Consider the following 144,179-nt stretch of genomic DNA (forward strand, 5'->3'; position numbering starts at 1 on the left):
GACCATGGTATTTCTGTTCTAAATTGGCCCGCCAACTCCCCTCACCTTAGCCCCATAGAAAATCTGTGGGGTATTGTGAAAAGGAAGATGCAGAATGCACGCCGCATTAACGCAGTAATTGAGGCAAAAGGAGCTCCAACCAAGTATTGAGTATTGTACATGCTCATATTTTTCATTTTCATACTTTTCAGTTGGCCAACATTTCTAAAAATCCCTTTTTTGTATTAGCCTTAAGTAATATTCTAATTTTGTGACACACGGAATTTTGGATTTTCATTTGTTGCCACTTCAAATCATCAAAATTAAATGAAATAAACATTTGAATGCATCAGTCTGTGTGCAATGAATAAATATAATGTACAAGTTACACCTTTTGAATGCAATTACTGAAATAAATCAAGTTTTACAAAATATTCTAATTTACTGGCTTTTACCTGTATATATAAATATATATATATATATACACACACTGTATATATATATATATATATATATACACACACACACACACATATAAATAATGTGTATATGTATATATATATATATATGTGTATGTATGTATATGTGTATATATGTATGTATATATATATATATATATATATATATATATATATATATATATATATATATATATATATCCATCCATCCATCCATCTTCTACCGCTTATATATATACAGTAAATATATATATATATATATATATATATATATATACAGTATATACACACACACACACACACACACACACACACACACACACACACGATACAGGCCGAAATATAAAACATGTTTTCAGTTATTTCACCTTTTTTTGTTAAGTACACGTGTTCATTCATAGTTTGTATGCCTTCAGTGACAATCTACAATGTAAATAGTCATGAAAATGAAGAAAACGTACTGAAATGAGAAGGCGTGTCCAAACTTTTGGCCTGCACATTATAAAAAATGTAAATCCAATTGCAATTAGGGTTTTTCTTACAATTGTGCAGCCCTGACAGGACTTTGGTCAACTGGGGTAAATGTCCTTAATGAATTGGTGTACGACAGATCGCAATCGTCTTACCTTGACGAAAGGGAACGCAGCCCCCGGCTTGAGAGCTTCATCTTCATGTTCCACCTGATAGGCGACGTATTTCTCTACTCCTTCTTTCTCATAGATCTCCCTCTCTGCCACCATGTTGAAGAGGGTGCGGGAAGACACCGCGACGGTGACAGCAAACCTGGGTTTAGGCTGTGTGAGGGGTGGACAAAATACATACATTCAAGTGGACACTTTGTTAGACCATCCAAAAAAATGAGCAAGATGATGCTAACAGGCGTGTTACGTCACGACTCACCGGTCTCGGTTTGTTAGTTTTTAGGCTTTCAAAAAAGATTTTGGTCGCTGCCCAGTCATTTTCCTCCCCGATGTCCTCATTTGTGCCTGGCTGGTTCATCTGTATTTCGCTCATATTTTTAGATAATTAATTTAAAACGTTTAAACGCCAGATAGCTTAAAAATGGTCTTGTCGAAGTAGAAGGAACTGTACGAAGACAGAAGGGGGGGGAAAAACACAGAAAGTTTGCGGAAGTGCAAAAGTGTAGTGGGTGTGTCACCGTGCGTGACGTCATCACGCTGCGTAACGTTTGTTTGTAAATACCGGAAGTAAGTGGAACGTTTTGTATTGAACGCAAACAGTATTGACAATATACAAACTAACCAAAGCACTTCTAATACATATCAGTATTACAGATATTCACTAAGTTGAGCAACACTTTTCTAAATATAAAAAAAAACGAAGAAAGTAAAGTAAGAAACAAAACAAAAAGAAAAATACATGAATAAATAAAAATACAAAAAGTTGAGCTTATCTAAAATTCCTCCAATAAAGACAGTGATTTAAGGGCTTTTCTATTTTTGTATTACTATTTTCAAAGATTTTATTAATAATTTGAAATCATGAATTCAATGGGAAAATTTAGATTTTACTTTCAGAAATTGACTTTTATGTATAATATTTTTTAGCTTGCAACATAATATCAATAATCATTTCTAGGCTGATGTCTTTCATAAATTTACCATAATAATCTATTTTATAGTAAATGGGGACATCTCTACATTTGTCTTTCTGCCAATCTCTAATCTCCTCTCAAAATAAGTATCCCATTCCTAAAATAAATGATTCACATCTCCTATAGCATTACAGATATAACAGTTGTCAACAAAAATGTTTTAAATTTTTGTTTAAAAAAATCACTACAGTAGGTTATATTGTAGTAACCATTTTTAATTGTAGTTATTTAACTTTAGGAATAATGTGCTATTCTGTCCTTATTTCCCTACTTCTACTTTAGTAAAGTCCTTTGATTTGTGCCTAAAAATATTATTTTGCGAACACCACTCTCACATATTTGCTCGAACATTTATCATCACAAAAATGAACATCTTCATAGTAAAGGTTTCTCGGACAAGGAGTCGTGTTTCAATATAACAAGGAGTCGTGTTTCAATATAACAGTCACCAAATATTTTAAAGGTAGTGGTAATGCCTTGGGTATCTTCCGAAACTGACTTCTTGTACAACAACAATAAAATGTTTCACATAATTGTTTATGTGAACAAAATGCCACAACTGTCCGGAAGTAAGTGGTAGTCACTACTTTTATAGGTGCATTATTTAAAATTTAAAAAAGCATTTATAAAAAATAATTTTTAACAACTGATGATCAGAGCTTATAGCCAATAAAAAACAGTAAACAAAATGCCAAAAATTGTCAATATCAGCAAATAAACTTGTTGAGCCTTTAATTGCTCTCTCTCTCTCTTAAATCTACCTGAAAGTGTCATTTATTGAGCTGCACCGGTATTATCTCTATCACTGGATCAAACTCAAGGCCCAGGGGCCAGATGTGGCCCAACACAGCATTTAATGTGGCCCGCAAAAGCCCGTAAAAATGTGTGTCAATAAAATATTATTTTATTTTTTTCACAAAATGCAGGAAAGGGACAAGCGGTAGAAAATGTATGGATGGATGGGCATTTGTTTTTTCAATTTTGACAGAAAAAAAATGCAAACCTTTAAACTTTATCTGATCATGCCAAATATTATAATATACTGTATAACAAAAATATTTTTGTAACAATAAAAATAGTTAAATATCTGCTTGTCACTTTGTTTTCAAAGTGTACACATGTACATAAAACACTAACAATTACATGCATCCACAATAGTGTAATAACACCATGATGTGATTAAACATTTAATCAGTACTGTAAAATTATAAAAACAAATTGTTTAAATCAGATGCATCACACTTTCATTTCGACTAATTATGATTATTCACAGGTTATTACATGCATGCATAATTTAAATTGATTTTTAAAAATGTGGCCCTCAATTTAAAACGAGCCTGACGCCGCTGATCTATCTTTGTTGTACTTGATTTATATCCGAATGTAATGCATTCCAAAACTGCTGAGTATATAGCGATTTCTCCAGGCAAATAAAAGGTCATCTACCGTTGAGATTAGGGATGTCCGATAATATCGGACTGACGATATTATCGGCCGATAAATGCTTTAAAATTTAATATCGGAAATTATTGGAAATTTCGCCCGATTGTAGCTGAGATAGGCTCCAGCGCCCCCCGCGACCCCGAATGGAATAAGCGGTAGAAAATGGATGGATGGAAATTATCGGTATCGGTTTCAAATTTATCGGTATCAGTTTCAAAAAGTAAAATTTATGGCTTTTTAAAACGCTGCTGTGTACACGGACTTAGGGAGAAGTACAGAGTGCCAATAAACCTTGAAGGCACTACCTTTGCGTGCCGGCACAGTCACATAATATTTACGGCTTTTCACACACACACACACAAGTGAATGCAACAGCCATACAGGTCACACTGACGGTGGCCGTATAAACAACTTTAACACTGTTACAAATATGCGCCACACTGTGAACCCACACCAAACAAGAATGACAAACACATTTCGGGAGAACATCCGCACCGTAACACAACAGAACAAATACCCAGAACCCCTTGCAGCACTAACTCTTCAGGGACGCTACAATATTCACCCCGTGCTAGCCCCCAACCCAACCTCCTAATGCTCTCTCAGGGAGAGCATGTCCCAAATTCCAAGCTGCTGTTTTGAGGCATGTTAAAAAAAAAAAAGCACTTTGTGACTTAGATAATAAATATGGCAGTGCCATGTTGGCACTTTTTTCCATAACTTGAGTTGAAGTTGTTCTCTTATTTTGGAAAAACTTGTTACATTGTTTAATGCATCCAGTGGGACATCACAACAAAATTAGGTATAATAATGTGTTAATTCCACAACTGTATATATCGGTATTGGTTGATATCGGTATCGGTAATAAAGAGCTGGACAATATCGGAATATCGTCAGATCTCCAGTTGAGATCATAAGACAATGTTGAATTAATTTGTTTACACATTTTTTATGTAATTGTTATGTTATAGGGACAGCATATATGGTATAAATATGCTATTTGCTGACATAGTCTGCTGCATTGCACCTGTCATTTGTTCTATCACACAAAAACACAGTGTGTAGGTGTCCCACACGTCAATGACCTCTGCACGCGCGCACCCGTACACACGTGCGCGCGCACCCCCTTCCCTCACACTTGGTAGAGTCCTGGACGGAGCATCATGGCGGTGGACGGTAAGTGTTTGCTGTCAGGTGTCCTGTGAGGGACTCTCGTGAAAACTTTCCAGCTGTGACGTAATGCTGCCTAAAAGGACATTCGTGTCATTTAAATTTTCGCCTCGGGGGTGTGTGTTATCGTTGGATATCTCGACGCGGACGAGCTAAAGTGCGGTGCTGATGCAGAGGAATGTTGCGATCCCATCACGGGATGCGTTCATGTTCCAAGTCGTATCGGAGTGGTGGTGCGTTCAAGTCGGGACGTTTGAAAGAAAAACGCCGCACTCGACGGACGATACATTTGGCGAATGATTCAATGTTTTCTCTCCAACACTTTAGCCGAAAATCACGTGTGTTTAGGTGTGCAGTGCGATCACGTGACCACCACTTTGTTTTTGCTGGGACTATATTAGTCAGCGGATGGATCTACATGCCGTCGCCATGTGTGCACCGTGGTTGTCTACTACTATTAGCATAGTCCATATTAGTTAGAATCGTCAATTACATACCCCACTAAATTACATTTAAAAAAATCAAGAAGCTCTGCAGCCCTCAGCTTCCCCAAAACTGCTTCAAAATATATTTTTACCACTTTAACAAAGATCTTTTAAATTGACTTCAGTGTAAAATATTCATATTCTACAAAACCCAAAACCAGTGAAGTTGGCACGTTGTGTAAATCGTAAATAAGAACAGAATACAATGATTTGCAAATCATTTTCAACTTATATTGAATTGAATGGACTGTAAAGACAAGATATTTAATGTTCCAACTGGGAAAAAATAGTTGTTTTTTTTGCGAATAATCATTAACTTAGAATTTAATGGCAGCCACACATTTTAAAAAAGTTGGCACAGGGGCATTTTTACCACTGTGTTACATGGCCTTTCCTTTTAACAATACTAAGTAAACGTTTGGGAACTGAGGAGACCAATTTTTGAAGCTTTTCAGGTGGAATTATTTCCCATTCTTGCTTAATGTACAGCTTAAGTTGTTCAAAAGTCTGGGGTCTCCGTTGTCGCATTTTACGCTTCATAATGCGCCACACATTTTTAATGGAGACAGGTCTGGACTACAGGCAGGCCAATCTAGAACCTGCACCCTTTTACTATGAAGCCACGCTGTTGTAACACGTGTAAAATGTGGCTTGGCATTGTCTTGCTGAAATAAGCAGGGGCGTCCATGAAAAAGATGGCAACATATGTTGCTCCAAAACCTCTATGTACCTTTCAGCATTAATGGTGCCTTCACAGATGTGTAAGTTACCCCATACCATCACAGATGCTGGCTTTTGAACTTTGCGCCTAGAACAATTCGGATGGTTCTTTTCCTCTTTGTTCCGGAGGACACAACGTCCACAGTTTCCAAAAACAATTTGAAATGTGAACTTGTCAGACCACAAAACACTTTTCCACTTTGCATCAGTCCATCTTAGATGAGTTCAGGCCCAGCGAAGCCGGCGGTGTTTCTGGGTGTTGTTGATAAATGGCTTTGGCTTTGCATAGTAGAGTTTTAACTTGCACTTACAGATGTAGCAACAAACTGTAGTTACTGACAGTGGTTTTCTGAAGTGTTAATGAGCCCATGTGATGATATCCTTTACACACTTATGTCGGTTTTTGATGCAGTACCGCCTGAGGGATCAAAGGTCACAGGCATTCAATGTTGGTTGTCAGCTTTGCCGCTTACGTGCAGTGATTTCTCCAGATTCTCTGAACCATTTGATGATATTACGGACCATAGATGGTGAAATCCCTAAATTCCTTGCAATAGTTCGTTGAGAAATGTTGTTCTTAAACTCCATCCATCCATCCATCTTCTTCCGCTTATCCGAGGTCGGGTCGCGGGGGCAGCAGCCTAAGCAGGGAAGCCCAGACTTCCCTCTCCCCAGCCACTTCGTCCAGCTCCTCCCGGTGGATCCCGAGGCGTTCCCAGGCCAGCCGGGAGACATAGTCTTCCCAACGTGTCCTGGGTCTTCCCCGTGGCCTCCTACCGGTCGGACGTGCCCGAAACACCTCCCGAGGGAGGCGTTCGGGTGGCATCCTGACCAGATGCCCGAACCACCTCATCTGGCTCCTCTCGATATGGAGGAGCAGCGGCTTTACTTTGAGCTCCCCCCGGATGGCAGAGCTTCTCACCCTATCTCTAAGGGAGAGCCCCGCCACCCGGCGGAGGAAACTCATTTCGGCCGCTTGTACCCGTGATCTTGTCCTTTCAGTCATGACCCAAAGCTCATGACCATAGGTGAGGATGGGAACGTAGATCGACCGGTAAATCGAGAGCTTTGCCTTCTGGCTCAGCTCCTTCTTCACCACAACGGATCGATACAGCGTCCGCATTACTGAAGATGCCGCACCGATCCGCCTGTCGATCTCACGATCCACTCTTCCCTCACTCGTGAACAAGACTCCGAGGTACTTGAACTCCTCCACTTGGGGCAAGATCTCCTCCCCAACCCGGAGATGGCACTCCACCCTTTTCCGGGTTCTTAAACTGTTCGACAATTTGTGACCCCCGCCCCATTCTTGTTTGTGAATGACTGAACATTTCATGGAAGCTGCTTTTATACCCAATCATGGCATCCACTTGTTCCCAATTAGCCTGTTCACCTGTGGGATGTTCCAAATAAGTGTTTGATGAGCATTCCTCAACTTCCTCAGTCTTTTTTTGTCACTTGTACCAGCTTTTTTGAAACATGTTGCAGGCATCAAATTCCAAATGAGCTAATATTTGCAAAAAATAACGTTTTCCAGTTTGAACGTTAAATATCTTGTCTTTGCAGTCTATTCAATTGAATACAGGTTGAAAAGGATGTGCAAATCATTGTATTCTGTGTTTATTTACGATTTACACAATGTGCAAACTTCACTGGTTTTGGGATTTGTAATAAAGGCACGGTAACCTTTTAAAGTAAATTTTTATTTGGGAAAACAATACAGGATTTTTTAAGAAAACACACTTCAACATGAATATTGAATTAACTTATTGAATTCAATGAACACAAATTTGTAAAACAAACATCCTAACTAAATAATACAATTAATATACTGTATGTATGTGCCCTATAAAATATCAACATATTTATTATTTGAAAATGTGTTTTATTATTTATTTGTATTATTATTAAGCCGTGAGATTGATTTAAGAAATTGACAGCAACATTGATTTTATTGCAGCATTGTATTTTCTTTGCAATGGGAAAACTAAAAAAAAATCAAATGTCAGACATTTTTTCTTAAACTGACATAAAAACTATATTTATTTAGAGAGAGATCTAAAAATATATATACATCTATGTTCATGTAAAACAAGTTCATTTTTTAAAAATGTCTACATATCAAATACAAATTATATTGTACGTATAAAAATATTTATTAATTTAAAATAGATTTTATAATTCACTTTTATTATTAAGCCTTGATAATACTTTATTTAATTGGCAGCAACACTGATTATATTGCTTTTTTTTTGCAGTGTCAGAATTTAAAACTCACACTTGTCAGTCAGCTTCTCTTAAACAGACAAATATATCATAAACTGATGTTTAAAAAAAAATAAATGTGTTGATATTTTTCCACTTAAAACAAGTCATTCTTTTTAAACAATTTCAACAAATCAAACATAAATAATATTTTGTGGATTTTAACCCTTTAAGGACCAGTATGTTTCTGTCACGCTACTGTTTTCTTAAATACAAAGTAAACATTGTGTACATAAACACCATTCCAAACATTATTAGAGACGCACACTTGTCATTTTAGTTACAAGGAATCTTTGCAGAAAACAATGAGGTGAGATTTTTTTCTGCATGATTTGAATGAGAAAAAGTAGTGCCATCTGGTGGACAGATACATACAAACAATTATTTTGTGGTTTTATAGCACTGTCACTCACGAGACAAAAAACATTTAAATGTTGACAACCGTATGAATTACTGCTGTCGAAAAAAGTTTACATTTGTATTTACACAAAAGTGGGTTTATGTGTTGGAGTTGACATGGAATGCCAAACTTACAAAACTACAGGATAACATGTCCTCCCTCTCCTGTTGTAAATCGGTGCTCTGGATTTTGCTGCTGCAACACTTTTTGACGTTGCTAAGCTTTTGGCCCGAGGATGAAAAGCCAGCAGACACTTTCAAGTGAATTGGTCTGGAGAGCTTCTGTCTGCTGTGTGACAGAACACAAATCAGCCTCTCTGTTAGTTTATTCATCTTTTGCCAATCAAAACAAACTTTTTAACACCCGCCACCTTCCTTTTAGGTTCTCAGACTACAACCCTTCCTACCCCCCAGTGGTACAATACAGTTGTAGCTATTGCCACAGACAATGGGGGGTATTGTGTCTGCATGATTTTTCTACATTCATTATAAATGCCAGAAATCACTTTTGAAAAGTCAGAAAAAAAAACATAATTCTCATCAAAACATTTCATATTTTCACTTTAAAATAGAGGTGATGCAATTTTGCATATAGTGTCATAATTTTTACTTATATATTTTTTCAAATACATTAGCCCCTCGTTTATCGCTATTAATTGGTTCTGGACATGACCGCAATAAATGAATTTTCGCAAGGTAGGAATCATTATTAACTATTTTTTATAGCAAAAGCATAAAATACCTGTTTTCAACTTTCTAAATAAATTTTTCAACATTATAAGAGGCCCCTAGACATAAAATAACAATCTATAATCATCTTTGAATTTGTTTAATCCAAAACAGTAATGTTACCTGAGGCTGAGCCAATCAGTGGCCATGATACTGAACAGGGCGCTCTGATTGGTTTGGTCTTCTCTCGTGGCCAATACTACTGTATTATTGATATTTTTAATTTATTTAGCCACATTTATGCTACAAAATGATTATTTAGGAGCAAAAAATAATTAGAATTTAAAAAAAATCAGCGATGCGGTGAAGCTGCAATATTAGATGCGCGATGAGGCGAGGGAAGTCATAATATTGCACCAAAATATTTTTATTAGAATACATATAAGTCATGGACAATTAAAACACTTAATTTATAATAAAGACATTCTTAATTTTGAAGAAAAAAGTCAAATTTATACAACATTTTTTTAAATTAATTTTACAAGAAAACAGGTACCGGTAATACATTAATACAAATACATTTCCTGAATTTATGTTAAAAAAAAAAAAAAATCTACATTTTGGCAAAAAAAGGTAAATTCATACAAAACAACATCTCAACTGTACGAGTTTGGTCTTCTCTATCTGACAATACTACTGTAGTCTTGATATGTGTTGTTATTTTAGCTATTTTTATGCTTGAAAATGCCTATTTAAAGATAAAGAAATTGCAAAATGATGCTTTAAAAAACTTCTTAAATAAAACAAAAAAAAAATTGCAATGTGTGGAAGCCTCAATATTTGAAGTGGAATGTAGCGAGGGACGAATGCATTTCATATTTTCATGCTATATTTTTTCTGTAATTTTTTAAATGTTTGTGTGGAACATTTTACAGTAAAGTTGATTTGCATAGAAGCTAAATACTGTATCTAAATAGTGATGTCATTGACAAAGCACATAAGGAATGTTAGCTAAATAAAATCAATGTGATCAGTATTAATTAAGTCAGACATTAATGAGAATACAATTCCTAAATTTATGATTAAAAAAAATAAATCTAAATATTGGGGAAAAAAGTTAAATTCATACAAGAAAAATTCTTAACAGTCCGAGAAAACAAGTCAGACATTTATGATTGGTTTGGTCTCCTCTAGCTGCCAATACTACTGTGGTATCAATATTTTTCGTTATTTTATCAATTTTTATGCTTGAAAAGATAAAAAAATTGCAGAATTATGCTTTAAAAAAATTCTTAAATAAAACAAAAAAATTTGCAATGTAGTGAAGCCGCAATATTTGAGGCGGGATGTAGCGAGGGACGAATGCACTTTGTATTCATTTCATATTTCCAGGCTATATTTTTTCTGCAATTGTTAAAATGTTAGTGTGGAACATTTTACAGTAAACATTTTTGAATAGAAGCTATCTGTAGCTTGTGTATAAAAAAAACTAAATAGTGATGTCATTGCCAAAGCATAGAGATAAGGTATGCTAGCCAAATGAAATCAATGGGATCAGTATTAGAAAATATTTCCCACAAATAGAGTATCAATTGATTTAATTTTGAATGGGTCTATAAAAAGAACAGCTCCTCAAGAGCCATTAATACCAACTCTAATGAACAAATGTTTGTACTGCATATTAATACACTACATTATGTCTTTATTCTTCTTTAGGGGGAGGGAGGAACTGTGGCGTTCACGAGCTCATCTGCGCACGACGAGGTAACGCCAAAACGCCTTAGGGGTGTGTCTTATATGTTCCTAGACTGTATGCACACTTTGGATTGTAAATTTGTCGGCCTGACAAGTTGCTGAATTATGAATGATGTATCGAGTTTTGCCTCACTTCAACAAAAGGTAGCGGCGAGCGTTCATGATTTATTCAGGTCCAGGTTTTGTTTTGTGTAAGCAATGTTTGTCGATTGTCTATCTCCCTTTTAAACACGCAAGGTGTGAAAGTCTCAAAAATGGGATAAATATTTAAAATTCCCTTTAAGGATAATTATCTTCATCCATCCATCTTCTTTCGCTTATCCGAGGTCAGGTCGCGGGGGCAGCAGCTTAAGCAGGGAAGCCCAGACTTCCCTCTCCCCAGCCACTTCTTCCAGCTCCTCCCGGGGGATCCCGAGGCGTTCCCAGGCCAGCCGGGAGAGATAGTCTTCCCAACGTGTCCTGGGTCTTCCCCGTGGCCTCCTACCGGTCGGACGTGCCCGAAACACCTCCCTAGGGAGGCGTTCGGGTGGCATCCTGACCAGATGCCCGAACCACCTCATCTGGCTCCTCTCGATGTGGAGGAGCAGCGGCTTTACTTTGAGCTCCTCCCGAATGGCAGAGCTTCTCACCCTATCTCTAAGAGAGAGCCCCGCCACCCGGCGGAGGAAGCTAATTTCGGCCGCTTGTACCCGTGATCTTGTCCTTTCGGTCATAACCCAAAGCTCATGACCATAGGTGGGGATGGGAACGCAGATCGACCGGTAAATTGAGAGCTTTGCCTTCCGGTTCAGCTCCTTCTTCACCACAACGGATCGATACAGCGTCCGCATTAATGAAGACGCCGCACCGATCCGCCTGTCGATCTCACGATCCACTCTTCCCTCACTCGTGAACAAGACTCCGAGGTACTTGAACTCTTCTACTTGGGGCAAGATCTCCTCCCCAACCCGGAGATGGCACTCCACCCTTTTCCGGGCGAGAGCCATGGACTTGGTGTTGTAACTTATGGGTTATATAGTTCATGTGTGATGATCATTCCTAATTTGCATGTTTGATTTATTGCTGATAAATTGATCTATTATTATTTACAGCTAAAAAGAGTTAAAAGGGAATTGATTGATTTATACATGTATTTGATATTGATTATTTGAGAAACACTGACACTGAATTTAGTTGTTTTCTACTCAAAAGCCGAACAAAGGGTTAACTAAAAGACTGCATGTTCCACAATGCATTGCGGCAGAACCGGATGTTAGAAAAGACCGGGAGCAGGTGCATTGTGGTTGTTGAGAATGAGGATTACGAGCCTACGGGTGATGAATGAATGACAGATAACAAGATAGAAGGATCGTTTTGTACTGTTTTGTATGCCATTTTTTCCTTATATAAAGTACAACTTTATTACACATTTTCGACGTCCTGTCCAATACTTTGATCGTAGTTAATCTACACTTGGACTTGGACTTAATTATCGTCATACTGGTGTTATTTGTGTACTCATTTCTTCTTACAGTTTTGTCTCACAATAAAAAGACGAGTACGCGAAAATCAAGATTACTGAACAGAAACTATGCTATACGTAAAATTAAGTCCAAATAAAATGGCAATGAAGTCGTAATTTTGCACACACACAATAATATTTTCTTACAAACAAGTTAGAGGTTTATGACAATGAGAATCGAAATTTATGCTGATTAAATCATAATTGTGTAGAAAAAAGTCAAATTTATATGAGAAAAATTCTTAATTTTGGGAGAGAGAAAAAGTAGGACATTTATGGGAATACAAATCAAAATTTTACAATAAAACCATAGTTTTGGAGAAAATAATGACATTTATATGAGATTTTTTGTAATTTATTTAAAAATAAGTCAGACATTATTGAAAATAAAAATCCTAAATTTACACTAATGATATTATAATTTGAGGAAAAAAAGTTAAATTTATACAGGACAAAATTCTTAATTTTACAAGAAAACATGGCAGACATTCATGAGAGTAAAAACCATATTTTCTTTTTTAAAAGGCAAATTTATATTAGGAAAAAAAAAACAAATATTTGGAGAATAAAGTCTCCATTTAAAATGATATTTTACACCTAAGTCTTGATTTTATTGACTGTTGTCATATTGCGTGAATAAAATCATAGTTTGAGAGAAAAAACTAAATCTAAATTTAATTAGGAAAAAATACAAAATTGTAATTGTATCATATGAATTTCAGGATCCAGTCTTTGTTAATTAAAAAAAAAACAAAAAAAACCCAACAACCTTTTTAGTAAAAAAGCCCCAGTTGTATTATTGATAGTCTCAGACTGTTGTCCATTCTTAATTATAGTCCAAATAACATGGCAATGAATTTGGAATTATTATGTGTTTTAATGAATAAGCAAGTCAAATATTTTTGAGAATAAAACCCTACATTTATGAAAATAAAATACATTTTGGAGAAAAAGTCAAATTTATCCAAGAAAAAAATAATCTTTATTTTACGAGAAAACCAGTCAAGACATTTTTGAGAAAATAAATCCGAAGCCTATGATAAAATAATAATTTGAGAAAAAAGTTGAAGTCCCCCAATATTTAAATAGTCATCATTTAAAATGGTAATATTTTTACACTAAAAAGCCTTAATTTTATGAGAATTTTTTTTTTTGTAAATTAAATCGTAATATTAGAAAAAAAAACCATCTAAATTTATTGAAGAAAAAACTTTTAATTTTATCATAATACCAAATTCAACTCTTTTGCACAAGAAAGAAAGTGTTAATTTGTAAAAATATTCCAAAAATTAAATTAAATCTAAAACCTTGAGGAAAAAAAGTCCCAGTTGTATGATTGCTGGTCTCAGACTGTTATGTTACGTGAATTAAAGTGCAAATAAAATGGCAATTATGTCATAATTTTACACACAAAACAAGTCAGACACTTAAAAATTAAAATCATAAATTTATGATAGTAAAATCAAAATTAGAGAAAAAAGTCACATTTATATAAGAAAAAAAGGCCAAATATGTTTAGAATAAAGTCGTCATTTGCGAGATGTCGAATCATAATTGTACAAGATTTAAAAAATATATTTATATACATTTTAAATCAAATGATTGGATTTTGAGAAAAAACATTTTATATATTGAGCATGAAGTGGAGGAGTTCAAGTACCTCTGAGTGTTGTTCACGAGTGAGGGAAGAGTGGATCGTGAGATCGACAGGCGTATCGGTGCGGCATCTTCAGTAATGCGGACGCTGTATCGATCCGTTGTGGTGAAGAAGGAGCTGAGCCGGAAGGCAAAGCTCTCAATTTACCGGTCGATCTCCGTTCCCATCCTCACCTATGGTCATGAGCTTTGGGTTATGACCGAAAGGACAAGATCACGGGTACAAGCGGCCGAAATTAGCTTCTTCCGCCGGGTGGTGGGGCTCTCCCTTAGAGATAGGGTGAGAAGCTCTGCCATCCGGGGGAAGCTCAAAGTAAAGCCGCTGCTCCTCCACATCGAGAGGAGCCAGATGAGGTGGTTCGGGCATCTGGTCAGGATGCCACCCGAACGCCTACCTAGGGAGGTGTTTAAGGCACGTCCGACTGGTAGGAAGCCACGGGGAAGACCCAGGACACCTTGGGAAGACTATGTCTCCCGGCTGGCCTGGGAACGCCTCGGGATCCCCCGGGAAGAGCTGGACTAAGTGGCTGGGGAGAGGTAGGTCTGGGTTTCCCTGCTTAGGCTGCTGCCCCCGCGACCCGACCTCGGATAAGCGGAAGAAGATGGATGGATGGATGGATATTGAGCATAAAATCATAATCTATGAGAAAATAAATCTCAATTTAAAAACAAAAAAACTTGTAATTTTATCATAATGCAATTCCTTTGTTACAAGAAAGTGTTAATTTAAAAAAAATCCTCAAAAGTCCCAGTATTATGCTTGCTGGCCTCAGACTGTTATGTTTGCACCTAAATGACAATTTTGACATTCGCTCAGCAAGTATAGGATTCATTTGTTCTAAAAACTTTATGATTTTGTCTCATAAAATATGCTCATTATCTCTGTAATATGACATTATCTTTTTATTCTCCTTTACTATTTTCTTCATTTGATCATGTATATTGTTGCAATTGTATATAATAATATTAATAACAATAGCGGGTGTTGTATTAATATAAAATAGATACCAAGGTTGGGTGGCTGCATCTCTATTTTCCAGCTTACATGGATGGAGTGAGGGGTCGGGTTCCCTCCGGGCTTTAAATTATTCAGCTATCGTTCACATTTACAGAGTATTGCCGTATACCATATGGCGTTTCGCTCGCCACACAACGGGATGCAGGAAGGTAACTGCAATAATTCAAAATAAGATAACTTTGTGTGACATCCAGAAGGGGCTTTTTTTCCCCTGGAAAAGCAGACGGTAAGGCTGGACTGGAGCAGCAAAGGCTTCTTTATCTCTTCTTGGGACTTTAGCTTTGGCTACATTTCATTCTGCAGTTCCCATTTTTTATAGCTTCCAAACGAGTGGTTAGGGACCGTGCGCCAGCTTTAAAACATGGTATTTTCATGGTAAACATGACGATCTTTGTATCGCATCCGACTAAACTGGTGTGAGAGCCAGGCTGGTGAAGTTAACTAGGTCTCCATTTCATTCAGATGGCTCACATAAAAATAGCACGGCCATGACTCCATGCAGCACGGCTGGCCTACATACAGAGCTGCTGCCCCTGTGGAGTACAGACGACTCTCATCGTTGTTATTATTATTGCTAACTATTACAAACTCTCTGCCTCTCTACGTCCTCAGTGTCTCCTGAGCTCCTGGGAGTCCTGTCCTCCATCGCCGCCTTCATGGCATTGATGGCCCTGTTTTTTCTTTACCTCAGCAACAAGCTGTCTGTGGACAGTCCCGACACGCTGCCACACCTCAGCGGTTATCACAACAGCCACACAGGTACACGCACATACACACACCTACTTAAGGCATCTTTGGGGCGGTGTGACTAAAACACCCCTTGATATTTAATAGAGTTGGGAATTTTTGGGCACGTCACGATTCAATTCAAAGTAAAGCAAAGTAAATACAATTGGATAAGTACCATTTGGAATATTCCGCTCCGAATATCTCCAGCAATTTCCGCAGATTCTACGTCACTGCGGTAAAGGTTCTGCACTCTGACAATGTTATCAGACCAGTCACACTCGAAATACGCAAACATTGGAAAGAGATGTGCTGTTTATCATTCACAATCCTTATGTAAGTCAAGAACACATATGGTTGGCTTTTCTTTTTTTTTCTTTCATATATTCGAAATCGGAAATAAATAGCTAACAATTGAGTCAATTGCAGTGGTTCTCAAATGGGGGTACGCGTACCCCTGGGGGTACTTGAAGGTATGCCAAGGGGTACGTGAGATTTTTTTTAAATATTCTAAAAATAGCAACAATTCAAAAAACCTTTGTAAATATATTTATTGAATAATACTTCAACAAAATATGAATGTAAGTTCATAAACTGAACATCAGATCAAGTAGGCTATTCCATTCATTACCATAAACCCAGAGTTTCCCCCATGCCATGATGGTTTGACCCTCACTAAAATGTCTGTCAAAAAGAACTGTGAAAAGAAATGCAACAATGCAATATTCAGTGTTGACAGCTAGAATTTTTGTGGACATGTTCCATAAATATTGATTTTAAAGATTTTTTTTGTGAAGAAATGTTTAGAATTAAGTTCATGAATCCAGGTGGATCTCTATTACAATCCCCAAAGAGGGCACTTTAAGTTGATGATTACTTCTATGTGTAGAAATCTTTATTTATAATTGAATCACTTGTTTATTTTTCAACAAGTTTTTAGTTATTTTTATATCTTTTTTTCCAAATAGTTCAAGAAAGACCACTACAAATGAGCAATATTTTGCACTGTTCTACATCCATCCATCCATTTTCTACCGCTTTTTCCCTTCGGGGTCGTGGGGGGCGCTGGAGCCTATCTCGGCTACAATCGGGCGGAAGGCGGGGTACACCCTGGACAAGTCGCCACCTCATCGCAGGGCCAACACAAATAGACAATTTAATAAATCAGAAACGGATGACATAGTGCTGTATTTTACTTTTTTATCTCTTTTTTTCAACCAAAAATGCTTTGCTCTGATTAGGGGGTACTTGAATTAAAAAAATGTTCAGAGGGGGTACATCACTGAGAAAAGGTTGAGAACCACTGCTCTATTGTACCCGTTATACACTCTAAAAACATCCCGAAACCGCCAACAATACATGTCATGACCTGAAAATTAACCAAATATGAGTGATATTATTATAAGCGCCAACGCAGACGGCCTATTTTAGCGGTGCATTGATAGCAGTGAGCTAATGCTAGCTTACCCTGCTGTTGCTCACACGCTAACCCGGTGGCGGTTTCTGCTTCGTCTTAAACTTAATAAAAGTAAATTCTAGATTATAATTAATGCATCTGTCACCTGGGAGTAGACAAATGTGGTCAAGGACCGACAGACTGGACAGTAGTTGCGGCAACTTTTTTTTTTTAACCCTTTGTGAGGATTGCGATTGAATCTTCATCCAAACGGAATTATGAGAGCGTCCCGTCGGTCAGCTTCCCAACGAGAGTGGAACTTGTACAGTAAGTTTTTTTTTTTATTATGGTTAGTTTGTATGTTTAGCACCCAGCAATGCTGCGGATGCTAGTTTAGCGCTTGGCTTCTAAAACGTATTGTTCATCCTCTTTATGTTCGGGCTCAAAAATATAAGGTCATAAGTTTCTTCAAAGTAATCATTGTTACCTCTCACAAAGTCGGTTTGATTAGCATTGTTGTGTATGGGGAATGGATCTGTGGTTTCTAACGCTATGTCACGGATCACGTGACTGGCTTCCTGATTAACTCTCAAAATGGCATCCGAAATGTCAGTGAGTCATATCTATTTATTCGCAAACTATGGAAGTCTTTTGGTGTCATAAATCAGATCCAAGCCCAACTTTGAAGCAATGGATGGAAATCACAATGGACATTTATAAAATGGAGAAGATAACTGCTTTTATTCATTATAAATTGGATTAATTTACTTCATACTGGGAAAACTGGGTCAATTATGTCACGCCCTATAAGCCTGATTTTATTTTCTTGAATTAGTGATTGTACTGTTTAAAAAAAGATTACTTATGTCTATAGTTTTCTTTGCTAATTATTTACGATACATTATTTTATTTTATTTTTTATTATTATTATTATTTTTTTTTTTATTGATTTATTTGTTAATATTAGTATTACTTTGGTTTGGTTTCTTGCTGTTTTTATCTTTTTTTGGGAGGTAGAGTGGTGGCATCGTTGGGATATAAACAAGAAAAATATTTTTGACATTTAGGGCAAACAATAGATGTATGCAGATATGATGCAATGGATAGGAATGTCTGATGCTGGATGTCAATAAAAAATGTATAACTTTTTTTTTTATAAATCAGATACATATGGGTGACGTTCATACGTTGTCAATATTTAGTGTTTTATTGTTCATAGTTAATATTGTAAATCTCGCATTCTTTATTTTCATGTACATTCTGTGTGTCTTATTCAGTAAAAAAAATTAAAATTCCATTCCGTTTAAGGCGGTCTGTCATGTTTTCTTCTTTCAATCAGACATTTTTGTCAGGTTTTGTATTAGTGTTCCTAAAAATAGATATACCGGCACCCAGATACATTTTTTTTCTCTAAATTTGGCCCCTCGAGTCAAAATATTTGCCCAGGCCTGATTTAGCATGTCTGTCTTCATGAATATGCACAATATATGCTGATTATCAAAACGGCCACAATACTGGGAGGAAAAAATGCAAATATGTCTATTTAGCACACGTAGTATGATTTATCAAGATTAAAACTGTTCTGCGGCAGCTGTTTTGCATCTCTATTTAGTATGTATCGAAAAGAGATGCAATCTGGCAGAAGTGCAGAAAGGGCTATTAGAAAAGAGGGGATTGCACGTATAGTATGAATGTCAAAAATAAAAAAAATATTAGACATATCGTCTAAATTGGCCCTAGTGTGTGAATGTGAGTGTGAATGTTGTCTATCGGTGTTGGCCCTGCGATGAGGTGGCGACATGTCCAGGGTGCACCCCGCCTTCCGCCCGATTGTAGCTGAGATAGGCTCCAGCGCCCCCCGCGACCCCGAAGGGAATAAGCGGTAGAAAATAGATGGATGGATGATAATGGCTCTCAATTAGAGATGTCCGATATTATCGGCCGTTTTTTTAAATTTTTTTATTAAATCAACATAAAAAACACAAGATACACTTACAATTAGTGCACCAACCCAAAAAACCTTCCTCCCCCATTTACACTCATTCACACAAAAGGGTTGTTTCTTTCTGTTATTAATATTCTGGTTCCTACATTATACATCAATATATATCAATACAGTCTGCAAGGGATACAGTCCGTAAGCACACATTTTATGATTGTGCGTGCTGCTGGTCCACTAATAGTACTAACCTTTAACAGTTAATTTTACTCATTTTCATTAATTAGTAGTTTCAGTGTAACTGTTTTTATAGTGTTTTACTTTCTTTTTTATTCAAGAAAATGTTTTTAATTTATTCATCTTATTTTATAATTATTTTTTTTAAGTACCTTATATTCACCATACCTGGTTGTCCAAATTAGGCATAATAATGTGTTAATTCCACGACTGTATATATCGGTTGATATCGGTATCGGTAATTAAAAAGTTGGACAATATCGGAATATCGGATATCGGCAAAAAGCCATTATCGGACATCCCTACTCTCAATATAGAGACAACTTGTTTTTCTACTTTACTGGTACTTTAAGGTTGTAAGTTGAGGCATTATCATATATATAGTGTGAAATATATTGCATTATATGTGAGAGATGGCGTCAGCGGCACTGTTGCTTGATGCTAACGACCACATGTCCGTGCCAGTGCCTGCGATGAGCTAACCTGTGGGAAGATGGCGTTCTTCAAGAGCTTTCAGCAGAACCTCCCGTCCGTCAACATCTCCTCCATCTTGGACTCGGTGAGCAGCCGAGTGGACGACCTGGCCAACGCCGTCAGCGACGTCACGTACGCCGTCAGCGACCAGCTGACCGAGCAGGTCAACACCATCATCAACAAGGTGCAGGAGGAGGAAGACGGCGAGCAGGAGGCGGCGCCGACGTCCGGAGCGCCGGAGGGGAAAAGCGTGTGGCCTTTGAGCAGGGAGTCAGAAACAAGTTCCAGCGCCAAAAACAACCAAAGCGCCGATGCGGCGGAGGCGGAGAACACGGCCAGTCAACTGGAGTGGGAATGGAGGGATGGGTGCTGGCGGGTGAAGAAGACGGAAGCCGAGTTAGTGGAGGAGGAGAAGAAGAAGAAAGAGGAGAAGGAGCTGCAAGAGAAGCGAGAGCAGAGGAGGAAAGAGAGGAGAGAGAAGCGTTTGCAGGCGGCCGCCATGATTCAGAAGAACAATTTCCAGGATGAAGAGGGGGCAGAAGACGGCGGGTTGGAAGGAGAGGAAAAAGAGGAGAGTCGCGGCGAAGAAACGACTCGTGACGACTGTGAGGAACCTGAAAATGAAACATCGCAGCTTGGGAACGACAGAATGTCCCAACAGAAGGAGGAGAAGGACGAACAGGAGGAGAAGGAGGAGGAGAAGTGTAGCCTGGAGGGTGACGGTGATGACGAGGAGGTGGACGAAGCCTCTGGAGCTCAAGTGAAGAAAAAGAAGAAGAAGGAAAAGAAGAAGAAGGAGAAAAGCAAGAAGAGCAAGAAGAAGGAGAAAAGCAAACAAGGTTAGAAGAAGGTGTGCTGCTTGGATGCTTTCAACCTTCTTTCCTGCACTGGAAGTTCTGCCTCTTTTATAATGAAGTGTGCTGTCACTCTTTGGGTCTCGCATGAATGAAACAAGGCGAATGTTTTTTGTCCTACCAGAGGTGCTGCTAACAGACAGTGAGGAGGACCGAGACGCTGCAGTCCAGTCCAACGCGAGCCCCGTAGTGCTGCAGGAAGGACACAGCAGCGAGGCCTCAAGCCAACACGGTGAGTTCAGAAAGTGTCGCTCACCTCGCCATGTCGTCATCTTCTGTCTCGACTTTGGGCAGCCGGCAGCATACAGAGGGTAAAGAAAGCCCCACCGCTCATGGAGGGACAACCGCCGCCGTACCGGGACCGGGACCGGGACCGAGGAAGGGTGGCACGCGTTTCGTCCTCTCGTTCGGCACGAGAGGCTAGGAGGGGGTCGTCGCCTCAGCGCTGCTCCAGCGAGGCCATGAGTGTGGACCAGGACACGGAGAGCTACCTCAACAAAGGCTGCGAGGAGGACATACCCAGTGACAGCACTGCTGTGGTGGGCACAGAGGTGAGTGGGGGGGGGGCTCCTGGAGGCACAGTTTTAAAGCAGTACTCCATCCATCTTCTACCGCTCATCCCTTTCGGGGTCGCGGGGGGTGCTGGAGCCTATTAAAGCAGTACTGCATCATCAATATTAGGGTACGTGTTTGTGGACTTGCTGTCATTAAATATTGGTATAAAACAAAAACAATGCTCTCTTTTGAAGGAGATGATCAGAAAAGTGTATTTTTTGGTACCAAAATGAAATTAATTGATTACTAATATAAGACATTTAAATGTGAAATATTGGTTACGTATTCCAATAATTGAGAAATATATTGAAACATTATATTATTTAATTTATTTCCATGACTTTTTTACATTGCATTTCGTTGAGGACATCCAAATCTCTGACAGATTTAATAAATTCAAGTCACATTCCATCAGGTTTCTATAGCAAGCATCATAACAATAAATGTTGATTAAATAAATAAGTCGTTAAATATTTAAAATATTCCGCTAAATAAAGGAAAATGTTATTAAATAAATAAAAATGGGATTAAATATCAAAAAATGTCCTGAAATGCCCATCCATACATCAATTTCCTACCGCTTATTACCTTCGGGGTCACGGGGGGCGCTGGAGCCTATCTCAGTTACAATCGGGCGGAAGGCGGGTTACACCCTGGACAAGTCGCCACCTCATCGCAGGGCCAACACAGATAGACAGACAACATTCACACTCACATTCACACACTAGGGCCAATTTAGTGTTGCCAATCAACCTATCCCCAGGTGCATGTCTTTGGAGGTGGAAGGAAGCCGGAGTACCCGGAGGGAACCCACGCAGTCACGGGGAGAACATGCAAACTCCACACAGAAAAATCCCGAGCCCGGGATTGAACTCAGGACTACTCAGGACCTTCGTATTGTGAGGCAGACGCACTAACCCCTCTTCCACCGTGCTGTGTCCTGAAATGTACAAATATAAATGAATTGTGAAATAATTAGTAAATAGTTTTATTACGATTAAATATTGAAATATTAAATTAAATAAAGTGATTACAATTATTAAATACGGTAAATATTGAACATACTGCATATTATTATGAACGTGTCCGTTACTACTTTATATATAAACTTGCAGTGTGTATACAAAATATTGATGCAGGGTTTTGAAGTTGTTTTAGAGGGCTTTGAAGGCGACAACGGTGACTCATTTTCAAGCGGGTTTTATCTGTAAAATCCTAAAAAAAAAAAAAAAAGTTCAGTTCCCCTTTTAAATAAAAGGTTCCGAGATATAAAAAAGAAACGGATGAAATAAATCTTTAGTAAAAAGTTCAAATGTATTTAAATTGTGATGTAAATATTAAAGTCACTATTTTAAATATTACTAATATATGATCAGTTGTTGTATTGTATAGAGCAGGCCTGGGCAATTATTTTGACTCGGGGGGGCTAAATTTAGAGAAAAATGTGTCTGGGGGCCGGTATATCTATTTTTAGGAACACTAATACAAAACCTATACTCAGGTCGGGCTTATACCGCCACGGGTAAGATGTACTCCCGTGCTACCTGCCGCATTCGGGCAGATGGGGCTCGTAAACCTGGTAAGGCAGCCCATCTCGGAGAAGGAAATCTCCAATCTCAAAACCACCGCTGCCTTGCGGTCAACGCACTCGAGGGTAAGGCTAAGGGAGTAAACCCCGACAGAAAATCAGGAGCCGGAGTCCTAAAGGCGGTTTGACGTTGTAGCGTCATTCCGGCAACTCCTGCGGCGTTGCTGGTGCCAAGTTGTATCGACACTCGTCGCTCCCTTGGATCCATTAGCCATGCGGAGAGGGGGGGGCTTGCTGCCTGGACAACAGTTTGCCCTCCATAGTTCCATGCCCAGGCCGTGTAGATCCACTGGAGAGGTCCACTGGAGAGGTCACTCCAGCAGATACCGGTTCTAAGCCCATCCGGTTGGCGAAAGAAACGGGTGCCAGGGGCCATCTCGCAGTGAGACCCACCCCCCTTTTTGGATCTACCCCATCGTCTCCCGAGACGGAAGGATGCCGATGAATAAAAACCTCACAATAATGTCTGATTGAATGCTAAAAACGTTACGACAGACCGCCTAAAAAGCCGGAATGGAATTTCAAATTTTTTTTACTGAATGAGACACCCAGACTGTTCATGAAAATAAAGAATGTGATTTACGATATCAACTATGAACAATAAAACACTGAATATTAACATATGAACGTCACACACGCCCTCTCAATCAACATATTTTACAATCAAGCGAAACGCAACAAAAATGCAACAAACACAGCGAAATATGAACGCAAAGGGTAAAAAATAAACCCACCTACAATCTAATACATCACTAAGCTTTAGAACTTTGTTGTAAAAATCTCCTTCCGCGTCTGTCCCTGATACCCGCATTTCAGGCTGCCCGCTCTGGAAACACTCTGTGGAAACGCTCCCCACCCACACTGCTTGGTGCCTCGTCTGAGCTGCTGTGACGTAGATTACCATAGTAACTAGTGTATCATGCAAAAGCGCAGATAAATCAATCAATCAATGAAATACTTTGTATAGTTCAAGACTTACGGTAATTTGAAAACATCACTGCACTTCATAATGGCAGCTACAGTTTCGATCTTAAAGATCTAAAAAAAATTATTTGGGAATGTCTGGCGGGCCAGATTGAAAAGCCCAGGTCTGGTATAGAATATAAGCGTTATAATGACTATTATCAAGTCAAATCTAACACTGTAGTGGAGAAAAAGTATGCATGAGTAATGAACTTTCCTGTCTGAATGTGAACATTTAGGACAGTTGCGGCCCTCAGCTCCTCTCAGCCTACGAGCCGGAGCCTCTGGCCAAGTACGGCACGCTGGACGTCGCCTTCGAGTACGACTCCTCCGAGCAGTGGTTGGCCGTGACGGTCACCGCGGCAACGGACATCCCCGCTCTCAAGCAGACGGGCAACACCTCGTGGCAGGTCCACCTGGTCCTGCTGCCCACCAAGAAGCAGCGGGCCAAGACGGGCGTCCAAAAGGGACCGTGTCCCGTCTTCACGGAGACCTTCAAGTTCTCCAGAGTGGAACAAGAGGCCTTGGGCGACTGTGCCGTACGATTCCGCCTGTACAGCATCAGGCGCATGAAGAAGGAGAAGATCCTGGGCGAGAAGGTCTTCCACCTGACTAAACTCAACCTGCAGGGGAAGATGGCTCTTCCAGTCACCCTGGAGCCTGGCTCTGAACTTACAGTGAGAGAGGATTCATATCTACTAATAACCTGAACAAATCACAGAGTTACTGTATGTTTGTCTTTCAGGGCTGTGGCTCGGTGGTGAGTGTGTCCCGCAGTGCAGGAGCCGTGTCCTACAGGTCTACAGAGGACTCGTCCTCGCCGGAGATCCTCCTGGGCCTCGTTTACAACTCTGCCACAGGAAGTTTATCTGCCGAGGTCATCCAGGGCAGCCACTTTAAAACCACCTCGTCCGATAAACCTGTCAGTAAGTACATTTTATTTTTACTCGCGCGTTCTGGGATTCTGTCTTTTTGTTGATTCTCTGAAACTGCTTTTCTGCTGCATCGATATCTCTCTCAATTCTACTTTTTACACTATTCATTTCCTTTTTCTTTCCAACTTTGTGTGGTATGTGTGTGTGTGTCACAGATGGTCTTTTTTGTTGTGTAAAACATTTCGTTGGGGGACAACTGTATATCATGAGAGGTAAGAAACTATACATAAGTCAATGATTTAACATTTTTGAGCAGAAATGTTGCTCAGACTAAACATTTATTTTTTTATAGCATTCAATTAAAATTTGGTTTGTCTTTATACAATTAGTATATATATTTTTCTTAGATTTGAGGAATATGTAAAGTGCTAACCTTTAAATATGTAGATTATAATAGTGATCCATAACAACATAATAAATGTGTACAATATAATTATAATCAATAAATGCGTTTATAATTAAATAATCCATAATAATAAACATCCATCCAGCCATCCATTTTCTACCGCTTGTCCCTTTTGGGGTCGCTGGAGCAGCTGCTTAATAAACATACTATAATAAAATAAATCTTAACAAGTTAACGAAAGTTTGTTCATAGCAAATAAATGTATTAAATAAGCCATAACAAATTCATTTATTATGAATTACCCATAATATATGTGCATTTAAAAAAAACATTTGTATAATGATAAAGTGAACTATGTATAATACTGTATATTAATATGCATATTTTAATTAAATGACCCACAATATATTATATATAAATATGTATATTAAAATGATCCATAATAAAATATGTAGATCATAATTCATTAATCAATTAAATATTAAATACGCCATTCTAATAATTATGACATTAACAAATTCGTATAATTAAATAAAGCATAATAAATGTGTTTATTGTACTAGTGTAATCCATAATATAATAGTAATACATATATTGATAATATTCCATATGTTATTAATACATTTGTATAATTAGAAAAAATCATACCTTCCATATTTCTAGATTATAGACTTAGACTTAGACTTCCTTTTTATTGTCATTCAAATTTGAACTTTACAGCACAGATAAGAACGAAATTTCGTTACATAAGCTCATGGTAGTGCAGGATAAAAAAGCAATAAGGTGCATGTATAAATAAATAAATATATATAAATAATATATATAAAATAAATAAATATATATAAATAAATAGATTACTGTACAGATATATATATTGCACTTTTTCACATGCGTCCACGTTTATGGATGCAAGTTATATTGTCTAAATCAACATATTAAATATGTACATTTAATTAGTCCATAATATAATTTTAGTAAATATGTATATAGTACTTAAATAATTCATTATATTTTAGGAAATATGTATTTTATACCTAAACACAAACCAACATTTCAGTTATGTATATCATCAAAACAAATGTGTATTTTGTAATTACATAATCCATATGTATATATGGATTATGTATGATCAGTGTCAGAGCTTGGTTCGCATTGCCGGCAGTAAGTCGGACACGTTTCCGGTGAGGGTTGGACTCCGCCAAGGCTGCCCTTTGTCACCGATTCTGTTCATAATTTTTATGGACAGAATTTCTAGGCGCAGTCAAGGCGTTGAGGGGATTCGGTTTGGTGGCTGCAGGATTAGGTCTCTGCTTTTTGCAGATGATGTGGTCCTGATGGCTTCATCTAGCCAGGATCTTCAGCTCTCACTGGATCGGTTCGCAGCTGAGTGTGAAGCGACTGGGATGAGAATCAGCACCTCCAAGTCCGAGTCCATGGTTCTCGCCCGGAAAAGGGTGGAGTGCCATCTCCGGGTTGGGGAGGAGATCTTGCCCCAAGTGGAGGAGTTCAAGTACCTCGGAGTCTTGTTCACGAGTGAGGGAAGAGTGGATCGTGAGATCGACAGGCGGATCGGTGCGGCGTCTTCAGTAATGCGGACGCTGTATCGATCCGTTGTGGTGAAGAAGGAGCTGAGCCGGAAGGCAAAGCTCTCAATTTACCGGTCGATCTATGTTCCCATCCTCACCTATGGTCATGAGCTTTGGGTTATGACCGAAAGGACAAGATCACGGGTACAAGCGGCCGAAATGAGTTTCCTCCGCCGGGTGGCGGGGCTCTCCCTTAGAGATAGGGTGAGAAGCTCTGTCATCCGGGGAGAGCTCAAAGTAAAGCCGCTGCTCCTCCACATCGAAAGGAGCCAGATGAGGTGGTTCGGGCATCTAGTCAGGATGCCACCCGAGCGCCTCCCTAGGGAGGTGTTTAGGGCACGTCCGACCGGTAGGAGGCCACGAGGAAGACCCAGGACACGTTGGGAAGACTATGTCTCCCGGCTGGCCTGGGAACGCCTCGGGATCCCCCGGGAGGAGCTGGACGAAGTGGCTGGGGAGAGGGAAGTCTGGGCTTCCCTGCTTAGGCTGCTGCCCCCGCGACCCGACCTCGGATAAGCGGAAGAAGATGGATGGATGGCATATGTATATAATTACATAATCGATAATATAAATTATATACTTAATCCATGTAATTTAAATAAGATATTAACACATGTATATTATAAATAATCCATATGTATCGCATAATATAATATGAATAAATATATTTAATGATATATTTACTATAATTACCTAATGTATAATAATGATGATGTACATTATAATTAAATATAGTGATATCAGCCCCAATATTTAGAAGTATATTCAGAATACTTGAATAGAATAAGACATTGCACTCTGCCACAGGACGTGATGTTTACTGCATTACTGACATTCCACCACTTGGTGTCACTCTCCCCACACCACCCCTGGCAGACACTTACGTCACGCTGAGCATGCTGGACTCCAAGGGGAAGGAGATGTCCAAGTGCAAGACGGCGGTGTGCAGAGGCCAGCCCTGCCCCACCTACAAGGAGACCTTCGTCTTCCAGGTGGCGCTCTTCCAGCTCTCCGAGGTGTCGCTGGTGTTGTCGGTGTTCTGCCGCCGCAGCAGCATGAGGCCCAGGGAGCGCGTGGGCTGGGTCTCCTTGGGACTCAACAGCACCGGCGAGGAGCAGCTGGCCCACTGGACGGAGATGAAGGAGTCCGAGGGGCAACAGGTGTGTCACTGGCACACGCTTACTGACACATAGCGGGGACCAAAAGCATCCCAGACTTGGATGTGATGTGCACTCACTGACCTTGGAGGCGGAAGCATCCTTCTCCCGAAGGCAACAATTTTTTTTACGAACCAGAAAGTGAACATCCAGGTTAAAATAGCAGGGTGAAAAAAACCAACAACACCACATGGTGATGGCAGCATCATGCCAGATGGGACAGGAATGATTCAGTCGAGGTAGAACAGTTCTAAACAGTCAGTGCCGGTCCAAAACCCTCAGAGATCTCCTGAAATTGAACATGACAGAACATACAATTCTGGAATGAACCAGCCAGAGCCCAGACCAAAATCCTATAGAAAATACATGGGAGAGAGAGAGAGACCTTATGTCAAATGTGCCATGCTGTTGAAAAGTACTTCAACCAAGCATCATATTGGCTTTAAATGACATTTTTTAACCAAAAATATAAAAACACCCCAAAAGGCTATCAAATGTAACCAACAGAACACATTTCCCTACTTATATATCTCATATACATTTGAAATTACACGTCCTAAAGGTACCTCATTGTACAATACTAAGGTATTGAAATATTCGCTAGCTGACACTTTGCGTGCTAATTGCTAGCTGACAGTTAGCGCGCCAAAGGCTAGCGGACAACTTGTGTGCTAATCCCTAGCAGAAAAATAGCATGCTAATCGCTGACAACTAGAGTGCAATTTGCTAACTGACCGCTTTCACTGCTAAACGCTAGCTGGCAACTTGCACCGCTAGCCACTATCTAACAATTAGTGCACCAATCGCCAGCTGACAAGTGGTGCGGCAATTGCTAGCTGATAACTGGTGTGCTAATCGCAAGGTGACAACTTGTGCGCTAAATGCAAGCTGACCACTGGTGCTCTAATTGCTAGTTGGCAGCTACGCTGCTAATCTTCAGATGACAACTGACGCAATAATCGCTAATTCGCAACTGATGCGCCAATTGCTATCTGACAACTGGTGCGCTAATCGCTAACAGGCAAATAGAGCGCCGATAACTAAAAACTAGAGCGCAAATTGCTCGCTGGCAGCTTTCACCACTATTCACTAGCTGGCAATTAGCGCACCAATCGCTAACTGACAACTGGTGTGCCAGTCGCTAGCTGACAACTAGAGCGCAAATTGCTAGCAAGCACCTTTCATTGCTAAACACTAGCTGGCACTGCTAGCTGGCAAGTAGCGCACTAATCGCTAAAAACTAGAGCGCAAATTGCTCGCTGGCATCTTTCACCGCTACACACTAGCTGGCAATTAGCGCACCAATCGCTAACTGACAACTGGTGTGCCAATCGCTAGCTGACAACTGGAGTGCAAAGTGCTAGCTGGCAACTTGCACCACTAACCGCTAGCTAACAATAAACACACCAGTCACAAACTGACAACTGGTGCGCCAATCGCTAGCTGAAAACTGTTGCGCTAATTGCAAGTTGTCAGCTATGCCGCTAATCTCAAGAAGATAAATGGTGCGCTAATCGCTAGCTTGCAACTGATGCCCCAATTGCTAGGTGACAACCAGTGTGCTAATATACTCAGTGGCCTAGTGGTTAGAGTGTCCGCCCTGAGATCGGTAGGTTGTGAGTTCAAACCCGGCCGAGTCATACCAAAGACTATAAAAATGGGACCCATTACCTCCCTGCTTGGCACTCAGCATCAAGGGTTGGAATTGGGGGTTAAATCACCAAAATGATTCCCGGGCGTGGCCACCGCTGCTGCTCACTGCTCCCCTCACCTCCCAGGGGGTGAACAAGGGGATGGGTCAAATGCAGAGGACACATTTCACCACACCTAGTGTGTGTGGGTGTGTGTGACTATCATTGGTCAATAGCTTACAACTAGAGCACAATAGTGCTAGCTGGCAGCGTTCATCGCTAAACGCTAGCTGGAAATTAGCGCACCAATCACTAACTGACAACTGATGCACCAATCTCTAGCTAAAAACCAGAGCGCAAATTGCTAGCTGAGAACCGGTGTGCTAACCGTTAGCAGGCAACTAAAGCACCAATTGCTAATTATTTTAAATGCTAACATGAGTAGAATAATATAATTCTATAATCATTTTTTTATTTTTAAACTGCAAGGTACATTTGATTGATTTATTGATTGAGACTTTTATTAGTAGATTGCACAGCGAAGTACATATTCCGTACAATTGACCACTAAATGGTAACACCCGAATAAGTTTTTCAACTTGTTTAAGTCGGGGTCCACTTCATGATACAGATATATACTATCAATACAGATATATACTATCAAGTGGGGTGTCCATGTCACTGCCATTTGTAAACGACACTACAGTGTGTTGGATCCATATTAAGTCATTTAAGGACGTTTACATTGTGGAAAAATTGCAAGAATATAAAAAAATATATTTTTTGTCTAATCGACCAACAATTTCCATAGACCCCCAATTGAAGATCTGTGTTGTAATATAACTGCATAATATTCAATAGTATATAATGAAATCCATACATTATATATATTGTTTAGTTTTGTTTATATTTTACTTACCAGTATAGGAGTATGATAACATTAAGAAACTAGATTTTCCAATTGTTTTACCGCTTTATTAGGAATTTAAAAAGACTCATACCAAATCTAAAATAAACAGATGTTATGCAAAATGCCGTATTGTATTGACCATATATAAAACTGCCTTTTTTGACCCATTTTGTTTAAAGAAATAAAATAAAGATTTTTTTTTTTTAGTGTTTTCAGTTGTAATCTTTAAAATTAACATAGCTACCTACCAAGTTTTTTTCAGAGTATTTTCGAAACGAGGAAAAAATATCATTTTATATGCAGCGTCTACACCAGTGGCCCCCAAACTACGGCCGGCGGGCCAGATACAGCCTGCCAGCGTCCGAAATCCGACCCGCAGGTAGTCCCGAGTAAAAAAAAAATTTTTGTAAATTTTTAATTTTTTTTTAATTTGTCCTTTCTAGCCAATCCATCAATCATTTTTCTGCCGCTCAGGCAAATCATATTGCCTACTCAGTGGCCTAGTGGTTAGAGTGTCCGTCCTGAGATCGGTAGGTTGGGAGTTCAAATCCCGGCCGAGTCATACCAAAGACTATAAAAATGGGACCCATTACCTCCCTGCTTGGCACTCAGCATCAAGGGTTGGAATTGGGGGTTAAATCACCAAAATGATTCCCGGGCGCAGCCACCGCTGCTGCCCACTGCTCCCCTCACCTCCCAGGGGGTGATCAAGGGTGATGGGTCAAATGCAGAGAATAATTTCGCCACACCTAATGTGTGTGTGACAATCATTGGTACTTTAACTTTAACTTTATATTGTCTAAGAATGCATTTTCCCATCGCGGGGCAAGTGTGCACTTTTTCAGTCAATTAGTGCATGAGGCAAAAAAAAAAAAAAAGACAAAATCATTGGGGAAACGTAAAATAGACTCAGTGGCCTTGTGGTTAGAGTGTCCGCCCTGAGATCGGTAGGTTGGGAGTTCAAACCCCGGCCGAGTCATACCAAAGACTATAAAAATGGGACCCATTACCTCCCTGCTTGGCACTCAGCATCAATGGTTGGAATTGGGGGTTAAATGACCAAAAAATGATTCCCGGGCGCGGCACCGCTGCTGCCCACTGCTCCCCTCACCTCCCAGGGGGTCATCAAGGGGATGGGTCAAATGCAGAGGACAAATTTCACCACACCGAGTGTGTGTGTGACAATCATTGGTACTTTAACTTTAACTTAAATAGACACCAAGTGTAAAGTTTTTAAACATCAGTGGACATATGACTTTTTTTTGTTCAGTGTAGGGGAAAGGCAGCAATGAGACACATATATATATATATATATATATATATATATATATATATATACAGTGCCCTCCAAAAGTATTGGAACGGTGAGGCCAGTTCCTTTATTTTTGTTGTAGACTGAAAACATTTGGGTTTGACATCAAAAGATGAATATGAGACAAGAGATCAACATTTCAGCTTTCATTTCCAGGTATTTACATCTGGATCTGATACACAACTTAGAAGATAGCATTATTTGTAATAGAACACACAATTTTTAGGTGAGCAAAAGTATTGGTACATATACACTTAAAATAGATTAAAGTGAATAAGACTTAATATTTAGTTGCAAATCCTTTGCTTTCAATAAGTGCATCAAGCCTGTGAGCCATTGACATCACCAAACCTTTGAATTCTTCTTTTGTGATGCTTTTCCAGGCTTTCACTGCAGCCTCTTTCAGTTGTTGTTTGTTTTGGGGGGTTATTCCCTTCAGTCTCCTCTTCAGCAGGTAAAATGCATGCTCTATTGGGTTTGGGCAAGTCAGTCTGGAGACTGACTTGGTCAGTCTAAAACCTTCCACTTCTTGCCCCTGATCAACTCCTTTGTTGTTTTGGTCGTTATCTTGCTGCATAATGAAGGATCTCCCAATCAGTTTGGTTGCATCTTTCTTTAAATTAGCAGACAAAATGTTTCTGTAGACTTCTGAGTTTATTTTGCTGCTGCCGCCATCATGTGTACATCATCAATGAAGATGACGTCCCAGAAGAAGCCATGCAAGCCCAAGCCATGACATTATGTTTCACAGATGAGCTTGTATGTTTGGGATTATGAGCAGATCCTTTCTTTCTCCAAACGTTCGCCTTTCCATCACTTTGAAAGAAGTTCATCTTTGTCTCATGAGTCCCATAAAAGAGGCTCATCTCTGTACCTTTTGGCAAATTCCAGCCTGGCCTTCCTGTTCTTCTTGCTAATGAGTGGTTTGCATCTTCTGGTGTAGCCTCTGTACTTCTGTTCATGAAGTCTTCTGCCAACATTAGATTGTGATACCTTCACTCCTGCCCTCTGGCTCTGGAGGTCGTTGCTGATGTCACCAACAGTTGTTCTTTATAGCTATCACAATGTTTCTGTCATCAAGTGCTGATGTTTTCCTTGGTCTACCTGTTCCACGTCTGTTGCTTAGTACACCAGTGGTTTCTTTCTTCTTCAGGACATTCCAAATGGTGGTACTGGCCATGGCCAATGTTTGTGCAATGGCTCTGATTGATTGTCCATCTTCTCTCAGATTCACAATTGCTTCTTTTTCACCCATAGACAGCTCTCTGGTTTTCATGTTGGTTCCACCTCTAAATGCAGTCTGTACAGGCAAAACTTATCCTACCCAATCTGAAACTGAGCTCAGACATTCAGTGATATTTATTGTTTGAATAATCAATGTAATTTGGAGACACCTGGGCAACAAAACACACCTGTCAGTCACACGTTCCAATACTTTTGCTCTCATGAATAATGGGTAGGTTGAAAAAAGGTGCTATCTTCTAAGTTGTGTATCAGATCCAGATGTAAATACCTGGAAATGAAAGCTGAAATGTTGATCTCTTGTCCCATATTCATCTTTTGAAGTCAAACCCAAATGTTTTCAGTCTACAACAAAAATAAACAAATTGGACTCACTGTTCCAATACTTTTGGAGGGCACTGTATATACATATAAACACACATACATATATACACACACACATATATATATATATATATATATATATACATATACATACATACACACACATATACATATATATATATATATACATATATATATATATATATACACACATACATATATACACGCATACATATATATATATATATATACATGCATATATATACATACATGCATATATATACATACATGTACACACATACATATGTACACATATATGTACACACATACATATGTACATACATACATACATACTGTACATGTACACTTTCATACATACTGTACATGTACACATACATACATACATATATACACACACACGCCAAATTTGTTCAACCCAATGCGGCCCTCGGGTCAAAGAGTGCGGGGATCCCTGGTCTACACAATAATTTGTCATGTTCCCATTTTTTTACCATGGGAAAAAAAAAACCCTGCTATTTTAACAGGGGTGTGTTCACTGTGTCATCGTATTCCTGCAGCAACAGCATGAAACCTGCGGGCTACCTGTTTACAATGTAAATAACCTTCTATGTAGCATATAGTCTCTCTTTATATATATATCTACATATATATGTATATATAATATGGACACATTTCTGTCTTGGTACCTCGGACCAAAGAGCTGGGACTTCTCCTCCACTGGTATTTTCTTCTACGTGGTCAGCTGCCACCAGCATAGCAGACATTTCTTAAAGTCACAAGCAAAAATGCACTGACTGTTTTAAAAAAAAAAAAAAAAAAAAAAAGGGACGTGGGGCCTAGAACATGCTGCAACTTTACTCACAAGCTGTGCTTCTCGTACAGTTTGTTTACATGCACCACATTATGCAAGGGTCATTGTTTATTATCAGTCAGGAGGTTTACCAGATAAGTCAAGCTTAACTCACATGATGCAAGCTGACTGTGTCTGTTTCACCATTCCGCCTTGGGCCGTGTGCACTCATGCACGAGCACGGTACTCTCTGAAAGATATGCAAAGTTAAAAAAAAAAAGAAAAAAAATATATATAAGTATTGCGCAAGAAATTTGTCAATCCGACCTGTTGGTCGTCTTCATGTTGAGATCTTCTACATCCAAGAATCTACCTGCAGAATGACTCACACACTCATTACAACGGAATTGTTCAATAGCATTGAAAAAAAAAAAAGGAACAAAAATTTGGATTGAGACAAGGTCAGTTTTTTTTATTTCCATTCACCCGCTTCTCATCTTCTGCTGGTTGGGAACGAGCCTCCTCCACACACACACACAAACACACTCGAGGATGGGAGCGCGTACGTTTGACTATTATTTTGCAGAACCGCTGCTGCATTCCGTGGAAATTTCCCCGCTCTGAGCCATGGAAAACCAGCTGTGCCACAGACCCCCTCCAGGGTTAAAAAAAAAATAAAAAATTGGAGGACAAAATCTTCCAAAAAAAACAAAAAACATCTGAACCATTCAGTGCCTCAGAAGGGGCTGTGGGGCAAAGTCGTTAAATGAAATGTTTTACAGACTTGTAGCAAAACGCTGCCGTGGGCTTCCATCAGATGGCACAAGCTCGTTTTCCTTGGCATTCTGTGTCAGAGTGGGAACTCTTTGCCGTCAGAGATAGTCAACTACATTGTCCTGCCACTGTATTGCATGTGTCAGTCAGTCAATAATTATAACAATTAAAAAAGTCAATAAATATACAGGAACAATTGACTTGAGCGTGTCTTGTTTCATAAAAAGCATCCTGATCTACTGTATTTTTGCAACTACGGGATGTGCTCAGATAAAAGGGTTTCCTTTCAAAAAAAATAAAAAAAATAAAAGACTTTGAAATAGTAAACAAGTGAAATGGATCACCTAGCTTGCGGGCGTACCAAACTGCATTTCCTCTGTAAAGCAGCAAACGTCGTACCTTTTGGCAAAAAAACAACAACAACAAAAAACTAAACATTCAGAGCAATTGTTGAAAAAAACTAATAAAGTGGAACCAATATGGCGACACTGTAAAGTGACTTTCACGTCTGTGGTGGGAGAGTTCTGTACAAGTAGGTGAACACATCTAATAATAGTAGTGTGCTAAAACCACAATACTCCCATTTTCTAACCTTTATCTTAACAGTTTGACTGGAGACGAGCAGAAAAGTCTTCTTGCGGTGTTTGGCAGCTGTGATTGCGTAAGAGACTGCTGGTAACAATGACACTTTTTCTACTAATTACAAAGGAGTGTTAAGGCCACATTGACAAAAAAAAAAAATAGTAACATTTAGTTGAAGCTTTTCTCCCGGTCACACAACGGTGACCTGTAAAAATGGTGAAAGAAATAAAGTATTTGATTTTATCGTTTAAAAAAATAAAATAAAAAAGAACAAGAGGGTCTCTCTTATTCTTAGGTCAGCCCTGTACTTTTTCGAGTAACATTCTCTTTTTTTGTAGTGATACCTTTACAAGAATACTGGTAATATTTACAATCAAACCTATTGCTTTTGTACGCCCCACTTTTTGTAATGATTCAGTTTTTTTGTCCATTTGTGTGCCCAAACCAAGATTTTTTAATTGACTGTAACCGCAACAAAATGGGGCCAAATAAAATTGTGAGTGCCAGCACTTTGATAAAGAAGGTGAGGACCACTATTGAAGACTATTGATTTGACAAGAATGTCGTAGCAAAGTACAGTCGTCCTTCGCCCATTTTGCTTTTTTTAAATATATATTCTATAAAGTCACATCACAAAAGATGTGACTGACGGTACTTTAATAAAGAAAGTGAGAAACCCAATTGAATTTAAGAAAGAAGTGGAACCGCAACAAAACCTACGATGGGGCCCAAAGAAAGTTGCGAGTGCAAGTACCACAAAAGGTAAGAAACACTATTGAATCTGGTAAGTATGTCATAGCAAAGTACAGTCGTCCCTCTCCCATTTTTGCACTTCGATTTTTTTTTTTTGCGGTTTTGTTCCATACATTTTTCTTTTAAATATATTTTTATTTTAAAAACTCATATTGGGAAAGATTTGAATGCCGGTACTTTGACAAAGAAGGTGAGAAACAATTGAATTCAAGAAGAAAGTGGACCCGCAAGAAACCCCACGATGGGGCCAAAGAACGTAAGAAAAACAATCGAATTCAAGAAGGAATTGCTAGTAACATCACTTTGATGAAGAAGGCGAGCAACACTATTGAATTCAAGAAAGTGGTAGCAAGGTACAGTCGTTCTTCGCCCTTTTTGCGGCTTTGAGCTATTTAATATATATATATATATATATATATATATATATATATATATTAGGGCTGCGAATCTTTGGGTGTCCCACGATTCGATTCAATATCGATTCTTGGGGTCACGATTTGATTTAAAATCGATTTTTTTTCGATTCAACGCGATTCTCGATTCAAAAACGATATTTTCCCAATTCAAAACGATTCTCTATTCATTCAATATATAGGATTTCAGCAGGATCTACCCCAGTCTGCTAACATGCAAGCAGAGTAGTACATTTTTGTAAAAAACTTTTATAATTGTAAAGGACAATGTTTTATCAACTGATTGCAATAATGTAAATTTGTTTTAACTATTAAATGAACCAAAAATATGACTTATTTTATCTTTGTGAAAATATTGGACACAGTGTGTTGTCAAGCTTAAGAGATGCGATGCAAGTGTAAGCCACTGTGACGCTATTGTTCATTTTTTATATAAATGTCTAATGATAATATCAATGAGGGATTTTTAATCACTGCTATGTTGAAATTGTAACTAATAATGATACTGTTGATAATATTCATTTTTGTTTCACTACTTTTGGTTTGTTCTGTGTCGTGTTTGTCTCCTCTCAATTGCTCTGTTTATTGCAGTTCAGAGTGTTGCTGGGTCGGGTTTGGTTTTGGAATTGGATTGCATTGTTAGAGTATTGCTGTGTATTGTTTTGTCGGATTGATTAATTAAAAAAATAAAATAAAATAAAAATTAAAATATAAAATAAATTAAATGAAAAAAAATACATTTTTTAAAAATGAGAATCGATTCTAAATCGCACAACGTGAGAATCGCGATTCGAATTCGAATTGCTTTTTTCCCCACACCCCTAATATACATACATACATACATATATATATATAAACACAATTTAATTCAAGAATGAAGTCGTAGAAAAGCATAGTCGTCCCTTGCCGTTTTTGCGATCCGATTCATGCTTCTTCACTCTATCAATGTTTTTAAAAATATATAAAAATTTTTTTGTTGTTGTTTGTGCGTACTCTTACGGTAGTCAAAATTATGTCTATTTAAACAAATTTAGTTCGTATTTATGACCTAAATTAAGCATTTTCAAGCATAAGAATGACTAGCACATCTAAGGTACTGCACAACACATCATCATAACAACTTTCTGTATTTTTCCAGGTTAGTGGTTGTGTAGCAGTCTATACTACTGTACAGTACGGTGTTTTCCCACTGATGTTTGTGGCTGAGACAGTATAAAAATGTCATAAAATTTGCATCATTGACTATGGTGCATGTCTTTTTTTTTTTGAAAAGGCTAAAAATAAACTTAGCATATACGGTACTCAAAAACAAATCTGTGTTATCTTATGCTGGAGCCCATTGACAGGCCAATAAAGATGAATATTGTGATCATTTTAAACTTGCACTAATGTTTTAACAAATGACAGTTTTTCAAACAAAATTTAAATAAAATAGCAAATGCATTTTTGGTGACAGGCATATCGTCGCCAAACTCTGTGGAAACGAATATTGATGCTGACTTTGTACTGTTAGGCCACTCTGATGCTCAGCTACGGAAGCCTGTTGCTCAAATTTCAAAGTCTAATTTTAAAACGTAATCAATGTTGTGTGGCGCTCGATTCAACATACCGTATACAACCTGGAAGGCGAAGTGTTACCTTCCTGTCTCGCACCATCCATCCATCCACATACGTACGTACGTACGTACATATATATATATATATATATATATATATATATATATATATATATATATATATATATATATATATATATATATATATATATATATATATATATATATATATATATATATATATATATATATATATATATATATATATATATATATGTATATATATATATATGTATACATATATATATATATACATATATATATATATATATATATATATGTATACATATATATATATATATATACACATAAATATATACACATAAATACACATATATACACACATAAATACACATATATACATGTATGTGTATATATATATATATATATACATATACATACATATATATATATATATACATATACATACATATATACATATATATATATATACATATATATATATATATATATATACACACACACACACACATATATACACATATATATATACATACATACACACACACATATATATATATATATATATATACATACACACATATATACACATACACACACATATATATATATATATATATATATATATATATATATATTAATATATCCATCCATATATATTTATATATGTAAAAAAAAAAGTAAAAAAAAAATACATCTGATTCTTTTTTTCCCAATTCTTCACTTGTGGCATACCGTAAACAATGCAATATATCTAATGTCATTTTCTTGTTATCATGGCAAATATATTGTGTATATTGGTGTTATTTCATGCCTGGAATGCTTTCATTAATGTTAAAAAACATAAAAAAATTATTTGCAAAAATAACAAAAGATATTTTGAATTCTGTGGAAATTTACTTGTGGAACTAATTATCCGCAACGCTGCTGTTCGCCAAGAAGTCTTCAATAAAAGGTAAAAGGAATGTTTTCAACTGTGTATTTGGCATTGCTCTCTGCATGTACAACTACAAATATTGATAGTGTATTTTTGTTAATATTTTTGGGGTGGTATGGAACGTATTCATTGGATTTACATTATTTCTTGCTTGGGTTTTCTTATGATTAGTTTTTTGTCTGACCTTTTTGGGAAGGATTACAAAAAACAAACAGAGATTTGACTTGTTTTTTGTCATTTGGGTACAATTGTAGTAGTATTATTTTGTATTCTTCTCAGTGTGGCTCTAATACTCCTTCATAAAAAGCAGCACACCAGTAATTGTACACACTAAATAATTGGTGGCTGGTTTCCATGACAAAATTGAGGCATTATGGTGACTTACTGGCTAAATGTTTTTCGGTCGGTGGTCCAAGACTAAGAACGGGAAAAAACAAGAGGGTTTTGCCCACGATGAAACGTCAAAACTAAAAGAAACCTGCTCAATAAAATACTTCTGACAATCAGTGCTTCTCTCACATATACAGTATATGTACAAGTCGTGCAGTTAGTTGCTGTGAAATGAAAAAGACAAAAAAGCAGAGAGGCAATGAAAGTGTGCAGGCCGACACCAGGCTAGCCGTGAGTCCCGTGGCGATTTTCTCATATTCTCTGTACATCCTTTCCTCAGTAGGAGGAATACAAAAAAAAAAAAGAATATCTGTAGTGGTGTGTGGTTCACCACCAAGCATGATGACAAGAACATGAAAAACGGACCTTAATCCACTTGAAGGACTTCTTTTTTTTTGGCTGGCAGTGAGGCCCTGAGGGGAGGTGTGGAGCTGCCCGCCAGCTTCAGTGGGCCACACCCCCCGCTTCCGGGGTCGTATTCAAAGCGTGTTTTGCGGCTCCTCCGCCATACCTGCGATCGCTCCTCCGCCCGCTAGATGAACTTGAAGCATTTGGTCTTGTCGTGCGGCAAGCGGGTCTTGAACAGCACCGAGTCCACTCGAAACTGCGTGTAGAGCAGCGGCATGTAGCCGTACACTTTGACGAAGAAGTTGATGCACTTGTGGCGCTCGTGGAAATGCGAGTCGTCGTGCGACAGGGCCTGAGGGCAGCCGGGGCAGCGGAAAGTCCAACGAGACGTCACCTGAGGTGAAGGGAGAGATGTCCATTGGAAAGAAAATGTTTGCCGGCCAGCATTTCTCACAAATGTCAGCACAGGACATCTTTTCAAGAGATCATTTGATACAAAGGAAATTTGAATACAGTACAGGCCAAAAGTTTGGACACACCTTCTCCTCATTCAATGTGTTTTCTTTATTTTCATGACTATTTACATTGTAGATTGTCACTGAAGGCATCAAAACTACGAATGAACACATGTGGAGGTATGTACTTAACAAAAAAAGGTGAAATAACTTAAAACATGTTTTGTATTGTAGTTTTTTCAAAATAGCCACCCTTTGCTCTGATTACTGCATTGCACACTCTTGGCATTCTCTTGATGAGCTTCAAGAGGTAGTCACCTGAAATAGTTTTCACTTCACAGGTGTGCTTGAAGCTCATTGAGAGAATGCAGAGAGTGTGCAAAAAAGTAATCAGAGCAAAGGGTGGCTATTTTGAAGAAACTATAATATAAAACATGTTTTCAGTTATTTCACCTTTTTTTGTTAAGTACATAACTCCACGTGTTCATTCATTGTTTTGATGCCTTCAGTGACAATCTACAATGTAAATAGTCATGAAAATAAAGAAAACACAATGAATGAGAAGGCGTGTTTAGAGTAGGCTTGTCCCAATACCAATATTTTGTAAACAATAACAAAAACAACAAAGAATGTTGACAAAAAGTACTGATCTAACCACTGTACTATTGACCTGATACTACACCTGGTATTGTTACTGTCAATATTTGTATCGATCCGTCCACCTGTAGCTCAGCGGTTAGTATATCCTCCTAAGGTTTGTAGTGAAGCATGATTAGCTACTCCTTGTCCTCCAGTGATAATGAATCGGTCTATTTGCCGCCATGGAGACGAGGACTGCTGACTTAGAAGTAGCTTTGCACTGAGGAGGGGCGTTAGCCGCGAGCAAGAACGCTACAGTGGCCGTTCGGTTGTCGCTGTCAAATTTTGCGGGACTCAGCCTGAATGTGTCATCAGCATGCATTATCACGACTAGGGATATCCGATAATGGCTTTTTGACGATATCCGATAATCCGAAATTGTCCAACTCTTTAATTACCGATACCGATATCAACCGATACCGATATCAACCGATATATACAGTTGTGGAAATAACACATTATTATGCCTAATTTGGACAACCAGGTATGGTGAAGATAAGGTACTTTTAAAAAAAAATAAAAAAAAATAAAATAAGATAAATAAATTAAAAACATTTTCTTGAATAAAAAAGAAAGTAAAACAATATAAAAACAGTTACATAGAAACTAGTAATCAATGAAAAATAGTAAAATTAACTGTTAAAGGTTAGTACTATTAGTGGACCAGCAGCACGCACAATCATGTGTGCTTACGGACTGTATCCCTTGCAGACTGTATTGATATATATTGATATATAATGTAGGAACCAGAATATTAATAACAGAAAGAAACAACCCTTTTGTGTGAATGAGTGTAAATGGGGGAGGGAGGTTTTTGGGGTTGGTGCACAAATTGTAAGTGTATCTTGTGTTTTTTATGTTGATTTAATAAAAAAAAAACAAAACAAAAAAAACAAATAAAAAAACGATACTGATATCAAAACCGATACCGATAATTTCCGATATTACATTTTAATGCATTTATCGGCCGATAATATCGGCAGGCCGATATTATCGGACATCTCTAATCACGACATAACAATATTATTAAAAGCGCTTCCATTGGCCAAATGTATATAATTTATATCGTCTTTATCACGCAATCCTAGTTTGACAGAGATAATATTTGTTGCGGTTACAGTCTACTTGCATGAGGGCCTAGTGTGGCAGTGACAAATAGAAGTGGGGGAAATCGATTTTTAGATGCATTGCAATTTGGACATGGACGATCATAAAATCGATTAGTAAACGTCAATAATCGGTTTATTTATCGTAAATAAAGTATTGCAGACAGTTTTAAAATTTGTCTGACCGCAGCGAGCCAACTTATTGAGAGATCCGACTAGCTCCTTTATTTTAGGGCACTTCTGTTCCAGTTTTGCACACCATCCATCCATCCATCCATTTTCTACCGCTTATTCCCTTCGGGGGCGCTGGAGCCTATTTGCACACATTTCTATTAATTTAACATATGTGGGAATGAATGAAGGAGGGACAGGGGTTAGTGCAGTGGTTCTTAACCTTGTTGGAGGTACCGAACCCCACCAGTTTCATATGCGCATTCAACGAACCAGTCTTTAGTGAAAAAATATATATATATACCTGTATATTTTTCAAATTCAAGACAAAGTTATATGTTTTTTTACTGGTGCACAAAATGAAGTGTCCATGAACATCACCTTGTTCAAAGAACAAACCCAACACAGTGCATGAACTCACAACAAAATACACACCTGCAAATCAGTGTGACTTCTACTGTTGCTTTTGAGAGACCAGTTTAGATATGTGTGGCTTCACCTTGGCAAGTGTCACTCTCATGTCATTTTCACAGCAGAGTCTGTTCCTTTTCTTCGTTTTTATGTCCAGCATCCTTGAAAAGGATTGCTCGCAAATAGGGATGTCCGATAATGGCTTTTGGCCGATATCCGTTATTGTCCAACTCTTTAATTACCGATACCAACCGACACCGATATATGCAGTTGTGGAATTAACACATTATTATGCCTAATTTGGACAACCAGGTATGGTGAAGATAAGGTACTTTAAAAAAAAAATAAAAAATAAAAAAAATAAGATAAATAAATTTAAAACATTTTCTTGAATAAAAAAGAAAGTAAAACAATGTAAAAACAGTTACATGGAAACTAGTAATTAATGAAAATTAGTAAAATTAACGGTTAAAGGTTAGTACTATTAGTGGATCAGCAGCACGCACAATCATGTGTGCTTACGGACTGTATCCCTTGCAGACTGTATTGATATATATTGATATATAATGTAGGAACCAGAATATTAATAACAGAAAGAAACAACCCTTTTGTGTGAATGAGTGTTAATTGTAAGTGTATCTTGTGTTTTTATGTTGATTTTATAAAAAACAACAACAAAACCCCCCCCCCCAAAAAACGATACAGATAAAAAAAAAAACGATACCGATAATTTCCGATATTACATTTTAACGCATTTATCGGCCGATAATATCGGCAGGCCGATATTATCGGACATCTCTACTCGCAAAGATATGTTGTAACAAAAGGTATAAAAAATTCCAGGGCTAAACTAATAACTGGATACTGTACTTTTCCATTTGTTGACACCAAAATGTTGAGAGCGTTGTTCTGAAGAGTTTCTGTTGAACCTGGCTCTGCTGAATTTCAATGATTTCGTCGAGGTATTCATCATTGACATTTGCTGTCTCAACAGCAAACGTGAACGGCTGTCTCACCCATGCCGGATATGACTCTCTTGTAGGGAAATATCCGTCGAGAGACTTTGCAAGCTCATCTAAGTGCGGACGACACATCTCGTCGCTCACATGTGCTCCACTGAATGCTCAAGGAGTTTTTGTGTTTGCTCACGCATATGGAAAAATAGAGGGAACATTGTTTGGGGGTATTCATAATACGCCGATAGGGAGAAGCTTTATTTACACGATGAGTCAGGTGTGTCTTGACTTCCGCGGTGGAGAGCTCCGCCGAACCCCTGAGGCTGACTCACCGAACCCCTAGGGTTCGATCGAACCCAGGTTAAGAACCACTGGGTTAGTGCATGTGCCTCACAATACGAAAGTCCTGAGTTCAATCCCGGGCTCGGGATCTTTCTGTGTGGAGTTTGCGTGTTCTCCCCGTGACTGCGTGGGTTCCCTCCGGGTACTCCGGCTTCCTCCCACCTCCAAAGATATGCACCTGGGGATAGGTTGATTGGCAACACTAAATTGGCCCTAGCAATGTTCCCTCTAATTGTTCATGTGTGTGAGCAAACGCACAAACACTCTGAGCATTCAGTGGAATACAGACGTGCACACTGTGGTCATACCAGCAGCACATTTGTCTCAAACCTGACATAACAATTTAAATGTCTTATTATTATAATCAAGTGACTAGTCAATTTCAAGAGATTATTTTCTAATAGATGTGATTTGGCCCACTTAGATATTGTTTTTTTTTAATCAGCTAGTATTTTATGCCTGGGTGGGGGTCCTGCTTTGGAAAGATTGTGTACCCCTTTCAGAGATCACATTTAGTTCCCCTTAAAACATTCATATGTTGCATGAGATGAAGTGTTTATTAACTTTCTGTTCGTAAAATACATATTTTTATTAGCAATTATGTAGTCCTGTAACATCATTTCATGATTAATATCCAAAAAATAACATTCTTAACAAATGACAGTAGAATAAGCACACTGATTAGGGAGTCATAGTAAAACGACCTGAAATTTACACTTTACGTGTAGTGTTGGAGTTGTCCAACTTTTTGTGTGGCCATAAACACACCAGTGGCTAATTGCCATAGTGTATGTGTTAGTGCAGGTGAGAGAGAGAGCAAGCGGCTGCTGTTGATATAACAGATGACAAAGAATTGCTTTTGGCTTGGTTTGTACGGTAGACAACGACCAGTTTTGCTGGATTAAAGTATTTTACACATTGTTTTGGTGTGGTTATGGCCGACAAACAATTTCGCTAAATAAAGGGACCGTTGGAATTCCTGTCCTCCTTTAAGTGTCTCCACAGACGTTACAATAATTTAAGTGTTGACAAACATTGTTTTATCTGTTGTGGCCGCCTTTCGTCGCCTGTTACTCACAGTTGCATTGCAAAATCATACAAAACAAACGATTTGTTTATTTTGTTTAGAGTGGGATTTGATTTTTTGCGTGGCATAGATTTGCTGTGCGCAGAGGACACGTGAGCAGTGCGCAATTGCGCAGGTGCGCACCTTAGAGGGAACGTTGGGCCCTAGTGTGTGAATGTGAGTGTGAATGTTGTCTGTCTATCTGTATTGGCCCTGTGATGAGGTGGCGACTTGTCCAGGGTGTACCCCGCCTTGCGCCCGAAAGCAGCTGAGATAGGCTCCAGCAACCCCCGTGACTCCAAAAGGGACAAGCGGTAGAAAATGGATGGAAGGATGGGAATGAATTTAACTGTTTTTTTTATTACAAATGCACTGTTTTTTTTAAGTTGCAAGTGATAAACGCTTTTTTTAGTGAAACGAAAAGAAATGTAAAACTGCATCAATATACATAAATGAAAGATGCATCAATAATTGATTTTTAATCGTAATCGAATCGTGAGGTGCCCAAAGATTCCCACCTCTAGCGACAAAGCAGATGAAGCTGCTCCTACACGTTCAACATGTGCTCCTCTGTGTGTAATTCTAGTTCATCCTTGTGAATAGTCATTTCTGCTCCAGTTGTAATAAGCAATAATTCCACCCACAGGACGTGAGAGGAACATTATCGACCACATCCTACAACTGGGATCAACCGTTTTTAAAACCGTTGACAGCGTAAATTGGCCATCGTCCATGTACTGGTCTGACTTACAAGAGCCACAAAGTTATAAAGGGATCTCTCCTTTGAAACGCCCTAAATCAAAACAACTTTTTGGCCCCAATGGCTTCCCTCCCACATTTCATTTAAAAAAAAAAAAAAAAAAGGACATTGTGAGTTTTCGATACTGTGAGGAATATTAGATGTGTCAGTCTGAGTAATGGTGAAATGATGAGGACGGTGATATAACACAGAGCCTTTGGGAGGGGGATAAACGCCTTACTGATGCTGAGTACAACTGCACTGACCTTGATAGGCGGTTTGCGGGTGATGTGCGAGACAAGGAAGTTCATGGCGATGTCCTCACAGTTGATGTACTCGTCCACCATGTCCCTGATGGCCTGGGGCATCACGTATGAGTACAGGTAGGCGTAGTACTACGGGGAACATGCAATTGATTAATCATCGAGGGACGTCTCAGGCGTGGGTGCCGAAGGGGTGCAGACCTTGTGGAAGAACGCTGCTCCTGTCAGCACCATGGAGAGCTCGCAGGAGTAGTTGGAGTTGTAGAGCCAGGACTGATGGTTGACGTCCCAGGCGTGATACCTCCCAGGGAACCCCACGATACGATCCCTGGCCTCTCGCCACACTCTGAGATGAGGAAGACAACAGGAGTGTTAGTGGAGAGGGGAAAACGACTGGCCCTGGGAGTTTGTTTTTCTTCAGTGCGTTTGTTCATGCCTTGTTCCTCGTCAGACAAATTGAATCAGACATTCTGTTGTACTCGTGAGACATAATTACAACAGACAGATGCTAATCGTCACACCATAGTCCCCACAATGTGTTGAAACCACGCACGCACACAAATATTTAATGCTTGCAGTGCGTTCCTGTGAGATCACTTGGCAGTCAGAGGCTACAAATTGTTCCTCTCTTGGGCTAGAGAGGAGCTGAGGGAACATTCCAAAGTAATTCTGGAGCACTTTAGAGTAATTCCTGTCCCAGCGCACGCACGCGCACACGCGCACGCGCACGCGCACGCGCACGCGCACACGCACACACGCACACACGCACACACGCACACACGCACACACGCACACACGCACACACGCACACACGCACACACGCACACACACACACACACACACACACACACACACACACACACACGCGCATGCAAACAAACGGTACATGCCCGAACAAGCTGTAATGTGTGCGGTTTGCACAGACATATCTTAGAAGGGGGACAAGTGATTGTTTAACCTCTCACTTCTAGTGAACAAGAAATGTAAGAAGCAGAAATATTTGTCTTTTTTTTTTTTCTACTTCTGTACGAGTTTATCACTTCTATCGGACTGCTCGTTTTCTGGAATGTGATCCTTCCGCCTTCTGAAGTTTCCTGCGTTTATCTGTAACATTCTTACTTTGGCACATACCACAGGCATTTAATTGTAGGGATTAGAGTTTCAAATCAGTATTTGCTGAGAAGACAAGGCCTGATCAACTAAAGACTTACATGTAAATATTGCCCTTGACTGCCAAGATACCTGTGGTGGTGCGGGTGTGGTTATGGGATTGGTCACCATGACATCATCAACTAATTTGCTGTGATATGATTTTCTTTAAAACGGCTCAAAAAATGTATACAACATAAAAAAAACAAATATTTTATTATTAATTAATATTAACATATACGTTTTGTCATATTTTCCATGGTTGCTGTTTTTTGTACAATGTATTTTGTTGAGATTTTTTCAAGTGTTTATAGACTTTTGATGACTTTTTAAAATAAAAAACAACTAGCAACAAATCCAGCATCTTCTTCTGGTGTTATTATGGACTGTACTCATGTTAAGAGACTCCTAACTTCTGTCCCTTGATGTCACCGATGCTTCGCGCTGTTGCTCCAGTTGGACTTTCACTGCTTAAAAGCCACCACTGTCCTCTTAACATTTGCACATTTTGTAGACGGCTGTCCGCGGGTATATCTGCGATATATTAAAATTACATCCACATTGCAGGCTTGCTGACAACACTCCAGACGGACACAATGTTGTGAGTTTTGTTTACATCCGGTTTTCGGCAGCGTGGTTTTAGTCTTTTTCAGTGGTCAAGTTTTTTGGTACATCACTTGTCATTAGTGCACAAATAATTGGAATCAGAATCAGATTGCCCATGATAGTAGGAGGAGGAGATGTGATTAAAATCATTTAGTACTTGTTTATCAAGCTCGCTTATCAAGCATGAAATTGTTTTGCGACCGCTGTTTTGCTTTAATAAGTTGCACGTTTGAAATGTTTTTGCAAACTTGCGTCGCGGTCAGAAGAAGACAATCAGTGGAATAAGACAGACAAAGGAGAGATGCTCTTTTGTGCTTGTGTCAACAATATATATATATATATATATATATATATATATATATATATATATATAACTGAATTTGTTTTAATCCGTCCCTAAATCATCCAGCAGCTATGCCATCAAAGGAAGTTGCTGAATAGACCATGTTTAATATTTTTATTTCTGACTGTCCAAACATATTGACACACACACGCACCCACACCCACACGTACGACAGAGGATTTTCTGTCCATCGTGTGTCTGTGCAGCGCGAGCACTCCTCTCTCACAGGTGTGTGTGGAACTGTGTCAGTTTGTAAATACAATTCAAAACAGTGCTCGTAAAACGGTGATGAGTGTTGATAAATCACATACCGTGTGCTGTATATTTGCATTTTCTTCGACCAGTATTGTGGCCGTTTTGATGATCAGCATATATTTTGCAAATTAATGAAGACATATACCCAAAATGGATTGCACTCATTCTGCTCACCTAACAAACACAATCTATTTTGCACATGCTTAGTAGATCAGCTTTGTGTGTGCTATCAAGTTTGCACCTGTTTTAGGACACGCAAAACCTTTAGTAAATCAGGCCCGGAATGTCATGCAAAATATCACCATCACAGACCTGAACCCAAACATGATCTCATCATGACGCAGATGGGCGTCGTCATCTATCGAGAGGATGGCCTCAGTCTCTACGACGTCCCAGGGAAGGAAGCGATTATTGAGACTGTTCTTCTCTGTGCGGACAACCTGACAGGGGAGAAAAATGGCTTTTAATTATTTGACTTTCCCCACATCTACTGCCCTGTTTATTGCACCGCATTCTTATTGCGTTTGAAGTTTTTATTAAGTATTTATTGATGCACTGTGTCACGTAACTTGAATTTTCACTTTTATCTTAGAAGATAGATTGTTCCAGTCAAGAACATCTGGCTTCATTTTTTGAACAGTTATTTAGAAGCAGCCTTCTGATCCCTTTAAGTAAAGCTGTGGTGAATTTGAGCTCCAGCGAGGCAGTAATCCAGACAGCTATACATGCAGTGTATTCCAGTAAACTTTGTATCAACTCTGACAAATCAGATACATTAGGTATTCTGTGTTAAACAACAATACACTAGTGAATGCTTAGCAAACTGGAGCACAGGACTGAATGTGTGTTGTCTAAGTCCTGCACAGTTCAGTTTTAGGTTCATTAGTAGGACACTAGGAGCCTTTACTCTTAACTCTTTTATCTCAAACTCTTTGTCTCATCATATGTCCATTTGATCCTTTATGTATGAAACCCTTAGCAATACAGAGGAGCCGAGAAAGTCCAATGTCCCAAAAGTTCGAATATAATTTTCAATGCGCGATTTCATGAGAGACATTGGTAATTCTTGAGAGACTTAGGTTTGTGATCTTTTGTATTTTGTGACAGTGCCACAAAACGATACCAGAGATGACAAAGAGGAAACTGTGGCGATAACCACTAAAACAGCAATGGAGCTTACTGCAACATATGAAAAGCAGTGGCTGATTAAAAACCTTCCATTTTGTGCCATTCAGAGAGAGGTGAGTACCGTATTTTTTGGACTATAAGTCGCAGTTTTTTTCATAGTTTGGCCGGGGGTGCCACTTATACTTAGGAGCGACTTATGTGTGAAATTATTAACACATTACCATAAAATATCAAATAATATTATTTAGCTCATTCACGTAAGAGACTAGACGTTTAAGATTTCATGGGATTTAGCGATTAGGAGTGACATTGTTTGGTAAATGTATAGCATGTTCTGTATGTTATAGTTATTTGAATGACTCTTACCATAATATGTTACGTTAACATACCAGGCACGTTCTCAGTTGGTTATTTATGAGTCATATATCCATCCATCCATCCATTTTCTACCGCTTATTCCCTTTTGGGGTCGCGGGGGGCGCTGGAGCCTATCTCAGCTACAATCGGGCGGAAGGCGGGGTACACCCTGGACAAGTCGCCACCTCATCGCAGGGCCAACACAGATAGACAGACAACATTCACACTCACACACTAGGGCCAATTTAGTGTACACTTATTCAGCCTGTTGTTCACTATTCTTTATTGATTTTAAATTGCCTTTCAAATGTCTATTCTTGGTGTTGAGTTTTATCAAATAAATTTCCCCCAAAAATGCGACTTATATATGTTTTTTCCTTCTTTATTATGCATTTTCGGCAGGTGCGACTTATACTCCGGTGCGACTTATACTCCGAAAAATACGGTAGTTTTATTTATTTATGGTGGTTAACATCTCTTTATACTAGGGATGTACTGATCGATCGGCCACCGATCAGTATTGGACGATTTTCATTGAAAGTATGTGCGTATTGCCGATTAAAAACACTGATCCCTTCTGGCTTACAGTATATTTATTTTTAGCCCCCCGGCTGACAAACAAGCAGCTAATTGTGTGTCTCTAAACACAGTGTGATTGCGATTCCCGAAATTAATAATAATCACTTCTATTACAGCATAAAAACTTAAGTATCTATTGAGAATGAGGCTAAACATGTTACACACAGAGCAAACCTGTAAAAGGAATGCTAATATCTAAGTTAGCTTGAATCAACACCAAAACATAAGTACATTTGGAACCACGTTACAGCAGAAAGTAAGCAGCTATTAACAGAAAAATTAACCATCCATAAAATGGTGGCGTCGATACCGAGGGTAGCATCAGTACATGATCATTGCTAGAGTGATTACAAAAACATTATTTTTTTTCTCAAAATCCATCCATCCATCCATTTTCTACCGCTTATTCCCTTTGGGGTCGCGGGGGGCGCTGGAGCCTATCTCAGCTACAATCGGGCGGAAGGCGGGGTACACCCTGGACAAGTCGCCACCTCATCGCAGGGCCAACACAGATAGACAGACAACATTCACACTCACATCCACACACTAGGGCCAATTTAGTGTTGCCAATCAACTTATCCCCAGGTGCATGTCTTTGGAGGTGGGAGGAAGCCGGAGTACCCGGAGGGAACCCACGCAGTCACGGGGAGAACATGCAAACTCCACACAGAAAGATCCCGAGCCCGGGATTGAACCCAAGACTACTCAGGACCTTCGTATTGTGAGGCAGATGCACTAACCCCTCTGCCACCGTGAATTTAGTATTTAGTATTTTTTTTCTCAAAATCACTTTTTGTTAATGTTTACAAATTCAGGGAATAATTTCCTGGACAAAAGAGGACTTTGAAGGCAAAGCCACAAGGATTAAATTAAGCAGTTTTTGCTTCTATTTAGTTATTGTGTACTAGTGACTTTGTTTTGATCAAATAATTGTGTATAATAAAAGAGAATAAGGAACTATTGGCTAGATAGGTGTTTAGTTTGAATCAACAGTACAGGTAATCGATTTTAAGACCGATTCATTCGAAGCTATGTTTATTTGTAGACTGAAACTTACCACAATGGGTAGCCCAATGTCAGGCCACAGCAGGTCATCTGAAGGAGGTTTGGGGGAATTCCACACCACCACCACCTTGTTGAGGTATGGCAGTCCGTTCAACCTCTCCAAAGAGTTCATCAGCACTTCTTCACGCTCATATGTCAACATGACCACAGTGAATTGTTCTCTGGGAACATTCCCTCCTAAAGCTGCCTGGAACTCCTTCCCGGATCCTCCAGTACCGCCACCGATGGGCCTGAAACCAGTACCCGAACCAAGGAATTTAGCTTCAGAGGGCAGAACGGGGTCCAGAGGAGTGTGGGGAAACAAATGAAAAGGGCCGGGAGCACTGTTCCATGTTCGGTAGATGTCCACGGCGGTGTAGGTGAAGTTGCGGAGAAAGCGAGGAGAAGCGTAGGGTGGCTCCGTTTCTACAGGTCCTAAATCAAGATCGCCATTGTCTGCAAGGTTGGCATCAGTCCCAGCAAGTTTACCCGCTTTGTGGGGGATCTCTTGTGCTGGCTCCTCATTTATGGGTGCAGCAGGAACCTGGATCCTTGTACGAATGCTAGCCAGGATAGTATTAAGTATGTTCTCTGAGGTGGAGAAGTAGGTCTCCCACAGAAAGCGTCCCTGTCGTCTCATAGCTAACATATCATTGTCTGATAGGCTCCGCAGCAGGAAGTGTAACTCTGTCACACGAGGCTTGGGCACCATAATGGCTGCTTCGCTCCATCGAATAAACTGGTGATAGGGTAGTTTAGAGTGGTCCCCTAGCACTACGGGGATGGCCCCTACCTCTAAAGCTTCAAAAAGCCTCATTCCACAGCCTGCTGAGGCTACCAGCTGACCATCGCCCGGTGCAATCACCAAAGCAAAAGTAGATGTCTTCAGTACCTCTAGTCTGTCTTCTCGCTCCCCACAAAGAGACCATTCAGTTGGCAAACTGGGCTTAGGGATTTTACAGGTGAACTCTATAAGCACCTGGTCTAAATGGCTATCCTGTACTGCTTTTAAGGTGCCGATGATACGATCGTCGTAGTCAGCTGGTGGATCTCCTTCCATCTCTTCCTCAAACGACTGAGGATGAGTTTCCTGCAAGCGGCTCCTCAGTGACTCTACCCTCTCTCCTTGGAATGTGAAGAGATATTTTCTTTTCACTGGTACCTGATGAGGCACTTCCAAAAAGTTGGGTTCCGAGAGGGCATGCACCAGTGGGGACACAACCAAGTCGAAGCCTTCACGGTACTGCTGCTCCAGGTAAGTGGACTGAGCAACTGATGCCCGCCCTGTGCTTACATTATACAAGAAATTCTGTATTGTGGACTTTCTTGAAAGATGCACAAGTACATGATTGTGCCCATCTGATCTCCAGTAAGGAAGAGCTTTTAGTTGTTTCTCTAAATCTAGAGGATTAGGAGGTGGGGATGTGGGAGACTCCTGTAGCTCTCCAACCAGCACCAAATACAGACAGGCAATGGTGGGGTTATCTGTTACATAAATATTGCTCTTGACAGACACTGCAAAAGCCTGCTTAACCAGTGGGTCAATATGCTCCCCCCATGGATAGGACCCCACATCATACACATACACAGGAAATCCAGATGTGAGGGGGCAGCGGGCATAGTCGAAACAGGTGTGTAGGCGGCAAGAGCGGGCGGATTTCGGTGGTGGGAGTCCTGGGTCTTCTTTGTCAGGAAGCAACCTGACAGGCAGAGAAAGCTTCGGCTGATTCTGGGCCATTAGTTCTTTATAGGAATGCTCTGTCTGGCTGATGACATTCTTCAGTTGCAGGAGATCCTGCTTGGCACTGTCAATGCTGCGCTTGCAAGCCTCAATGCGCAGGTTGAGCCTGGCGATCTCGCCGTTGAGCTCCTGCCGCTTGGCCTCCAGCTGTAGCAGCTCTTCACTGACAGACTCACGTATGCGGCACAGGTCTTGCACGTGTTTGGCCTCGCACAATTCGCCACCGGGCCGGGGCCCGAAGATACGCTTATCTGGACTCCCAGCTTCATCGATGGTCGTGAGGTAGTAGTGAGCAATGAGCGGGAAGAAAACCAGGATAAAGAAGAGCATGAAACTGAGCCAGGTAAGACGCACACGCCTTAACACCCAAGGCTGCCCACCGGCTCCAAGTCCGCCACCGTTCCGCTGCATTTTTTCTTTTACTTTCTTACTCCTAGTTTTACCAAAGAATCAATTATATCTTCTGCAGCAGCCATGATTCGACCTTGTCGGGCAGGTGGATGGATACTATATCATGAAAGCTGGGTTCAAGCCTCCTCTTTTGGGCCTGTTGGCATGGACTAAGAACCCAGCTTCACCTGTAAATTAATATGTACCCAACCGTTTGATACCTGAAACAAGCTAAGGCCATTTCTATCATGTGGTGTTCCAAATCAAGTGAGGAAACCGTTCTTTTTTTGATGAGGGGTTCCCCTCAATGGGTGATATGGGGTAGGCATGGCACCTCAAAGATGTGCTAAACAAGGTGGTCCACTTGCTTTTATCCAGCGTGTAACCATTTTCTGAAGCCTATTTTGAGAGTCCCCTGGAAGATGGTCCAGGAAAACCTGAAAGAGAACAGAAAATGACAGATGAGTGGTGGCTTAAGTTGTTTCTTGAGTACAAGAGCTTAATTTCATGTATCAGTCTGGATGTTTATCAAACCACATGCCAAAATAGCAAAAATATATCGGAATCTACCCATGTAGATTCAATCTCATACAATTTTCACTGGATTAAAATAGGAAAAGGAAGCCAGCTGTTCCTTCCACAGCTGACCTCAACCCATCAGTCTCATGTCATGTTCACTCTGTCAGGAGCTGTTTGGCGGGGAAATGTTAGTTAAACAAGACCCCAAGGGCTGTATATTTTTTTTCTAACACGCAAATGGTTCAACAGCAAAATCAGACATTAAAAGTTCAATGTGACTCCAGCTATGATGTCAAAAAAGCTATTAACAACAACTCAAATACAAGCGTTGTATTTTAGTGTCTAGAGCAGGGGTGTCCAGAGTGTCGCCCGGAGTGCATTTGTAACCCCCAGCGATTTTTTTTAACGGCCAGCAGAACATTCTAGAAACACTATAATAAAACAAAGAACAAAGTGGAATAAAAGAGCAAACAGGTGAAATGTAACAAAGAAAACTTGCAATATTGATTAATTAAACAAAGCTGACAGGCAGACCGTTTTTTTCTCTAAAGCGGACGTTGCTTTAAAATCAAATCAAATCTTCCACTTCTGATTATTTTTGGGGAAAATATTTCATATTTTCTGTGTTTGCCATATAAAAACTTTTTTTTTTTTTTACAAAAAGGCCATAAAACAAACAAACAACATAACATAATAAAAACATATAATTGACGGATAGATCTGAAGTTGATCTAGAGACTTAAGCATTGAAAAAAAAGCCCCAAAAATTAGTGGAATTATTCTTTTTTTAAACAGTCAAACAATAAATCAACTATGTTATGAATTATTGACCTATTTAAAGGGGAACATTATCACCAGACCTATGTAAGCATCAATATATACCTTGATGTTGCAGAAAAAAGACCATATATTTTTTTTAACCGATTTGCAAACTCTAAATGGGTGAATTTTGGCGAATTAAACGCCTTTCTAGTATTCGCTCTCGGAGCGATGACGTCACAACGTGACATCACATCGGGAAGCAATCCGCCATTTTCTCAAACACCGAGTCAAATCAGCTCTGTTATTTTCCGTTTTTTCGACTGTTTTCCGTACCTTGGAGACATCATACCTCGTCGGTGTGTTGTCGGAGGGTGTAACAACACGAACAGGGACGGATTCAAGTTGCACCAGTGGCCCAAAGATGTGAAAGTGGCAAGAAATTGGACGTTTGTTCCACACACTTTACCGACGAAAGCTATGCTATGACAGAGATGGCAAGAATGTGTGGATATCCTGCAACACTCAAAGCAGATGCATTTCCAACGATAAAGTCAAAGAAATCTGCCGCCAGACGCCCATTGAATCTGCCGGAGTGTGTGAGCAATTCAGGGACAAAGGGCCTCGGTAGCACGGCAAGCAATGGCGGCAGTTTGTTCACGCAGACGAGCGATCTAAACCCCCTATCGACCCTAGCTTCCCTGGCCTGCTGACATCAACTCCAAATCTGGACAGATCAGCTTTCAGGAAAAGAGCGCGGATGAGGGTGTGTCTACAGAATATATTAATTGATGAAAATTGGGCTGTCTGCACTCTCAAAGTGCATGTTGTTGCCAAATGTATTTCATATGCTGTAAACCTAGTTCATAGTTGTTAGTTTCCTTTAATGCCAAACAAACACATACCAATCGTTGGTTAGAAGGCGATCGCCAAATTCGTCCTCGCTTTCTCCCGTGTCGCTGGCTGTCGTGTCGTTTTCGTCGTTTTCGCTTGCATACGGTTCAAACCGATATGGCTCAATAGCTTCAGTTTCTTCTTCAATTTTGTTTTCGCTACCTGCCTCCACACTACAACCATCCGTTTCAATACATGCGTAATCTGTTGAATCGCTTAAACCGCTGAAATCCGAGTCTGAATCCGAGCTAATGTCGCTATTGCTTGCTGTTCTATGAGCCGTGTTTGTTTGTGTTGGCATCACTATGTGACGTCACAGGAAAATGGACGGGTGTATATAACGATGGTTAAAATCAGGCACTTTGAAGCTTTTTTTAGGGATATTGCGTGATGGGTAAAATTTTGAAAAAAACTTCGAAAAATAAAATAAGCCACTGGGAAATGATTTTTAATGGTTTTAACCCTTCTGAAATTGTGATAATGTTCCCCTTTAAGCATTGAAAAAAAAAGCCCAAAAAATTAGTGGAATTATTCATTTTTTAAACAGTCAAACAATAAATCAACTATGTTATGAATTATTGACCTATTTAAGGCACCAATTACTTCACATCAAATATTCCAATGGAAATTTCCTCCGGAGTAAATATTGCAACTTTTCTGTTTTTGCCATAAAAAACAGGGTTTTGACCAAAAAGGCATTAAACCATCCATAATCTACCGCTTGTCCCTTTCGGGGTCATATGAAAAATATTTTTATATAGACAAACTCAGATCTATTGGCAAAGTATGTTTAACACACAAGGAATTTGACTTGGTAGTCTGGGCTCTCCTTATATAGAACTTATTTTTTTAAATTTTTATGATTGAGACCCTTCCAGGACCAAACTTGGGGGGAGCCCTAACGGTTAAAAAAAAATCTAGATGTTGGTTTTGAAAATGAAAACTATCAAAATGGCCCCCGCGTTCTTGGATTTTTCTGTGTGCGGCCCTCAATGGGAAAGGTTTGGACACCCCTGGCGTAGAGATTTATACATTTAAACCAACAGGTGGCACCAAACGACTCACTCACACAAGGAAATGTGGCTCTCTTGTTGAACAAGTTAGCAAACAACAGAGGGAGAGTTCTGATGTTTATTTAAGGCTGATGGTGGACAATGAAGTAGTCAAACAATTGCAGAAAATCTAAAAAATACGATTCATATAATATTTGGCGAAAACATGGTCCCCATGGTATCAAATAATTGGTTTGCTTCTGTTAAATGTACATGGCTAAAGCCAGAACAGTGACATCAGTTTGACAATGACATTTGGGAGGTGTTTGGACTGTGTTTTGAACTGCTCTTCAGGTCATCAGAGGAACTGGTTCTCCGTGTTTAACCTGTGGACAAACAAATACACTTCCTCATTCTCCGCCGACACGATGTGTTCACAAACAATGAGAAAACATTGTAACACACTAACGTAAAATCCTTTTGCGCTGTGAAGGGATATTAGCGAGGACGCTACATTGCGTTAAGGACACGGTCATTCGCTTGTCGCTGTCAAATTTGCGGGACGCAGCTAGAATGTGTCATCAACATGCATTATAATGATATAACGATAGTATTAAAAGCTATATTGTCGACTAAATGTACAAAACCCAAAACCAGTGAAATTGGCACGTTGTGTAAATTGTAAATAAAAACAGAATACAATGATTTGCAAACCCTTTTCAACTTATTTTCAATTGAATACACTGCAAAGACAAAAGCTTTAATGTTCGAACTGAGAAACTTTAAAAAAACAAAGTTTGTCAGTTTGAACGTTAATTAGGTATCCTGTCTTTGCAGTGTATTCAATTGAATATATGTTGAAAAGGGTTCGCAAATCATTGTATTCTGTTTTTATTTACGATTTACACAACGTGTCAACTTCACTGGTTTTGGGTTTTGTTATATCAGAGGAGTTGAATAAAAAAAAACACAAACAGAAAGTCTGATTCAAAAATATCTCCATATAAAATGTCTTTTGTTCCTAATTGAATTAGTAGGCGTGCTTGTTCTCCCAGTCGGGACTAATAGACATCCTGTGCCTGCCTGCGAGACCGCATTCAGGGAAGGATTTCTGCACACACAAAGCTGAAGTAGTCAGTGAGACTAAAGTCTGTCACTGAAGTTGTTGCTCCTTCTTAATGGCAGACATGTATCCATAAAATTATGGAACCGCTGCTGATGGTGGATTTGACAGAAGCAGTGTATCATTTATATCGTCTACATCGCTCAACCGTACTCCATGCGATAAAAAGATGTGCCACTATCAGATGAAATGTAACTGCATACACAATTGACATAAAATGTGTCAGTCAACAGTCTAATCATTTGTTATGAGACCAGTAGTTATGTAACAATCACATTTCTTCTATTCACCTAAACAAGAGATTGCACACATTTTGCCTTCAGACTAACTTCTTTGGGGTTGGTACCAAAACAAATCTCAAGACATGTGACCCTTTGAATGCAGCCTGGCAATCCTGCTCCTCAGTCATGAGTCTGTGTGGCAAACCTTCAACGGTCTGTTTATTTGTAGCATGACTTAGGGCTGGACGATTATGGCAAAAACAATCACAATTATTTTTGATTCTTGTTGAACTCACGAACGACACAAGTATTTTAATAATTTAAAAACATGAGTACCAACAAAACTCAATTTTAAATATTAAAAAAACAAAACAGATATAAGCAATAAAATACATAAACAATTGCAATACAAAAAAACTAACATTTGCGTACAATAAAGTTTTTTGAATTCCAATGTTTACCTTTGAAAATAATTTTCCACTTTTTTTGGGATTTTTAAAATTTAACAAAATGTTTTTTAATTAAATGCAAAAATCCTCACATTTATTGGTGCAATACATCTTTACACAATTTTGACCAGTATTTTAGGCCAAAGCATAATACTTTTGGAAATGTTTCAACAATACATTATGCTCGTGCAGGGGTCGGCAACCTTTACCACTCAAAGAGCCATTTCGACCCGTTTCACAAATTCAAGAAAACAATGGGAGCCACAAAACTCTTTTGAAATTTAAAATGAAATAACACTGCATACAGTTTTTTTTTGCTTTGTGCTATGTATAAACCAAACACGCGGCCCGCGAGACGTTATTTCGCCAGTTCTTTGACAGCGTCATACTTGCCAACCCTCCCAATTTTTCCGGGAGACTCCCAAAATTCAGGGCAGTTATTCTCTCGAATGTCTGCTGATTTTCACCCAAACGACATTAATAAGGGCGTGCCGTGATGGCACTGTCTTTAACGCCCTCTACAGGCTGTATAAACAGCGTGCCAGCTCAGTTACATGCTGTATGCGGCTTCTGCAGACACACATAAGTGACTGCAATGCATACTTAGTCAACAGCCATACAGGTTACACGGAGGGTGGCCGTATAAAACAACTTTAACACTGTTACTAATATGCGCCACACTGTGAACCCACACCAAACAAGAATGACAAACACATTTCTGGAGAACATCCGCACCGTAACACAACATAAACACAACAGAACAAATACCCAGAATCCCATGCAGCACTAACTCTTCCGGGCTACATTATACATTAAAAAAGAGAGCATCTCAAGTTGTGACTACTGTATTCTGTTTGTACCTTGATCTTACATCCATTTCGTCTTTTACCACACGAGCAAATGATATGTGTTGTAGGTGTATGGATTGTTTGTGCCAGCTTTAGCTTCATTGTTTAGTCGTTGTTTCAAGTGGTCGTCTCGACATTGTTTAGTTCAGGACGGGATTCATTTCGTCTTTTACCACACGAGCAAATGATATGTGTTGTAGGTGTATGGATTGTTTGTGCCAGCTTTAGCTTCGTTGTTTAGTCGTTGTTTCAAGTGGTCGTCTCGACATTGTTTAGTTCAGGACGGGGTGACTGATCTTTCGGGGACGAATGATCTGTACTTGACACATTCTTTTCCGAAACAAATAATCCTTCTACTCACAATGACAGCATTTCATTCACAATAATGTCAATTTCTGTGATATTCGGCATTTAACAGCAGATTCCGTTTCATTGTCCAAATCTGTGATTCCATCTGCGGTTAAGTAAACGTGGAAACCGTACGCCTTACTTATTTTGTTGAGTTTAGTGATTATTGATAAGGCATACTAGCGCTGTGTCAAATAAATGGTAGCAACCATGATGAGATCCTAAACTTCTAGGAGACGTGGTCTTTTTTCATTCATTCGATCCTGATCAAGTTAAACATTCCGGAATTTGCAAGCACGTTGCTCAGCCCAATAATAACTAATATTTTTCATGATCATGAGAGGCCGTAATCGAAATAAACATCAAAAATTGATTCATTGTCCGACCCTTGCATGACTGCAGTGTTACAGGGGCAATAATGACAGACAGATGTTAGCAAATACTGCTGCGCAGCATAATCTTTGACTCGGAACAAGCCAGATCAAAATCCCTTTGTTGTGCCATCTGCGGCATATCTTCTCGTTTGAAGCTGAAAAGAGGAAATGCATCGATTGCTGTGTACTTACTTTGTGTGGATCAATAATAATGCCACATTACCTACTGCATCCTTGAACTTTGAGGCTGTTAAGGACTATAACACACTGCAGTTGGTAGCCATTAGCACTGTCATTCACATTAAACACTACAATAGAATTACTATGATGGAAGCCGGTAAGTTACATGCAATGAAAACAGATCTGCAGCTCTTACTCTGTTTGCCATTTTGGCTAAGGATGAGTGTTGCAAGAATACAATTTTCCAGTAAGGAATGAGTCATTATCAGGAGTCGGATGCTGCTTCCCAGTTGCCAGACATTTGAGGACAAGCGCTTGTATAAATGAACAGTGTCTCCCACATACTAGCACAGCTTTCCGACTCAGTCCTGAAATTCCTCTCGTGAAAGAACAGCGAGAGCAGGAATGTCCATTTTCAAGAAGCCCTATCACAATGCATGGCGGGGCAGAAAGAGTAGCAGGTGGCATGAGCGAGGGGCCGCACGGGAGACCAGCCTTAGAGTAAAGAAGAATTTTTTACCCCTCTCTTGAGTGTTAGACAGAAATTGAGGAAAGGGGGAATATTTAAGCTCTGATAAGAAGATCGCTGAGCCTGCATTTTTAATAAGGCCCTGAGAAGCAAGACGAGAAGCAAGCGGTAGCAACAGGGAGTCTAAGATATAAGTACGACAGATCTTTATTTATTACTTTAATGATCAAGAAATACTTGCCGAGAACCAGGAGGAATTTTCTTCATTTGTAACACAACTGCAAAGGCTCAACCCGATACCTACGCAGCAAAATGTGAAAGGGATCCTTCAGTGTTTTTATGCAATTATTTTATAAGGACCCATAGGGTTGCGCAATATAGACAATATACAACATAAATAATATAAACTTGGCAGACAATATAACTTTTAAATCTGTTGTCCTACTTGTAATAATAAATGCTGGGCGATATATCGATATACGCGATATATCGCGGGTTTGTCTCTGTGCGATATAGAAAATGACTATATTGTGATATCGAGTATACGTTCTCACGCAGTTGCTTTTAGCTGCGGGCATTACACTACAGGCTCTCCTCGCTCTTTCCTGTCTCTCCTTCTCACAGACAGCAAGCGCACCTTCTTACGCACGTCACATACTGTCACGACATACGTCACATACGTATATACGCCCTCCCCGAGCAGAGAGGTAGCAGCATGGCTAACGTTAGCTGTGATGCTAGCGGTAATACGAGCGAAAGAAGGTGCGAATCTGGTAACAAATGGAGGAATAATTAATTCCCAAGAAAAACAGCAGAGGGTCCATCGTCTGACAGTGGTTTGGCTTCAAGTGGGAATATGTCGAACAGACAACCGTAATTTGTCAAGTGTGGGGCAAAAGCATTGCTATAAAAAGTAGCATTACTGCTGTAACAAACAGTTCAGGGTGTCCCAAGTTACCGGAGTGTGTTAGGTAAGGAGGAGGAGTTTTGTCCCTCCAGAGTTGCCGTAAGGCTGTGACGTAGGGTGTGTGTGGTTGTGGAAGGAGGTGTGTGATGTTGACATTAAAGAAGCGGTGGCTACCGAACCTGCTCTAATGGCTCCCGTTTATTATTTAATTAGATAAGTACACTGTCAAGACTGGCGACAAACATCAATTTACAAACTATAGACCTGTTTCCTTACTTCCACAATTTTCTAAAATCATTGAAAAACTGTTCAATAACAGATTAGAGAGTTTCATAAATAAAAATAGAATACTCGAAGAAAATCAATATGGATACAGAGCTAATGTTTCAACTTCGATGGCTTTAATTGAAATTACAGAAGAAATTACCAATGCTATAGATAATAAAAAATGTGCGGCAGCAGTTTTTATGGATCTAACTAAAGCATTTGACACAATTAATCACAATATTTTAATCAAAAAACTAGAACGATATGGCATCAGAGGGTTAGTCTTAAACTGGATAAGAAGTTATCTAATGAACAGGAAACAATACGTGAAGGTAGGCGAACACACCTCTACAACGCTAAATATATCCTGTGGTGTACCTCAGGGATCAATACTAGGACCTAAATTATTCAATCTATATATAAATGACATTTGTAAAGTTACAAAAGATTTAAAGTTAGTATTATTTGCGGATGATACAACAGCGTTTTGTTCAGGAGAGAACACACAGAAGATACTACAAATAATAACAGAAGAAATTAACAAATTAAAAAGTTGTTTTGACAAAAACAGACTATCGTTGAATCTCAGTAAAACTAAAATAATGCTATTTGGTAACAGTAGAAGAGAAAGTCAAACACAAATACAAATAGACGGAATAGAAATTGAAAGAGTAAATGAAACCAAATTTCTAGGTATAATGATTGATGATAAATTGAACTGGAAATCTCACGTAAAAAATATACAACATAAAGTAGCAAGAAACACGTCAATAATGAATAAAGCAAAACATGTTCTAGACAAAAAAGCACTTCATAATCTCTACTGCTCACTAGTGTTACCATATCTGAGTTATTGTGCAGAAATATGGGGAAATAATTACAAAAGTACATTTCATTCATTAACGGTGTTACAAAAAAGATCAGTTAGAATAATACATAATGTTGGATATAGAGAACACACAAATCCTTTATTTATTGAATCAAAGATTCTGAAATTCTACGACATAGTGAATTTGCAAACAGCTAAAATTATACACAAAGCAAACTATAACCTGCTACCCAAGAATATACAACAATTCTTCTCAAAAAAAGAGGAGAAATATAATCTTAGGGAGAAATGTAATTTAAAACATTTGTATGCACGTACAACACTTAAGACCTTCAGTATATCAGTATGTGGAATTAAATTATGGAATGGATTAAGCAAAGCAATCAAACAATGTACTAATATGATCCACTTCAAGAAACTCTTCAAACTTAAAGTGTTTACAAAGTACAAAGAAGAAGAACCATGATAAACATTCTGAATTTATTTAACTCATCCATTCTTTCATTCTTTCACTCACAAAATAATCTTACTTATCTCAACATATGAAATGTAACTTACTTCACCAATTATTATTTATTTACTTATTTTATTGTGATTACTTATGGAGTATATTGTGAATAAATTGAGAACAGGAAGTGAACAAAAGTTTTAGCAACTGTTATGTAAAAGAAAAGCGGTAGGATTAAATAAGCTCTGCTTCTTCCTACTCCTTTTCGAACATGTTGAAAAGAGAAACTGGAGATTGTGATGTATCATGTTGTATACTTGCATGTTCGAAATAAACTCAAACTCAAAAACTCAAAAAAAAAAACTGTATAGGCGAACCCAGGACACTGCTAATATGTAGCATCATTTGAAAAGTCACCCGCTAGACAATGAAGAGGGCTTACTCCGCACGTCAATATCTCCGTTCGGTGGCACACGCCCACACCATCAAAATGCCGAGGCAAACAATTCCAGATAAACCCCGTATGAAAAAAACTGTGATTTTTAAAAGTAGCATATATTAATGCAGTATGAAGAAGAATGTTTTAATGTAGACACATAGAATCATCATACTGCTGTGATTATATGCATCAAGTGTTCATTCAAGGCTAAGGCAAAATATCGAGATATATATCGTGTATCGCGATATGGCCTTAAAATATCGCGATATTAAAAAAAGGCAATATCGCCCAGCCCTACTGATTACACATTCTAGATGTGTCCTGCAAATTTGACGGCTAATGTCCCTCCACAGTGCAGCTTCTTAATCGCTAATCTTAGCCCCCGTGGCAGCAAATAAACTGCGTTTTTTACAGGTGTCATTTTCGATGGAGGACTAGAGGACAAGGTAAAGCTAAACACACTACATACCACATTGTAGGGGGGGATTAAAAAAAAAAAAGCATAGCTCACCGCCAAGCTAGATCAAGTAGTACAACTGGAAATGACACAATGTTACCTCACAAATTCGTAACCGTTGTAACCTGTTTTGAAATAGTTTTTATTACCATTTATATGACAAATAATATATTGTGATGTATATTGTTATTGTAAGAGGCTGTGTATAGCACAATAAAGATTTTACGCCATAATGCTGATATCTAAGAACCACACTTACACTGATTACTAAGGATGTGCTGATCCATTGGTTGCCGATCAGCATCTGACAATTTTCGTGATAAAGTATGTGATCGGCTATTGCCGATTTATGTCTTTTAATACCGATCACAAACACAGATCCCGTCTGACTGACACTATTTATCCATCCATCCATCCATTTTCTACCGCAGATTCCCTTTGGGTGTAAATGGGTTATACTTCCATCCATCCATCTTCAACCGCTTATCTGTAATCGGGTCGCGGGGACAACAGCTCCAGCAGAGACCCCCAGACTTCCCTCTCCAGAGCAACATTAGCGACTTCCTCCTGGGGAATCTCGAAGCGTTCCCAGGCCAGAGAGGAGATGTAATCCCCCCATCTGGTCCTTGGCCTGCCGCAGGGTCTCCTCCCAGTGGGACGTGCAACAAGGACCTCCCTAAGGAGACGCTCGTGAGGCATCCGCACGAGATGCCCGAACCACCTAAGCTGGCTCCTTTCCAAGCGAAGGAGCAGCGGCTCTACTCCGAGTCTCTCTCGGGTGACTGAACTTCTCACCCTATCTCTAAGGGAGATGCCAGCCATCCTTCTGAGGAAACTCATTTCGGCCGCTTGTATCTTATTCTTTCGGTCATGACCCACACTTCATGACCATAGGTGAGAGTAGGATTGTAGATAGCTCGGTAGACCGAGAGCTTTGCCTTCTGGCTCAGCTCTCGTTTTGTCACAACAGTGCGGCAGAGAGACTGCAATACTGCCCCAGCTGCTCCGATTCTCCGGCTGATTTCCTTCTCCATCTTTCCCTCACTCGTGAACAAGACCCAAGATACTTAAACTCCTCCACCTGGGACAGAGTCTCGTCCCCTACCTGGACTGTACAAACCATCGGTTTCCTGCTGAGAACCATGGCCTCAGATTTGGAGATGCTGATCCTCATTCCAGCCGCTGAACAGTCGGCTGCGAACCGATCCAGTGAGAGCTGAAGGTCACGAACCGAAGGTGCCATCAGGGCCACATCATCTACAAACAGCAGTGACGCAACCTTTAGCCCCCCGAGACGTATACCCTCTCCGCCATGGCCACGACTCTGCCTAGAAATCCTGCCCATGAAAATCACAAACAGGATGGGTGACAGAGCGCAGCCCTGGCGGAGACCAACCCCCACTGGAAACGGATCCGACTTACATCCAAGCACCCGGACACAACTCTCGCTTTGGTTGTACAGAGATTGGATGGCCCTCAGCAGGATTCCCCTCACTCCGTACTCCCTCAGCACCTCCCACAAAATCTCCCGGGGGACCCGGTCATACGCCTTCTCCAAATCCACAAAGCACATGTAGACTGAATAGGCATACTCCCAGGCCTTCTCCAGGATTCCCGCAAGAGTGAAGAGCTGGTCAGTTGTTCCACGACCAGGACGGAATCCACATTGCTCCTCTTGAATCCGAGGTTCGACTATCGGCCGGACCCTCCTTTCCAGTACCTTGGCGTAAACTTTCCCAGGGATGCGGAGTAGTGTAATACCCCTGTAATTAGCACACACCCTCTGGTCCCCCTGGGTAATACTTGTATAGCGCTTTTCTACTTTCAAAGTACTCAAAGCGCTTTGACACTATTTCCACATTCACCCATTCACAAACACATTCACACACTGATGGCGGGAGCTGCCATGCAAGGCCCTAACCACGACCCATCAGGAGCAAGGGTGAAGTGTCTTGCTCAAGGACACAACGGACGTGATGTAGGTTGGTAGAAGGTGGGGATCGTGCCAGGAAACCTCAGGTCACTCTCCCAACTGCGGCACGGCCACTCTCCCAACTGCGCCACGCCGTCCCCCGGCTGACAAGCGGCTAGTAGCTACTTGTGTGTCTCCTTACACAGTGTGGAGCTGCTCCCCTAAATTAATAACAATCACCTCCATGACGGCAAATAAACTGCATTATCTAATTTCTTAAGTATTTTTTATTATTAAGTATCGTTCTCTAGTATCATTATCACTGTATAACAAAGGTAAACATGTTACAAACTAAGCAAGCCAGAAGCAGGCATGCTAATAGCTAAGCTAACCACTAAGCTAGCTTGAAACAACAAACAAATGTGTAAAAATGTGATACAAAAAATATTGATCGCATTTTGAAATAACCTTTGCAATATGTGACAAGTTACTACAAAATGGGTCAAAATGTATTACAAAATGCATTCAAGAATTTTAGTACTAAATGCGTTCAAGCATTTTAGTACAACGTGCGTTCAAGCATTTTAGTACAAAATAAATACAATTCTTGATCGCATTGTGTAATACACTTGTACACATTTTGCAAAAAAATTTGTAATATGTGAGAAGTTATTACAAAATGTATTGCAAAAATGTTCAATAATTTTATAACAAAATGAAATAATAAAATTGATTGCATTTTGTCATAAAAATGTTTGTAATATGTGACAAGGTAAAACAAAATACTTAAAAATTTACTACACAAGGCGATCAAGTATTTTATCATTTTGTAATCAGATTCTTGATTGATTTTGTAATAAACTTTGACACATTTTGTGTAAACATTTGCAACCTGTGACAAGTTATCACAAAATGCTTCAAAATGTATTATAAAAAGCGTTCTAGAAATTGATAACAAAATTCTTGATCACATTTTGTAATAAACTTTGATGCATTTTGTTTATTTGTTACAAAATGCTTTCAAGCACTTAATTACAAAATGTGTTTAAACATTTTACAAACCCCGTTTCCATATGAGTTGGGAAATTGTGTTATATGTAAATATAAACGGAATACAATGATTTGCAAATAATTTTCAACCCATATTCAGTTGAATATGCTACAAAGACAATGATGTTCAAACTGATAAACATTTTTTTTGCAAACAATCATTAACTTTAGAATTTGATGCCAGCAACACGTGACAAAGAAGTTGGGAAAGGTGGCAATAAATACTGATAAAGTTGAGGAATGCTCATCAAACACTTATTTGGAACATCCCACAGGTGAACAGGCAAATTGGGAACAGGTGGGTGCCATGATTGGGTATAAAAGTAGATTCCATGAAATGCTCAGTCATTCATAAACAAGGATGGGGCGAGGGTCACCACCTTGTCAACAAATGCGTGAGCAAATTGTTGAACAGTTTAAGAAAAACCTTTCTCAACCAGCTATTGCAAGGAATTTAGGGATTTCACCATCTACGGTCCGTGATATCATCAAAGGGTTCAGATAATCTGGAGAAATCAGTGCACGTAATCAGCTAAGCCCGTGACCTTCGATCCCTCAGGCTGTACTGCATCAACAAGAGACATCAGTGTGTAAAGGATATCACCACATGGGCTCAGGAACACTTCAGAAATCCACTGTCAGTAACTACAGTTGGTCGCTACATCTGTAAGTGCAAGTTAAAACTCTCCTATGCAAGGCGAAAACCATTTTTTAACAACACCCAAAAACACAGTCGGCTTCGCAGGGCCTGAGCTCATCTAAGATGGACTGATACAAAGTGGAAAAGTGTTCTGTGGTCTGACGAGTCCACATTTCAAATTGTTTTTGGAAACTGTGGACGTCGTGTCCTCCGGACCAAAGAGGAAAAGAACCATCCGGATTGTTATAGGTGCAAAGTTGAAAAGCCAGCATCTGTGATGGTATGGGGGTGTATTAGTGCCCAAGACATGGGTAACTTACACATCTGTGAAGGCGCCATTAATGCTGAAAGGTACATAGAGGTTTTGGAGCAACATATGTTGCTATCCAAGCAACGTTACCATGGACGCCCCTGCTTATTTCAGCAAGACAATGCCAAGCCATGTGTTACATCAACATGGCTTCATAGTAAAAGAGTGCGGGTACTGGACTGGCCTGCCTGTAGTCCAGACATGTCTCCATTGAAAATGTGTGGCACATTATGAAGCCTAAAATGCCACAACGGAGACCCCGGACTGTTGAACAACTTAAGCTGTACATCAAGCAAGAATGGGAAAGAATTCCACCTGAGAAGCTTAAAAAATGTGTCTCCTCAGTTCCCAAACGTTTACTGAGTGCTGTTAAAAGGAAAGTTGATGTAACACAGTGGTGAACAAGCCCTTTCCCAACTACTGTGGCACGTGTTGCAGCCATGAAATTCTAAGTTAATTATTATTTGCAAAAAAAAATAAAGTTTATGAGTTTGAACATCAAATATGTTGTCTTTGTAGTGCATCAATTGAATATGGGTTGAAAATGATTTGCAAATCATTGTATTCCGTTAATATTTACATCTAACACAATTTCCCAACTCATATGGAAACGGGGTTTGTAGAACAAAATAAGACGGGACTCCTCGTACACGTGTCCTTACAGGGGTTTTTGGAGCTCATTGTTCTTGCGGCTACCCCTGTCATCATTAACTGTGATAGAGGACATGGAGTCAAGGCGCTCGCCCAGGAGAAAATATGACACAGCTGCTATTGGGGGGAGGAGGCGGGGCTAAAACACTGGCCAAGGAGAACAGCTGTTGAAGTCATGACTTGACAATTTACTTTTTGTATCATGTCAGCTGGAAATTACAACTGAATCTTCATTAACTATTCACCTTCATTTTTTAAGACAGATGGGATAGGAGAATCTCACTGAATGTTCTGTACACCTGCTTTAATGCCATTGTTGTATTGGGCTGAATAATCCTGCTCGGAGGATTGGATGTATTTTAATATCATTAATATACAGTACAGGCCAAAAGTTTGGACACACCGTCTCCTCATTCAATGTGCTTTCTTTATTTTCATGACTATTTACATTGTAGATTGTCACTGAAGGCATCACAACTATAAATTAACACATGTGGAGTTATGTGCTTAACAAAAAAAGATGAAATAACTGAAAACATGTTTTGTATTGTAGTTTCTTCAAAATAGCCACCCTTTGCTCTGAGTACTGCTTTGCACACTCTTGGCATTCTCTCGATGAGCTTCAAACACACCTGTGAACTGAAAACCATTTCGGGTGACTACCTCTTGAATCTCATCGAGAGAATGGCCAAGAGTGTGCAAAATAGTAATCAGAGAAAAGGGTGGCTATTTTGAAGAAACTATAATACAAAACATGTTTTCAGTTATTTCACCTTTTTTTTTTGTTAAGTACATACCTCCACATGTGTTCATTTGTAGTTTTGATGCCTTCAGTGACAATCTACAATGTAAATAGTCATGAAAACAAAGAAAACGCATTGAATGCTAAGGCGTGTCCAAACTTTTGGCCTGTATTGTATATTTAATATTTAATTGGGTCTTGTAGATGGGTGGGACAAGCTTGGAAACTATCCAATCACAGCTCTTTAACAATGTACGAGAGAGTTACAAAGGATATCCAATGAGGTTAAATTTGGACGGTATACAATATAAATGATATACATTTGGCCGACGATAGAGCTTTTGACACTCTCGTTATCTCGTGATGATGCATGTTGATGACACATTCTAGTCTTGTTCCACAAATTTGGCAGCGACAAGCACGTCCTCCACGCAATGCAGCATCCACGCTAATGAGCTAGTAGCTAACGTGGAAGACGAGAAATGGCTAAACATGTGACACTACACACGATAGGAGGATACAAAAAGCCATTCTAACCGCAAACAGCAAGCTAGCGCTTTTGAATGTTAAAAAAAAATCGGTGAACCAAAACAAATATCGACTGTAGCGATACCAGGCATAAGTTATGATTAAATCGATACTTTTATGATGACAAAATCTTTTCTAGTTTTTGCGACTGTTTACAAACTTGAGAAATAAGTACCTGGACACAGGAGGACTTTAAGGGCAGATATCAAGACATTTTGCCTGATTATAATTGTGATTTAAAATTTAATCATTCAAGGATTTAGACAATTTTAAGTATCAGTATTGTACTTGGGACCATTATTGACAATACTTTGAATTTTAAGGATAACTGTGATGCTGTTTGCAAAAGAGATCACCATTTCTTCATGTTGACAAAACCATGATGATTTTATCGTGCTTTTATTGAATCGGTTTTATCTTTTTGTCTGGTGTCATGGTTTGGATGGCTGCCTCTGAAGGAGAGAAACCAATTAGCCAAATAACCAAGTGGTCAAGCAGACTTATTGGTGAGCCTCAGCTGAGTTTGGAGTCCCTGTACACTCGGCAGGTACAACGGGTTGCCAACTCAATTACAGCAGAAATCGCCCACTCTCTTTATCACCACCATCATGGTATAGGAACAGCTTTGTTCCAGCCACAGTTATTCTTTTAAATAAGTTATAGCTATATTGCACATATTTATTTCTTTGTATCTACTTATTAATTCATGGTAGTTTTATCTTACTGTCTTTTACTCTGACCCTTTTTTTGTTCATGTCACTTTCTTTTTCTTCTTTTCCTGGTCCTGTTCCCAGGCAGCCTGTTGAGTACTTTGTCATGTTGTGATCTGTTTTGTGTTAATACCTTTGTTTATTTTAATATATATGTATATGCCATTCTCCTGTATTTTACACTGCAAAACAAATCTACCTTTGGGTACAAATATAGTCACTTGAGTATCAGCAATGGTATAGACTTATACTTCCTTTTATTGTCATTCAAATTTGAACTCTACAGTACAGACTAGGGCTGCAACAACTAATCGATTCAATCGATTAAAATCGATTATAAAAATAGTTGGCAATTAATTTAGTCATCGATTCGTTGGAACTAGGCTATGCGCAGAGGCTTTTTCTTTTCTTTTTTTTAAATATGTATATATATTTTTTTAATAAACCTTTATTTATAAACTGCAACATTAACAAACAGCTGAGAAACAATAATCAAAATAAGTACAAAAACAGTACAAAACAGCGCCAGGGCGGCGCTGAGGCTACGTCTCATGAGGTGCCAGTAAGCTAGCCAATCATGTGTCATGTGCAGCTCACGTGACGACGCCGTCTCCTTTGCTGGAAATATTCGAAAAATGGCGCAGGAAAACAGTACGGATAGCTTAGCGGAGAAACATCTTGAGGTTATTGCTTCAATGGAGAAAAGTGTACGACCTAAGTCGTCAAAAGTGTGGGAACACTTTACTTTAAAGACTTCAAAGAAGACCGTTTCCTGCAAAATGGCACGGAAGTACAACATTGTTTCAGAAGCACCTGAAAAGGAAACATGTTGGAGCCATGGATGAAGGGAACTCACGGTACGTAACTTTTTAAGTCCATAGTGGCAACAGGCATTCATGAGTTCAGCTTTTTTGTGAGTAACGTTAACGTTATGCCTTTGTTGCAACACGGGGCTGATAACGTGTCTCCGGCACATTTGACTTTGTTTTGAGAGAGAAAACGCACGGTTACCAATTTCGAAATAAACGTAACGGACAGAAATATCTCAGGTTGGTTTCATAATTGATCAATGTAGCCGGGCCCGATAAAGCTATATAAATCTATTTAGATTTGAGTGACGCTTTAGTATAACTAAACGTTATGAAGGTGCTGGAATATTTCATGCTATTGTTCAGAGGCAGCCTAAAATTAATCCTTTATTATTCACAACAGAAACGTGTACAATATCTGATTCATTTCTGATGAGTTACATTTCTGTGTTATTATTGGTGTATGCTGCACCCCCAATGTCCAGAACATGGTACCAGTATGCTGTTTTTTTTCAATAAAATACTGGAAAGTATAGAAATGTAGTTTGTCTCTTTTATCCGATTATTAATCAATCAATCGAAGTGATAATCGACAGATTAATCGATTATCAAATTAATTGTTAGTTGCAGCCCTAGTACAGATATGAAGGAAATGTTGTTGCATTAGCTCGTTGTAGTGCAAGATAAACGAGCAATAAGGTGCAGATATAAATAGATTACTGTACAGATAAATATATAATATATACACTTTTGCATATGCATCCACGTTTATTGATGTATGTTCTATTGTCGTTATAGTCCAGCGAGTTAATCGGTTTTTGGGGGGAATTGAGTGTAGTGTGTATGCTTGTGCAGGGACAATAAAGATTTTTACATATTTCTTTGTGAAATAGGTAAGTTGGATTTCTCAGCTCCTTACTTTACCTAAATAAAGACTTTAAAGAGGACGTATCTATGATCATCTATATTTTAGTTAACTAAATTGACTGTACCTTCAGCTGAGTACAATGTTGTGTAAGTTGGTTGACTAAAACTGGACTGAAACTAAATCAATTTAGATGGCAAAAATTTGACAAAAACTAAAATGAATTAGCACTGAGACATGTGGTGAGAAAAAGGGGAATGAATAATGAGTTCGTACTGACTACCTTCAACCTCCAAAGCACCTCTAATATGACACACACTGACACAATGGTCAAAGTGGGCACAGTGGTCACAAGGGAATTATAAAATGTGCCCTTTCAATAGAAAGTAAAGCAAGGTAAAAAAAAAAAGTAATGATTAACGGTGGTAAAACTCTACGTTTTGAATTAAAATGATCAAAAAATGGTGACTGATAACTGCAGTTAGATATTGCTGTCTGAGCAACTGAACTCTTCAATTTTGCACATTGAACCTATAAGCTGTGCTCTCTTAAAACAAAGTGATCCTTCTCTACTCAGAGAAACACAACCAGAGATGTTTTTACGGGGCGTTCAAGGACCGTTGGACAGAGTAGGACACCACCATGCCCACCAGACATAATAATAAGATATTTAATTTGTTGCATACTTTTCATTTAAACAAATCTTAAAGTCCTACAGTACAAACCAATATTTAAAACAATAAAAGCTTAGCCATTAAAACAGATACAATACTAAGACTAAAACACAATAAGTGAAGCATGACAAACACAAAACATGCAAAATAGTGGCTTTTCGTACAGTGTGTCTATTTGTTATTTTTGAAAAATCCAAAAATTTCAGTTTGTGTATACGTACTTTTTGAGCATATTCAACAATACCTCGATAATTATAACACCAAATATTTGTAGTTACTATAACCGTTGTAGACTGACGTTTTAACCTTGTTATATCCCAAGTGTATATGCCTTCAGACAAAACACTTTGGCCTGTAACAGCTGCAAGAGTGCTAAGCTGTCACTGAAACATCTGATGCAAAACTGCGCTCCAGCAGTTCCACCAAAACGAGGAGGGCAGCAACTTCCCAATGTGACCGCCAATTAGAAAAGGAAAGTTAAAGAATCAGTATTCAACAGCAGTGCATGCAGTTTTATAATGAGCTTCAACTTCCGAAAACCTCCAAAAAGACCCACAAGCTGAGTGTACCGATCAGGTTTCCAAAAACGGTGGCTTACTTTAATTGAGCGCCTGCAACTGGAATGTGACCCCCTTCATTAGCTAAAATCTAATTAAAAAGGCCTGCCACATGCTTTGCCTGCGCAATTAAGTTAGACAAAGATGAAAGAGTGAGAGACGATGCTAACTAAGGCTTGGAGAAAGCAAACACTGTAACCCCTGCTTTTTAATGTGCTGACATTTACATATGAAACGACACCAGTAAGATATTTGTGTGTCCAAAAAACCCACAACGGAACGGTTTGAAAGCACTATTAATAAATACATTTGGTGATGGGCGTTATAGCCAAAGCCTCCTGCGATAAAGATATATATATCCCAAAATAGTATTTGGCATAATAATGATAACAGATTAGTGTTGTTCCTATACCGATATTTTGGTACTGGTACCAAAATGTATTTCAATACTTTTCGGTACTTTGATACTTTTCTCAATAAAGGGGCCCACAAAAATTGCATTATTGGCTTTATTTTAACAAAAAAATGTACTGTACATTAAACATATGTTTCTTATTGCAAGTTTGTCCTTAAATGAAATAGTGAACATACAAGACAACTTGTCTTTTAGTAGTAAGTAAGCAAATAAAGTCTCCTAATTTAGTCTGCTGACATATGCAGTAACATATTGTGTCATTTTCCATTCTATTATTTTGTCAACATTATTAAGGATAAGTGGTAGAAAAGTAATTATTAATATACTTGTTAATTTACTGTTATTATCTGCTTACTTTCTCCTTAACATGTTCTATCTACACTTCTGTTAAAATGTAATAAACACTCATTTTTCTGTTTACATTAGTTTTGGATGATACCACAAATGTGGGTACCAATCCGATACCAAGTCGTTACAGGATCATACATTGGTCAGAGTCAAAGTCCTCATGTGTCCAGGACATATTTCCTGAGTTTATAAACGTAATATACATTTAAAAAAAAAAGAAATAAGATGTTGTGATGCCAAAAAATATCGATGTAATTATAGTAGTATCGACTAGATACGCTCCTGTACTTGGTATCATTACAGTGGATGTTAGGTGTAGATCCACCAATGGAGTTTGTTTACATTTTGACGCCGGTGAGCTATGGTGTGTAGTGAAGCATGTTCAGCTATTCATCGTCCTGCAGGGGATTAGTAATTTAGAAGTAGCTACAACACTGCAGACTGCGGATGGACTTTAGCCTCTAGCTAGCTAGCCATGTCTTAAAGCACCTCTTCTTGAGGGCGTTTCAGTGTTAAAACTCCACCTTTATCTTTAGTTTTTAAGCCAAAATGCGTCCGTTCTCCCTTTTCTGTCTACACACATTGTCTGTTTGTAAGTACTCTGTGTGTGCGCCCTGCCGAACATGCTCCTCTGCTCGTAAACCAGCAATGACACGACGTGACAATGACGACGGGGGTGGGGGACCGGTACTTTTTAGAGGCGGTATAGTATCGAATATTATTCATTAGTATCGCAGTACTATACTAATACCGGTATACCGTACAACCCTATAACAGATCCATTTCCAAAAAAGGTTAAAAGGCTCATAGTTTAGCTGCAAACATATGCAGACTTAGACAAACTGTATTGATCTACAAGGGAAGTTGTTCCACACAGTAGCTCAGTTACAAAAGATGGAAAGGGTAAGGATGGAAAGGATAATGCAGGTTTAAGTAGACAAAAAATGTACCATAGTATCCATATAAAATATAACATATGTAATATTTGCAGGGACATATTCCCTCATTTTTAGTTGTATTTTTTTGTCAAAACTATTAATACTTGTTAATTTAATGTTAATATCTGGTTACTTTCTGTTGTAACATGTTTCTATCTACACTTCTGTTAAAATGTATAAAAGCGATTTTTTTCTTCTGTTGTGTGGATTACATGTGGGTGATACTACAAATTTGGGTATCGATCCAATACTAAGTACACTTTTGTAGTTTTAGTGGCAAAAATGACCAAACTACTAAGATACAGTATTCACATTGAACTTAGACGCTGTGCTGTCTTTGCATGAAGGGTTCGATATATACCGTATTTTTCTAAATATAAGCCGCTACTTTTTTCCTACGGTTTAAACCCTGCATTCATCAAATAGTTTTCATAAAACACTGACAGAGATTCTGAAAGGTGCGCTATTGTTTGTCCTAAGGCACCATCTTTTGGACGAGTTCGCTTACTGCAAGTGCTGCAGGTTGAAAATGTACTTCCTGTTTCGTGCCTTGAACCGGAAGTAAATCCTGTTTTTTCTACTATTTGTCCTTGGTGTTTCTGCTTTCAAGGTTTCTTCATTGATCACTCCAATGTTTGTAACTTTTACAATATAACTAAAATAATTCATACTTACTAAACCGTCACGTGTCATGACTGTAGCAGCGTTTTCATACATCATTTTAAGTGCTATTGTAATGTTATTAAGCTAGCATCATTAGCATTAACAAATATGCCAACACATTTACAAGAGTCTGTGTTATTATTATTAAGTAAAAATGGCATTCTTTTTGTTGATTCAGTTCCAAAAATAAACCAAAACGTCACCATGGAGGTTATTGAGTCTGTTTGGCTGATTGGAGAGCTCGCTTTCGCAGCTAGTGGGTCCATGACGATGACTTCTGTTTTGTTTAATCAGCCGTTTTACAGGCAAAGTTTGTAAACAATTTAGATATGTAAAACATTTACAAATTATTTTGTACCGGTATATATCTGTGGCTTATGGTCCAGGGTGGCTTATATATGCAAAAAATATTTATTTTTCCAAAATTAGGTGGGTGCGGCTTCAATACCGGTGCGCTCTCCAGCCCGGAAAGTACGGTAATCATAAGAATAAGGTATTGCTGTGGGCCCCTTATCTAAAAGAGGGCGGCTCCGTTTTGTTAGTGGGAAAAAACTAAAGTCCATTTGGACTTCTAAACATGTTTTATAGTCACTTTTTGTTCCTCACACAACTTTAATTCATCCGTTACAATTACACGATCAAGCATCATTTAAATTGTGCAAATTAGACGACTCTGTAAATCTACCCCCGTCGCCCAACTCACCAACCCAAATAGATTGCAGTCCTTCTGGAAATGTAAACAACTTGAAGGTCAGCAACTTTTTTATATGTATTTGTTGATAAGAGCTGTTGATGTCAGTTATGCAAACACTAACAGCTTCTTGGAAATACGATTATTGAAACCGCTATCCGAAAACAAACATGGCTGCAGGCTTTTCTTGGTAGCAGACATTCTGGCTTGTCAAACACAGGTGTCCAAAGTAACATGAACGTGTCAGGGAGCTGGTTTATTGTCATCCATCATGTTTCAACCACCTTACAAAATATTATACTTCTGCCTGCCCACAGAAAACACATTCATTCAGGCATTGACGTATGGAAATATTTCCCTGGACTCTCAATGGTCAGCCAATTTCATCTTCTTGCCACTATGTCTGTCTATGGCAGCTCATGCAATAGGGAATGTGAGATAAATCCATAAATAGGACTCGTATGGAACGCGCGGTAAGAATGTAGAAAAAGGAAAGGCTCGTCCGGCTTTATAAGTGATTTAAATTCACTAGAACACTGTCCTCCTACAGGAAAGACCTCTTTAAAGAAGGACCATGCTGGGTGAAGATATGTACACTGTAGACTTAGGTGTCATGTTGATATTTCATCCAGCAACATCAGATGGCTATTGCTCGATATTATTTTAGCTTGTTTGAATTGTAACTAGTTGACAATTTACAGACAACATAAGGAGCTTTTCATGGTGATTATTAAAACAGCTGACTAATCATCGCATGAGGAAGGCGGTAATCCTGGTGTTGTTACAGCACTCAAACTCCTAACATTAGTTCAGTGGTTCTTAACCTGGGTTCGATTGAACCCTAGGGGTTCGGTGAGTCGGGCTCAGGGGTTCGGCGGAGGTCAAGACACACCCGACTCATCGTGTAAATAAAAACTTCTCCCTATCGGCGTATTACGGATACGGCAACAGCAGAAGTCACACTGATTTGCAGGTGTGTAATTTGTTGTGAGTTTATGCACTGTGTTGGTTTTGTTCTTTGAACAAGGTGATGTTCATGCACGGTTCATTTTCTGCACCAGTAAAAAAACATGGTAACACTTTAGTATGGTGAACATATTCAACATTAATTAGTTGCTTATTAACATGCAAATTAGTAACATATTGGCTCTTAACTAGTCATTATTAAGTACTTATTATTGCCTTATTCGGCATGGCCTTATTATAACCCTAACCCTGGCCCTAACCCCCTAACCCTAACCAAAAAACTCTAAATTAAGTCTTTGTTACTTAGAATATGTTACCCATACTAAAGTGTTACCAAAAACATAACTTTGTCTTGAATTTGAAAAAAAAAATAATAATAATAATTTTTCACTAAAGAAGGGTTCGGTGAATGCGCATATGAAACTGGTGGGGTTCGGTACCTCCAACAAGGTTAAGAACCACTGCATTAGTTGTTAATATTTCCGTGAAAAAACGAGCCCAGAAGCATCTAAAAATATATAAATCTTGGCTGCATCTTCTCGAGACGCCACACGCCACATGGACTGGACTGTAACAGATTGACTCGAGCCGACAACAGCTGCCAGAACCCCGCCGGAAGCCTCGTCTTCCAGGACACCGATGGACTGCGGGAGAAGAGCCAGGGTGATTAGTCCTTGACATGGTAGAGTTACGCCAGTGTCACGATGTGGATGAACGCCAGTGTCGATGCAACAGATGATAGATTATCATATATTTCCAATTGGAGATTGTCATATTTACCATATATATATATATATATATATATATATATATATATATATACACACACACACACGCGTCGGATACACAATGCAATCAAGCACTAGTCCAATGAGAACATTTGCGGCACCACCTATAGTTTGTGCTCAAAATGCTTTGGAAGACATGCTAGCATACATGTGACACATGTTCTCAAAGTTTAATAATCATATGGTCAATGACTTATGCACAGTAGTAAAGGGAACAACATAAATTTGTCTAAGTCTAAATGATAGCAATTTGGCAGACCACAGAGCTTTAATACTATCATCATATTGTGGCAATGCATGTTGATTACACAATCGAGCTGTATAACACTAGTTTGACAGCAGCAAGCCAATGACCGCGTCCTCAACACAATGTAGCATTCTCGTTAGCAAGCTAGCGGCTAACATCCCTCCACAGTGCAAAGCAGCTTCCAAGTCAGCAATCCTCACCTCATGGCAGCAAATAAACTATGTTTCCCACAAATGCATCCCTGGAGGACGAGGAATAGCTAAACATGCTACACTAAACACTCGCGGAAGGTATGCTAACTGCAAGCTCCAGTAGAGCTCTTTCATGTAAACAAAGTTGGTACTATACGCTCGATACTACAGTGAAAAGATCAATGTTTTTTTATTATCAATATTTTTATTATTTATTTCAGGAAATAAGTCTCTGGACACAGGAGAGCATTAGGGTAAAAACTAAAAGAAGCAATACAATATTTAATCAATATTGTTACACCGCCATCCTGTGTTGTTGTCTTGATTTGAATTGTATCATAAATTTAATAAATACAATGATTTTGAACATTTTAAGTATCAGCATTGGTATGTTGGTCTGCCCCTGAAAGATGCCTACAATTGATACCTACATTTGTAGTATTTCCCCCCTTCCCTAAAAAGTGCTTATTACGTGTTAATGAACAAGTATATTAAGATTTTGTGAAAATAATACAACCGGAAATGGCCTCATGTTACCACATATGTGAGCAACCAAATTAGGAGGCTTTGTAACTCATTTTGAAATTCTTCTATTTACATTTATATACCGAAAACCTTATCGGGCTGCAATATGTATTGTCCATCCATCCATCCATCCATCTTCTTCCGCTTATCCGAGGTCGGGTCGCGGGGGCAGCAGCCTAAGCAGGGAAGCCCAGACTTCCCTCTCCCCAGCCACTTCGTCCAGCTCTTCCTTTGGGACCGCGAGGCGTTCCCAGGCCAGCCGGGAGACATAGTCTTCCCAACGTGTCCTGGGTCTTCCCCGCGGCCTCCTACCGGTCGGACGTGCCCTAAACACCTCCCTAGGGAGGCGTTCGGGCGGCATCCTGACCAGATGCCCGAACCACCTCATCTGGCTCTTCTCGATGTGGAGGAGCAGCGGCTTTACTTTGAGCTCCTCCCGGATGGCAGAGCTTCTCACCCTATCTCTAAGGGAGAGCCCCGCCACCCGGCGGAGGAAACTCATTTCGGCCGCTTGTACCCGTGATCTTGTCCTTTCGGTCATAACCCAAAGCTCATGACCATAGGTGAGGATGGGAACGTAGATCGACCGGTAAATTGAGAGCTTTGCCTTCCGGCTCAGCTCCTTCTTAACCACAACGGATCGATACAGCGTCCGCATTACTGAAGACGCCGCACCGATCCGCCTGTCGATCTCACGATCCACTCTTCCCCCACTCGTGAACAAGACTCCGAGGTACTTGAACTCCTCCACTTGGGGCAAGATCTCTTCCCCAACCCGGAGATGGCACTCCACCCTTTTCCGGGTGAGAACCATGGACTCGGACTTGGAGGAGCTGATTCTCATCCCAGTCGCTTCACACTCAGCTGCGAACCGATCCAGTGATAGCTGAAGATCCTGGCCAGATGAAGCCATCAGGACCACATCATCTGCAAAAAGCAGAGACCTAATCCTGCAGCCACCAAACCAGATCCCCTCAACGCCTTGACTGCGTCTAGAAATTCTGTCCATAAAAGTTATGAACAGAATCGGTGACAAAGGGCAGCCTTGGCAGAGTCCAACCCTCACTGGAAACGTGTCCGACTTACTACCGGCAATGCGGACCAAGCTCTGGCACTGATCATACAGGGAGCGGACTGCCACAATCAGACAGTCCGATACCCTGTACTCTCTGAGCACTCCCCACAGGACTTCCCGAGGGACACGGTCGAATGCCTTCTCCAAGTCCACAAAACACATGTAGACTGGTTGGGCAAACTCCCATGCACCCTCAAGGACCCTGCCGAGAGTATAGAGCTGGTCCACAGTTCCACGACCAGGACGAAAACCACACTGTTCCTCCTGAATCCGAGGTTCGACTATCCGGCGTAGCCTCCTCTCCAGTACACCTGAATAGACCTTACCGGGAAGGCTGAGGAGTGTGATCCCACGATAGTTGGAACACCCTCCGGTTCCCCTTCTTAAAGAGAGGAACCACCACCCCGGTCTGCCAATCCAGTGGTACCGCCCCCGATGTCCACGCGATGCTGCAGAGTCTTGTCAACCAAGACAGCCCCACAGCATCCAGAGCCTTAAGGAACTCCGGGCGGATCTCATCTACCCCCGGGGCCTTGCCACCGAGGAGCTTTTTAACTACCTCAGCAACCTCAGCCCCAGAAATAGAAGAGCCCACCACAGACTCCCCAGGCACTGCTTCCTCATAGGAAGACGTGTTGGTGGGATTGAGGAGGTCTTCGAAGTATTCCCTCCACCGATCCACAACATCCGCAGTCGAGGTCAGCAGAACACCATCCTCGCCATACACGGTGTTGATAGTGCACTGCTTCCCCTTCCTGAGGCGGCGGATGGTGGTCCAGAATTGCTTCGAAGCCGTCCGGAAGTCGTTTTCCATGGCCTCACCGAACTCCTCCCATGTCCGAGTTTTTGCCTCTGCGACCGCTGAAGCCGCACACCGCTTGGCCTGTCGGTACTTGTCCGCTGCCTCAGGAGTCCTATGAGCCAAAAGAACCCGATAGGACTCCTTCTTCAGCTTGACGGCATCCCTCACCGCCGGTGTCCACCAACGGGTTCTAGGATTACCGCCACGACAAGCACCAACTACCTTGCGGCCGCAGCTCCAATCAGCCGCCTCGACAATAGAGGCGCGGAACATGGTCCATTCGGACTCAATGTCCAGCACCTCCCTCGTGACATGTTCAAAGTTCTTCCGGAGGTGGGAATTGAAACTCTCTCTGACAGGAGACTCTGCCAGACGTTCCCAGCATGGTCTGTCCGGCATCCTCCCCCACCATCGCAGCCAACTCACCACCGGGTGGTGATCGGTAGAAAGCGCTGCCCCTCTCTTCACCCGAGTGTCCAAAACATGAGGCCGCAAATCCGATGAAACAACTACAAAGTCGATCATGGAACTGCGGCCTAGGGTGTCCTGGTGCCAAGTGCACATATGGACACCCTTATGTTTGAACATGGTGTTCGTTATGGACAATCTGTGACGGGCACAAAAGTCCAATAACAAAACACCGCTCGGGTTCAGATCCGGGCAGCCATTCTTCCCAATCACGCCTCTCCAGGTTTCACTGTCGCTGCCAACATGAGCATTGAAGTCCCCCAGTAGAACGAGGGAATCACCCGGGGGAGCACTCTCAAGTACTCCCTCGAGTGAATCCAAAAAGGGTGGGTACTCTGAGCTGCGGTTTGGCGCGTAGGCGCAAGCAACAGTCAGGACCCGTTCCCCCACCCGAAGGCGGAGGGAAGCTACCCTCTCGTCCACCGGGTTGAACTCCAACGTACAGGCTCTGAGCCGGGGGGGAAACAAGAATTGCCACCCCAGCCCGTCGCCTCTCACTGCCGGCAACGCCAGAGTGGAAGAGAGTCCAGCCCCTCTCGAGAGAACTGGTTCCAGAGCCCTTGCTGTGCGTCGAAGTGAGTCCGACTATATCTAGCCGGAACTTCTCTACCTCGCGCACTAGCTCAGGCTCCTTCCCCCCCAGCGAGGTGACGTTCCACGTCCAAAGAGCTAGCTTCTGTAGCCGAGGATCGGACCGCCAAGTGCCCTGCCCTCGGCTGCCGCCCAGCTCACATCGCACCCGACCTCTATGACCCTTGCTATGGGTGGTGAGCCCATTGGAGGGGGGACCCACGTTGCCTCTTCGGGCTGTGCCCGGCCGGGCCCCATGGGGCTCGCCATCGTGCCCCACCTCCGGGCCTGGCTCCAGAGGGGGGCCCCGGTGACCCGCGTCCGGGCAATGGAAATCTGGGTTCCTTGTTTGTTTTCTTCATAAAGGTCTTCGAGCTGCTCTTTGGTCTGATCCCTCACCTAGGACCAGTTTGTCTTGGGAGACCCTACCAGGGGGCATAAAGCCCCCGGACAACATAGCTCCTAGGATCATTGGGACACGCAAACTCCTCTACCACGTTAAGGTGGCAGCTCAGAGAGGAGAATATGTATTGTAATATTGATTTTAGGCCATATCGCCTATCCCTAATGCAAAGTTACTTGCTTAGTCCTGCCCTTGCATGGACATTCTGCGTAATGGTGGCCATGTTTTTCAACCAATCTTGCGCAAATTTTACACCTGCTCGTCAATCCCTGAAAGGTGCGTATTAGAGATGTCCGATAATATTGGCCTGCCGATATTATCAGCCGATAAATGCTTTAAAATGTATTATCAGAAAATATCGGTATAGTTTTTTTTTTTTATCGGTATCAATTTATTTTTATTTTTTTATTAAATCAACATAAAAAACACAAGATACACTTACAATTAGTGCACCAACCCCAAAAACCTCCCTCCCCTATTTACACTCATTCACACAAAAGGGTTGTTTCTTTCTGTTATTAATATTCTGGTTCCTACATTATACAGTATATCAATATATATCAATACAGTCTGCAAGGGATACAGTCCGTAAGCACACATGATTGTGCGTGCTGCTGGTCCACTAATAGTACTAACCTTCAACAGTTAATTTGACTCATTTTCATTAATTACTAGTTTCTATGTAACTGTGTTTATATTGTTTTACTTTCTTTTTTATTCAGGAAAATGTTTTTAATGTATTTATCTTATTTTATTTGATTAATTTAAAAAAAAAGAACCTTATCTTCACCATACCTGGTTGTCCAAATTAGGCATAATAATGTGTTAATTCCACGACTGTATATATCGGTATCGGTTGATAGCGGTATCGGTAATTAAAGAGTTGGACAATATCGGAATATCGGATATCGACAAAAAGCCATTATCGGACATCCCTAGTGCGTATCAATTTTTGTGGAGATCGGGCAAAACACTGAAGTTGCAGTGGGTATTTGTTGAGCTGTGGGAGAACTGCCTATTCTATTTGACTTAAGGGGTCAAACTTTGTGTTTTATTGACAAATAAAGACATAAGACATTGGCTGACACACAAATCCTTCACAATCAGGCGCTGCCAATAGCAGACAAGTCATGCCATCTCCAGCTTTGCCTTGCTCGTTTCCGCTCACGCAGTCGAGTTAGCAGCAAACGTTGGTCTCGGAAAATTAAAAAGTAAAAATAACCACTCATGTCCGAGAACGGATGTTAATCAAAAACAGTTTTGCTAAAACCCTGAGATTTGTCAGGGAAAAGGCCAGCAGGGAGGCGGTAAGTCTGTCTGATGAGTCACCACAGCCTCACATCATTTCAAAAACCATATCTTTTCTAACTTGATGCAGCTCAGTTCTCTACATTCAGGGTCTATCGCAGTGGTTCTTAACCTTGTTTGAGGTACCGAACCCCACCAGTTTCATATGCACATTCACCGAACTCTTCTTTAGTGAAAAATAAAATGTTTTTTTTTTTCAAATTCAAGACAAAGTTATATGTTTTTGGTAACACTTTAGTATGGAGAACATATTCTAAGTAACAAAGACTTAATTTAGAGTTATTTGGTTAGGGTTAGAGGGTTAGGGTTATAATAAGGCCATGCCAAATAAGGCATTAATAAGTACTTAATAATGACTAGTTAAGAGCCAATATGTTACTAATTTGCATGTTAATAAGCAACTAATTAATGGTGAATATGTTCCCCATACTAAAGTGTTACCATGTTTCTTTACTGGTGCACAAAATGAACCGTGCATGAACATCACCTTGTTCAAAGAACAAAACCAACACAGTGCATAAACTCACAACAAATTACACACAGTGTGACTTCTGCTGTTGCCGTATCTGTAATACGCCGATAGGGAGAAGTTTTTATTTACACGATGAGTCGGGTGTGTTTTGACCTCCGCTGAACCCCTGAGGCCGACTCACCGAACCCCTAGTGTTCGATCGAACCCAGGTTAAGAACCACTGGTCTATCGTGTTGACAACTTATGCAACTGACTTATCCATTGTTTTGTTAAAAGTGTAAACCGATCATAGCATAATCATTTCACATTTTAATTCACTCGGCAGGCTGACAATAAAATTATCGTACCTTGTGGCCGAAAACATTTTTTCGCTCTGGGGCTGGTAGAAATGTATTTTTCGGAACAGATTTTGACCAACATGTGAGGATAAATCGTGGTATGACATCATCAAACTATGGAAATCGATACAAATCAGACTGGGTAGGTACTGGTGCTCTGCTTGCTGGTATGCCTCATAAAACTGAAAAATAAGTAGTTGGACCAAAAAGGTATGTGAAGAATAAGCAATGAATATGTGTAGTTTCAAGAAAATATTGGTACTATCATGTGATCTGGCATGTATTTGTAGCGGCACACCATGAACACAGTTGGACTGCAACAAATAGATTTTGCGCTAGCTGTTCGCCCTTGCTTGTATATGAAGGTTCAAATGGGACAAAACTAAAATCTAAATAATTACTTAAAAGAGCCATATATAATAATGTGGCCAGAAATGGTACTGCAATCATGGTCAAAATGATGTAGTCCCCTCCTTCTCTCCCTGACAGAGGTTGCCAGATACGCAGCCGAAACCAGCTCGATCGACTGGGCTATACTCCAAGGAACTTCAAACTTCCATTGCCTCTTACTAGGGTTTGAGGTGCTGGGACCATAATAGCTGAATAGACAAGCGTTTTGTCAATAACAAATCTCTAACTAACACATTATACACAGAAATTAGGCTATTTTCAGGAAGACGTATGTCATGCCTGCGTACAATCTCACAACAAATGGCAATCATATGGTTTTTGTCAGTACTATCAGGAAACAAAGACTAAAACAAACTACAACCAACGCTAGCAATGGTTATACTGGTGAATATAAGTAGAACATGCTTAGCAGCCTAATGTACGCCCAAAACTAAAGGAGACATTTTACCAAGGTACGTCTTTAGGCTACACAAATGATGAATTATTTTATCAAGTGATTTGGCTGTCTCCGTACGTTTCACATTGCCATGATGACAGCCGTGCTAATGTTGGAACTCATTTTCCTCAGCATATTGAGAACAAAATAGGTAACGACACTACCCATATCCACATAGGTTTTATTTGTCTAAAATGTATTTTGCCCTGTCAGTTCTAATACACATCGACATACAGGCTAATGGACATATATTTCCCCGGTCAGCCTATATGTCATTGACCGGGCTAGCATGCTAAGCATTACACTAGGAGCTAAGCACCATCACACTAAGCATTCACTGCACGAACATACTAGCTTTATTAGACAAGATCGTAGACCGTATTGGACAACATAGTTTACATACGAAATGTCCATTTCCATTTATTACAACTAATAAGAAAACGTAAATGCCTGACTTACCTATAAAGAAGGAAATTAGCAAGTTTGGGGTCGGATGAAAAAATCTTCTCCGCCTTCAATTGTCTCCATTTTTCCAAGGCATCCCTGATACAAATCATTGTTTGTTCCTGGCTTTGTCATAAATAAGTTGAGAATCGTAACAATTTTTTTTTTAGATTTACTAAGGTCTGACATGTTTAGTAACTTTACCAGTGGCAGTAGCCAGACGAAGATGGCGGTGCGTAACGGGCAACCTGGATGTGACACACTCAGAGATTTTCTAATTGGTCAAACGGTAGAGGGCAGGACACCGAAATGAAAACAATAACAAGATTTCGGGGCTGTAAATCTAATTTTGAAATGAGCATATCCCGGCTGAACTACTGTTATCAGTTATAGAGGTATTCGAAAAGAACAATAAGTATATTAATGCCTTTTGACATATCAGGGCCATTTTAATCACTTGGCATTAAATTATTACATATGGCTCCTTTAAATGTAGCATCAAATCATAATGTGGATTCAATACAAAAAAATGTAATGTGTCATTAATTTATTTAAGGGAAAAGTACATGTATTTATTAAAAAACACTTTAATATTTGATTATTTATAAATTATTTGGGATAGGTTGATTGGCAACACTAAATTGGCCCTAATGTGTGAATGTGAGTGTGAATGTTGTCTGTCTATCTGTGTTGGCCCTGCGATGAGGGGGCGACTTGTCCAGGGTGTACCCCGCCTTCCGCCCGATTGTAGCTGAGATAGGCTCCAGCGCCCCCCGCGACCCCGAAGGGAATAAGCGGTAGAAAATGGATGGATGGATGGATGGATGGATATAAACATTTTTCTTTTGCTTTTCCTGCGTTTAGTCTATTCATTCTTCCATCCATCCATTTTCTACTGCTTGTCCCTTTTGGGGTCGCGGGGGGTGCTGGAGCCTATCTCAGCTGCATTCGGGCGGTAGGCGGGGTACACCCTGAACAAGTCGCCACCTCAAAAATGACAAAAAAAAATTATAATGAATAATTAAATTTTTTGTGCACCCCTAATGTATACAGTAATTTAATAAAATAAAATAATTTACTCTTTGCTGTGTGTTTTACATAATGTGACTCCAATTACGGTAATTTAATAAAATAAAATAATTTACTCTTTGCTGTGTGTTTTACATAATGTGACTCCAATTACGGTAGATACTTTATTCAAGGACAGCGCATGACAGGCTGCTTGACGCTACACCTCAATAGGAAGGAAAATGTATCACTGCAGCCCAACTGTCCGCAAATCCATAGAGAAATGTAGGCACAATGCTGTGGTTTGCTTGTTTTGTAAAAGATTTACCTGGATTTTCTGTTAGAAAGTCCAATCTCTTGCTCAAACTCATCTATCATTGTACTGCATAAGCCGGGGGTCTGCAACTCGCGGCTCTCAAGCAGCATGTGGCTCTTGAGCGCCGCCCTAGTGGCTCCCTGGAGCTTTTTCAAAAACATATGAAACTGGTAAAAAGATGGGAGAAAAATAAATGTTTTGTTTTAATATGTTTTTGTAGGAGGACGAACAGGACACAAACCTTTCTACTTGTTAGAAATCCCGCTGTTTATATTAAACATGCTTCACTGATTAGAGTATTTGGCGAGCGCCGATTTGTCCTACTAATTCCGCTGGTCCTTGAACTTACCGTAGTTTGTTTACATGTAAAACTTTCTCCGACGCAGCCACAGTAAGACTTGTTTTTCTGCCACTCCTGCTTTGTCTCATTTTGTTTTATGCAGTGCGTGAATGCACAAACATGAACTTTGTTGAGAATATTGACTTTTTGAAGTGCTAATCAGGCATATTTAGTCACTGTGTGACTGCAAGCTAATCGATGCTAACATGCCATTTAGGCTAGCTGTATGTACGAATCATTATACCTCGTTTGTAGGTATATTTGAGCTCATTTACTTTCCGTCACTATGTCAATCAATCAATCAATCAATCAATGTTTATTTATATAGCCCTAAATCACAAGTGTCTCAAAGGGCTGCACAAGCCACAACGACATCCTCGGTACAGAGCCCACATAAGAGCAAGGAAAACTCACCCCAGTGGGACGTCGATGTGAATGACTATGTCCTCTGTGTATTTAATTTATATTCTCATGACATTATCTGTATGTAATATTGGCTGCATTTATGATAGTTGTTTGTGTGCCGTTATAGACCACTGCAAACATTACCCAGCTTGCAAAGTCTGGAATAAATCCATTAAAAGAAGACCGCCTGCCGTTTTTCCTTTAACTTTGACACAGACATCTATACCTTTGACCACTTTAAGCCAGTAATTTCCAGGAGTTATCTCACTCTCCGAGAACCCTCTGTTCTACTAACGTTTTCCAGTGTTGTAAAAATGTGTAGAATAAATATTATATTTTAGGATTTTTGTCAACAAAGATTTGCATCAGCCTGCGACACAAAGCCATTGTGATAGTAGGCTAATATAGTTAATATAGACATATCATGTGTTGCCTTCATTACAACACGTATATAAGGCTTTTAATTTTTTGCCGCTCCAGACAGATTTCTATTTTGTATTTTTGGTCGAATATGGCTCTTTCAACATTTTGAGTTGCCGACCCCTGGCGTAAGCCAGTGCTCAGGATAATATAAGATAATAACTGCAGGGCTGATGTTGCCAATATGCCATTGTTCAACACTGTGACGAGAGGAGATCAATTTGAGAGCACACATAATGTCAAAGACAAATCGGCGATTGTGACTTTGAGAAAAATCGATATCGTTTTTCACAGTACGAGCTGCCATGTTCAGTCAATAAATGTATGCTCAAACACTTTAAAAGGGAACTGCACTTTAATGGAATTTTGCCTATTGTTCACAATCCACAAGAACACATGTTTTTCTCTTTTTTATGCAGTCTAATTTTCAAACAATGACTCGTACTGGTGAACCAACAGTTGTAGCTAATGGGAGTAATCCTATTCCACCCATAAAAAAAAATCCAAAAACTGCCACAAAACTCCATTTACATGACCTGCATATTAACAATTGTTTTTATAAGAGCTAATGCTGAGGAACTACTTTTAGTGGTGCCGTGATCACAGAGATGTAACTAGCTTATGCAGCTATGACATACTGAGTCGGTGAGCGGCTGCATCGCCTCTGAGTTTGTGAAAGTTTATTCTAGATTTTAAATCATGCCTCTCACTTGTATAGTCAAAGGCTGTGGTCATGAACCGAGAAGTTCAAATTGGACCACAAAAAGAAGCGCGTTTGCACCCACTTTTTATTTTTACTTTATTTGTTTATTTTACCTGAGTGAGGATTATGATGAATTCCTCTAAACGGGGAAAACAAGTTTTGTGCTAAAAGATATAAACATCCCATTCGTCGGCATCTTATTGAGAGAAGACATTGTACAGTAAGTGATTGTTTTATTATGTTCCTAGTTTGTATTTATTGTTCAGCACTTAGCAATACTGCTACATGGTGCTTAGTGTTTCACTGGATCTGCTGATCACTCAGCGTCTACAACTTGTAGATCATCCTCTGTATAATCAGGCTAAAAAAAATAAGGTTCTGGATTACCATTTGTCCCAAAGTAGTCGTTGGATCTCATTAAGTCTGCCATGATTAGTGTTGTTGTTGTTGTTGAAGGAAATAGCAAACATTGTGATGCACCGCCATATGATTAGAATGAGCAAAATATGTCATTACATGTTATTGTGAATATTCCTGTTACTACATTACATATATACATACAGCATATATATATATATATATATATATATATATATATATATATATATATGTATGCAACACTAAATTGGCCCTAGTGTGTGGATGTGAGTGTGAATGTTGTCTGTCTATCTGTGTTGGCCCTGCGATGAGGTGGCGACTTGTCCAGGGTGTACCCCGCCTCCCGCCAGATTGTAGCTGAGATAGGCTCCAGTGCCCCCCGCAACCCCCAAAGGGAATAAGCGGTAGAAAATGGATATATATATATATATATATATATATATATATATATATATATATATAAAAAACGTTGGAGGTTTTCAGAGCACTTTATAGGCGGAATATATCGAATCCCCATTATCTGCATTGTTAGCGACCTCTTGCTTGCGTTTATTTATGAGTTAGAATGCATAAAAAAGAGAAAAACATAAGCATTCTTGTCTCGCATAAGTATTGTGAATTATAGGTAAAATACCAAAAAAGTGCTGTTACACTTTCAGTAATTTTGCATAGCTAGAAAACGGTGGCACACATCGATAATAACCAGCTAAGAAGTTGCAAGCTCTGTGGAAAATAAAGTCATCCACTATTCCACATAACAGCATTTGTGCTATGAGAGAAACGGAGTAAAGCAGATTAATAATAGTGCTCCCTACTAGATTTGTGACTTGTCTAATACATTAAAGTGCAGTTTGAATTTGAGGTACTGCAAAATAATGTGCATAAAACATGTTTAATGGTTATTTTAGGAACAAAATGTTTTTCATCCACAAACTCAAAAATTATTTGAACAAAACGTGTCTGCAGTTTTTCTTGAGTACTGTATTTTTCGGAGTATAAGTCGCACCGCAGTATAAGTCGCACCGGCCGAAAATGCATAATAAAGAAGGGAAAAAACATATATAAGTCGCACCGGAGTATAAGTCGCATTTTTGGGGGAAATGTATTTGATAAAACCCAACACCAAGAATAGACATTTGAAAGGCAATTTAAAATAAATAAAGAATAGTGAACAACAGGCTGAATAAGTGTACGTTATATGACGCATAAATAACCAACTGAGAAGGTGCCTGGTATGTTAATGTAACATATTATGGTAAGAGTCATTCAAATAACTATAACATATAGAACATGCTATACGTTTACCAAACAATCTGTCACTCCTCATCGCTAAATCCCATGAAATCTTATATGTCTAGTCTCTTACGTGAATGAGCTAAATAATATTATTTGATATTTTACGGTAATGTGTTAATAATTTCACACATAAGTCGCTCCTGAGTATAAGTCGCACCCCCGGCCAAACTATGAAAAAAACTGTGACTTATAGTCCGAAAAATACGGTATGTTTCACTTCATGTTATATCGGAGGAGTTGAATCAAAGAAAACACAAACAAAAAGTCTGATTCAAAAATATCTACATATAAAATGTCTTTTGTTCCTGATTGAATTAGTAGGCGTTTGTTCTCCCAGTCGGGAGGGAAGGATTTCTGCACACACGACGTCAGTGAGACTAAAATCGGGGCGGCATGGCGTAGTGGGTAGAGCAACCGTGCCAGAAACCTGAGGGTTGCAGGTTCGCTCCCCGCCTCTTACCATCCAAAAATCGCTGCCGTTGTGTCTTTGGGCGGGACACTTCACCCTTTGCCCCCGGTGCCACTCACACTGGTGAATTGAATGATGAACATAGGTGGTGGTCGGAAGGGCCGTTGGCGCAAATTGCAGCCACGCTTCCGTCAGTCTACCCCAGGGCAGCTGTGGCTATGAAAGTAGCTTACCACCACCAGGTGTGAATGTTTGATGGGTTCTACATGTAAAGCGACTTTGGGTACTTAGAAAAGCGCTATATAAATCCCAGTTATTATTATTATTATTAAAATCGGTCACGGAAGTCGCTGCTCCTTCTTAATGTTTTGTTTCAACTTCTATGCTAGTGTTGTCCATATTTCTATATTTTGTTCTTCTGGGCTGCACTCCCAGCTGTGTAAGGGGGAAGAGACAATGTTAATTGGACATTAATTACGTCGTGACGAGCCTGACTTTCGCGACGGAGAACAGGGACGGTTTTTGCACATACACGGACACAAACACATTCACAGACATGCACAGGACAGCCGTCAATGAAGACTGAATGTTCTGTGCAGGATTATACCATTGCTTCCCTACTGTTTACGACTGCAGTATCTTCTAACACAGCGGCCCCCAACCTTTTTGTAGCCGGGGACCGGTCAACGCTTGAAAATTTGTCCCATGGACTCGGGGGGGGGATCTTGTGTACATACGGACTGTATCCCTGCAGACTGTATTGATATACAATGTATATATTGTGTTTTTTATGTTGATTTAATAAAAAAAATAAAAAAAACATTTTTTAATTTTTTTTTTTTTTATTTCTTGTGCGGCCCGGTACCAATTGGCCCGGTGGTTGGGAACCACTGTTCTAACAGACATTTCCGCCATGTTTGATCGAGGTAATTATGGTAACAGCTGATCACTGTGATCGAACTATAATCAATTACGATCATATCATCGCCCAGCCCTACTTGTCATGCCTCACTTTTCGCCAACATTCTGCCCCAATTTACGAATGTTTTGAGATACGTTCTATTTTGGCTCGTCATTACGCTTTAGGTTGAGGGAAAAAAATTGGAATTACGAGCATCCCTGCCGTTAGTTGGCGTAGCGAATGTCTCAATTAACCCTGTAAGATCTGCCAAAAACATCTGGTCTTATTTGCTAGCATTAGCTTACTGAGAAGAGAGGCGGAAGATATTCATTGAATTAGGGAAATAAATGATCAAAAACATGACAAGAGCGTGTAGCCGATTTGGGGAAGCAGTTTGAGCTAGTCTGCACCATACTGAAACAGAAGGAATAAATAACCGCTAGCCAAGGACTATAACAATAATGTCTAAATGGCAGACATTTATCCATAAAATTATGGAAAAGCTGCTGATGGTGGATTTGACAGAAGCAGCTGGAAGGAGATACCGTGGAACAGTGGTTCTCAAACTTGTTTTCATCAAGTACCACCTCAGAAAACACTTGGCTCTCCAAGTACTACCATATGACCAACATTAATAACCGGTAGTAGTAGGCCTAAGCATTCATTAAAAACAAGGCAGAGGCTTTGTTTAACTATTATTTTTTGCCACTGTAACATTACACACAGTTTGAACAGTAATGATGTGTTTGAATATAGGAAAATAAAACCAAAAATATAATTAAGTGATTCTTTAGCGTACCACTCGATGGAGCCCACGTACAGTACTACTAGTGGTACACAAATCCCAGTTTCACTGTGATACAGTATCACTGCTGGAGAAGTCCACTCTCCAAGGTAAATACTGTACATTATTATTACATTACTTCATAAAACTACTGTAGTTGTGTGTACCACATTACACTGTTTTGCTTTTATATAATATTTCCGATGTAAAAGTTTGTTTTTCTTTTTAAAAGGCATGTTCTGTGATAAAATTGTGCTGTGTTGACATTCACAAGGCTCTTCCCTTCCTATCTCCCCAACAAGAGTTTTTAATTTTTTTTGGCGGTACAAGTTTTTTTTTTAATCTTGTGTTAGTACCTCAACAATTTTAGCTAAAATGTGTTATTTCATTGCTCTATATTATATGATTGTATTGCTGTTATTGCATTGTCTTATGTGCCATGTGCATTATGTGCCATGTGCAGCACTGTGGTCAATCAAAGTTGTTTTAATGTGCTAAATAAATCAAGTTTGAGTTCAATATTTTCGCAATTAAAACTATAATTTTATGTAAAAAGTGTTTTGTGTTTCAATTTTTCAGTGTGTGAAGCAGATTAATTGGATTTTTTTAATTATTTCTCATGAGAAAATTGTTTTCATCTTGACTTTTTGGAACGGAACGAAACTTGAAGTTAGACCACAGGTGTCAAACTCAAGGCCCGGGGGCCAAATCTGGCCCGCCACATTATTTTATGTGGCCCACGAAAGCCTGGAAATAATATGCGCTAATAAAATGCTTAATCCTTTCTTACTAAATATATTTATTTCCCTTTTGACATTAAAAATAATGTACTGCATGCAATTGCATATCTTTTAAAATGCAATATTATCAAAATATTATATTGTCATGCATTCCAAAAATATTTTTTGTTAAAATAAAGATAAATACTGTACTTAAATATCTGATTGACTTATGATTTCAAAACAAATTATCAATCAAATGGTAGACTGTAAAATTGAATATAGATTTTACTGTTAAATTCCGCCAACTCAGTAAAATCAACTTTTGTACCGTTTTTTTCCATATGCAAGAAGACACTAAAGCATTAAAAAACAAACAAACAAAAATATTAAAACAACACGATTCAATGGTAAAAAAAAACCCAACTTGCAGCTCTGTTGTCTGAATGTTATCGCTAAAAACAGTGGTATTGTTTTTCCATTCCATTTATTAAATTTTTTGATATGCTGTAAAAAACCCACTGCTTTTACTGTAAAATTCTGGTGACTGAGCTGCCAGTTTTTAATTTAAAATGTTTATATTTTTTTTGCAGCTTATATAAAAAAATATATTATTAATGTACTATGTATATTAGGGCTGGGCGATATGGCCTTTTTTTAATATCTCGATATTTTCTCGAAGACCTCTATGAAGAACACGAACAAGGAACCCAGATTTCCCTCGCCCGGACGCGGGTCACCGGGGCCCTCCTCTGGAGCCAGGCCCGGAGGTGTGGCACGATGGCGAGCGCCTGGTGGCCGGGCCTGTCCCCATGGGGCCCGGCCGGGCACAGCCCGAAGAGGCAACGTGGGTCCCCCCTCCAATGGGCTCACCACCCATAGCAGGGGTCATAGAGGTCGGGTGCGATGTGAGCTGGGCGGAAGCCGAAGGCAGGGCACTTGGCGGTCCGATCCTCGGCTACAGAAGCTAGCTCTTGGGACGTGGAACGTCACCTCGCTGGGGGGGAAGGAGCCTGAGCTAGTGCGTGAGGTGGAGAAGTTCCGGCTAGATATAGTCGGACTCACTTCGACGCACAGCAAGGGCTCTGGAACCAGTTCTCTTGACAGGGGCTGGACTCTCTTCCACTCTGGCGTTGCCAGCAATGAGAGGCGACGGGCTGGGGTGGCAATTCTTGTTTCCCCTCGGCTCAAAGCCTGCACGTTGGAGTTCAACCCGGTGGACGAGAGGGTAGCCTCCCTCCGCCTTCGGGTGGGGGGACGGGTCCTGACTGTTGTTTGCGCTTATGCGCCCAACGGCAGTTCAGATTACCCACCCTTTTTGGATTCACTCGAGGGAGTACTGGAGAGTGCTCCCCCGGGTGATTCCCTCGTTCTACTGGGGGACTTCAACGCTCATGTTGGCAACGACAGTGAAACCTGGAGAGGCGTGATTGGGAAGAATGGCCGCCCGGATCTGAACCCGAGTGGTGTTTTGTTATTGGACTTTTGTGCTCGTCACGGATTGTCAATAACAAACACCATGTTCAAACATAAGGGTGTCCATATGTGCACTTGGCACCAGGACACCCTAGGCCGCAGTTCCATGATCGACTTTGTAGTTGTGTCATCGGATTTGCGGCCTCATGTTTTGGACACTCGGGTGAAGAGAGGGGCGGAGCTTTCTACCGATCACCACCTGGTGGTGAGTTGGCTGCGATGGTGGGGGAGGATGCCGGACAGACCTGGCAGGCCCAAACGCATTGTGAGGGTTTGCTGGGAACGTCTAGCAGAGTCTCCTGTCAGAGAGAGTTTCAATTCCCACCTCCGGAAGAACTTTGAACATGTCACGAGGGAGGCGCTGGACATTGAGTCCGAGTGGACGATGTTCCGTACCTCTGTTGTCGGGGCGGCCGATTGGAGCTGTGGCCGCAGGGTAGTTGGTGCCTGTCGTGGCGGTAATCCTAGAACCCGTTGGTGGACACCGGCGGTGAGGGATGCCGTCAAGCTGAAGAAGGAGTCCTATCGGGTTCTTTTGGCTCATGGGACTCCTGACGCAGCAGACAGGTACCGACAGGCCAAGCGGTGTGCGGCTTCAGCGGTCGCGGAGGCAAAAACTCGGACATGGGAGGAGTTCGGTGAGGCCATGGAAAAAGACTTCCGGACGGCTTCGAAGCAATTCTGGACCACCATCCGCCGCCTCAGGAAGGGGAAGCAGTGCAGTGTCAACACCGTGTATGGTGGGGATGGTGCTCTGTTGACCTCGACTGCGGATGTTGTGGATCGGTGGAGAGAATACTTCGAAGACCTCCTCAATCCTACCAGCACGTCTTCCCATGAGGAAGCAGGGCCTGGGGAATCTGTGGTGGGCTCTCCTATTTCTGGGGCTGAGGTTGCCGAGGTAGTTAAAAAGCTCCTCGGTGGCAAGGCCCCGGGGGTGGATGAGATCCGCCCGGAGTTCCTTAAGGCTCTGGATGTTGTGGGGCTGTCTTGGTTGACAAGACTCTGCAACATCGCGTGGACATCGGGGGCGGTACCTCTGGATTGGCAGACCGGGGTGGTGGTTCCTCTCTTTAAGAAGGGGAACCGGAGGGTGTGTTCCAACTATCGTGGGATCACACTCCTCAGCCTTCCCGGTAAGGTCTATTCAGGTGTACTGGAGAGGAGGCTACGCCGGATAGTCGAACCTCGGATTCAGGAGGAACAGTGTGGTTTTCGTCCTGGTCGTGGAACTGTGGACCAGCTCTATACTCTCGGCAGGGTCCTTGAGGGTGCATGGGAGTTTGCCCAACCAGTCTACATGTGCTTTGTGGACTTGGAGAAGGCATTCGACCGTGTACCCCGGGAAGTCCTGTGGGGAGTGCTCAGAGAGTATGGGGTAACGGACTGTCTTATTGTGGCGGTTCGCTCCCTGTATAATCGGTGTCAGAGCTTGGTCCGCATTGCCGGCAGTAAGTCGGACACGTTTCCAGTGAGGGTTGGACTCCGCCAAGGCTGCCCTTTGTCACCGATTCTGTTCATAACCTTTATGGACAGAATTTCTAGGCGCAGTCAGGGCGTTGAGGGTATCTGGTTTGGTGGCTGCAGGATTAGGTCTCTGCTTTTTGCAGATGATGTGGTCCTGATGGCTTCATCTGGCCAAGATCTTCAGCTCTCACTGGATCGGTTCGCAGCCGAGTGTGAAGCGACTGGGATGAGAATCAGCACCTCCAAATCCGAGTCCATGGTTCTCGCCCGGAAAAGGGTGGAGTGCCATCTCCGGGTTGGGGAGGAGATCTTGCCCCAAGTGGAGGAGTTCAAGTACCTCGGAGTCTTGTTCACGAGTGAGGGAAGAGTGGATCGTGAGATCGACAGGCGGATCGGTGCGGCATCTTCAGTAATGCGGACGCTGTATCGATCCGTTGTGGTGAAGAAGGAGCTGAGCCAGAAGGCAAAGCTCTCGATTTACCGGTCGATCTACGTTCCCATCCTCACCTATGGTCATGAGCTTTGGGTCATGACCGAAAGGACAAGATCACGGGTACAAGCGGCCGAAATGAGTTTCCTCCGCCGGGTGGCGGGGCTCTCCCTTAGAGATAGGGTGAGAAGCTCTGCCATCCGGGGGGAGCTCAAAGTAAAGCCGCTGCTCCTCCATATCGAGAGGAGCCAGATGAGGTGGTTCGGGCATCTGGCCAGGATGCCACCCGAACGCCTCCCCCGGGAGGTGTTTCGGGCACGTCCGACCGGTAGGAGGCCACGGGGAAGACCCAGGACACGTTGGGAAGACTATGTCTCCCGGCTGGCCTGGGAACGCCTCGGGATCCACCGGGAGGAGCTGGACGAAGTGGCTGGGGAGAGGGAAGTCTGGGCTTCCCTGCTTAGGCTGCTGCCCCCGCGACCCGACCTCGGATAAGCGGAAGAAGATGGATGGATGGATGGATATTTTTAGGCCATATCGCGATACACAATACATATCTCGATATTTTGCCTTAGCCTTGAATTAACACTTGATGCATATAATCACAGCAGTATGATGATTCTATGTGTCTACATTAAAACATTCTTCTTCATACTTCATTAATATATGCTCATTTTAAACTTTCATGCAGAGAGGGAAATCACAATTAAGTCAATTTACCAAAACTGTATTTATTAAACAGTTATTTAGCAGTGGCACAAACATTCATGTAATTTCCAAAACAGAACGTGCAAGATTGTCAGAGACATTTTAAAACAAGCTATTAGTGCACTTTTGTGCATGATGTCACTAAGATGACAAATCAAAACAACACTAAATTAAAGTGCACTTTTTGTACAGAACGCCACTACAATAGTTTAAAACAAATACAAGTGCACGATGTTACACAAGATATTTCAATAACTGTCAAATAAAAATGAGCTGCATAATAGGAAATCAAATTGTGTACATCCTTCGCTATGTGGTAGGTTCTGGCGGACGTTATCTCCTTATGTCGTGGGCTATTTTTTTCATACGGTGTTGATGTGGAAATGGTTGCTCGGCATTTTGTTGGTGTGGCAACAAAATGCATGTTGACATGCGGAGTTTCAAACTCTCTTCATTCTCTAGCGGGTGACTGTTCAAATGATGCTACATATTAGCAGTAATGCTACTTTTTGTAGCAATGCTTTCGCCCCACACTTGACAAATTACAGTTGTCTGTTCGACATATTCCCACTTGAAGCCAAACCACCGCCAGACGATGCGGTTTTTCTTAGGAATTAATTCTTCCTTCATTTGTTACCAGATTCCCACCTACTTTCTCTCGTATTACCACTCGCACCACAGCTAACTTTAGCCATGTTGCTACCTCTCTGCTCAGCGAGGGCGTATACGTATGTGACGTATGTAAGAAGGTGCGCTTGTTTAAGACTCTGTGAGAAAAAGAGACAAGAAAGAGTGAGAAACGCCTGTAGCATAATGCCTGTAGCTAAAAGCAACTGTGTGAGAACGTACACCGTATTTTTCGGAGTATAAGTCGCACCTGCCGAAAATGCATAATAAAAAAGGAAAAAAACATAAGTCGCACTGGAGCCCGGCCAAACTATGAAAAAAAACTGCGACTTATAGTCCGAAAAATACGGCACTGGAATATCATGATAGTCATTTTCTATATCGCACAGAGACAAACCCGCGATATATCGAGTATATCAATATATCGCCCAGCCCTAATATATATACACATTTATATTCGTATATTACTTATTGTAAAAGCGGCCCTCTGAAGGCAACCATAACTGCGATGTGGCCCTCAATAAAACGAGTTTGACACCCCTGGGTTAGACCTTACACTTTTTATTTTATTATTTATTTTCGGTTCCTAGTAGTCTTGAACGCACATCACATCGTGCTATCCTGATGAGCCAGGGGCCTTAGTGGTCCCCAAATGATCACTCTTTTTAATTAAGAGTGCAAAATATTTTGTAAACAATTTGCTGTCAAATAAATGAACAACGGTAAATATCAAATTAGGTGTATTTTCCTGCTTCGTGTGCAAGGCACAGAGTGTTCTAGTGAGGATGTAGCCAGCCAAGGTCTGAGAAGGGTAGCAGATGGCTGAGGTCGCTGATGTAAACCTTTTTTTTTTTTTTTTACATAACTGTGAAGATCCTGCAGAGAATCATGCACAACGCGAGTTAATTTGCTGCAACCTTTTCAAATTCTTTTTTTTTTCTTTCTCTTTCTCTCGGCTGGATTGCATTCTGCTTTCAAGGTCACATGGCGATCGATAGAGCCTCAGTCATAATGGGGCCCGTCAACACGTCGGTCTAATCTCCGGAGACACGGCGAGTTACACAACGTCTCGTATTACAGTTTTACAACCACACTCTATTATAGAAATTGTGGCCTTTAATTGTTGCGGTGCTGCCAGGAGATGAGCGAGGATGTCTAAATTCATGACATTGTTTTTTTCAGCGAGCATCAAATCATTTTCACACTAGGAATTCCATTTCTTCAAAACAAATGCATAATATTACCGTATATTAAGGCTGCAGCTAACGATTATTTTTCTATCGATTAATCTATAGATTATTTTTTTTCGATTAATCGGTTAATCTATAGATTATTTTTTCGATCTATAGATTATTTTTCCTTTTACCGATTATTTTTTTTATTTAAAATGAAGATGAAAAAATAAATGTTGGCCAGTTTTTTCAAAAGGCATGACTTTTATATACAAAAAAAAAGTATGGCCACTCGGTCAACATTGACAACAACATGACAAAATATTCTGTAACAATGTAAACATTTAAAACTTTTAACATTTAACAAAATTAAAAGTAGCTTATTTGCTTTTTAATGTGCAAATATAAAAGTAAACATCCAGTGCAAATCTTAATATTCTGCAATAGTATAAGCATTTCTAAAGTAAAAGTATTGCTTATTTTGCTTTAAAATGTGCAAAAATAAAGATAAACATCCAATACAAAAAAGTGCAAAACGAAATATTCTGTAACAGTGTAAACATTTCAACAAAAGTAAAAGTATTGCTTATTTTGCTTAATAACACAACAATGATAGTATGATTAAAGTGAAAGTTAATTGTTGGTTTGTACATAGTATATGTAACTGTTAATGTTGTAAAAGGTATTTGCACAACTAATTAACGTTAGCGTTAAAGAGGAGCGCGTCTTTGTAAACACTGAACAGGCACGCCAAACGCGCCTCTCAGAGCGAAACAGTGTTTTAGTTTATGAATTTACAACGCAGATACAAATGACACATTCATGATTTTGTGTAATGATGACAACGTATACTCACGCGGACGATTGACTAGTTGATGGTGATGGCAAGAATGCTGTCGGGTGTTTTCTTTTCAAATGTTCCTTCATAGCCGTTGTGCTGCTATGATAGGCCATTTCCGCTCGACACAGTGTGCATACAACAACTGTCAAGTGTTTTGCTTTTTTCGCTGTGCTTATCCCACACTTGAATGGATGTACCAATGCTGAATGTGGCTTCTGGATTTCACTCAAAAGACCAGACCGTAGTTACTTTTTCCTTTTATTTTCCTTTAGTTTGCAACAGTTTTTCCAACCAAGAAACAGCTTCTTTTTTCTTCTTTAGTCTTTTTAGCAGTCTTTAGCAGTGTTAATAGACTTTAGTTTCTTTAGCTGTCATTAGCTGTCTTTAGTAGCCTTTAGCTTCTTTAGTAGGTGAAAAACCTTTAAGGACAAAACACAAGTTTAACATGCTGTAAAAAATCAATCAATTATCAATCCCATAATTTACAACTATTAATTAGAGTATCAAACTCTTAACCATTAAACAAGTGCAAGAAAATGGACACATCTTTTCCCTTTAAGTTAAAACAGATTTTAAATAAATTGTCTCAACATAAATGCACCAAGATACATATACAATACATTTAACACCAGAAACACAATAGATAAATGCAACAGAAAACCCAATATGCAAATACATAAATACCTAACCAATTAACCACCTATTTAGATACATATTTAAAATCCATATTCAATATAAATATATTATTAATTTAGCAGTGAAACACTCAATCTTAAACGCTGTCTACTGGTAGAAAAATGCCCCTTTTTCTACGCCCTCACCAACACAGTTAAATCCAACACTTTAAATTGAGCGACTTCACCCTCCTGATGAAGCAAACTGCTCCAACATTTATCAAACTAAGCAAAGAATATCAACACTAAACAACAGTTACATAACACACTGTGTGTATTTAGCCTCCAGACTAAGCACGCTACATGCACACAACCCCCCCCCATCTCACCAGCGCAACAGGTGCGCCACACCCACGAAGAGAAATATTAAATCTTACATACTTTTGGCACAACTCTGGGTTATCTGTAATGAACTAAACCTTTTTCCACTCTGCGCTGGCGTCTTTTGTACTCCTTGATTTGACACAGCGGTCTAATTACCGGGCTCGCGCACCAGCAGATGAGACAGGAGCGCGCCGCGTTATACCTGCGCGCGGACGTAAACTGATCGGCTCTGATTTTATAAGCCGACTGGCCGAAATAATGCCGAATTATATACATTTCCTGGGGTTGCCTAGGTGAATAGGGATGCGGATGTGCTCTAAGATAAAATATAATTTTATTAAGTGGGGTTTGGCTGGTTGCTAAACAGCCACGGTTGCGAGCTCGCGCTTCAGCTGACGAGACAGCTGTTCACCGCTACAACATTATTAGGCCGTTTATTGAAATACTCCCACACTTTTGACGACTTTTGGCGTGCTTTTTTTCCCTCGCTCGCACCGCTCGCATCATCTGCTTTGCGCTCCGCCATGACGGCAGTGTGACGTAAATATGCGACGCGTCGAAGCATAAAAACGACGTCGACGTATTTACGTAACCGATGACGTCGACTATGTCGACGCGTCGTTTCAGCCTTACCGTATATATACTGTATAAGAGCTGATCGTAGGGATGATACTCGAAACCGATTTTCCCGGTTGTTCGATAAGAAAAGAACCGAGTCATCGGACTCGAATCCCTTTTTGAGAACCGGTACCCGTTATCGAGACCCCTATAGTAAAGAAAAAGAGTTGGTTCTTTATTCGAATCCCTGGGAACGAATCCCGTCTCGACCAGAAATGCTCCGTGAGACATCACAAGAAATGACGTCACGTAGCTCAGTCATTAGGCGCAGATAGGGAAAGCAGGAAAAAATATGGACCGGAAAAAGCGCTCCAATGTGTAATAAAGTTCAAAACAAAAGGTATAATCCAATGAATAACTTTACTGAGAGATTTGAGCAGGGTACAAACACATGACGAACACTTTTACGACCAACCGGAAACATAGCAACCAGGCTAGCAACGCACCTCCTTTACGGCAGCTGTCGCAACGTTCTTAAAGCAACCGCAGCACACACATATATATACACACACACAACATATATGACATGAGCTCCCTTTTTTAACTTTTGTTTTTCTTTCCTTGTAAACAAAACAAAATCACACTGTATATGTGTTGTCTGTCTAATTATAAATAATGCAGACGAGGCGTGTTGGCTGAGTTCTTGACGTTTACTTTCACAGCGTGCTCATAACCCCATTCTTAGCTTCCGGGTGGCGACATGCAACAACACTTTTCGGAGCTACCGCGCATGCTCGTCACTCCCGTTGCATGCTGGGTATTGTAGTTGTTAGATTCCCTAGCTCATAACATCACATCTTTCCCCCTATAAAGAAATAATGTTAACTCAATAAAGTGTATTTCTTTTTTTAGCTTTAACTTTTCATTTTTTAGTATTGTAACCACATTTGCAAACAACTTTTCTCTTCATATAATTTTCCTTCAATAAAGAAATAAAGTGCAAAAATGTCAAAGCATCATAACAAACAGTTACGTCAAATAGCAGCAGAAGTGCACTTTTTGGAGAGCTGTATTATTTTCAGTTTTGTGCCCAAGGGACTGATTTTATTTAACACTATATTATTATTTATACACCTATAGTGATCATAGAGACATGGTTGTTTTTGTGTTACTGTATATATTTGTTTTTCTGAAAAATCCCACTTAATATACTTTGGGTAACAACAGTCAATATTTATTTTTTTTATTTTTTTTAGGGGGGTAACAGTCAATATTTATTTATTTATTAGATTACATTTTTTTCTTGTATAATAAAAGGGAGCTTTTGTTAAACCAAATATTGTGTGTTTTTTTCCATATACAACAACCTATCTGGACTCGATAAGAGAATCGATAAGGAATCGGTTCGATAAAAGGATTCGATAATAGGCTCGAACTCGATAATTTCTTATCAAACATCATCCCTAGCTGACCGCTATGTTGCTCTTCATACTACAGCACATTTGTTAGCAGTCAAGTACTCACATAAATAATTTTTACCATTAATACTTATTTTACCTTTTTAATGTTTATTTGGAAGTCACAGTGGATATTAATGGTCATACAATAAATTGCAATAAATACAGTATACCGGACTTCGTACAGTGCCATTTTCCATCAATAGCAACGATTAATCGATAAATATGATCGGGGAAAAAAAAGCTTCAATTTATATTCTGTTGCTTTGATTAATCGGTTAATGAGTGTAAGTAATAAACATTCATAAATTCCGTACTACAAGTGCACAGAACTTTTTAAACGCAGATATAGTTTACGCCCGGTCAGTGCACATAAGAGCGGTGGTGTGTGGGCAAACTTTTTTTTTTATTAGTGCACACATACTAAAAGAGCAATTTCCCAGTTGATAATGATATTAAATTAGAAAAAAATAATTAAGGTTAGGGGTGGGCAGAAAAAAATGCTATATCGCGATGTATCAATAAAAAATGTGTTCGATAAAACGTTAAAAACAAAAATGTTCTTTGACGAAAAAACAGAAGTTGCGAAGCAAGGTTGGTTGCATGAACAAAAGCACGCACTGTCTGGTAACAGAGCAACACAGGAAGTGATCCCTAAACAGTGGGTGGGACATGCTAACAGCTAATAAGGTAACAGTATCAACTATCAAGGTTGGTTGCGCCATATTGTTGTCTCACGGTTGATCGTGTTCATGGAGTGAGAAGAGAAAGTAAAAACGAGTTATGCAGAGAGCAAACAAATTGTTGATAAAACAGGAAAAGTCACCCCCGCATTATGGCAGGTTTTTTGGGGGTTTTTTTTAGACGGACCGTAGTCAGACCACCTTCGCCGTGCTCACCTGAGCACAGCTGTAACTTCCCGGCACTCAATGTGCAACAATTAGTTCTTCTCAGGTTTCTCTCTGTCTACATTTTCACACTTTGCACCGTTTTGTTACACTTCAAGCATTTCTTACATAGTCCTTATTTGTACACCTTCATTTTAAAAGGTTATTGTGTTAAATGTGTTTACATCATTTGAGTGTTTCCATGGTTGTGTTGATATTTCCTTTCCTTTCTGCCTTGATAGCTGAGAGGATTAAAACCACAGGAAGGTTACATTTTAAATCAAATGTTTACATTTAATAATTTTTTCTCCTGGTCTTTATTTTTGATAGGCCATAAAAAAATATCAATAATATTGAACGATATATTAAAAAACACTTGTATTGTGATACAGTTTTCAGTAGAGATGTCTGATATCACCCTGCCGATATTATCGGCCGATAAATGCGTTAAAATGTAATATTGTTTTTTTTATTATCGGTATCGTTTTTTTAAATTTATTAAATCAACATAAAAAACACAATATACACTTACAATTAGTGCACCAACCCAAAAAACCTCCCTCCCCCATTTACACTCATTCACACAAAAGGGTTGTTTCTTTCTGTTTTTAATATTCTGGTTCCTAGATTATATATCAATATATATCAATACAGTCTGCAAGGGATACAGTCCGTAAGCACACATGATTGTGCGTGCTGCTGGTCCACTAACTCATTAATTACTAGTTTCTACGTAACTGTTTTTATATTGTTTTACTTTTTTTTTTATTCAAGAAAATGTTTTTAATTTATTTATCTTATTTTATTATTTTTTTTAAAAAGTACCTTATCTTCACCATACCTGGTTGTCCTATTTAGGCATAATAATGTGTTAATTCCACGACTGTATATATCGGTATCGGTTGATTTCGGTATCGGTAATTAAAGAGTTGGACAATATCGGAATATCGGCAAAAAGCCATTATCGGACATCCCTAGTTTTCAGCCATATCACCCAGCCCTACTTAAGGTTATAGAAAGCAGAAAAATGTTGATTATTAAAACTATTTGCCCTAAAACGTCATTGAGGCTATAAAGTGCTTTGAATCTGATTACCCGATTGCGAAGTTGGTAGAGTGGCCGTGCCAGCAATCGGAGGGTTGCTGGTTACTGGGGTTCAATCCCCACCTTCTACCATCCGAGTCACGTCCGTTGTGTCCTTGGGCAAGACACTTCACCCCTTGCTCCTGATGGCTGCTGGTTAGCGCCTTGCATGGCAGCTCCCGCCATCAGTGTGTGAATGTGTGTGTGAATGGGTAAATGTGGAAATAGTGTCAAAGCGCTTTGAGTACCTTGAAGGTAGAAAAGCGCTATACAAGTATAACCCATTTATCATTTATTTAAACTAATTGATAGATTACTCGATTACTAAAATCAATTGATATATTACTTGATAACTAACATAATCAAAACGTGTAGCCCGACTCCCATGTCCCAATATATGTATTGACCCGAATTTAGAACAATCTTTTTCCAGAAAAAAAAGTCTAAAAAAAAGTTGGGTCGTCTTACATTCGAGGTCTACAAATGTATACATGCAAAGGTGGTGCAACATTACTTTTCCCAGATCAAGTCAGCGCTTTTCTTCCGGTCACTCACATCCCCAGTGACCTGAGTCGATATTCAAAATAATTAACGAGTAATGATAACCCTGATCCTTTTGGTCACAATAACTTTATTTAGCCGTATTAATTATTGACTTGGTTGTGTATTTTTAAGAGAGACAGAACCTATTACATGGCCTTTGGTTGTGATTTTCAATCTAGTCAACATGTTTGCTCATATATACCGTATACAGTATATTTTATTTTTATCATGTGTTTGTCTTATTTAACGAGCATATTTAAAAGTTTATATTCTAATTACAATGTTAAAATATATGAGAAATACAAGTTTGTTGCATTTGAAAGGGTATGATTGCATTATTATTTCATCAGTGGTTCATTTAGTCCCAAAATAATGTTGACAATATTATGTTTTATAATCAATTTGTAGGTCAGTATTTTGTCGAGGCCGAGATGCAGTCAAATTAAGATAATTTATCATAAAAAAGGAGGAAAAAACAGGTTTACATGGACACACAGATGTGACAGTTTGAAACTGGAACAGATTATTTCTATTTCCACTTATTCCTATGGGGTGCATTTTCAAATAAGATGTCTTTGAGCGGTCCTCAACAAATTGTGTTTAATTAATTAAAGGGGAACATTATCACCAGACCTATGTAAGCGTCAATATATACCTTGATGTTGCAGAAAAAAGACCATATATTTTTTAACTGATTTCCGAACTCTAAATGGGTGAATTTTGGCGAATTAAACGCCTTTCTATTATTCGCTCTTGGAGCGATGACGTCACAACGTGACGTCACATCGGGAAGCAATCCGCCATTTTCTCAAACACATTACAAACACCGAGTCAAATCAGCTCTGTTATTTTCCGTTTTTTCGACTGTTTTCCGTACCTTGGAGACATCATGCCTCGTCGGTGTGTTGTCGGAGGGTGTAACAACACGAACAGGGACGGATTCTGAAATTGTGATAATGTTCCCCTTTAATTCCTAAATATTGCTTTGCTTCTTCTACAACTGTCCTATTGTGTCACTTTTCCTTTCGTGTCTTGTCGTCAAATTAATAATCTTACATGTAAATGCAGCAAAACTTTTTCTTTTTTACCATCATGTCTTCTTCTATGTTACATTTATGATTGCATGTTGGCTGTGAAGGATCAAACCATTTTTGCGGAGATCTTTTAAGGTTTGCTCTCTGGGCAAGGCCTACAGTCTCTTTTATGAAATCCCCCCCTGGTTTACTTGCATCTCTGTTGGCCTGCTTTCTGTATATCCAATGTTCTCGACAGCCTCTGCAAACTATACTTTATTTACCATCTTGTTACTTTTTTTCTGCATGTTTTTGAACTGTGCATCCCGCATATGCTGCACTATGCTCCCCACCACAGCTATAGCACTTTAGCTTAGCATCTTGAGTACAATTTCCTTCTTCATCTTACCCTCTTTCACACTTTGCACAACTTAGCTTTCACTGGCATTGTTGTATTGTGTGTCCCATTCTTTGGCATTTGGCAATTGTGATAATGTTCCCCTTTAAGAAGTGTAAACTTCTCACTCCTTTGTATGTAAAAAAAAAGAAGAAAAAAAAAAAAAAAGAAAAAAAAAGTCCATTGCTCATTTTGTTTATTTTTTATCATTTTTTATTTTCCATTGTTTTCATTTTGTTATAATGGCTGTTAAGGCTATAGCACTGTATTGGATCAGGCTTGCTCTTGTTTTTTGTTTTTTTTAGCATTTTTGAAATAAAAATATATCAAATCAAATAAAAAAAAAAATCAAATTTGGCAAACAATATTACAACAAACATGACATTACAGTACCAGATTATATCAAAAGTAAGAGTTGCAAATTTGCATACAGAAAATAAGACATTTACACAACTTTACATCTACAGTATACAGTATTTTTAACTATGTTTTATTGGAAACTGGGATTTGTCAGTACGGAATCCAAGCTTTTTAATGTAATTTGTTAAGACTGTGGACTAAAAAAAAATATTTATTGAAGAAAATCGAAAGGTTCATACCACACTAACTTGGTTGACGTGTGTGTAGGGTCCGAACAGCTGCAGAAAACGAGCAACACAACACAGTAAAATATCCAATGAGGTTAATTAAATGTAAATAGTTAAAAGTATTGGGAATGAAGATGAGAAGTGTAATAAATGTATGTAGAAGGGGGCCACAGAACGTCTGTTAGCTCGCATGTTAGCCACCAGTGGTCCCGACACTACTCACCCTCTCAAGACCCTCCGAGGTGTCCGACTGGATCAGCCACAGCCGCACCGAAGGTTTATCAACTCGTAAATCCTCCCTTGCGATGATTTTGCACGAATCGATATTCCGGGCGAGGCTGTGGAGGAGCTCAGCACGTCATTAACACGGGCATTGTTGCTGCTGAGACGGCCCGCACAAACAGCACTCAGAACGGCGCCACAAGGCATTGTGGGTAAACATGTGCTGTTTAACATGGCCTTAAAAAGGTGGTAAAAATACGACATCTGCTGGTTACAAACAGTACTTCAACTCCTTGATGGTATGTTTTTATTCCACATTTTGAATTTGTACAATAAGCAAATATCTCATAATTGATAAGCTTTGTGAAATATTGGTTAATATGGAGGTTAATGCGTGTCCTTTTATGAAACACTGAATTGTTTGCATTTAAACTTTGTGAACGGAATTAAATTATGGTGACAATTTAATTGACTAAAAATGTGTGAGCAAAGTGTATGTTTAAAAAAAAAAAAACAGTAACATACAGTGTTTTAAAATTAATTAAGTGAAATTGTTGTGTAAAAAAAAAATCAGTGTATAGAAACAATTCAGTGTAAAACAATTTTAATTTTAAAAATACAGCGCAGAAATATTGTTTTGCTTCAAAATTAAAGACTCACTTTCGGTAAATTAAGACTGAAGCGATCGATTGTGTCTTAAATTACCGATAAGCAGCCTCGGGGTCGGCAGACACATACTGTTGAAATGACCGGAAGTGGATCTTGAATTTTGAAGCAATGAATATTTTTGCACTGAATCTTTCAGCACTGATTTTTTACACCGAATTCTTACACACTGAACATTTTTTGCACTGATTTTTTATGCTAATTTTAAGCTCTCATAGGTAACAACATTAGAATGGTAAGATGTAGGGAAGTACTGCTGTGTATCTTGTAAAAGCAAAACATAATCGACAATAAACATAAATATATACATATTTTTAAAATAATTACTCTCCGAGGCCCCAGCGAGGATCGAACTCGCGACCCCTGGTTTACAAGACCAGTGCTCTAACCACTGAGCTATGGAGCCGGCACCATTTACTTCAGACGAAAAATTAAGTATTAGCTATGAGTCACCCGTTCTTGCGTAATTTGTTTTGTACATAACCCAGTAACGTTTGCTTCACGTTAAAGGCCATGAGCAAAAAAGATTGTCATTCTGACAAAAATGACTGGAGGATGCGGGCATCGATCCCGCTACTTCTCGCATGCTAAGCGAGCGCTCTACCATTTGAGCTAATCCCCCTTTAGAGGATACTTGGAACGTTTTTTTTATAAATGCATACACTAATATGTCAGGATGCTGCAGTGTAATTTGGATATAATGTCTTAATTAGGATTATCATCTGACCACTAGACAGCATTCACCCTCGTACATACCGAAAAACAGCCTTTCACTGCTGCTGTATTTGGACAATTTCTTTCTTCCAGCACGACCACACATCGGGGGATTAGCTCAAATGGTAGAGCGCTCGCTTAGCATGCGAGAAGTAGCGGGATCGATGCCCGCATCCTCCAAATCTTTTCGTGATTCCTAAAGACGCATCTTGAAACTTGGACTATTACGCGCTTTAAGTGACCGTTTGTGATGTCATTTTCTCTCGACTGTGTTATAAAATCTCTCTATCTAACTCTAACAGCAGGGAGTTTAGCTATGGGCCAACTCATCTCCCCTTCAACAAATTTATTTTTGCAATAACTGCAAACAGGAAAAGATAGGCTAGCAGGAGCAGATTTAGTGTGTGGCTTGTACTCTTCCTTATCACAATACATACAAAACACAATACACTTGTACTGTAAAGCAATATTACAACACTACTGAAACAAATACTACTGCAACCACAAAATTACCGTTGCTATATTTGGAAAGTTTTACCGACATCCATCATCTTTATAAATTTACAAAATCACAATATGCATTTTTACAAACAGAGACCTTAATTTCTTCCCGAGAGGAAATTAAAATTTTCAGCACAATCCCATTCAAGATCAGACAAACATTACAGGGAGACAGAACAGGATCAAACATAACAGGGAGACAGAACAGGATCGCTGACGGGTCTGCCAACTTCCGCCGCCCCTTACAAAAAAAGTGAGATACAGGTAAACAATGGGGGTGGGGAAGTGTGTGTGTGTGTGTGTGGGGGGGGGGGGGGGGGGGGGGGGGGGGGGGGTCGAAACCTGGGCCCCTGGAGAGGGGGTCCAGACTGAGGCCAAGGGAAAAAACAACTCATAGCCATAACACACATCCCTCTTACATGTGTGTAGGAAGGAAACATCAAAGAGGGGAAAATGACGTCGGTGGCTGCTTACCATATATAAGGCGCACCGGACTACAAGGCGCACTGTCAGCTTTTGAGAAAATTGGAGGTTTTTGGGTGCGCCCTATAGTGCGGAAAATACGGTACTCTATAAGAGTATCAATTATACACCAAATGGGTTCTGTATTACCATACTTGCCAACCCTCCCGAATTTTCCGGGAGACTCCCGAAATTCAGCGCCTCTCCCGAAAACCTCCCGGAACAAATATTCTCCCGAAAATCTCCCGATTTACAGCCGCAGCTGGAGGCCACGCCCCCTCTAGCTCCATGCGACCTGAGTGACGTGTCGACAGCCTGTTCTCACATCCGCTTTCCCGCGATATAAACAGCGTGCCTGCCCAATCACGTGATAACATCCACGGCTTTTAGAGAGTGCAGTGCACAACTGCGCACACAACAAGGAGACGAAGCAGAAGAACGAGGAAGATACAGCCATGGCGACTCCGACGACGAGTAAGATGAAGAAATACGCTTATAAGTTCCAAAACGAATGGAAACAAGAATTTCAGTTTATCCAAGACAGTTTGAAGGGGAAGGGGTATGCTGCCTGTAAAATTGGTAGATCAGACTTCTCCATTGAACACGGTGGCCGAACGGATATGCTCAGTCATGAACGGTCAGCGAAGCACAAAGCGGCGGCAACGCAGCACCTGTCACAGCCCAGTATTATGGGTCACCTCGCTAAATGGAATCCCGAGGGTGTAATTTATGCCAAGACAAAGATGGCTATGCTGATAGCTGGAAGCAACATCCCGTTCTCATTTGCGGATGTCTACAACAAATCCGTGAAGGATATGTTCCGGGATTCAGACATCGCTCGCCAGTACGCAAATGGCAGAACAAAGGCTACTCAAATAGTGAAAGGTAAATGTTGTTTTTTTAGTAAGCAGCAAGCACAGTACAGTTAGTAGAACAACTGTGTTTTCATTACTGTGTATTGGATCAAGTCTTTCAAGTACAACAATGAGTAGATGAGTGTTATGTGTGTGTATATGTGTAAACAAATGAACACTGAAATTCAAGTGTTTCTTTTATTTATATATATGTATGTATATATATATATATATATATATATATATATATATATATATATATATATATATATATATATATATATATATATACACGTATATATATATATATATATATATATATATATACACACACGTGTATATATATATATATATATATATATATATATATATATATATATATATATATATATATATATAATAAAATAAATATATATATTTATATATATAGCTAGAATTCACTGAAAGTCAAGTATTTCTTATATATATATATATATATATATATATATATATATATCCATCCAAACATCCATCTTCTTCCGCGTATCCGAGGTTGGGTCGCGGGGGCAGCAGCCAAAGCAGGGAAGCCCAGACTTTCCTCTCCCCAGCCACTTCGTCCAGCTCTTCCCGGGGGATCTCGAGGCGTTCCCAGGCCAGCCGGGAGACATAGTCTTCCCAACGTGTCCTGGGTCTTCCCCGTGGCCTCCTACCGGTTGGACGTGCCCTAAACACCTCCCTAGGGAGGCGTTCGGGTGGCATCCTGACCAGATGCCCGAACCACCTCATCTGGCTCCTCTCGATGTGGAGGAGCAGCGGTTTTACTTTGAGCTCCCCTCGGATGGCAGAGCTTCTCACCTTATCTCTAAGGGAGAGCCCCGCCACCTGGCGGAGGAAACTCATTTCGGCCGCTTGTACCCGTGATCTTGTCCTTTCGTTCATAACCCAAAGCTCATGACCATAGGTGAGGATGGGAACGTAAATCGACCGGTAAATAGAGAGCTTTGCCTTCCGGCTCAGCTCCTTCTTCACCACAACGGATCGATACAGCGTCCGCATTACTGATGGGACGGCGTGGCGCAGTGGAAGAATGGCTGTGCGCGACCCGAGGGTCCCTGGTTCAATCCCCACCTAGTACCAACCTCGTCATGTCCGTTGTGTCCTGAGCAAGACACTTCACCCTTGCTCCTGATGGGTGCTGGTTAGCGCCTTGCATGGCAGCTCCCTCCATCAGTGTGTGAATGTGTGTGTGAATGGGTAAATGTGGAAGTAGTGTCAAAGCGCTTTGAGTACCTTGAAGGTAGAAAAGCTCTATACAAGTACAACCTATTTATCATTTATAATTTAAGACGCCACACCGATCCGCCTGTCGATCTCACGATCCACTCTTCCCTCACTCGTGAACAAGACTCTGAGGTACTTGAACTCCTCCACTTGGGGCAAGATCTCCTCCCCAACCCGGAGATGGCACTCCACCCTTTTCCGGGCGAGAACCATGGACTCGTACTTGGAGGTGCTGATTCTCATCCCAGTCGCTTCACACTCGGCTGCGAACCGATCCAGTGAGAGCTGAAGATCCTGGCCAGATGAAGCCATCAGGACCACATCTTCTGCAAAAAGCAGAGACCTAATCCTGCAGCCACCAAACCGGATCCCCTCAACGCCTTGACTGCGTCTAGAAATTCTGTCCATAAAAGTTATGAACAGAATCAGTGACAAAAGGCATTTTTATATATATATATATATATATATATGAAATACTTGACTTGGTGGGTCCTAGCTGTAAGTAGACTCTTCCCCGCCCGCCCTAATGTTGTGTCGTTTGCAAACGATTCGTTCGAACGAACGAATCTTTTGAGTGAACGTACTGAACCGAATCACTTCATGAACTGATTCGTTCCTTTCTCAGTTATAAATGATAAATGGGTTGTACTTGTATAGCGCTTTTCTACCTTCAAGGTACTCAAAGCGCTTTGACACTACTTCCACATTTACCCATTCACACACACATTCACACACTGATGGAGGGAGCTGCCATGCAAGGCGCTACCAGCACCCATCAGGAGCAAGGGTGAAGTGTCTTGCTCAGGACACAACGGACATGACGAGGTTGGTACTAGGTGGGGATTGAACCAGGGACCCTCGGGTCGCACACGGCCACTCTTCCACTGCGCCACGCCGTCCCAAAGTTCAGTTGAGCTCCGCCGCGACCATGCCGGTATGAGTGGAACTGGCGCATTCTGTGACTCACTGAACCCTCGACGTCGGCGAACGACGCAGCCAGCTACTCATCATGGGGGCGGGGGGAGGGACTGAGTGAACGACTCGTTCACCGCGGATTAACGACATGAATCACTCAGTGAACGACAGAATCAGGACTCGCAAACTTACTGACACAGAGAAGTGACTGTGTCGCGGAGGAGGACGTCACATTGAGGCTCTCGTTCAGTCACTGTGCGCGTCGTTCATTGGGTGCTGAGGGCTTGTGTCGTTCGCGAACTGACACACACCGAGATCTGCCGCTGGGGAAGCTGTTATTGACTGACTCATGATTCGCCGACCTGCACACAGAACTGCTGCTGCAGAAGTGATTCAGGTTCACGTACTGAACTGTGCTGACTGTGTCACTCACTGCCTGGTGTACTGCATGCACAGAGCTGTGTAGGGACTCGCGTTCACCCTATTTGCTGCTTCTCCCGTGAATGTCTGCACTGTACTGTACTACGCACGCCCCCCATTCCTATTTTTTTTTGGGGGGGGGGGTTTGGTGAAGTAATTTTTTGAACGACTCAATTTAAGGAACTGATTCTAGTGATTCAGTACAGTCAAAAGAACTGCCGATCCCATCACTACAGCCCATGGGCGGCTATTTGACATAGGCTAATGTTGTGTCGTTTGCGAACGATTCGTTCGAACGAACACATCTTTTGAGTGAACGTACTGAACCGAATCACTTCATGAACTGATTCATTCCTTTCTCAGTTCAGTTGAGCTCCGCCGCGACCATACCGGTATGAATGGAACTGGCGCATTCTGTGACGTCGGCGAAGGACGCAGCCAGCTACTCATCATGGAGGCGGGGGGAGGGACTGAGCGAACGATTCTTTCACCGCGGATTAACGACATGAATCACTCAGTGAACGACAACGCTCTTGTTCTCTGCTCTGCTTGCCCCAATGCCGCAAATGATTCTCCTCCCGTCGCGGGGATATGTTTCATGCCATTGGCATCCGTTCTCCATTCATTCTCCAAGCTAACGGCTAATGTTGACTCAAGCCACATGGAAACAAACACACACATTATCTCAACACATAAAGTTATGAGAGTAGAGGAGACAGAAAGAAAGTCAGTGCAGGGCAAGGCTGAGCAGCAGCGACGCGAGGGGGAGGGGCGGGGGGTAAAGTGTAGGGCAGGCTGTTTGAGAAGATTTCAAATAAAAATAATAACTAATGTATGTACATATACATAGGCTATTATTTATCTTGATTTTTATATTATTTAAGCTATTTATTTTCTTTTTTATTGCATATTTAAGTTGATATTTCCATTTTTATATTTTTAAATGTAAGCTACAGAAATTTTAGTTTTAATGTTGGCTTTTCTGGCACTTGGTTTAATATTTGTTTAGTTTTATTTAAGGTAGCCTATTTATTGTCTTTTTGTTTGCACATTTAAGTTAATATTTTCTTTGTTATATTTTTAAACGTAGGCTACAGAACATTTAGTTTTTATGTTGGCATTTCTGGCTCTTAATTTATTTGTTTTATTTTGAAGGTATTTATTTTCTTTTTGTTTGCATATTTACAGAACTGCTGCTGCAGAAGTGATTCGCCGACCTGCGCACAGAACTGCTGCTGCAGAAGTGATTCGGTGATTCGCCGACCTGCGCACAGAACTGGTGCTGCAGAAGTGATTCGGTGATTCGCCGACTTGCGCACAGAACTGCTGCTGCAGAAGTGATTCGGTGATTCGCCGACCTGCACACAGAACTGCTGCTGCAGAAGTGATTCAGGTTCACGTACTGAACTGTGCTGACTGTGGCGCTGTGTCAGTCACTCACTGCCTGGTGTACTGCATGCACAGAGCTGTGTAGGGACTCGCGTTCACCCTATTTGCTGCTTCTCCCACGAATGTCTGCACTGTACTGTACTACGCACGCCCCCCCCTCTTTTTTTGGGGGGGGGGGGGGGGGGTAGTGATTCAGTAGTCAAAAGAACTGCCGATCCCATCACTACTGCCGATCCCATCACTAGCACTGTACTGTACTACGCACGCCCCCCCTCCTTTTTGGGGTGGGGGGGTGATTCGGTGAACGAATCTTTTGAACGAATCAATTTAAGGAACTGATTGTAGTGATTCAGTACAGTCAAAAGAACCGCCGATCCCATCACTACCCCCCACATCTCAAAATTGAAGGTTTAAAAGTTGGCAAATCTGTATATTACAAATTAAGAGTAGCAATTAGATTCAGGGACTGTACTCATAGTGGTGTGCGTACGTGGCCCTAAAAAGGGCCTTTGAGTTTTTTGGAATAATCAGATTTAACCTCCAAATCCGTACAGAGTACGTCCTTGTCTCTTAAGCGCATAGACAACATCCATCGCAGTCACCGTCTTCCTCTTGGCGTGTTCGGTGTAAGTGACGGCGTCACGGATGACATTCTCCAAGAACACTTTCAGCACACCTCTGGTCTCCTCGTAAATCAGGCCAGAGATACGCTTCACTCCGCCACGACGAGCGAGACGACGGATTGCGGGCTTGGTGATGCCTTGGATGTTATCACGGAGAACTTTGCGGTGACGCTTGGCACCTCCTTTGCCCAGACCTTTGCCTCCTTTGCCTCTTCCAGACATATTGAACGATGTAATGTAGAGCAATTGTTTGAGTGGAAGAGACGCTGGGGCGGCCAGTTTACTACATAACTGCGGACCTAATAGAAGACTGCCCCAGTGATCTGGGTTGGGCGGTCCTTGAGTGAGAAGCCCTCCCTCCCCCATGACGTGACTAGGAAGAATTACAGGCGGTTGCATTGTATACTGAATTTGACTCAAATAGTGCAGTTAGTCGTGGAGTTACCAAAAAAAAAGGTTTGCAATACACATGATTATATCACATTAGATTACCATTAAAGCGATTTCAATTTCCTTTTCACTTTAATTGCTGGCTTTTGGGAGTTTCTACCTGATTGATTGAGACTTTTATTAGTAGATTGCACAGTACAGTACATATTCCGTACAATTGACCACTAAATGGTAACACCCGAATAAGTTTTTCAACTGGTTTAAGTCGGGGTCCACGTTAATCAATTCATGATAGTTTTAATGCAAACCAAACATCCATCCATCCATTGTCTACCACTTGTCCCTTTCGGGGTCGCTGGGGGTGCTGGAGCCTATCTCAGCTGCAATTGATTCCCGGGCGCGGCCACCGCTGCTGCTCACTGCTCTCCTCACCTCCCAGGGGGTGATCAAGGGTGATGGGTCAAATGCAGAGAATAATTTTGCCACACCTCGTGTGTGTGTGTGTGTGTGTGACAATCATTGGTACTTTAACTTTAAAAATAAGTCAAATCAACTCAAGCCAAAATTAGGAACACATTTATGTACACATTCTTGTCAAACCACAATTGTGAAAATTGGATTAACACACTGAAAATAAATGAATTCTGTATCAATCTTTTATGAAATACCAACAAACATCATGGAATTAAATCCTGGCCTGAACTGTTTTTGAGATGATTGACAAAATGATGCAATCGGCATGTACACAACCAACAGTCGAGCTTAATTAAAAAAAAGAGAAAACGTTAGAATTTTTTTTACTGCAATGATTGAGCAAAAATACATATTTTCTTTCAATATTTCTTCTTTTCCCCCACCACACAAAACAATTTTAAACTCAAACTGCAATGAATATAATGTTGAAGGAACACAAAAGAAATCATGAAGAAGAAAAAGTAATTAACAACTCACAATTTCTGCACACTTTATGTATGCTTACACACACTTGTTAATTGTACATTATATCGTACTCATCCATTGGGTACTGACAGCGTGCTTACAACATGTACTTAATATATACTATTGACCTATATTTTATGTGTAATGCCATCTTTGTTGTAATAAAGGAATCTTCAAGCTATAACTTGTAATGTCCATTTTGCAAACTTTTCCATCTGTGGCAGGTATGCTATAGATCAGGGGTGTCCAACTAATTTTAGACCAGGGGCCACATGGAGAAAAATTTGTGGGCCGGACTGATAAAATCACGGCACGATAACTTAAAAATAAAGACAACAAATAAACAATAAAGACAAGATTGTTTTCCTTGTTTAAAAATAGAACGAGCACATTCTGAAAATGTACAAATCATAATGTTGTTGTTTTTTTTTACACTTGCATATTGCGGTTAATAGTATTCTCTTTGCCGTTATTTATACTTTCTGAAAAAGATTATGTGATAATGTTCATCAGTCCACTCATTGGTATTAAATTCAATCTATCAAGATGAAAACATATCAAAATCAACTAACAGGATGTTATTTATGTAGCTTGCTCATTTTCCTCGACTGGTGCACTAACATCATGTGTTTTTTTTTGTTTGTTTTTTACATATGTTGCATAATCTACAAAGATACAAAAAATTGCTATTGCGACATTTAGTGCACATATTTAGAACAGCAGTTTTTTTCACACAAAAATTTCGGCTAATTTTTATACTTAACAAACTCATCCCACTGGCCGGATAAAATTAAATCAATATAATAAACACAAGATACACTTACAATTAGTGCACCAACCCAAAAAACCTCTCTCCCCCATTTACACTCATTCACATAAAAGGGTTGTTTCTTTCTGTTATTAATATTTCTGGTTCCTACATTATATATCAATATAGATCAATACAGTCAGCAGGGATACAGTCCGTAAGCACACATGATTGTATTATTTTTTGACAAAAAAAAAAAATACCATACCCCCCCACCCCCCGGGACAAATTTTCAAGCATTGAGCGGTCCGCAGTTACAAAAAGGTTTGGGGTTATCGAGTATCATGACACTAATTTCATACACATAGTACATTTATGTTATTGCTTAAAGTCTATCCCATATATTACAAATGCTTCGTCAGTTTCATAAACATATGCCCGAGTTTCTATAACACCCCTTTAAGTAATGTTGTGTCGTTCGCGAACGATTCGTTCGAACGAACGAATCTTTTGAGTGAACGTACTGAACCGAATCACTTCATGAACTGATTCGTTCCTTTCTCAGTTCAGTTGATCTCCGCCGCGACCATGCCGGTATGAGTGGAACTGGCGCATTCTGTGACGTCGGCGAACGACGCAGCCAGCTACTCATCATGGGGGCGGGGGGAGGGACTGAGTGAACGATTCGTTCACCGCGGATTAACGACATGAATCACTCAGTGAACGACAACGCTCTCTGCTCTGCTCTGCTTGCCCCAATGCCGCGAGTGATTCTCCTCCCGTTGCGGGGATATGTTTCATGCCATTGGCATCCGTTCTCCATTCATTCTCCAAGCTAACGGCTAATGTTGACTCAAGCCACATGAAAACAAACACACACATTATCTCAACACAAAGTTATGAGAGTAGAGGAGACAGAAAGAAAGTCAGTGCAGGGCAAGGCTGAGCAGCAGCGACGCGAGGGGGAGGGGCGGGGCGTAAAGTGTAGGGCAGGCTGTTTGAGAAGATTTAAAATAAAAATAATAACTAATAGGCTATTATTTATCTTGATTTTTATATCATTTAAGCTATTTATTTTCTTTTTTATTGCATATTTAAGTTGATATTTCCATTTTTATATTTTTAAATGTAAGCTACAGAAATTTTAGTTTTAATGTTGGCTTTTCTGGCACTTGGTTTAATATTTGTTTAGTTTTATTTAAGGTAGCCTATTTATTTTCTTTCTGTTTGCACATTTAAGTTAATATTTTCTTTGTTATATTTTAAACGTAGGCTACAGAACATTTAGTTTTTATGTTGGCATTTCTGGCACTTAATTTATTTGTTTTATTTTGAAGATATTTATTTTCTTTTTGTTTGCATATTTACAGAACTGCTGCTGCAGAAGTGATTCACGTTCACGTACTGAACTGTGCTGACTGTGTCACTCACTGCCTGGTGTCCTGCATGCACAGAGCTGTGTAGGGACTCGCGTTCACCCTATTTGCTGCTTCTCCCACGAATGTCTGCACTGTACTACGCACGCCCCCCGCCCCTCCTTTTTTTGGGGGGGGGGGGGGGGGGGGGGGGGGGGGGGGGGGGGTGGGGGGGGGGGTGATTGGGTGAACGAATTTTTTTAAAGAATAAATTTAAGGAACTGATTCTAGTGATTCAGTACAGTCAAAAGAACTGCCGATCCCATCACTAGCACCAGGGCCGGCCCGTGGCATAGGCCGTATAGGCAAATGCTAAGGGCGCCGTCCATCAGGGGGCGCCACGCCAGTGCCACAAATGTTGGAGAGAAAAAAAGAAGAAAAAAAAAAGTTGGTACTATTATTTCTAAATACAAAAAATAATCCCACGTTAATTAAAATGCAAAGTAAAGCCTATATAATAGAAATATTATTTGTTACAACACGGGCCTGACTAGCACTGTACTGTACTACGCACGCCACCCCCCTCCTTTTTTTGTGGGGGGGGGGTGATTCGGTGAACGAATCTTATGAACGAATCAATTTAAGGAATTGATTCTAGTGATTCAGTACAGTCAAAAGAACTGCCGATCCCATCACTACCTTTAAGATCAATGATTCATGAATAGTTTAAATTAACGTTATTTAGTACAAGATACATAGTTAAAATCTACTCTGTAGCGGTTTCTGGCTGGATCTCGGCAAGCTCTTTAAGGCGGTTTGGGTGGCTCTTAAAAGAGCCGTTGTTTAATTTCTGTAGGAGTGAATTACTTCTTGGCGGCTTTCTCGGTCTTCTTGGGTAGAAGGACGGCTTGAATGTTGGGCAAGACACCGCCCTGAGCGATGGTCACTCCTCCGAGGAGTTTGTTGAGCTCCTCGTCATTACGGACGGCCAGCTGCAAATGACGTGGGATGATCCTGGTCTTCTTGTTGTCACGAGCTGCGTTCCCTGCCAATTCCAGGATCTCAGCGGTCAGATATTCCAGCACTGCTGCTAAGTAGACGGGAGCACCGGCACCGATACGCTCGCCGTAGTTTCCCTTGCGTAGCAGCCTGTGGACACGACCAACCGGGAACTGGAGCCCAGCCCGGGAGGAACGTGTCTTGGCCTTGGCTCTAGCTTTGCCACCGGTTTTTCCACGTCCAGACATGATGATTCTCTTCTGCGTGTGCTCTGTTTGAGTTGTTGAAACACTCTGGCTACCAACTACTGTAGGCGCAGACCTTTTATGCACGCATTTGCTGCTCAATGATTGGCTAGTTCAAGCTGAAACAGGGTTGACCAATCAGCAAATTGCTCCTCTTACGTCATATAAACGTCATCATACTGCAAGTGGTTTGGAAATCATTGCAATCTTATTAATCCACAGCATTTAATGAAGTAAAAAATATGCACACGTTGAATGCTAGAAGCCAGAAATGTACTTCATGGCTAAAAACAATGTGCTTTTTCTGGTTGTCTTGTTATTCTATACAATCGACGTGTGCCTCTCCGTATCATAAAGAGAAACAATTAAGTAGAGATGTTTATGTTGTTGACTGAGAGGACCAGTCAAAAGAAAATAAATATCTACCTTTAACTGTAATTCCAGGACTCTTAGGGTATCAACTAACATCTGCCATCAAAGTCAAATTTGAACAACTATATGTAACTATTGATTTGTTTTGCAAAAATAAAGAAAATGGTTACAATAGGGAATGAAACAGGAAATGTTTTGCCCATATGGTTACATAAATTTGTTGCACAGCACACTTCCAACCGACATTATCAAAACAACCATCATGCTTTAACAGTGACATTACTATTTAGAATTTTCACATATATACATATACATATATGTATACATATACATATATCTATACATATACACTGTTGGGATATAATTAAGATAATGAAGGATGAAGTAATTAAGAAATGTTTAACATATATAGGCCTTGTACCGGTAAGTATATATAAATATATATATATATAGAGAGAGAGAGAGAGAGAGAGAGAGAGAGAGAGAGAGAGAGAGAGAGAGAGAGAGAGAGAGAGAGAGAGAGAGAGAGAGAGAGAGAGAGAGAGAGAGAGAGAGAGAGAGAGAGAGAGATTTTTTAGATGGATGTATTATTTAAAAATACAAAAATACAAAACTTTAAAACAATTTTAGCAGACACATTATGTATATTTGCACAAAATATCGCGATGCCTGAAATGTACATGGCATCGGACTGGAGAGAAAATTAGTGGTATCGCACATTCCTACAACTAAGTAAACATTGGATACATGCTTGTTGTAGTCCATTAATTTAAGACATTTGAACTGGTGATTTTCATATCAATACTGAAATATCGATAACGCCAATACCAGACATGTGTTATATTATCGATATCAAATCAAAATAGTTGATATTGTTGATACTTTAGATCAGGGGTGCTCATTACGTCGATCGCGAGCTACCGGTCGATCTCGGAGGGTGTGTCAGTCGATCACCAGCCAGGCATTAAAAAAATAGTCCTAAAAATTAGCGATCATAACTTCACTATGACGTCACTTTAGTCACTTGATTGACATTCACGGCACCCGAGGGTCTTCTGAGATGACGCTGGCTGCTGCCAGCTCATTAAAATTACCGACTGGAAGGCGAGAAACACTTTATTTCAACAGACTCTGGCGCCGTACCTGTTGTCAAAACTCCAAAGACCGACTGCACAGTTGCACAGTTGCGCTAACAGAACAAGAGTCTCAGAAAGCTGGCGTGCACAAGCTAGCAAGCTACGGAGTTTGCCGACAATGTATTTCTTGTAAAGTGTATACAAAGGAGTACGGAAGCTGGACAAATAAGATGCCAAAAACCAACCACTTTCATGTGGTATTGGACAGAAAGGAGGACTTTTTTCTCCTCCATTCGAAAATGCGGACGTTTTTAGCACCACTGTCTGATTCCAATCAATGCAAGTCATCAGAATCAGGTAATACACCAGCTTATATTCTTGTCTTCATGAAAGAAAGGAATCTATGTGTTAAACATGCCTGTATTATCTTTAAACACCTTTAACTTGTTAACAATATTAACTATATGTGTTAAACATGCTTGTATTATCATTAAACACCTTTAACTTGTTAACAATATTAACTATATGTGTTAAACATGCTTGTATTATCTTTAAACACCTTTAACTTATTAATAATATTAACTATATGTATTAAACATGCTTGTATTATCATTAAACACCTTTAACTTGTTAACAATATTAACTATATGTATTAATAAACATGCTTGCATTATCTTTAAACACCTTTAACTTGTTAACAATATTAACAATATGTATTAAACATACTTGTATTATCATTAAACACCTTTAATTTATTAACAATATTAACTATATGTATTAAACATTCTTGTATTATCATTAAACACCTTTAATTTATTAACAATATTAACTATGTGTTAAACATGATTGCATTATCATTAAACACCTTTAATTTATTAACAATATTGACTATATGTGTTAAACATGCTTGCATTGTCATTAAACACCTTTAACTTATTAACAAAAACATATATTTCATAAATAAGTAAATATAAATTATATATATGAATGAGGTAGATCCCCACGACTTGATCAATTGAAAAGTAGCTCGCCTGCAGAAAAAGTGTGAGCACCCCTGCTTTAGATAATATATACCATTAACAAGAACACTGTGAACTTGTCAATGAGGCAATGTGTTGATGTTGGATGCTTTTGTTGAGTGTTTACATGTTCAGTATTTTTACATTAACATGTTCATGTAACTGATTTGTGAATTAGTTTGTAAGCTAATAGTAGTTTAATACATTGTCATATTTTTATTTAACCGGATAGAATCAGTGGTACTGTTCATAGAGTTTTAATCGGTCATGAGTTGGTTTTGATGAACTACGCCATCTACTGGCCAGTTTAAGGTAAAACATCCACACAGGGTTTTTACACAAAATTCAGTTCTGTTCGACTAAAGTACGTTGTATGAAGTGGATTTCACGTCAAGAATTTGGAACCACTCGTTTAGTTGAAAGTGTGGTGGCTCTGAAAAGAGCCGTTGAGGTAGAAGAGAAGCGATTTATGCTCTCTCGCCGCGAATACGTCGGGCCAGCTGGATGTCTTTGGGCATGATGGTGACCCTCTTAGCGTGGATGGCGCACAGGTTGGTGTCTTCGAAAAGGCCCACCAGGTAAGCCTCGCTAGACTCCTGCAGCGCCATGATGGCCGAGCTCTGGAAGCGCAGGTCAGTCTTGAAGTCTTGTGCGATTTCTCTCACCAGGCGCTGGAAGGGCAGCTTGCGGATAAGCAGCTCGGTGGACTTCTGGTAGCGACGGATCTCCCTGAGAGCCACGGTACCGGGCCTGTAACGGTGAGGTTTCTTCACACCGCCGGTAGCTGGAGCACTCTTACGGGCAGCCTTCGTGGCGAGCTGCTTCCGTGGAGCTTTGCCGCCAGTGGACTTACGCGCTGTTTGCTTTGTTCTTGCCATTGTGTAGTACACTGAAGTAATGTATGGCAAAAGTGAGCGAGCTTCCCTTTTTATAGCAGGCTTGAGAGCGCTGATTGGTCCATTTGAGTATCACGTGAGCTGGAGCTAACCAATTATTGGAGGAAAAGACTGAGACTTGAGCCAATCATCAGCGACAATTCTACAGCGACCTCTAACGTTGGGGCGTTGTATGCGCAGTTTCAATACAGCATGCCTTAATATGTCTAGATAAAACTATTTAATGTTCCAATCAGTGATGGGCAAGCTATCTAGAAAATATAGTAAATGGTAAATGGGTTATACTTGTATAGCGCTTTTCTACCTTCAAGGTACTCAAAGCGCTTTGACAGTATTTCCACATTCACATACACATTCACACACCGATGGCGGGAGCTGCCATGCAAGGCGCTAACCAGCACCCATCAGGAGCAAGGGTGAAGTGTCTTGCCCAAGGACACAACGGACGTGACTAGGATGGTAGAAGGTGGGGATTGAACCCCAGTAACCAGCAACCCTCCGATTGCTGGCACGGCCACTCTACCAACTTCGCCACGCCGTCCATAGTAAACTTAGTTTCTAATTACACTCGATTAAATTTAGCTCAAGCTACAAGGGAAGATGCCCCCAGAGAATTGTAGCAATCTACACGACAGTTTACACAGCCGAAGTAGCTTGCTACATCAACACTACATATACATATACATATATATATATATATATATATATATATATATATATATATATATATATATATATATATATATATATATATATATATATATATGTATATATATATATATATATACACTGTATATATATATATATATACTGTATATATATATATATATACTGTATATATATATATATATATATATATATATATATATATATATATATATATGTGTATATGTAAATATAAATCTCCTCTTCAATTAACTTTCCAACCATCAAATTAGCAGAGTAAAATGCTCAGTTTAATTTCTATTACAATAAATACAAATTGAGGGCAGCACAGTGGAACAGGGGTTAGTGCGTCTGCCTTACAATACGAAGGTCCTGAGTAGTCGTGAGTTCAATCCCGGCATCGGGATCTTTCCGTGTGGAGTTTGCATGTTCTCCCCGTGACTGCATGGGTTCCCTCCGGGTACTCCGGCTTCCTCCCACCTGCAAAGACATGCACCTGGGGATAGGTTGATTGGCAACACTAAATTGGCCCTAGTGTGTGAAGGTGAGTGTGAATGTTGTCTGTCTATCTGTGTTGGCCCTGCGATGAGGTGGCGACTTGTCCAGCGCCCCCCGCGACCCCGAAGGGAATAAGCGGTAGAAAATGGATGGATGGATGGATGGAAATACAAATTGGAAACATGTCCTCTGTCTGACTGCTTAACTTTTCTTGCCAAATTTTCAGCCTTACGCCTCAGAGAGATGAGAATTTGGGAGCTTGTTTTATGCACATGCAAATCAGTGTCATCCAACTAGCAAACTGACTTAAAATTTGTCAGTCAAAGAAAATGTAGCTGCATATGGATTCACATTTTCTGACATGTAAAGCAGTGGTTCTTAATCCTTTTTTTTCGCAAAGTATCACGTCAGAAAACACTTGACTCTCCATGTACCACCATAATGACCAACATCAAAATAGAGTAGCGTAATTTTTTATAAATTTTTTTGGCCTCTGCAACATTGCACACAATTTGATCAGTAACACTGTGTTTTAATATTTAACAGATTATTTTGGCGTACCACTAAATGTAGCCCAAACAAAATAATATAGTCAATATTTCAGAATATATCCAAACAATAATTAGTAGTGTACATTTACATTATTTAGTTTCACATAATATCTTATAACTGCTCCAAATGATTGATTTCTTGATTTAAAAAAAGAAAAGAAAAATTAAATCTTTGGGACGGTCATTTGGGAAGAACGGATCCCCCCGGGCCCTGCGATGAGGTGGTGACTTGCCCGAATGCAGCTGAGATAGGCTCCAGCACCCCTCGCGACCCTAAAAGGGACAAGTGGTAGAAAATGGATGGATGGATTGGTCCCAGGGACTCGGTTTGCTTCAAAAGACCATCAACCCCATCTCTACACATAACTAATGATGTGTGGATCAATACTGAAATATCGATACTAGATCTTTATGCTCGAATATCAATACTTGTGATACTTTAGCTCAGGGGTGTCCAAACTTTTTAAACCAAGTCAAACTGATATTTTTTATGGGAAAAAAAAATGCTAAAAAAATATCTGCTTTTGTATTATACTTGACTAAGTATAATATCAATACATATTAGAACGTTTCAGTTTTTTCCTCATATTATACAATTGTTTTATTCTTGTTTTCTTTTTTTTACTGTCCCATGTGAGATATAATGAGAATACTATTGTGTAACTGCATTATTTTGTGTGTCAGAACTTCTGCCTGTATGAAAATATTAATGTTAATTTACATCAGGGGTCCCCAAACTTTTTGACTTGGGCCCCGCATTGGGTTAAAAAAATATGGCCGGGGGTCGGGCTGGGTGTGTGTGTGTGTGTGTGTGTGTGTGTGTGTGTGTGTGTGTGTGTGTGTGTGTGTGTGTGTAAGTAAGTATGTATGTATATATTGTGTGTATGTATATATATATATATATATATATATATATATATATATATATATATATATATATATATATATATATATATATATATTCCCACGCTCTGGATGCTGTGGGGCTGTCTTGGTTGACAAGACTCTGCAGCATCGCGTGGACATCGGGGGCGGTACCACTGGATTGGCAGACCGGGGTGGTGGTTCCTCTCTTTAAGAAGGGGAACCGGAGGGTGTGTTCTAACTATCGTGGGATCACACTCCTCAGCCTTCCCGGTAAGGTCTATTCAGGTGTACTGGAGAGGAGGCTATGCCGGATAGTCAAACCTCGGATTCAGGAGGAACAGTGTGGTTTTCGTCCTGGTCGTGGAACTGTGGACCAGCTCTATACTCTCGGCAGGGTCCTTGAGGGTGCATGGGAGTTTGCCCAACCAGTCTACATGTGTTTTGTGGACTTGGAGAAGGCATTCGACCGTGTCCCTCGGGAAATCCTGTGGGGAGTGCTCAGAGAGTATGGGGTATCGGACTGTCTGATTGTGGCAGTCCGCTCCCTGTATGATCAGTGCCAGAGCTTGGTCTGCATTGCCGGTAGTAAGTCGGACACGTTTCCAGTGAGGGTTGGACTCCGCCAAGGCTGCCCTTTGTCACCGATTCTGTTCATAACCTTTATGGACAGAATTTCTAGGCGCAGTCAAGGCGTTGAGGGGATCTGGTTTGGTGGCTGCAGGATTAGGTCTCTGCTTTTTGCAGATGATGGGGTCCTGATGGCTTCATCTGGCCAGGATCTTCAGCTCTCACTGGATCGGTTCGCAGCTGAGTGTGAAGCGACTGGGATGAGAATCAGCACCTCCAAGTCCGAGTCCATGGTTCTCGCCCGGAAAAGGGTGGAGTGCCATCTCCGGGTTGGGGAGGAGATCTTGCCCCAAGTGGAGGAGTTCAAGTACCTCGGAGTCTTGTTCACGAGTGAGGGAAGAGTGAATCGTGAGATCGACAGGCGGATCGGTGCGGCGTCTTCAGTAATGCGGACGCTGTATCGGTCCGTTGTGGTGAAGAAGGAGCTGAGCCGGAAGGCAAAGCTCTCAATTTACCGGTCGATCTACGTTCCCATCCTCACCTATGGTCATGAGCTTTGGGTTATGACCGAAAGGACAAGATCACGGGTACAAGCGGCCGAAATGAGTTTCCTCCGCCGGGTGGCGGGGCTCTCCCTTAGAGATAGGGTGAGAAGCTCTGCCATCCGGGAGGAGCTCAAAGTAAAGCCGCTGCTCCTCCACATCGAGAGGAGCCAGATGAGGTGGTTCGGGCATCTGGTCAGGATGCCACCCGAACGCCTCCCCAGGGAGGTGTTTAGGGCACGTCCGACCGGTAGGAGGCCGCGAGGAAGACCCAGGACACGTTGGGAAGACTATGTCTCCCGGCTGGCCTGGGAACGCCTCGGGGTCCCACAGGAAGAGCTGGACGAAGTGGCTGGGGAGAGGGAAGTCTGGGCTTCCCTGCTTAGGCTGCTGCCCCCGCGACCCGACCTCGGATAAGCGGAAGAAGATGGATGGATGGATGGATGGATATTCCCCACGCACTAATTGACTAAAAGAGTGTGCACTTGCCGCTTGCTCGTCCGACACTGCGGCGCGAGCGCAATGATATCACATTATCGATGGGAAAATGCATTTTTTGACAATATGATTTGCCTGAGCGGCTAGGAGACCTCGAGAGTAACAAACGGTAGAAAATAGATTAAAAAGGCCACATTTAAAAAAAAAAAACCTTGAGATTTCCCGTGGGCTGTATTTTGGACGCTGGCGGGCCGTAGTTTGGGGACCCCTGACTTACGTAGTTAACAGTGTTTATGGCTGTCGTCATCGTAACTTAATTCAGACGTTTTTACCATAATATTTTTAAATGAACTGAACTTTTTATCTTGAGTATTTTATTTTTATTCATGACCTAATGTTTTAGATCAGGGGTGTTTAAACTTTCCCCCCACCAAGGACCACATACTGAACATCACGTGTGGAAGGAAATGTTTGATTTTTATTTAAAAACTACAACAAAAATGCTTGAAACTGATTTTTTTTTAGATTCAAAGACAAACTCCTTATTAAATGTGACTTTTTAAAAAAAGTAATTAGTTAATAAATTGTGGATGTCCTTTTTATATTATGATCAGTGATTGGGGCGGTATAGCTCGGTTGGTTCTAGGTTCGATCCCCACTTCTGCCATCCTAGTCACTGCCGTCATTCCTTGAGCAAGACACTTTACCTACCTGCTCCCAGTTTAAAATAAAACTAACTTAGATATTGATTTACACAATGTATAAAGCACTATGAGTCACTAGAAGCACTATATGATCATAATTCGCTTATGTCTTTTTCTTGCAAGTTTAGTTAATACAAATTACATCTTTGAAACTTACTCTTTTGACATAGTGAGTGGCTCTTAAAAGAGCCGTTGGTTGTGTAAATTTAGAGATTAATTTACTTGGAGCTGGTGTACTTGGTGACAGCCTTGGTGCCCTCAGACACAGCGTGCTTAGCCAGCTCACCGGGCAGCAGGAGACGCACGGCGGTCTGGATCTCCCTGGAAGAGATGGTGGATCTCTTGTTGTAGTGAGCCAGACGAGAAGCCTCAGTCGCGTTACGCTCGAAGATGTCGTTGACGAAGGAGTTCATGATGCTCATGGCCTTGGACGAGATGCCGGTGTCAGGGTGGACCTGCTTCAGCACCTTGTACACGTAGATGGCATAGCTCTCCTTCCTGGCCTTTCTCCTCTTTCCTTTGCCCTTGCCGGCAGCCTTGGTGACGGCTTTCTTGGAGCCCTTCTTGGGCGCAGACTTTGCTTGCGGTTCAGGCATGGTGACTAGAGTTCGTCAAGCGAATGACCATGATGGGTAATGTTGTGTCGTTCGCGAACGATTCGTTCGAACGAACGAATCTTTTGAGTGAACGTACTGAACCGAATCACTTCATGAACTGATTCGTTCCTTTCTCAGTTCAGTTGAGCTCCGCCGCGACCATGCCGGTATGAGTGGAACTGGCGCATTCTGTGACGTCGGCGAAGGACGCAGCCAGCTACTCATCATGGGGGCGGGGGGAGGGACTGAGCGAACGATTCGTTCACCGCGGATTAACGACATGAATCACTCAGTGAACGACAACGCTCTCGCTCTCTGCTCTGCTTGCCCCAATGCCGCAAGTGATTCTCCTCCCGTCGCGAGGATATGTTTCATGCCATTGGCATCCGTTCTCCATTCATTCTCCAAGCTAACGGCTAATGTTGACTCAAGCCACATGAAAACAAACACACACATTATCTCAACACATAAAGTTATGAGAGTAGAGGAGACAGAAAGAAAGTCAGTGCAGGGCAAGGCTGAGCAGCAGCGACGCGAGGGGGAGGGGCGGGGCGTAAAGTGTAGGGCAGGCTGTTTGAGAAGATTTAAAATAAAAATAATAACTAATGTATGTACATATACATAGGCTATTATTTATCTTGATTTTTATATTATTTAAGCTATTTATTTTCTTTTTTATTGCATATTTAAGTTGATATTTCCATTTTTATACTTTTAAATGTAAGCTACAGAAATGTTAGTTTTAATGTTGGCTTTTCTGGCACTTGGTTTAATATTTGTTTAGTTTTATGTAAGGTAGCCTATTTATTTTCTTTTTGTTTGCACATTTAAGTTAATATTTTCTTTGTTATATTTTAAACGTAGGCTACAGAACATTTAGTTTTTATGTTGGCATTTCTGGCTCTTAATTTATTTGTTTTATTTTGAAGGTATTTATTTTCTTTTTGTTTGCATATTTACAGAACTGCTGCTGCAGAAGTGATCCGGTGATTCGCCGACCTGCACACAGAACTGGTGCTGCAGAAGTGATTCGGTGATTTGCCGACCTGCGCACAGAACTGCTGCTGCAGAAGTGATTCGGTGATTCGCCGACCTGCACACAGAACTGCTGCTGCAGAAGTGATTCGGTGATTTGCCGACCTGCGCACAGAACTGCTGCTGCAGAAGTGATTCGGTGATTCGCCGACCTGCGCACTGAACTGCTGCTGCAGAAGTGATTCGGTGATTCGTCGACCTGCGCACAGAACTGCTGCTGCAGAAGTGATTCTGTGATTCGCCGACCTGCGCACAGAACTGCTGCTGCAGAACTGATTCGGTGATTCGTCGACCTGCTGCTGCAGAAGTGATTCGGTGATTCGCCGACCTGTGCACAGAACTGCTGCTGCAGAAGTGATTCGGTGATTCGCCGACCTGCGCACAGAACTGCTGCTGCAGAAGTGATTCGCTGACCTGCACACAGAACTGCTGCTGCAGAAGTGATTCGGTGATTCGCCGACCTGCACACAGAACTGCTGCTGCAGAAGTGATTCGGTGATTCGCCGACCTGCACACAGAACTGCTGCTGCAGAAGTGATTCGGTGATTCGCCGACCTGCACACAGAACTGCTGCTGCAGAAGTGATTCGGTGTTTCGCCGACCTGCACACAGAACTGCTGCTGCAGAAGTGATTCAGGTTCACGTACTGAACTGTGCTGACTGTGGCGCTGTGTCAGTCACTCACTGCCTGGTGTACTGCATGCACAGAGCTGTGTAGGGACTCGCATTCACCCTATTTGCTGCTACTCCCACGAATGTCTGCACTGTACTGTGCACGCCCCCCCCCCTTTTTGGGGGGGGGGGGGGGGGTGATTCGGTGAACGAATTTTTTGAAAGAATACATTTAAGGAACTGATTCTAGTGATTCAGTACAGTCAAAAGAACTGCCGATCCCATCACTAGCACTGTACTGTACTACGCACGCCCCCCCCTCTCCTTTTTTTGGGGGGGGGGGGGGGGGGGGGTTCGGTGAACGAATCAATTTAAGCAATTGATTCTAGTGATTCAGTACAGTCAAAAGAACTGCCGATTTCATCACTAATGATGGGTGCATGTTGTGCTCTTGTAGTAACGTCATGCAAATTTAACTGTGACAACGCCGTTTGCTGATTGGCTGACATGGTTTCACACTGGGAGGCGGTTTTAAAAATGCGCGGTAGTACGACAGTTATAGTCACGTGATACCCGTTGAAAAGAAACGTGTGGCCGTTTTGATGCTACATTGTGAATGGCAAGCAATTTATTCATCCAGGTCATTGTAATCTTATAGACTTAGATTGGTCAGATCTAGTCTAGTCTAGATGCACAAGGAAATGAATCAGAGTCAAGGAAAACAGAGCGAACTCTAGTTTTTAAACCAGATCTGACCAATGCTAAGTCTGTGAGCACGAACCGATGAAGCTTACTCGGATGAGAGGCGAAACGTCTTCTAAGACAAACCAAATATATAGGCTATAGAGCGTTTTCTATTCGGGCTCCAGTACTATGGAATGCCCTCCCGGTAACAATTAGAGATGCTACCTCAGTAGAAGCATTTAAGTCCCATCTTAAAACTCATTTGTATACTCTAGCCTTTAAATAGCCCCCCTGTTGGACCAGTTGATCTGCCGTTTCTTTTCTTTTCTCCTCTGCTCCCCTTTTCCTTGAGGGGGGGGGGGGGGCACAGGTCCGGTGGCCATGGATGAAGTGCTGGCTGTCCAGAGTCGGGACCCGGGGTGGACCGCTCGCCTGTACATCGGCTGGGAACATCTCTACGCTGCTGACCCGTCTCCGCTCGGGATGGTGTCCTGCTGGCCCCACTATGGACTGGACTCTTACTATTATGTTGGATCCACTATGGACTGGACTCTCACAATATTATGTCAGACCCACTCGACATCCATTGCTTTCGGTCTCCCCTAGAGGGGGGGGGTTACCCACATATGCGGTCCTCTCCAAGGTTTCTCATAGTCATTCACATCGACGTCCCACTGGGGTGAGTTTTTCCTTGCCCGTATGTGGGCTTTGTACCGAGGATGTCGTTGTGGCTTGTGCAGCCCTTTGAGACACTTGTGATTTAGGGCTATATAAATAAAGATTGATTGATTGATTGAAACAGCCTTAAAATGCAGATACATCAGTGCATAGGTTTTTATGCACACATGTACATGAAGACAAAGACTAGTTGTTAAGAATTCTCCATGTTATCTACAGTTCAGATACTTTATTTTGAAGCATTTCTTGACTGTCACTTCCGTTTCCCTTTTGACGTGGTTTAATGTGTGGTGACTTGACAGTCCAGTTGTGACCGATTGAATGCCCCGAGATAAGCAATTAAAAAGCCTTAAAATGCAGCTACATCAGTGCATAAATGTTTATGCACTGATGAACATAAAGACAACGACTAGTGTTTTGTCGAAACCAATATCGTGGTACCGGTACCAAAATTAATTTGATACTTTTCGGTAAACATGTGTTTCTTATTGCAAGTTTGTCCTTAAATAGAATAGTGAACATACTAGACAACTCGTCTTTTAGTAGTAAGTAAACAAACAAAGGCTCCTAATTTAGCTGCTGACGCATGCAGTAACATATTGTGTCATTTATCATTCTATTATTTTGTCAACATTATTAAGGACAACTTGGTAGAAATGTTTTAGCCTTTATTTAACCAGGTAAAATCCCATTGAGATCAAAGATCTCTTTTCCAAGGGAGACCTGGCCAAGAGGGCAGCAGCAAGGTTACATTAAAAACAGTAAACAAATACATAAAACATCACATTTACAACATTAAAACTTGCTCACATGACACATGTGCATACAGACAAGGTAGACTGCAGTCCTTTCACAGAAGTTTTAAACTCATTCAACGTAACAAGGGTTTGAAGTTTAATATTCGATTGTAGGTTATTCCAAGCCTTCGGTGCTGAAAACCTAAATTAATTATTAATCTACTTGTTCATTTACTGTTAATATCTGCGTACTTTCTCTTTTAACATGTTTTATCTCACCACTCACTGTGACAACAGCAGAGGTACGTACAGTTCTGAGGAGAACAAACCCACGGAAGGCAGCCGGCCCAGACAACATCCCTGGCCAGGCCCTCAGGGTGTGTTCGTCAGAGCTGGCTGACGTACTTGCTGACATATACAACTTGTCACTAGCACAAGCTGTTGTGCCCACCTGCTTCAAGACCACCACCACCGTGCCCCTGCCAAAGAAAAACACTGTGACCTGTCTGAATGACTATCGCCCTGTTGCACTCACCCCAATAGTGATGAAGTGCTTCGAAAGGATAGTCATGTCACAAATCAAAAAGACCATCCCAGACACACTGGACCCTCTACAGTTTGACTACCGGCAGAACCGGTCCACTGAGGATGCAGTCAACACACCGTCATCTACACCACCCTCACCCACTTAGAGGGCGAGGACACCTATGCCAGGCTATTATTCATTGACTACAGCTCTGCTTTTAACACGGTCATCTCACAAAAACTCACTGCTAAAGTCCTCACTGTTGGTCTGACACCAACTCTCTGTGACTGGGTCCTGAACTTTCTCACAAACCAGCCCCAGTCAGTCAGAATCGGCAACCAGACATCAGGCACAAAGGTTCTAAGCACAGGGACCCCCCAAGGCTGCGTGCTGAGCCCCCTATTGTACATCTTCTTCACACACGACTGTGTGGCCTCCCAGAACAACACCAGTATCATCAAGTTTGCAGATGATACTACGGTCGTCGGACTGATCACCGGGGGAGCTGAGGCAGCGTACAGAAGGGAGGTAGCGGAACTGGTGGCCTGGTGTCAGGATAATAATCTCTCCTTGAACACAGACAAGACCAAGGAGATGATTATTGACCCACGGAGAAGGAGTGCACAGTACACACCTCTGTACATAGGGGGGACAGAGGTGGACAGGGTGAAAACCTTTAAATTCCTCGGGACCCACATCAGCGAGGACCTCACCTGGGATCACAACACCCAACAAACAATAAAGAAAGCCCAGCAGCGACTGTACTCCCTAAGAAGGCTGAGAAAATTTTGCATGCCATCCAAAATTCTCAGCAACTTCTATAGAAGTACGGTTGAGAGTGTCCTTACCAGCTCAATCACGGTCTGGTATGGAAACAGCACTGCTAAGGACAGGAAGGCACTTCAGCGAGTGATTAAAACTGCTCAGTACATATCAGGAGCAGCCTTCCCCTCACTACAGGACATGTACTCTACCAGGGCCACCAGGAAAGCACACAACATCATAAAGGACAATACACACCCCCAGCACAGTCTCTGCAGCCTCCTACCATCAGGCAGACGATACAGGAGCCTGAAATCCAGGACTACGAGACTGACAAACAGTTTCTACCCACAGGCCATCAGGCTTGTGAATGCTAACTTGTGAATGCTAGCGCCCCCCCCCCCCCCGTTTTACTTTTATCTTTTTGAACAAAGACAGCTACCATGACCACCCCTGAACTGTGAACCATCACTGTAGACACTTTTCACCTTTGATCACTAAAGACACTTTAACTGCTGCTGTGACCAAATGTCACCTCCATATTTATACTGTTGACTGTCATTCAGAATGTGCAATAATGTAATGCTACTTACTGTGCCTTGTATAAACATTTTTATTTTTATTTGTATCTGAGTTACCGTGTGACTTGTTGAAGAGTGGACTAGCAAAGTAAGATTTTCATTGTATGGCAAACTGTCTGTTTAACTGTGCATATGACAATAGACAATCTTGAATCTATCTAAACTTCTGTTAAAATGTAATAATAATTTATTCTTGTGTTGTTTGATACAATATATTTTTTTTTAAACGAAAGAAGATGTGATGCCAAAAAATATTGACGTAATCATAGTAGTATCGACTAGATATGCTACTGTACTTGGTATCATTACAGGAGTAGATCCACCAATGGCGTTTGTTTACATTTTGACGCCGGTGAGCTACGGTGTGTAGTGAAGCATGTTTAGCTATTCCTCATCCTTCAGGGATGATACTTGTAAGAAACTTACTTTATTTGTCGCCATGGAGGCAAGGATTAGTGATTTAGAAGTAGCTAAAACACTGCCGACTGGGGCTGGACTTTAGCCGCTAGCTAGCTAGCCATGTCTTAAAGCATCTCTTCCTGAGGGCGTTTCAGTGTTATAACTTCACCTTTATCGTTAGATTTAAGCCAAAATGCATCCATTCTCCCTTTTCTGTCTACACACTGCTTGTTAGTACTCCGTGATTGTGCGCTGCCGAACATGCTCGTCTGCTCGTAAACCAGCAATGAGACGGCGTGACGACGATGCGTTCAGATTTCCTTCCATCTCCCAAGACATGCATCTGGGGATAGACTGATTGGCAACACTGAATTAACCCGAGTGTGTGAATGTTGTCTATCTGTGTTGGCCCTGCGATAAGTTGGTGACTTGTCCAGGGTGTGCAGCTGGAATAGACTCAAGCCACTCCCGCCACCTCGAGAGGGACAAGCAATAGAAAATGGATGGATGATTGCAATATACATGATTATATCACATGACATTACCATGAAACTGTTTCCATTTTCTTCTCAATTTAATTGTTGGCTTTTGAGAGTTTCTTCCCGATAGTTTTAATGCAAACCAAACCAGTGAGTAAAATTAACCCAATCTTGATTTTGTACAAATTCTCTCGAACCATAATAGATACACTGAATTGGCACACACAAAAATAGCTAAATTATGTAATAATAATTATTTAAAATATTGTAAAAAAAAATGTAGGATAAAAGCTTGGCCAAATTGATGCAACTTGCATGTACACAGCCAATGATCAAGCTTCATCAGAAATGTTCAACAAGACAAAACGTTTGATTTGTGAGTTATTCAGGTCAGTTCATGCACATACAAATATAGCGCCACCCAACTGGCAAATGCATGAGGAAATTAGAGATCAGTGTCAAGGAAAACATAGCATTTTTATTCACTGGTCTCAGTCATTTTTATCTTTAAATCTTGATATTTATTTGGTTCATTGTTCTGATATGTAAAGTGTTTCATGCATACACAGCAGGTAGGGTAGAACTGTACCTTTTGTATTCACGTTTTTATCATGTTAAACTTGTATTCAAGTTTTATTTTATCTTTTTACGAGAGATGTGACGCTCGCAAACCAGTTAAGTCTTTTAAATGGCTCTTTTAACCTTATGATGAGAATTTGGGAGCCGTTTTTATGCAAAAGCAATTCAGCGTCAACCAACTGGCAAATGGACTTAAAATTAGTCAGCCAAAGGATGTGTAGCATTTTAAATCACTGATCACTTTTAATCTGATCTTATTTATACTTTTTTTGAAACATTTTCAGTATACATTTTGTTTTTACTTACTGCATGTTTTTTCTGTATTGTTAAAATTATGTTGTGTGGAGTTATTTTTTTAGGTGAGTGACATTTATAAATAATGTCTGTGTCAACGCATGGGGATACATAAATTTCACGGAATTTTTACAATAAAAACAAAACAAAAATAAAATTATAACTAATATTTCAGGAAAATTCCAACCCATAGAGTAATATTTGTGTAAATTCAGCTTATTCTGATCTAAATCTTATCTTGTAACTGCTATCAGAAATTGATAATAATAATTAAAAATATATATATATATATAAAAACGAACAAGTCTTTTGAATATACTTGGTAAAGAACGGCTCCTCAAGATCCGGCTCCCCATAAAGAGCCATAAATGCCATCCCTACTTTTTTTTTTACACACATACACTTTATCGTTTGAGATTTCTTCCTGAATGTTTAAAATACTCTTCTGCTACAAAGGTTTTTTTAGGTGAAGGTAAATTCAAAATAATGTTAGTCAAAGCATGGGGATATGGCACCGCCTTATGTATTTATTTTTTTTACAATGAAAACCAAACTACCAATGATTATTCCCTTGATTAAAAAAAAACAACCCACAAAGGCAAGACAGGCTTTTGATCAGTTATTTGAAAATAAGATCACAAGATCAAAGAGCCCAAAATCCCATCTATAGACAACATCACAGTCAACAATGTGATGTCTGTGAACGAGTCAAGTCTTTTGAACGGCTCATTTAAATTAACGATGAGAAGTTGAGAACTGATTTGCAGTTAGTAGAAATAACCCAGGCATGTTTGGATGCCCAACGGCTTATCTGTCCCACAATGGCGATATAGCGATCTCATTCAGTTTGCTAATTTTGCGTTAATATTATTAGTTGCATGAATAGCCAACAGGCAGAGAGAGACAAGTGTGTTGGGCAAAAACTTAAACTGTTGTTGTGGATATATTAACTGAATAGAGACTGCAGTTCATCAAGACCAAGGTACATTTTTCTTTGTCATAATTGTAGAATCAATACCGTTAGTTAAAATTGTGCCGCAGGTCTTATTAAATGCCAGTACTTTTTACATTATGTGCAAGTCCCTTCGCACGCACCTTGTGACGGTTGACTGACCGCAAGACTTGTGCAATCCCAATCGAACAATGAATTACGCATGCGCTGTTGCTGAGTGAATTAAATGGTGTGTGTGTGTGTGTGTGTGGGGGGGGGGGGGGGAGGGGGGGGCAAGCTTCAGCACGTTTTGTGTGGAATGAAACGATTCCCTTTGGTGAGTGACATACAGGAATCAGTCAGTAAGGTGAACCACTTCCACCATTGCCAATAAAAAACATTAATTCCAAAATGTATTCCATTAGTTACACAATTAATTCAATAACTGCATTGACCAACAACATTATTAAGAAACACATTGGGATCAGATGATTCTAATTATTAGTGCAGATCCAATAATCTAGTAATAAACACTAAACTGTCAGTTTATGTCGGCATAGTGACTTTACAGGGATTATAGTAGTTGACAACATAGTCAGAGACGTGAACCTTCAGTAAATGTAGGTGGCTCTTAAAAGAGCCGTTGGTTGTGTAAATTGAGAGAGCAATTTACTTGGAGCTGGTGTACTTAGTGACAGCCTTGGTGCCCTCAGATACAGCGTGCTTAGCCAGCTCACCGGGCAACAGGAGACGCACGGCAGTCTGGATCTCCCTAGAAGAGATGGTGGATCTCTTGTTGTAGTGAGCCAGACGAGAAGCCTCAGTCGCGATGCGCTCGAAGATGTCGTTGACGAAGGAGTTCATGATGCTCATGGCCTTGGATGAGATGCCGGTGTCAGGGTGGACCTGCTTCAGCACCTTGTACACGTAGATGGCATAACTCTCCTTCCTGGCCTTTCTCCTCTTTCCTTTGCCCTTTCCGGCAGCCTTGGTAACGGCTTTCTTGGAGCCCTTCTTGGGCGCAGGCTTTGCTTGTGGTTCAGGCATAGTGACTAAAGTTCGTCAAGCGAATGATCTAGACGGATGCATGTTGTGATCTTGTAGTAATGTCATGCAAAGCTGACTGTGACAACGCCGTTTGCTGATTGGCTGACATAGTTTCGCACTGGGAGGCGGTTTTAAAAATGCGCGGCAGTGCAACACCCGTTGAAAAGAAACGTGTGGCTGTTTTGATGCTACATTGTGAATGGCAATCAATTTTTCATCCAAGTCATTGTAATCTTACAGACTTAGATTGGTCAGATCTAGTCTAGTCTAGATGCACAAAGAAATGAATCAGAGTCAAGGAAAACAGAGCGCACTCTAGTTTTTAAACCAGATCTGACCAATGCTAAGTCTGTGAGCACAAACTGATGAAGCTTACTCGGATGAGAGGCGAAACGTCTTCTAAGTCCAGTTGCGACCAATTGAATGCCCCGAGATAAGCAATTAAAAAGCCTTAAAATGCAGATACATCAGTGCATAGATTTGTATGCACTGATGTACATAAAGACAAAGACTAGTTGTTAAGAATTCTCCATGTTATCTACGTTTTAGATACTTTATTTTGAAGCATTTCTTGACAGTGTCACTTCCGCTTTCTTCCTGTAGGTGTCACTTCTGTTTCCCTTTTGACGTGGTTTAATGTGTGGTCACTTGTTTCTCTTCTTCGTTTAATCCAGGGGTCGGGAACCTTTTTGGCTGAGAGAGCCATGAAAGCCAAATATTTTAAAATGTATTTCCATGAGAGCCATATAATATTTTTTAACACTGAATACAACTAAATGTGTGCATTTTTAAGGAAGACCAACATTTTTAGAGTATAATAAATCTCTTATTCTTTTTAATAACATTGTTATTCTGAAGCTAACCAATAATAAATAAAATACTTCTTACCATTAATGCGACTTTTTGAACAGGTGTGGTAGAAAACGGATGGATGGATTAAAATGCATGAGAATGTTTTATATTTTGTACGTTATTTTTAACACTGTGATTACCAGCGGAATTATTCATTACTTATCGTGTTAAGTAATGTAAGATAAGATTTATCTGAGAGCCAGATGCAGTCATCGAAAGAGCCACATCTGGCTCTAGAGCCGTAGGTTCCCTACCCCTGGTTTAATCGGTGCTCTAGTCTTTGACGATGTGAGTATATACTTTACATTCGTTTTGGATGATACCACAAATTTGGCTATCAATCTGATACCAAGCAGTTACAGGATCATACATTGGTCATATTCAAAGTCCTCGTGTTCAGGGACATTTTACCTGAGTTTATAAACATAATTTTTTTTTTTTTTTTTAACGAAAGATGATGTGATGCCAAAAAATATTTACGTAATCATAGTAGTATGGACTAGATATGCTACTGTACTTGGTATCATTACAGTGGATGTTAGGAGTAGATCCACCAATGGCGTTTGTTTACATTTTGACGCCGGTAAGCTACGGTGTGTAGTGAAGCATGTTTAGCTATTCCTCGTCCTTCGGGGATGATACTTGTAAGAAACATACTTTATTTGTCGCCATGGAGGCGAGGATTAGTGATTTAGAAGTAGCTAAAACACTGCCGATTGGGGCTGGACTTTAACCGCTAGCTAGCTTGCCATGTCTTAAAGCACCTCTTCCTGAGGGTGTTTCAGTGTTATAACTTCACCTTTATCATTAGTTTTTAAGCCAAAATGCATCAGTCCTCCCTTTTCTGTCTACACACTGCTTGTTAGTACTCCGTGATTGTGCACTGCCGAACATGCTCGTTTGCTCGTAAACCAGCAATGAGACGACGTGACGACGATGCGTTCAGGTTTCCTTCCACCTCCCAAGACATTCTTCTGGGGATAGACTGATTGGCAACACTAAATTAACCCGAGTGTGTAAATGTTGTCTATCTGTGTTGGCCCTGCGATGAGTTGGTGACTTGTCCAGGGTGTGCAGCTGGAATAGACTCAAGCCACTCCCGCCACCTCGAGAGGGACAAGCGATAGAAAATGAATGGACGGTTGCAATGGACATGATTATATCACATGAAATTACCATGAAACTGTTTCCATTTTCTTTTCACTTTAATTGCTGGCTTTTGGGAGTTTCTACCCGATAGTTGTAATGCAAACCAAACCAGTGAGTAAAATTAACCCAATCTCGATTTTGTACAAATTCTCATCGAACCATAATAAATACACTGAATTGAAACATTCAAAAATAGCTAAATTATGTCCATCCATCCATTTTCTACCGCTTATTCCCTTTGGGGTCGCGGGGGGCGCTGGAGCCTATCTCAGCTACAATCGGGCGGAAGGCGGGGTACACCCTGGACAAGTCGCCACCTCATCGCAGGGCCAACACAGATAGACAGACAACATTCACACTAGGGCCAATTTAGTGTTGCCAATCAACTTATCCCCAGGTGCATGTCTTTGGAGGTGGGAGGAAGCCGGAGTACCCGGAGGGAACCCACGCAGTCACGGGGAGAACATGCAAACTCCACACAGAAAGATCCCGAGCCCGGGATTGAACCCAAGACTACTCAGGACCTTCGTATTGTGAGGCAGATGCACTAACCCCTCTGCCACCGTGCTGCCCGCTAAATTATGTAATAATTATTATTTAAAATCTTGTAAAAAAAATGTAGGATAAGCGCTTGGCCAAATTGATGCAACTTGCATGTACACAGCCAATGATCAAGCTTCATCAGAAATGTTCAACAAGACAAAACGTTTGATTTGTGAGTCATTCAGGTCAGTTCATGCACATACAAATAGAGCGCCACCCGACTGGCAAATGCACGAGGAAATTAATCAGCGTCAAGGAAAACATAGCATTTTTATTCACTGGTTTCAGTCATTTTTACCCTTAAATCTTAATATTTATTTATTTAAATGAACTATGAGAATTGATTTGCAGTTAGTAGAAATAACCCAGGCATGTTTGGATGCCCAACGGCTTATCTGTGCCACAATGGCGATATAGCGATCTCATTCAGTTTGCTAATTTTGTGTTAATATTATTAGTTGCATGAAGAGCCAACAGGCAGAGAGAGACAATTGTGTTGGGCAAAAATTACAACTTAAACTGTTGCTGTGGATATATATATATATATATATATATATATATATATATATATTTATAAATATAACAAAAGACAGCTACCATGACCACCCCCGAACTGTGAACCATCACTGTAGACACTTTTCACCTTTGATCACTAAAGACACTTTAACTGCTGTTGTGACCAAATGTCACCTCCTTATTTATACTGTTGACTGTCATTCGGAATGTGCAATAATGTAATGTTACTTACTGTGTCTTGTATATACATTTTTATTTTTATTTTAGCTAAGTACCGTGTGACTTGTTGAAGGGTGGACTAGCAAAGTAAGATTTTCATTGTACGTTAAACTGTTTAACTGTGCATATGACAATAAACAATCTTGAATCACCTGATTAGATACTGCAGTTCATCAAGACAAAGTTACATTTTTCTTAGTCATAATTGTAGAATCAAAACCTTTGGTTAAAGTTGTGCCAGTAAACGCCAGTACTTGTAACATTATGTGCAAGTCCCTTCGCACGCACCTTGTGACGGTTGACTGACCGCAAGACTTGTGCAATCCCAATCAAAAAATGTACTAGGCATGCGCTCTTGCTGAGTGAATTGTGTGCGTGTGCGTGTGCGTGTAGGAGGGGCAAGCATCAGCAAGCAGTAACCTTGTGCAAGCTTTAGAACATGTTTTGCTGGAACGAATCGTTTCCCTTTGGTAAGTGACATTTAGGAGTCAGTCAGTAAAACGAACCTTTTCCACCATTAACAAAACAAAAGTTAATTTGAATGTGTATCCCATTAGTTACACAATTAATTCAATAACTGTTTTGAGCAACAATATTGTTAAGAAACACATTGGGATCAGATGTTCCTAAACATTAGCACAGATCCAATAATCTAGTAAAAAGCACTAAACTGTCAGTTATTGTTGACATAGTGACTTTATAGAGAGTATAGCAACCGATAGCATAGTCAGAAATGTGGACCTTCAGTACATGTAGGTGGCTCTTAAAAGAGCCGTTGGTTGTGTAAATTGAGAGAGCAATTTACTTGGAGCTGGTGTACTTGGTGACAGCCTTGGTGCCCTCAGACACAGCGTGCTTAGCCAGCTCACCGGGCAGCAGGAGACGCACGGCAGTCTGGATCTCCCTAGAAGAGATGGTGGATCTCTTGTTGTAGTGAGCCAGACGAGAAGCCTCAGTCGCGATGCGCTCGAAGATGTCGTTGACAAAGGAGTTCATGATGCTCATGGCCTTGGACGAGATGCCGGTGTCAGGGTGGACCTGCTTCAGCACCTTGTACACGTAGATGGCATAGCTCTCCTTCCTGGCCTTTCGCCTCTTTCCTTTGCCCTTGCCGGGTGCCTTAGTGACGGCTTTCTTAGAGCCCTTCTTGGGCGCAGACTTTGCTTGTGGCTCGGGCATTGTGACTAGAGTTCGTCTAGCTAATGACCCTGAAGGACGCATGTTGTGCTCTTGTAGTAACGTCATGCAAATTCAACTGTGACAACGCCGTTTGCTGATTGGCTGACATAGTTTCGCACTGGGAGATGGTTTTAAAAATGCGTGGCAGTGCAACAATATAGTCACGTGATATCCGTTGAATGTTTGGCCGTTTTGGTTCTTTAAATTTGACAAAAGTCTTCAAATGCAGCTTTATTTCATGCACTGATGTACATAAGGATATCGACATATATTTTTTTTCTGTTTTTTGTTTTGTTTTTTTTACAATAATTTCAATTCATACGTTATAGGGAAGTAAAGCTTAAAGTAATATTGACTAGAATTTTCAAATAGGCTCGAGAAGTTTCCGAACTATTCCAAAAGTCGGTCCACTGATTTCAGCCAGAAACCCCCCCACTTTGCTGTTCTCTGTCATTTGATCTGTCATTTTTTAAATAAGATAACTGGCAATAAAATGAGTCACTCGATATTACAGAACAGCAAGTGTGTCATTTTATTGTTAGCTGATTGGATACACTGTATATAATGTTGAACATTAATGAGATACGCATTTAGTGCAGAACAACACTATTATTTGTTTTGCCCTGTGATTTTATATGACAGAAGGAATTAATGGCTCTTTGAAGGGAGCCGGATGTTGAGGAAACGTTGAGCTGTTCAAAAGACTGGCTCGGTGTAATGTTTTTTGTTTGTTTGTTTGTTGTTGTTGTTTTAGCAATAAGACGATTACTAGTAGCTGTTATAGGATTTGGATCAATATTTTTGTATTGGTGAGTATTATTCTGAAATATAGACAA

General features: G+C 40.3%; 9 protein-coding genes and 1 non-coding gene across 14 annotated transcripts in view; 1 reads left to right on the top strand and 9 right to left on the bottom strand.

Moving 5' to 3' along the window:
- The window catches only part of LOC133623822 (cytosolic 5'-nucleotidase 1A-like), a 13,099-nt gene extending 11,358 nt beyond the window's left edge, over nt 1–1,741 (bottom strand). Inside the window, exons 1-2 of the mRNA XM_061987235.2 lie at nt 1,338–1,741; nt 1,064–1,231 (exon numbers count right to left, since the gene is read on the bottom strand). Of these exons, the coding sequence (XP_061843219.2) occupies nt 1,064–1,231; nt 1,338–1,451 (282 nt within the window). The 5' untranslated portion in view covers nt 1,452–1,741. The remainder of the gene's footprint in view (nt 1–1,063; nt 1,232–1,337) is intronic.
- A 9,177-nt stretch (nt 1,742–10,918) lies between these two features.
- Nucleotides 10,919–35,666, top strand: LOC133623821 (synaptotagmin-14-like). Of its 4 annotated transcripts, XM_061987231.2 has the most exons (10): nt 10,919–10,967; nt 15,746–15,892; nt 19,897–20,744; nt 20,884–20,991; nt 21,054–21,310; nt 24,105–24,542; nt 24,611–24,791; nt 24,956–25,012; nt 27,609–27,892; nt 34,028–35,666. In XM_061987231.2, exons 3-10 carry the CDS (start codon nt 19,925–19,927, stop codon nt 34,121–34,123), a joined length of 2,241 nt encoding a protein of 746 aa, XP_061843215.2. In that variant the 5' UTR covers nt 10,919–10,967; nt 15,746–15,892; nt 19,897–19,924; the 3' UTR covers nt 34,124–35,666. The 4 variants fall into 4 exon arrangements, with proteins under 4 accessions (XP_061843215.2, XP_061843216.2, XP_061843217.2 ...); XM_061987232.2 differs by lacking the exons at nt 10,919–10,967; nt 15,746–15,892; nt 24,956–25,012 and having other exon boundaries at nt 19,146–20,744; XM_061987233.2 differs by lacking the exons at nt 10,919–10,967; nt 15,746–15,892; nt 34,028–35,666 and having other exon boundaries at nt 19,146–20,744; nt 27,609–27,944.
- extl3 (exostosin-like glycosyltransferase 3) lies at nt 27,452–108,467 on the bottom strand. 2 transcript variants are annotated; one of them, XR_009817939.2, is made up of 8 exons: nt 108,271–108,467; nt 51,537–54,091; nt 48,728–48,855; nt 46,264–46,408; nt 46,066–46,194; nt 40,078–40,308; nt 34,295–34,369; nt 27,452–28,242 (listed from the first exon to the last, which is right to left on the bottom strand). XR_009817939.2 is itself a non-coding variant. In XM_061987230.2 (6 exons), the coding sequence occupies exons 2-6, from the start codon at nt 53,673–53,675 to the stop codon at nt 40,099–40,101; spliced, it is 2,751 nt and encodes a 916-aa protein (XP_061843214.2). In that variant the 5' UTR covers nt 53,676–54,091; nt 108,271–108,467; the 3' UTR covers nt 38,893–40,098. The 2 variants fall into 2 exon arrangements, 1 of the variants encoding a protein (XP_061843214.2); XM_061987230.2 differs by lacking the exons at nt 27,452–28,242; nt 34,295–34,369 and having other exon boundaries at nt 38,893–40,308.
- An 801-nt stretch (nt 108,468–109,268) lies between these two features.
- On the bottom strand, nt 109,269–109,341 carry trnat-ugu (transfer RNA threonine (anticodon UGU)). Its single transcript has one exon. It is a non-coding gene; the product is annotated as a tRNA-Thr (tRNA).
- A 6,628-nt stretch (nt 109,342–115,969) lies between these two features.
- LOC133623819 (histone H4) lies at nt 115,970–116,330 on the bottom strand. Its single transcript, XM_061987228.2, has one exon. The coding sequence runs from the start codon at nt 116,293–116,295 to the stop codon at nt 115,984–115,986; it is 312 nt and encodes a 103-aa protein (XP_061843212.1). The 5' UTR covers nt 116,296–116,330; the 3' UTR covers nt 115,970–115,983.
- Nucleotides 116,331–120,348: 4,018 nt separating this feature from the next.
- On the bottom strand, nt 120,349–120,784 carry LOC133623813 (histone H2A). The gene has a single exon (XM_061987223.2). The coding sequence runs from the start codon at nt 120,750–120,752 to the stop codon at nt 120,369–120,371; it is 384 nt and encodes a 127-aa protein (XP_061843207.1). The 5' UTR covers nt 120,753–120,784; the 3' UTR covers nt 120,349–120,368.
- Nucleotides 120,785–123,683: 2,899 nt separating this feature from the next.
- Nucleotides 123,684–124,094, bottom strand: LOC133623478 (histone H3-like). Its single transcript, XM_061986686.2, has one exon. The coding sequence runs from the start codon at nt 124,092–124,094 to the stop codon at nt 123,684–123,686; it is 411 nt and encodes a 136-aa protein (XP_061842670.1).
- Nucleotides 124,095–129,163: 5,069 nt separating this feature from the next.
- On the bottom strand, nt 129,164–129,541 carry LOC133623818 (histone H2B-like). Its single transcript, XM_061987227.2, has one exon. It carries the CDS (start codon nt 129,539–129,541, stop codon nt 129,164–129,166), a length of 378 nt encoding a protein of 125 aa, XP_061843211.1.
- An 8,966-nt stretch (nt 129,542–138,507) lies between these two features.
- Nucleotides 138,508–138,890, bottom strand: LOC133623817 (histone H2B 1/2-like). The gene has a single exon (XM_061987226.2). It carries the CDS (start codon nt 138,883–138,885, stop codon nt 138,508–138,510), a length of 378 nt encoding a protein of 125 aa, XP_061843210.1. The 5' UTR covers nt 138,886–138,890.
- A 4,017-nt stretch (nt 138,891–142,907) lies between these two features.
- Nucleotides 142,908–143,349, bottom strand: LOC133623814 (histone H2B-like). The gene has a single exon (XM_061987224.2). It carries the CDS (start codon nt 143,341–143,343, stop codon nt 142,966–142,968), a length of 378 nt encoding a protein of 125 aa, XP_061843208.1. The 5' UTR covers nt 143,344–143,349; the 3' UTR covers nt 142,908–142,965.
- Nucleotides 143,350–144,179: the final 830 nt, after the last annotated feature.

Source organism: Nerophis lumbriciformis, linkage group LG26 (assembly GCF_033978685.3).
Source record: "Nerophis lumbriciformis linkage group LG26, RoL_Nlum_v2.1, whole genome shotgun sequence".
In the NCBI taxonomy this organism is placed as follows: Eukaryota; Metazoa; Chordata; class Actinopteri; order Syngnathiformes; family Syngnathidae; genus Nerophis; species Nerophis lumbriciformis.

Coding starts and splice junctions, on each gene's coding strand:
- LOC133623478 (XM_061986686.2), bottom strand. CDS start 124,094: ATGGCAAGAACAAAGCAAACAGCGCGTAAGTCCACTGGCGGCAAAGCT.
- LOC133623818 (XM_061987227.2), bottom strand. CDS start 129,541: ATGCCTGAACCGCAAGCAAAGTCTGCGCCCAAGAAGGGCTCCAAGAAA.
- LOC133623817 (XM_061987226.2), bottom strand. CDS start 138,885: ATGCCTGAACCACAAGCAAAGCCTGCGCCCAAGAAGGGCTCCAAGAAA.
- extl3 (XM_061987230.2), bottom strand. CDS start 53,675: ATGCAGCGGAACGGTGGCGGACTTGGAGCCGGTGGGCAGCCTTGGGTG. Junction 48,856..51,536: donor ACATTGGGCTACCCATTGTG/GTAAGTTTCAGT, acceptor CTCCCCTGTCAG/GTTGTCCGCACAGAGAAGAA. Junction 40,309..46,065: donor CCCGCAAACCGCCTATCAAG/GTCAGTGCAGTT, acceptor CCTTCACCTCAG/GTGACGTCTCGTTGGACTTT.
- LOC133623813 (XM_061987223.2), bottom strand. CDS start 120,752: ATGTCTGGACGTGGAAAAACCGGTGGCAAAGCTAGAGCCAAGGCCAAG.
- LOC133623819 (XM_061987228.2), bottom strand. CDS start 116,295: ATGTCTGGAAGAGGCAAAGGAGGCAAAGGTCTGGGCAAAGGAGGTGCC.
- LOC133623821 (XM_061987231.2), top strand. CDS start 19,925: ATGGCGTTCTTCAAGAGCTTTCAGCAGAACCTCCCGTCCGTCAACATC. Junction 21,311..24,104: donor CTGCTGTGGTGGGCACAGAG/GTGAGTGGGGGG, acceptor GTGAACATTTAG/GACAGTTGCGGCCCTCAGCT. Junction 25,013..27,608: donor ACAACTGTATATCATGAGAG/GTAAGAAACTAT, acceptor CACCCCTGGCAG/ACACTTACGTCACGCTGAGC.
- LOC133623814 (XM_061987224.2), bottom strand. CDS start 143,343: ATGCCCGAGCCACAAGCAAAGTCTGCGCCCAAGAAGGGCTCTAAGAAA.